The sequence below is a fragment of the Watersipora subatra genome, chromosome 3 (assembly GCF_963576615.1).
Source record: "Watersipora subatra chromosome 3, tzWatSuba1.1, whole genome shotgun sequence".
In the NCBI taxonomy this organism is placed as follows: Eukaryota; Metazoa; Bryozoa; class Gymnolaemata; order Cheilostomatida; family Watersiporidae; genus Watersipora; species Watersipora subatra.
In genome coordinates this window covers 48,522,057-48,630,792 of record NC_088710.1, presented here as the reverse complement: position 1 = coordinate 48,630,792, position 108,736 = coordinate 48,522,057, and the positions used below count along the sequence as shown (strand labels likewise).

Below are 108,736 nucleotides of genomic sequence, written 5' to 3'. Positions count from 1 at the left end.
AATATGTCAAATTTTTTTATAACGAGTTCCATAATGAGATAATATAATTCCAGTTACATAATGATTGAATTCCTTGAATCAAATTTATCAGTACGACAGTATTATGGTTTTTGTTATCCTTTACTATTTTCATAAAAAATAAAACCATAATAATAATTGGTAGCTTTCGAAGCAGTACTCCATTTATATTTGATTAGGAATTTAGACTTCTAGGGAACTACTGCGTGCAAATATTTGATTTCTGACAATAATAGTTCGCTTATTATTATTATGATTATTATTATGATTATTATTAGCAATTGCTATTTATATGTAGGGTGTGCTACAGATATGCATGCATTGTATTTCCATTAAGAAGTTTATACATATGTTGGTACAAGTTACATGTAACCATTTACTAACACTTATTCTGTTTGACAATATCAATGCTTTTAGAGTTATCTGTATTAATAAACCACATTTTGTTTTTTTAATGTTTTTTTTTTGTGTTCTGTTAGTCTGTGTGTCTGTCTGTGTGTCTGTCTGTTTGTCTGTGTAGACGCTATGTGTTTTTACATCTTTTGACTGCTTTCCTCCAAACTTCACACCCATATGCTTTGTGCCTTTTACCAGGTCACCACAAATATTTGGTTCTTGAGAACTTGCCTCTTAAATGCCCCTTTGCTGCATGCATTACAGGCAATTTTCCTCAATGAGCGCATTCATTGATTGCGTGAAAGCAGTCTAACAATTTATGTTGAGAATCTGCACATGTGCTGCCGGGCTTTCTCTTTGAGAATGAACGAATTCCTGGGCATCGCCAAGCTTAATGCCAATATATAATAATTTTCTTATTACATATTTTTAATAAATTTACATGCTCTTTTTACTCTTTCATAAAATATCCGTAAGAAAATAAGTCTAGATGACAATTGTGGAATTTTTGAATAAAAAGCAAATTCAGCTCTCAGCCACTGGCACCTTTGTAATCTAATTTAATTTTATCTCTTGTAGTTTTAGATATCATGATATTGTGTGGATTGCAGAGATTCCCTTTAGTGGTTCGTAATGTTAGATTATGTCAGTGGTGAAAAGGTGACCACTGATAAAGACTCCACAAATTTCCACTACTGCTGAGCCTTTGTATGAATGATGAGTGTCTGTTTTGTTTTAAATAATGCAAGTTTTTAAAACATTCCGAAGCCATCTAAACAATATATAAGTTTTGTATTAAATGGTGCTGTACTTTGTAGAGGTAACATCCAATGAATTCGTGGCGATAGATGATGTGGTACTCACTCATGGCATCGGTGAAGCTGCCTATTTTTATAGATGCAACTCTACTTCTCACATCAATGTTTCTATCGACTGCCCTTTTGCATGGATTCACTGTCATAGATATGGTGAGTTATATCCCTTGCTGTAAATTAGCCCAAGGTTTTGGCAGACTTTGAAATAGCACTTTTCAAATCAGTCACAGTTTAGACCTGGTCAATGGGCGATAGCTATTTTGAGGAGATTGGGTAAAACACAGCATACTTAACATGCAGTGTAGGTGGTCTTGTAATGTGCTGTCATTGGTCAATAGCTTTTTCATTTTATGGCTATTTGAGTTTAAAGTGTGCTTTGTTTCGTTTATTTAAAATGTTTATTACAAGGACTGATTTACATTTGATGTAAAAATGTAGTTCTCGAAAAGTGGAGTTATCCTCTCTGTATTAATCTGCCCACATGATGAGACAACTTTCTAGGTGACTTTGTTTTTATGGTTGGATATGTAATCCATACTATAAGAACAGTGTCGGTCACACAAAAGCGTTAGAAATAAAATTGCCTCGCTGTGGAATTGCACTCGGGCACTCCAATATACAGTCCATCACACTAACCACTACACTACTAATTTACTCTATCGTATCTATACATAAACGGAAGGAAACAATTATTTGCATGCGTCGAACCAATAACAATATGTTAACAACCCATCCTGAGTGTAGTTTTGCTTTACTAGATCTTTTATCCCATTTTCTTGTTAGTTAGCAATGACCAGGCGTGCTAGATGCATTACAGCTACGAATTTTTAGTAAATTTAGATCTATGGTCTGGGATTTTTATTGAATAATAGCACTACTGAATGTTATTATTTATACTGTATTAGTAATGATAAAATATAAACAATAAACTTTAGTAAACTGATAATATTGATAAATCACTCGACTCTGACATGCTCATGGTTTTTTAAAATAGCTGAAAAAGTGTTCATTCACATTCTGCAATGCATTGGTGGTATTTTTCATGGCATCAAGTAATGTAAAAATTTATGATAATCAATTTGGTATCAGAATATTTTTTATAGACTCTGTGGTTCAAAAGTTATGATGATTTATACGCACCCCTGACAAATATTAAGCTTTATTGAATTAGAGAAAAGCATTCAAAAAACAAGATTACCCCTCACAGGTATTAAACCTTGGGCACCCCTGTTGAAGATCACACATACTACCATTACACCACTCGGGATCCATAGCCATAGATACTGAATTCTCAACATGTTGATTACTCATGACGATTTTTTACTGTGCACTGTACTGCCGAGCGTATTAGTATAGTATAATATGTCAACTGAATTTATCCTTCAAATAATAAAATTTAATTTCCTCACTGCGCTATTTGTTTCATTTTTGTTGGTGTTTTATACTGTCCTTTAGAATTTGTTTTAAAAGCTTTTTCTTGAAACAAAATTATTTTTGTTAGCTAAAAGTGATATGCATGCAGTTTCTTGCTAATACTATGCTTATTTGACAGAGGCTGATGAAACGACAACCATTGGTGCTGTTTCTCGCTCATTCAGCTCAGTCCAGACAACTGCGAGTTCTGCTTTAGTCACAGACAATGTGGCAGCTGCTACTGAGTCTTCCAGTACCACCGCTCCTGTTGAACCTATCCAGTTCAATCAAACACGTCCCGGTGTTTATGAATGGAAACATTCGCAAACACTTGGCATCGTTATTTGGTCTTTTACTGCTTTGTTTCTCATCATTTTTCTCATTATCACTGACGGTATCAGCGTGAAGAGGAAGGCAGCACAAAAGGAAAACACCGAGCCTGAGATGCCAATCTGGAAGGAGAGGAAGTTGTCCACTGAGCTCTTATCGTGTCTCATCAGTGAAGGCACCTCCAATGAAGGCGCGTCTCCAGTCACAGAGCTGACTGGCCTATCAGGAACAAGCTCTGTTATTAGAGGGGACATCTATGATGTATCACAAGAGATATCGAGGAAAAATTCGCAAAACAGCAAAAATATTAAAGATTTTACTTCTGCTCAATCACAGCCATAGTTTTTCGAGGACAGACCATCTCTAAAAATATCAATACTGATATAGATTATCATCATACCTTTTGAATATAGCTTTTTATATTGGCTCAAAATGATTATCTGAAGATAAGGGTTGCTCGCTCGCTCATGTCTGAGTTAATGTATTTCAAAGTGTTTGATGTTTTTGCCGATTGCTATAATTACGCTACCAAATGCTTGAGTTAAACTTTCATGTTCTATTATGGTCTGATACGCTCGACTTGCGGTGGAACTCACGCCGGTTCATATGGTGACAAAATTGTTTCCATCTATTGTCTAAACTGTAGATATACTTATTCAATGTGGGTGGGGAAGTTGGCCTGTCCTAACTACTTGTACCCCTCTTAAATATTCGCATATCAATGTTTGTGATCAATCGTTCGCTCGTGTTCTGATTCAGCTTTTTATTTTTTTTGTATTTCTTTATATTTGTTAGTAAAGCGCAACCTTGTGTCACCTCGTTTCATCGCTTCGACTTATCTTTCCATTGAAAGGTTTTATCAACCAATGCTGTGGTTAGATTTCTTCGAGTAATATCATCACATTACTTTGAGCTTTTCAATTGATTCATTGGTCTCTGCCTTTTCTGACACCAATGTTCTTTAGAGTGTCATATGCCACCTTTGATTTGTTATGTTAGTGTAGCTCTGAATGCCCTAGCCATAGGTTCCATTTCAGAAAGGTGTTCGCACTGAAGCTATTGATCTCTTCATATGCTTAAATAATATTGGATTTTGATTGGTTTTCTAAACAATATTTTGTATAATAGCAAATGAACAGTATGGAGCCGATTGAAACAGCACAATAGACCTTATTCTCTATAACCAGTGTGCTTTTTCTTTATTCGATTCAGTTGCAAATTGTTTTCAGTGGCAATCTTAGGCCAGTGTGTATATATTCAATAGCGATATCCTTTCACTAGAGCTTGTATAGTTTCTTTGTAACCAATAGCTACTCATTAGAATGCCTCTCTAAGGGAATAAAATAGTTTCACAGCTCTAAACGAAACACGCAGGTGAGTTAATACTTAAAATGTTATTTGGATGTAAAATATGTGCCATAGTACTCTCATATGTGCTACATATGTCCTTCAATATATGTTTTGTCTCACTATGTATGTGCAGCTTTTGGTGTAAATGTTATTTTGTAGAGCTACAGTGAAAAGATGACAACATCGGTCATGTCTAGCGCTAATATTCCCCATGCAGAGGTAAGTCTTCCAGCACTTTAGACGTGATTAGATTGACACACGGCAACATTATTTTGGAATACAACTTAATTAAAACAATTGAATGTATAAATATTAATCTCCATACTATTCATCGTAGGCTTGCATCATACAGTTCGGACTAAGTAGAATGCTTTGCTGATGCTTAGGTTGTTTCACACTGTCACAGTATGTCGACGTTAATCCCAAACTACTTCGATGATTACACTATTAAAAACCGATCTTCGTTTACATCGGCGAATAGTCTGCAGCATAGCATTTTATTTATACAATGCGGCTGCTGAAATGATAGAATACTAGTCCCGCAGCAACTGTCATGAAGTTATAGAAATCTATAGGAAATAGGTATAGGAAGCATAGATAGAGCAACCCATGACAACCGATCATCATTGCTGAAGTGGTGCACCGACAAGTGCTCCACTGACTGTTGTGGATGCACAGCAGAATATTATAAGTTTGATTACCGCAATGTTTCCCTACATACATGTATCTGCATTGCGTCGGTGATGCCAATGATCTAGACAACGAATAGTTGATGAGAGGACAACCCCAACTTATGGTGATATTGTGTTGGCTAGACAACATGCATAAGTTCAAGGAGTTAAATATTTTTATGTGGCTAGTTAGCCGTGGCCAAAACAACTCATATGTTATATGTGTGAACTCATATGTTATATGTGTGGACTCATATGTTACAGGTGTGGGCTCCTTCAAGGACAATGCTGGCGGACACCCTCTCCATTCCACCCACTGACGCGGATTCTCTGAGAAAGATAGCAAAATCTGGCCAAAGACGCCGCGGTAGGAAAATAACCTCTTAGTGAAATGTATTTTCAAATTAATAACCTTAGTGAGTGGAAGGTTGCTCCATAGGCAGGATATAGAGGTCGTCACTAAAGCTACCTGTGTCAGCACATGCGTTGAGACGATTTTATACTGCTTGATAACATGATGCTAATATTTTAGATGACTGTGGCCAAAATAATGTCAGGGCATTGCTTATAATTCATGCTCATCGAGGTTTTGAATATAACAGTCTGGTACTCTCCAAATGGCTGTCATTTTTAATCAGCCAGATGGTAACTCAGTTCCCACACTTGTCCAGTGAGCGTGTCCAGTGAGCGTGCTGGTGCTTTGTTTCGTTCGAACCTTGAGAGGAATAACAAGCTGTTTAATGAGAAATGCTTCTTTGTTGCCGAAGTGCCGTCTATTTTGAAATGAATTTGCAAAATAATTGGTTTTCACAAGGATCACCCTTTGATCAGCTATTCAGAATAAGTTTGCCCGTGCCAGACTGGAATGCGCCATCAATCAGTTAATATTGACGAGTACTTACTCTGTCCAAATTGACACGCTTGTTATAATCCTCTTGATGGTGATGTATCATCACTAATGCATGTTCCAGAAAATCGAGTCCTTTTTTCAACTCCTCTTATTTCCTCTAGTGGAAATGAGTGCTTAAATGGTTTGATGCTATTTATGCTGTAAACTCAGATAAACTGAGGGATACATTAATTTTAAACCCACTGGGTGTGGCTCAACCAGTTCAAGTTATATAAACATAAAAATAGACATAAGCTGATAGCTTACTACTGATAAAATCAGAGTGTTATAGCACCTGTCGAGTCTAGAGCTGGCCCAGTATTCTGCAATGTGGAAATACTAATATTCAGTCATAGTATTCGTACGAGTCATATATATATATATATATATATATATATATATATATATATATATATATATATATATGTAACTCGTATATATATATATATGTAACTCGTATATATATATATATATAACTCGTATATATATATATAACTCGTATATATATATTAGATGATTTTTGATTAAAAAATTTTCGCTGTATCCAAAACGTTGTTTCGCCTCTGCCTCTTGTCAGTCTCATCACAGCCTGACAAGTGGCAAGCACAAAACAACATAACTGCTGCGAGAAAATTTTAGTCAACATATATACGTATTTATCTAGCAGTCTACAATGATTTTTATAGAAAACATTTTGGTGCCAAAAAATACATATAAAAAGAAAGGTATTGCCAAGTGGTGTCATAATTGCAAGAACAAATATTTATGCCAGACAGACTTGATACTGCTAAGCTTAAGTCCACATCTTATCTTTTTTAACAAAAGATTAAATGGCCTAGCGATACAATTGTTGAGTACATCTTTTGGTACTTAAATTTGTATTAAAACATATCAATGATATATGAAGGAGTTGAACCATTCAGTAATTTTAATCCGACAGTGTTAGTAAGATAAGTTAACATATCTGGCAGTGAGAGAATATTCAGTTATAATCGAAAAAGTTGATAGTACAAAACAAGCTGGCACCAATTATTAGTTACACACAAGTCCAAAGGCTAATTGTTATTCAAGTGTTTTGTTCCATTAAAAATGGCCTTAATAAAAATGTCCTTAACAAAAATGGCCTTAACAAAAATGGTCTTAACAAAAATGGTCTTAACAAAGATGTAATCTCAGACATGTGGTCTAACAAGGAAATATCACATCATTACTTGATATGTAAGAACAGTGACAATTCCCATGCTCACAACTGCTCATGAACTGAGGTTTGTTAGGCCAAGAAAACTCACGCATATCCAGTTACATCATATGAGTACAAAAACAGATGACCTCAGCATTTACTTGAGTAAAAACTTTTCGCAACGTATATCTACCAATAGACAAACTGCGCTCGTGTGAGTATCCAATTATCTTGCAGCTGGTAATCTCTTGAAATCAATGGACAAATTCCAGTTATAATAATATCAATGCTTTCAGCGTTGTAACAATGGTATGACAGCATCATTTGTAATTGTCATCACTGACCATCTGTTTGTGATGCAAGGTTTCTATATTATGCATTCCCATTAATATGTGCCATTGTTATGAAAGAAAAGCAGTATCATAGCAACAGCAGTTAACTTACATCTATGACAGCGTCATCATGATCTACCCAATCAAACTAATCACACCCTTCCAGATTATGTTGCACCATTTGCAACAGAATCTGTTTTTTTAAAGATCCGATGTCGGAAGACCTGTCATTTTTTCATTTTAAATGTTAAATTATAAGATGAATATATCCTATTTTTACCTACCGGAGTTTGAGTTCTGTAATGAGTTTAGAATTAAAATGGTAGTATGCAATAAATGGTGTCAATAATGGTGAGGTTATTCATACGTCCACTGTGACTCATCGAGGATTACCGCTATCTTCGCTGGCACATGTAGCATTTCCTAGGCCAGCTTTGCACCAACTTTATTAAAAGATAATGAAATGCCAAGATTATAGAACACATAAATTTTATTTACTTCCGAGCGATGCCTTATCATCCCAGCACTAACCGCTTCACCTATAGATTATCAGATATGCCGCCATTGAAGCCAGGGGTACTTGCTCTTGGTGCCAGCCTTCTTCATTCAGGGTCTCACTATTGCATAACTGACTGTCAATCTTTAAATTGGCTCATTTCTATCATATTTTTAGACGTTAATAATTATTTGATTTGTGATCAGTTGTATCTCACTACTTCACAGAGACCTCTGCCATAAGACATATGTGGAAGAGTCAAAAAAGTTCTACTCAGCAGCCGGAGTCAATGTTGAGAGAGTATAAGCGAATGCTACGTAGTAAAGATGCCGGGCCTGTCAGTCCTAGAACTCAGCAGAGATTTAATCTATCACAGTTTGAAACTGCATTCAATCCCTCACCTAAGGTACAGCTCAGCATATTTTCATTTCACTGTTACAAGGCAGAATGATATATAGTAATAATTAATACATCTGATGCCCGTGATGTGGGAGTTGCCCTCTCAACTCTATTGGGCTGATTGCTCATTGGTTTTCCATTATACTGTCCTTTGTACATCAGTGAATCTCTAAGAAGGTTCATTTAACTTCCGGTGACAAGACATGCTGAGAAAAGTAGCCACAGAAATTGATCCAAGGAAAACCAGTAATATTATTTTGGTATTTAAAAAAATTTGGTTGGAACTGGATAAATAGTTTACAACATAAATAGCATCAAACCATTTAGGAACTCGTTTCCACTAGAGGAAATAAGAGGAGTTGAAAAAAGGATTTGATATTCTGGAACATGCATTCGTGATGATACATCATCTTTTGGATGGTTATAACGGGTGTTTAAAAAAATATTAAAAGATTTCAAAAACATCTGTTGATGCCTTGAGGAATTATCAAACTACATGTGCATATATTATTGTAAATAGGTGCTTTGTATGTTGTGTAAACTGAGAAAACATGCAGATATTCATTTGAGGTCTCTAGCTCAAGCCTGGTTCCTATATACGCTGCAAGCACCGGCGACAGCTCCGATGTCAGTGCCCGATGCCGACAGCTCCGATGCTGACAGACCTATGCGCCGAGTACCGCTAGTAGTAGCCGGCGGTCAACGCAAGAGTTCAGCGCTGTTCAATTTTTGCGAAGAGCCACTGGCAAAAACCTCCCCAAAATGCACTGTACAGGTGAAGGTCAGCACTTTCGCGACGGCATGGCGAGCGGCCATTTTTATGTGATCACCGACGAAGCAGCTTTATGTGAACATTAGCTGCCAAGCCTAGCGCCGCAAGTGTTTTGCTGCGCGAGATTACCGCCGGGGTCTCGCATTCGATATGGGAACCAGGCTTTAATGTGTGCCATTTATTCAGACCCGCTTCATGTTCTACCATTAGAAGCTCTGAAAGGAGAAAGCATACTTTAGCACACTTCAATGGTTTTGGAACAAAGTTCCTCCAGCTGCAAGCTGAGGTCAGCCTATTTTGAATGGCTCATTAAATGCTGTGAAGTAGATGGAGCATGTTGACACCACTAGAAATACAGCATTCCATTGCATCCATTGTGATAGTCATACACTCAGTAGCTTTTTTAGCCTCCTTTTACACTGCTAGAGGAGGAAGTTAGGTTCGTGTAGACCAGGATGATTGTTGGAGTTGTGTTCCGCCGCCGAGTGAGTTGGAGTTGAAAAGGCATCTAGTCTGTTTACGATTCAAAATATATTTTTGCGAAAACTTTATACTAAACCAACTCAAACACTGACTATGCAAAATGGGTCACCATTTTTAGCCAATGAAATGCAACATCCATTCCATTTTGACCGATTATCAGCATAAACACAAATAGGGCCACTCAGTTGCTATATGCCACGTACATGTTATATAGTTATTGTAATAATTAATAATTATAGCAAGTACTAATTAGTATTAATTTTAAATCGTTCTGGTGTGAACATTTTAAAGCTATTTTTAATTGATCCTTCGAGAGAACAGAATGTACTGCCATTGTATTTCTGGTGCCATTGTGAGATACAATTGGTTCAATCTATATTGTACTTCGTCAATGATGGCCGTCAGAATTGTAAAAACATAGCTTGCAGCATTTCACTGATCTAATGTCGTCGAGTGGGACAAAGCCACGCTTTTATAACCATTTTTTATTTTATACCAAACCGATTTTGTCGGTGTGAAAGCAACTCCGATTAAGTCATTGCAAAGTAAACGCACATTCTGTTTAACCATTCATCATCTGACAACCAAATTATGTATTCATAAAAGATTTTAAACTCATAAAATCTATGATGTCATATTTTAGGATCAGCCACCAACAAGGAGCCTTCAAGCAGCGAGCCGGTTAAACAATGTTCAGAGTGCGCCACCTCAGAAAGTTCTTCTACCAACCAGTTCTGTGCACCAGCCTACACATACCTTTACAAGTACGTTCTTTTTCTTCCATCATTTTATCTTCTCTAGTTTTTATAATCAACACGTACTAATGTTAACCCAGTTGACAACAGCATCTCGCATAACGAAAACCTCCCTTTATGTAAATTCTACTTGACGTGAAGAATTTTTGTAAAGTTTTTGTATCGTATTATATAATGTTAAGTGTCGAGTCATTGCAAACTCTCAAATTCTATTTGAATAACGAGAGTCCCACAATTAGCCTTAGAAGTATTGTTTTTCTCTCTTGCCGCCTGTGGGAGAGACATATATTTTGAAGACAATTGCGTGAGACATTTTAGAAAGGTTTGAAACCGTCAATAGCTAGTCTCATTGAACTGATGCTTTAAAAGCCGTCTACTGATTATGGTGCTGGTTCGTAAATAGTAGTAAAAAATGGTTGTTAATAAAAAAGTGAGATAAAAAGCTAAAATATTAGAAAATGTTTAAATACAACAGTTTAAAATGTTAAAAAAGAATTTTATTTTTAGTTTTCACATTAGTTTACAATAAAATAAGAAGCCAATTTTAGTTTTTTATTTGTGAGTTTGAGAAGATCTTGAAACAAATTAAGCAATTTATATGTTTTATGCTTTCCTAAACGGGTGCTATTACGTAAAATCCCATAGCGTAAGCGTTATCGCAACTGGTTATTTACCTTGTAGGCGACTCTATATAGATATAACCGAGTTTTTTCCCTAATGACTCATAATCCAGTCAACACCAACAATTTCAGTGTGCAATAGTTTAGCGTACAATTTTTCTAGAGTTTTAGTTGAACATGCATTGAATAGAGGGCCACTTTTAAGAAGCTACCACAAATGGTATAAATTACATGGTTCAATCTTGTATTCAACATGGTTATCAGAAATTGAACAATACCAATATCTCTATCAATCATGTTGTCATCATGCATTTTGTACCGCAGTGAGAAATCGCGCTAGCTCAAGACAGGAAAAGTGCTTAAAGCATGTTACCTCCTACAGTCAAGATTATGTTCAAAAAGTGGGAATGACCAGTCTACCGAAGATACCTATTCGTACGCTCTCTGCTGATTGGTGGAGAGAACTACAAAAGTAAGCGGTTTTTATGATCTTTTTCACATTAATGATGCAAAAATATTTCAACACTCAATGGCGACTACCGTCTTACCATCATTATTACTATTGAAGTGTTTAAGTTTTTGCAACATTCTGTTGTTGGATGAGTCAGATTTTCATTTAAGTGGTTGTTGCGAGCATTGCATGCATAAAGAAAAATGTTTTATGGCAGAACGCATAAAAAATATCTGTAGTGTTAAAAACTTTCAAGGTGCTGATAGCCTACCACCAGTATTACTTAATGCTGAGTTGAGAGATTTCGTCCCAGCCACCCCTTTGTTGTTATGTAATAGAACTAGATTGTTATTTATCTGAGAAACGTCGCGGTGAGTTTTGCTATTTTATAGGACACCAATGACACGGCATAAATACCATGAGCCTATGGAAGTCGAGATTGACTATGATAAAATCCAGAGACAACTCGATGGCAAATTCTTCTCCAAAAATTCAACACAGACTTATTTTCAATCAACCGTTCCTCGGCACTTGTATACGTACAGCATACATCCAGAGTTTGATTCAGAATATCACAAGTGTTGGTGAACATCTGCTTGTTTGCCAATAGTGATGATGTTTTATAATCCTTGTATAATAATGATATATTGTCTTAATATCTTAATGTATTCTTGTACAATGCTTACAGAGAACATCTCAAAATGAGCTTGCTTTTCTTCATCTGATTCATGATCCAAATCAACTGTTTTTTGGAAAATAAAATTTCATCTAGTATAGTAAGAGAACTTTTATTTTTGTTTCGATTTGTGTTCTATATCGGCCTATAGCTAAACACTCCGTCATGTATTCTAGACATTGTGTTCTATATCGGCCTATAGCTAGGCACTTCGTCATGTATTCTAGATATTGTGTTCTATATCGGCCTATAGCTAGACACTTCGTCATGTATTCTAGACATTGTGTTCTATATCGGCCAATAGCTAGACACTTCGTCGTGTATTCTAGACATTGTGTTCTATATCGACCTATAGCTAGACACTTCGTCATGTAATCTAGACATTGTGTTCTATATCGGCTTATAGCTAGACACTTCATCATGTATTCTAGACATTGTGTTCTATATCGACCTATAGCTAGACACTCCGTCATGTATTCTAGATATTGTGTTCTATATCGGCCTATAGCTAGACACTCCATCATGCATTCTAGACATTGTGTTCTATATCGGCCTGTAGCTAGACACTCCATCATGCATTCTAGACATTGTGTTCTAAATCGGCCTATAGCTAGACACTTCGTCATGTATTCTAGACATTGCGTTCTATATCGGCCTATAACTAGACACTCCGTCATGTATTCTAGATATTGTGTTCTATATCAGCCTATAGCTAGACACTCCGTCATGTATTCTAGACATTGTGTTCTATTTCGGCCTATAGCTAGACACTCCGTCATGTATTCTAGACATTGTCTTCTATATCGACCTATAGCTAGACACTCCGTCATGTATTCTAGACATTGTGTTCTATATCGGCCTATAGCTAGACACTCCGTCATGTATTCTAGACATTGTGTTCTATATCGGCCTATAGCTAGACACTCCGTCATGTGTTCTAGACATTCTGTTTTATATCGGCCTATAGCTAGACACTTCATCATGTATTCTAGACATTGTGTTCTATATCGGCCTATAGCTAAACACTCCGTCATGTATTCTAGACATTGTGTTCTATATCGGTCTATGGCTAGACACTCCGTCATGTATTCTAGACATTGTGTTCTATATCGGCCTATAGCTAGACACTCCGTCATGTGTTCTAGACATTGTGTTCTATATCGGCCTATAGCTAGACACTTTGTCATGTATTCTAGATATTGTGTTCTATATCGGCCTATAGCTAGACACTTCATCATGTATTCTAGATATTGTGTTTTATATCGGCCTTTAGCTAGACACTCCGTCATGTGTTCTAGACATTGTGTTCTATATCGGCCTATAGCTAGACACTCCGTCATGTGTTCTAGACATTGTGTTCTATATCGGCCTATAGCTAGACACTTTGTCATGTAATCTAGACATTGTGTTCTATATCGGCCTATAGCTAGACATTTGGTCATGTATTCTAGATATTGTGTTCTATATCGGCCTATAGCTAGACACTTCATCATGTATTCTAGATATTGTGTTCTATATCGGCCTATAGCTAGACATTTCGTCATGTGTTCTAGATATTGTGTTCTATATCGGCCTATAGCTAGACACTTCTTCATGTATTCTAGATATTGTGTTCTATATCGGCCTATATCTAGACACTCCGTCATGTATTCTAGACATTGTGTTCTATATCGGCCTATAGCTAGACACTCCATCATGCATTCTAGACATTGTATTCTATATCGGCCTGTAGCTAGACACTCCGTCATGCATTCTAGACATTGTGTTCTATATTGGCCTATAGCTAGACACTCCGTCATGTATTCTAGACATTGTGTTCTATATCGGCTTATAGCTAGACACTTCATCATGTATTCTAGACATTGTGTTCTATATCGACCTATAGCTAGACACTCCGTCATGTATTCTAGATATTGAGTTCTATATCGGCCTATAGCTAGACACTTCGTCATGTATTCCAGATATTGTGTTCTATATCGGCCTATAGCTAGACACTTCATCATGTATTCTAGATATTGTGTTCTATATCGGCCTATATCTAGACACTCCGTCATGTATTCTAGATAATGTGTTCTATATCGGCCTATAGCTAGACACTCCGTCATGTATTCTAGACATTGTGTTCTATATCGACCTACAGCTAGACACTCCGTCATGTATTCTAGACATTTTGTTCTATATCGGCTTATAGCTAGACACTTCATCATGTATTCTAGACATTGTGTTCTATATCGACCTATAGCTAGACACTCCGTCATGTATTCTAGATATTGTGTTCCATATCGGCCTATAGCTAGACACTCCATCATGTATTCTAGACATTGTGTTCTATATCGGCCTATAGCTAGACACTTTGTCATGTATTCTAGACATTGTGTTTTATATCGGCCTATAGCTAGACACTCCGTCATGTATTCTAGACATTGCGTTCTACATCGGCCTATAGCTAGACACTCCATCATGTATTCTAGACATTGTGTTCTATATCGGCCTATAGCTAGACATTCCGTCATGTATTCTAGACATTATGTTCTATATCGGCCTATAGCTAGACACTCCGTCATGTATTCTAGACATTGCGTTCTATATCGGCCTATAGCTAGACACTTTGTCATGTATTCTAGATATTGTGTTCTATATCGGCTTATAGCTAGACACTTCGTCATGTATTCTAGATATTGTGTTCTATATCGGCCTATAGCTAGACACTCCGTCATGTATTCTAGACATCGTGTTCTGTAATGGCCTAAAGCTAGACACTTCGTCATGTATTCTAGACATTGTGTTCTATATCGGCCTATAGCTAGACACTTCTTCATGTATTCTAGATATTGTGTTCTATATCGGCCTATATCTAGACACTCCGTCATGTATTCTAGACATTGTGTTCTATATCGGCCTATAGCTAGACACTCCATCATGCATTCTAGACATTGTATTCTATATCGGCCTGTAGCTAGACACTCCGTCATGCATTCTAGACATTGTGTTCTATATTGGCCTATAGCTAGACACTCCGTCATGTATTCTAGACATTGTGTTCTATATCGGCTTATAGCTAGACACTTCATCATGTATTCTAGACATTGTGTTCTATATCGACCTATAGCTAGACATTCCGTCATGTATTCTAGATATTGTGTTCTATATCGGCCTATAGCAAGACACTCCATCATGTATTCTAGACATTGTGTTCTATATCGGCCTATAGCTAGACACTTTGTCATGTATTCTAGACATTGTGTTTTATATCGGCCTATAGCTAGACACTCCATCATGTATTCTAGACATTGTGTTCTATATTGGCCTATAGCTAGACACTCCGTCATGTATTCTAGACATTGTGTTCTATATCGGCCTATAGCTAGACGCTCCATCATGCATTCTAGACATTGTATTCTATATCGGCCTGTAGCTAGACACTCCGTCATGCATTCTAGACATTGTGTTCTATATCGGCCTATAGCTAGACACTCCGTCATGTATTCTAGACATTGTGTTCTATATCGGCTTATAGCTAGACACTTCATCATGTATTCTAGACATTGTGTTCTATATCGACCTATAGCTAGACACTCCGTCATGTATTCTAGATATTGTGTTCTATATCGGCCTATAGCTAGACACTTCGTCATGTATTCCAGATATTGTGTTCTATATCGGCCTATAGCTAGACACTTCATCATGTATTCTAGATATTGTGTTCTATATCGGCCTATATCTAGACACTCCGTCATGTGTTCTAGACATTCTGTTTTATATCGGCCTATAGCTAGACACTTCATCATGTATTCTAGACATTGTGTTCTATATCGGCCTATAGCTAAACACTCCGTCATGTATTCTAGACATTGTGTTCTATATCGGTCTATGGCTAGACACTCCGTCATGTATTCTAGACATTGTGTTCTATATCGGCCTATAGCTAGACACTCCGTCATGTGTTCTAGACATTGTGTTCTATATCGGCCTATAGCTAGACACTTTGTCATGTATTCTAGATATTGTGTTCTATATCGGCCTATAGCTAGACACTTCATCATGTATTCTAGATATTGTGTTTTATATCGGCCTTTAGCTAGACACTCCGTCATGTGTTCTAGACATTGTGTTCTATATCGGCCTATAGCTAGACACTCCGTCATGTGTTCTAGACATTGTGTTCTATATCGACCTATAGCTAGACACTTTGTCATGTAATCTAGACATTGTGTTCTATATCGGCCTATAGCTAGACATTTGGTCATGTATTCTAGATATTGTGTTCTATATCGGCCTATAGCTAGACACTTCATCATGTATTCTAGATATTGTGTTCTATATCGGCCTATAGCTAGACATTTCGTCATGTGTTCTAGATATTGTGTTCTATATCGGCCTATAGCTAGACACTTCTTCATGTATTCTAGATATTGTGTTCTATATCGGCCTATATCTAGACACTCCGTCATGTATTCTAGACATTGTGTTCTATATCGGCCTATAGCTAGACACTCCATCATGCATTCTAGACATTGTATTCTATATCGGCCTGTAGCTAGACACTCCGTCATGCATTCTAGACATTGTGTTCTATATTGGCCTATAGCTAGACACTCCGTCATGTATTCTAGACATTGTGTTCTATATCGGCTTATAGCTAGACACTTCATCATGTATTCTAGACATGGTGTTCTATATCGACCTATAGCTAGACATTCCGTCATGTATTCTAGATATTGTGTTCTATATCGGCCTATAGCAAGACACTCCATCATGTATTCTAGACATTGTGTTCTATATCGGCCTATAGCTAGACACTTTGTCATGTATTCTAGACATTGTGTTTTATATCGGCCTATAGCTAGACACTCCATCATGTATTCTAGACATTGTGTTCTATATTGGCCTATAGCTAGACACTCCGTCATGTATTCTAGACATTGTGTTCTATATCGGCCTATAGCTAGACGCTCCATCATGCATTCTAGACATTGTATTCTATATCGGCCTGTAGCTAGACACTCCGTCATGCATTCTAGACATTGTGTTCTATATCGGCCTATAGCTAGACACTCCGTCATGTATTCTAGACATTGTGTTCTATATCGGCTTATAGCTAGACACTTCATCATGTATTCTAGACATTGTGTTCTATATCGACCTATAGCTAGACACTCCGTCATGTATTCTAGATATTGTGTTCTATATCGGCCTATAGCTAGACACTTCGTCATGTATTCCAGATATTGTGTTCTATATCGGCCTATAGCTAGACACTTCATCATGTATTCTAGATATTGTGTTCTATATCGGCCTATATCTAGACACTCCGTCATGTATTCTAGATAATGTGTTCTATATCGGCCTATAGCTAGACACTCCGTCATGTATTCTAGACATTGTGTTCTATATCGACCTACAGCTAGACACTCCGTCATGTATTCTAGACATTTTGTTCTATATCGGCTTATAGCTAGACACTTCATCATGTATTCTAGACATTGTGTTCTATATCGACCTATAGCTAGACACTCCGTCATGTATTCTAGATATTGTGTTCCATATCGGCCTATAGCTAGACACTCCATCATGTATTCTAGACATTGTGTTCTATATCGGCCTATAGCTAGACACTTTGTCATGTATTCTAGACATTGTGTTTTATATCGGCCTATAGCTAGACACTCCGTCATGTATTCTAGACATTGCGTTCTACATCGGCCTATAGCTAGACACTCCATCATGTATTCTAGACATTGTGTTCTATATCGGCCTATAGCTAGACATTCCGTCATGTATTCTAGACATTATGTTCTATATCGGCCTATAGCTAGACACTCCGTCATGTATTCTAGACATTGCGTTCTATATCGGCCTATAGCTAGACACTTTGTCATGTATTCTAGATATTGTGTTCTATATCGGCTTATAGCTAGACACTTCGTCATGTATTCTAGATATTGTGTTCTATATCGGCCTATAGCTAGACACTCCGTCATGTATTCTAGACATCGTGTTCTGTAATGGCCTAAAGCTAGACACTTCGTCATGTATTCTAGACATTGTGTTCTATATCGGCCTATAGCTAGACACTCCATCATGTATTCTAGACATTGTGTTCTATATTGGCCTATAGCTAGACACTCCGTCATGTATTCTAGACATTGTGTTCTATATCGGCCTATAGCTAGACACTCCATCATGCATTCTAGACATCGTGTTTTATATCGGCCTGTAGCTAGACACTCCGTCATGCATTCTAGACATTGTGTTCTATATCGGCCTATAGCTAGACACTCTGTCATGTATTCTAGACATTGTGTTCTATATCGGCTTATAGCTCGACACTTCATCATGTATTCTAGACATTGTGTTCTATATCGACCTATAACTAGACACTCCGTCATGTATTCTAGACATTGTGTTTTATATCGGCCTATAGCTAAACACTCCGTCATGTATTCTAGACATTGCGTTCTACATCGGCCTATAGCTAGACACTCCATCATGTATTCTAGACATTGTGTTCTATATTGGCCTATAGCTAGACACTCCGTCATGTATTCTAGACATTGTGTTCTATATCGGCCTATAGCTAGACACTCCATCATGCATTCTAGACATTGTATTCTATATCGGCCTGTAGCTAGACACTCCATCATGCATTCTAGACATTGTGTTCTATATCGGCCTATAGCTAGACACTCCGTCATGTATTTTAGACATTGTGTTCTATATCGGCTTATAGCTAGACACTTCATCATGTATTCTAGACATTGTGTTCTATATCGACCTATAGCTAGACACTCCGCCATGTATTCTAGATTTTGTGTTCTATATCGGCCTATAGCTAGACACTCCATCATGCATTCTAGACATTGTGTTCTATATCGGCCTGTAGCTAGACACTCCATCATGCATTCTAGACATTGTGTTTTATATCGGCCTATAGCTAGACACTTCGTCATGTATTCTAGATATTGTGTTCTATATTGGCCTATAGCTAGACACTCCGTCATGTATTCTAGACATTTTGTTCTATATCGGCCTATAGCTAAACACTCCATCATGCATTCTAGACATTGTGTTCTATATCGGCCTGTAGCTAGACACTCCGTCATGCATTCTAGACATTGTGTTCTATATCGGCCTATAGCTAGACACTCCGTCATGTATTCTAGACATTGTGTTCTATATCGGCTTATAGCTAGACACTTCATCATGTATTCTAGACATTGTGTTCTATATCGACCTATAGCTAGACACTCCGTCATGTATTCTAGACATTGTGTTTTATATCGGCCTATAGCTAAACACTCCGTCATGTATTCTAGACATTGCGTTCTACATCGGCCTATAGCTAGACACTCCATCATGTATTCTAGACATTGTGTTCTATATTGGCCTCTAGCTAGACACTCCGTCATGTATTCTAGACATTGTGTTCTATATCGGCCTATAGCTAGACACTCCATCATGCATTCTAGACATTGTGTTCTATATCGGCCTGTAGCTAGACACTCCATCATGCATTCTAGACATTGTGTTCTATATCGGCCTATAGCTAGACACTCCGTCATGTATTCTAGACATTGTGTTCTATATCGGCTTATAGCTAGACACTTCATCATGTATTCTAGACATTGTGTTCTATATCGACCTATAGCTAGACACTCCGTCATGTATTCTAGATATTGTGTTCTATATCGGCCTATAGCTAGACACTCCATCATGCATTCTAGACATTGTGTTCTACATCGGCCTGTAGCTAGACACTCCATCATGCATTCTAGACATTGTGTTCTATATCGGCCTATAGCTAGACACTCCGTCATGTGTTCTAGACATTCTGTTTTATATCGGCCTATAGCTAGACACTTCATCATGTATTCTAGACATTGTGTTCTATATCGGCCTATAGCTAAACACTCCGTCATGTATTCTAGACATTGTGTTCTATATCGGCCTATAGCTAGACACTCCGTCATGTGTTCTAGACATTGTGTTCTATATCGGCCTATAGCTAGACACTTTGTCATGTATTCTAGATATTGTGTTCTATATCGGCCTATAGCTAGACACTTCATCATGTATTTTAGATATTGTGTTCTATATCGGCCTTTAGCTAGACACTCCGTCATGTGTTCTAGACATTGTGTTCTATATCGGCCTATAGCTAGACACTCCGTCATGTGTTCTAGACATTGTGTTCTATATCGGCCTATAGCTAGACACTTTGTCATGTAATCTAGACATTGTGTTCTATATCGGCCTATAGCTAGACATTTGGTCATGTATTCTAGATATTGTGTTCTATATCGGCCTATAGCTAGACACTTCATCATGTATTCTAGATATTGTGTTCTATATCGGCCTTTAGCTAGACACTCCGTCATGTGTTCTAGACATTGTGGTCTATATCGGCCTATAGCTAGACACTCCGTCATGTGTTTTAGACATTGTGTTCTATATCGGCCTATAGCTAGACACTTTGTCATGTATTCTAGACATTGTGTTCTATATCGGCCTATAGCTAGACATTTCGTCATGTGATCTAGATATTGTGTTCTATATCGGCCTATAGCTAGACACTTCTTCATGTATTCTAGATATTGTGTTCTATATCGGCCTATAGCTAGACACTTCATCATGTATTCTAGATATTGTGTTTTATATCGGCCTTTAGCTAGACACTCCGTCATGTGTTCTAGACATTGTGTTCTATATCGGCCTATAGCTAGACACTCCGTCATGTGTTCTAGACATTGTGTTCTATATCGGCCTATAGCTAGACACTTTGTCATGTAATCTAGACATTGTGTTCTATATCGGCCTATAGCTAGACATTTGGTCATGTATTCTAGATATTGTGTTCTATATCGGCCTATAGCTAGACACTTCATCATGTATTCTAGATATTGTGTTCTATATCGGCCTATAGCTAGACATTTCGTCATGTGTTCTAGATATTGTGTTCTATATCGGCCTATAGCTAGACACTTCTTCATGTATTCTAGATATTGTGTTCTATATCGGCCTATATCTAGACACTCCGTCATGTATTCTAGACATTGTGTTCTATATCGGCCTATAGCTAGACACTCCATCATGCATTCTAGACATTGTATTCTATATCGGCCTGTAGCTAGACACTCCGTCATGCATTCTAGACATTGTGTTCTATATTGGCCTATAGCTAGACACTCCGTCATGTATTCTAGACATTGTGTTCTATATCGGCTTATAGCTAGACACTTCATCATGTATTCTAGACATTGTGTTCTATATCGACCTATAGCTAGACATTCCGTCATGTATTCTAGATATTGTGTTCTATATCGGCCTATAGCAAGACACTCCATCATGTATTCTAGACATTGTGTTCTATATCGGCCTATAGCTAGACATTTCGTCATGTGATCTAGATATTGTGTTTTATATCGGCCTTTAGCTAGACACTCCGTCATGTGTTCTAGACATTGTGTTCTATATCGGCCTATAGCTAGACACTCCGTCATGTGTTCTAGACATTGTGTTCTATATCGGCCTATAGCTAGACACTTTGTCATGTAATCTAGACATTGTGTTCTATATCGGCCTATAGCTAGACACTCCGTCATGTATTCTAGACATTGCGTTCTATATCGGCCTATAGCTAGACACTTTGTCATGTATTCTAGATATTGTGTTCTATATCGGCTTATAGCTAGACACTTCGTCATGTATTCTAGATATTGTGTTCTATATCGGCCTATAGCTAGACACTCCGTCATGTATTCTAGACATCGTGTTCTATATCGGCCTATAGCTAGACACTTTGTCATGTATTCTAGACATTGTGTTTTATATCGGCCTATAGCTAGACACTCCGTCATGTATTCTAGACATTGCGTTCTACATCGGCCTATAGCTAGACACTCCATCATGTATTCTAGACATTGTGTTCTATATCGGCCTATAGCTAGACATTCCGTCATGTATTCTAGACATTATGTTCTATATCGGCCTATAGCTAGACACTCCGTCATGTATTCTAGACATTGCGTTCTATATCGGCCTATAGCTAGACACTTTGTCATGTATTCTAGATATTGTGTTCTATATCGGCTTATAGCTAGACACTTCGTCATGTATTCTAGATATTGTGTTCTATATCGGCCTATAGCTAGACACTCCGTCATGTATTCTAGACATCGTGTTCTGTAATGGCCTAAAGCTAGACACTTCGTCATGTATTCTAGACATTGTGTTCTATATCGGCCTATAGCTAGACACTCCATCATGTATTCTAGACATTGTGTTCTATATTGGCCTATAGCTAGACACTCCGTCATGTATTCTAGACATTGTGTTCTATATCGGCCTATAGCTAGACACTCCATCATGCATTCTAGACATCGTGTTTTATATCGGCCTGTAGCTAGACACTCCGTCATGCATTCTAGACATTGTGTTCTATATCGGCCTATAGCTAGACACTTTGTCATGTATTCTAGACATTGTGTTCTATATCGGCTTATAGCTCGACACTTCATCATGTATTCTAGACATTGTGTTCTATATCGACCTATAACTAGACACTCCGTCATGTATTCTAGACATTGTGTTTTATATCGGCCTATAGCTAAACACTCCGTCATGTATTCTAGACATTGCGTTCTACATCGGCCTATAGCTAGACACTCCATCATGTATTCTAGACATTGTGTTCTATATTGGCCTATAGCTAGACACTCCGTCATGTATTCTAGACATTGTGTTCTATATCGGCCTATAGCTAGACACTCCATCATGCATTCTAGACATTGTGTTCTATATCGGCCTGTAGCTAGACACTCCATCATGCATTCTAGACATTGTGTTCTATACCGGCCTATAGCTAGACACTCCGTCATGTATTTTAGACATTGTGTTCTATATCGGCTTATAGCTAGACACTTCATCATGTATTCTAGACATTGTGTTCTATATCGACCTATAGCTAGACACTCCGTCATGTATTCTAGATTTTGTGTTCTATATCGGCCTATAGCTAGACACTCCATCATGCATTCTAGACATTGTGTTCTATATCGGCCTGTAGCTAGACACTCCATCATGCATTCTAGACATTGTGTTTTATATCGGCCTATAGCTAGACACTTCGTCATGTATTCTAGATATTGTGTTCTATATTGGCCTATAGCTAGACACTCCGTCATGTATTCTAGACATTGTGTTCTATATCGGCCTATAGTTAAACACTCCATCATGCATTCTAGACATTGTGTTCTATATCGGCCTGTAGCTAGACACTCCGTCATGCATTCTAGACATTGTGTTCTATATCGGCCTATAGCTAGACACTCCGTCATGTATTCTAGACATTGTGTTCTATATCGGCTTATAGCTAGACACTTCATCATGTATTCTAGACATTGTGTTCTATATCAACCTATAGCTAGACACTCCGTCATGTATTCTAGACATTGTGTTTTATATCGGCCTATAGCTAAACACTCCGTCATGTATTCTAGACATTGCGTTCTACATCGGCCTATAGCTAGACACTCCATCATGTATTCTAGACATTGTGTTCTATATTGGCCTCTAGCTAGACACTCCGTCATGTATTCTAGACATTGTGTTCTATATCGGCCTATAGCTAGACACTCCATCATGCATTCTAGACATTGTGTTCTATATCGGCCTGTAGCTAGACACTCCATCATGCATTCTAGACATTGTGTTCTATATCGGCCTATAGCTAGACACTCCGTCATGTATTCTAGACATTGTGTTCTATATCGGCTTATAGCTAGACACTTCATCATGTATTCTAGACATTGTGTTCTATATCGACCTATAGCTAGACACTCCGTCATGTATTCTAGATATTGTGTTCTATATCGGCCTATAGCTAGACACTCCATCATGCATTCTAGACATTGTGTTCTATATCGGCCTGTAGCTAGACACTCCATCATGCATTCTAGACATTGTGTTCTATATCGGCCTATAGCTAGACACTCCGTCATGTGTTCTAGACATTCTGTTTTATATCGGCCTATAGCTAGACACTTCATCATGTATTCTAGACATTGTGTTCTATATCGGCCTATAGCTAAACACTCCGTCATGTATTCTAGACATTGTGTTCTATATCGGCCTATAGCTAGACACTCCGTCATGTGTTCTAGACATTGTGTTCTATATCGGCCTATAGCTAGACACTTTGTCATGTATTCTAGATATTGTGTTCTATATCGGCCTATAGCTAGACACTTCATCATGTATTTTAGATATTGTGTTCTATATCGGCCTTTAGCTAGACACTCCGTCATGTGTTCTAGACATTGTGTTCTATATCGGCCTATAGCTAGACACTCCGTCATGTGTTCTAGACATTGTGTTCTATATCGGCCTATAGCTAGACACTTTGTCATGTAATCTAGACATTGTGTTCTATATCGGCCTATAGCTAGACATTTGGTCATGTATTCTAGATATTGTGTTCTATATCGGCCTATAGCTAGACACTTCATCATGTATTCTAGATATTGTGTTCTATATCGGCCTTTAGCTAGACACTCCGTCATGTGTTCTAGACATTGTGGTCTATATCGGCCTATAGCTAGACACTCCGTCATGTGTTTTAGACATTGTGTTCTATATCGGCCTATAGCTAGACACTTTGTCATGTATTCTAGACATTGTGTTCTATATCGGCCTATAGCTAGACATTTCGTCATGTGATCTAGATATTGTGTTCTATATCGGCCTATAGCTAGACACTTCTTCATGTATTCTAGATATTGTGTTCTATATCGGCCTATAGCTAGACACTTCATCATGTATTCTAGATATTGTGTTTTATATCGGCCTTTAGCTAGACACTCCGTCATGTGTTCTAGACATTGTGTTCTATATCGGCCTATAGCTAGACACTCCGTCATGTGTTCTAGACATTGTGTTCTATATCGGCCTATAGCTAGACACTTTGTCATGTAATCTAGACATTGTGTTCTATATCGGCCTATAGCTAGACATTTGGTCATGTATTCTAGATATTGTGTTCTATATCGGCCTATAGCTAGACACTTCATCATGTATTCTAGACATTGTATTCTATATCGGCCTGTAGCTAGACACTCCGTCATGCATTCTAGACATTGTGTTCTATATTGGCCTATAGCTAGACACTCCGTCATGTATTCTAGACATTGTGTTCTATATCGACCTATAGCTAGACATTCCGTCATGTATTCTAGATATTGTGTTCTATATCGGCCTATAGCAAGACACTCCATCATGTATTCTAGACATTGTGTTCTATATCGGCCTATAGCTAGACATTTCGTCATGTATCTAGATATTGTGTTTTATATCGGCCTTTAGCTAGACACTCCGTCATGTGTTCTAGACATTGTGTTCTATATCGGCCTATAGCTAGACACTCCGTCATGTGTTCTAGACATTGTGTTCTATATCGGCCTATAGCTAGACACTTTGTCATGTAATCTAGACATTGTGTTCTATAACGGCCTATAGCTAGACATTTGGTCATGTATTCTAGATATTGTGTTCTATATCGGCCTATAGCTAGACACCTCTTCATGTATTCTAGATATTGTGTTCTATATCGGCCTATATCTAGACACTCCGTCATGTATTCTAGACATTGTGTTCTATATCGGCCTATAGCTAGACACTCCATCATGCATTCTAGACATTGTATTCTATATCGGCCTGTAGCTAGACACTCCGTCATGCATTCTAGACATTGTGTTCTATATTGGCCTATAGCTAGACACTCCGTCATGTATTCTAGACATTGTGTTCTATATCGGCTTATAGCTAGACACTTCATCATGTATTCTAGACATTGTGTTCTATATCGGCCTGTAGCTAGACACTCCGTCATGCATTCTAGACATTGTGTTCTATATTGGCCTATAGCTAGACACTCCGTCATGTATTCTAGACATTGTGTTCTATATCGGCCTATAGCTAGACACTCCATCATGTATTCTAGACATTGTGTTCTATATTGGCCTATAGCTAGACACTCCGTCATGTATTCTAGACATTGTGTTCTATATCGGCCTATAGCTAGACACTCCATCATGCATTCTAGACATCGTGTTCTATATCGGCCTGTAGCTAGACACTCCGTCATGCATTCTAGACATTGTGTTCTATATCGGCCTATAGCTAGACACTCTGTCATGTATTCTAGACATTGTGTTCTATATCGGCTTATAGCTAGACGCTTCATCATGTATTCTAGACATTGTGTTCTATATCGACCTATAACTAGACACTCCGTCATGTATTCTAGACATTGTGTTTTATATCGGCCTATAGCTAAACACTCCGTCATGTATTCTAGACATTGCGTTCTACATCGGCCTATAGCTAGACACTCCATCATGTATTCTAGACATTGTGTTCTATATCGGCCTATAGCTAGACACTCCGTCATGTATTTTAGACATTGTGTTCTATATCGGCTTATAGCTAGACACTTCATCATGTATTCTAGACATTGTGTTCTATATCGACCTATAGCTAGACACTCCGTCATGTATTCTAGATTTTGTGTTCTATATCGGCCTATAGCTAGACACTCCATCATGCATTCTAGACATTGTGTTCTATATCGGCCTGTAGCTAGACACTCCATCATGCATTCTAGACATTGTGTTTTATATCGGCCTATAGCTAGACACTTCGTCATGTATTCTAGATATTGTGTTCTATATTGGCCTATAGCTAGACACTCCGTCATGTATTCTAGACATTGTGTTCTATATCGGCTTATAGCTAGACACTTCGTCATGTATTCTAGATATTGTGTTCTATATCGGCCTATAGCTAGACACTCCGTCATGTATTCTAGACATCGTGTTCTGTAATGGCCTAAAGCTAGACACTTCGTCATGTATTCTAGACATTGTGTTCTATATCGGCCTATAGCTAGACACTCCATCATGTATTCTAGACATTGTGTTCTATATCGGCCTATAGCTAGACACTCCGTCATGTATTCTAGACATTGTGTTCTATATCGGCCTATAGCTAGACACTCCGTCATGTATTCTAGATACTGTGTTTTATATCTGCCTATAGCTAGACACTTCGTCATGTATTCTAGATATCCTTGCTGTAATATCTAAAAGTAAATTGTCAGTTTTGCTTTATACTTTAGGATCAGTTATTCTTTTATGCTACCAATAATTCAATGCAAGATTACTTCCGCGCAATTTCTATTTGGTTAAAAAAAGTTATTGCTTTCATTCATATGTCATTCATTCAAAGCTGTCTTTCATATATGCGCATAAAGGATATGAATTATTATTGTCGCTGAGAAAATTGAGGTAGTAACTGAAAGCTGGCTAACCCAAATTCTCAGGGTGCATAGACTAAAAGCAGCAAGGTCAAGGATATATATATATATATATATATATTGTAGGCAATCTTTATTACTGAGTATACATTGAACATTTGAGCAAAAAACATCCGGATATATGGCATAAATAACTTTTACATATTATAAAACTTTCGGACTTGGCTCCGATTCAAACTCGGGAGTATTTTACAAATAGAGAACAATTTCCTGATTACCATTATAGCATGCATAAAACCTTCTAAAAATAGTGCCTTTTCCAAATGGCAACAAATTTTCATATTCACATAAATTCACATGTTAGGAACCAACAAATTTCTTGTTTCTATGGTTGATATCCACCGCCACCTTGTTGAGCAGTACCGCTTAGGATGCGAACTGGACCTGTGGCACCAGTCTGTCCAGGCCGGCCATCAAATCCAGGCACACCTGCTTCACCATCTCTTCCCGGTATTCCATCGTTACCATCTCTTCCTGCTGGTCCTGCTTGTCCTCGCTGTCCTGTTTCTCCTGGTCGACCATCAGCTCCTGGTAGTCCTCGCTCACCATCTCTTCCTGCAGGTCCTGGTTGTCCATCAAAACCAGGTGTTCCATCTTGACCTCTCTGCCCAGCGGGACCTGGTTGTCCAACAGCACCAGGTTGACCATCTTGCCCAGGTATACCTGGTCGTCCTTGCTCACCATCTCTTCCTGGTGAACCGGGTGCACCAGTCTGTCCATCAAAACCATTGGTTCCAGGTGATCCATCTCTTCCAGGTTCTCCAGGAGAACCAGGTTGTCCATCAAATCCGGGAGTTCCATCTCTTCCGTTGTCACCAGGTCGTCCATCATTTCCTGGTGCTCCGGGTGCACCAGCATCACCTCGTTGTCCTGGGGTACCTGGCTCACCACGAAGTCCTGGTGTTCCTGGCTGTCCATCACTACCAGGTGTACCAGGTCGCCCAGTTTCTCCATCTCTTCCTGGGCTGCCTGGTGCGCCATCAAAGCCAGGTGCTCCTTGAGCTCCATCTCTACCTGGTTCTCCAGCAGATCCTGGTTGCCCATCAAATCCGTTGCTTCCTGGTGTTCCATCTCTACCTGGTGTTCCAGGTTCTCCACGCAAACCAGGTGATCCTGGTTGTCCATTGTTACCGTCTCTGCCTGGATTGCCTTGACTACCCGGTTGTCCATCAGATCCTGGTGTACCAGCCTCTCCTCGCTGTCCGGGTGTGCCTCTCTCTCCATCTCGTCCTGGACTGCCTGGAGCTCCAGTTTGTCCATCAAAACCAGGACTACCGGGTGCTCCATCACGTCCTGGTGAACCATCTCTTCCAGGCTCTCCTGCGGCACCTGGTTGTCCATCAAATCCTGGATTGCCATCTCTTCCAGCGTCACCTGGACGTCCATCCGATCCAGAGGTACCGGGAGCTCCAGCCTCTCCACGCTGGCCAGGTGTTCCTGGTTCTCCTCGGAATCCTGGAGTACCTGGTTGACCATCATTCCCAGGGGCTCCTGGACGCCCTTGTTCACCATCTCTGCCCGGGCTTCCAGGTGCTCCTGTTTGTCCATCAAAACCAGGATTTCCTGGTGCACCATCTCGTCCAGGCTCACCAGGTCTACCATCAAAGCCTGGTGTACCTGCAGTGCCAGGCTCACCAGCCTGTCCAGGAGTTCCTGGTTCTCCACGGAGTCCGGGCGTTCCTGGTTGTCCTCGTTCTCCATCTCGCCCTGGGCTGCCTTGGCTACCTGGCTGCCCATCAGATCCTCGTGTTCCAGGCTCACCTCGTTGTCCAGGTGTGCCTGGCTGTCCTCGCTCACCATCTCTTCCTGGGCTACCTGGTGCTCCAGTTTGGCCATCAAAGCCAGGGCTTCCTGCTGATCCATCTCTTCCTGGAGAACCATCTCTTCCTGGCTCTCCTGCTGCACCAGGTTGACCATCAAAGCCATTTGATCCAGGTGCTCCGTCTCTTCCAGCCTCTCCAGGTCGGCCATCATTTCCAGGTGCTCCTTGAGCTCCAGCTTGTCCTGGTGAACCAGGTGTACCTGGTTCCCCTCGGAATCCTGGTGTTCCGGCCTGCCCTGGGTTGCCATCTCTACCGGGACTACCTTGACTACCTGGTTGTCCATCAGACCCAGGTGTGCCTGGCTCGCCTCGTTGTCCTGGAGATCCAGACTCACCTCGTTGTCCGGGTGTTCCCGGCTGACCTCGTTCACCATCTCTTCCAGGATTACCTGGAGCTCCCGTTTGACCATCGAAACCTGGGTTTCCTGGTGCTCCATCTCTTCCTGGAGAACCATCTCTTCCTGGTTCTCCAGCAGCTCCAGGTTGACCATCAAAGCCAGGACTTCCTGGTGATCCAGGTGATCCATCTCTTCCAGCTTCACCAGCTCGTCCATCATTTCCAGGTGATCCTGGAGCACCAGATTGTCCAGGTGCTCCTGGTGTTCCTGCCTCTCCTCGGAACCCTGGTGTACCTGGCTGTCCATCTTGGCCAGGTGTGCCAGGCTCGCCTCGTTGGCCAGCTGTACCTGGTTGACCTCGTTCACCATCTCTACCTGGGCTTCCAGGATTTCCTGGTGCTCCTGTTTGTCCATCAAAGCCTGGACTTCCTGGTGCACCATCTCTTCCTGGAGAACCATCTCTGCCGGGCTCACCAGCAGAACCTGGTTGACCATCAAAGCCATTTGATCCAGGTGCTCCATCTCTTCCAGACTCTCCAGGTCGGCCATCATTTCCAGGTGCTCCTTGAGCGCCAGCTTGTCCTGGTGAACCAGGTGTTCCTGGCTCTCCTCTGAATCCGGGTGTACCTGGTTGGCCATCATTGCCATCTCTTCCCGGACTGCCTGGCTGTCCATCTGATCCTGACGTTCCTGGCTCACCTCGTTGTCCAGGAGATCCTGGTTGTCCTCGTTCTCCATCTCTACCAGGAGTACCTGGTGCTCCTGTTTGTCCATCAAAACCTGGATTTCCTGGTGCACCATCTCTTCCTGAAGAACCATCTCTTCCAGGCTCACCAGCTGCTCCTCGTTGTCCATCAGAGCCTGGATTGCCAGCAGCTCCACGTTGTCCTGGACTGCCATCCCTACCTGGTTCTCCAGCTGATCCTGGTTGACCGTCAAAGCCTGGCGACCCAGGTGCTCCATCTCTTCCAGGTTCACCTGGCCGTCCATCAAATCCAGGTGTTCCAGGGGCACCAGCTTCACCTGGAGATCCTGGGCTTCCTGGTTCACCACGGAAGCCAGGTGTTCCTGGTTGTCCATTGCTGCCATCGCGTCCTGGGTTACCAGGCTGCCCATCACTTCCTCGTGTTCCCGCTTCTCCTCGCTGGCCAGGTGTTCCAGGCTCACCTCGTTGTCCAGGTGTTCCTGGCTGTCCTCGTTCACCATCTCTTCCAGGGCTACCTGGTGCTCCAGTTTGGCCATCAAAGCCGGGGCTTCCTGCTGATCCATCTCTTCCTGGAGAACCATCTCTTCCTGGCTCTCCTGCTGCACCAGGTTGACCATCAAAGCCATTTGATCCAGGTGCTCCATCTCTTCCAGCCTCTCCAGGTCGGCCATCATTGCCAGGTGCTCCTTGAGCTCCGGCTTGTCCTGGTGAACCAGGTGTACCTGGTTCTCCTCGGAATCCTGGTGTTCCGGCCTGCCCTGGGTTGCCATCTCTACCGGGACTACCTTGACTACCTGGTTGTCCATCAGACCCAGGCGTGCCTGGCTCGCCTCGTTGTCCTGGAGATCCAGACTCACCTCGTTGTCCGGGTGTTCCTGGCTGACCTCGTTCACCATCTCTTCCAGGATTTCCTGGAGCTCCCGTTTGACCATCGAAACCTGGATTTCCTGGTGCTCCATCTCTTCCTGGAGAACCATCTCTTCCTGGTTCTCCAGCAGCTCCAGGTTGACCATCAAAACCAGGACTTCCTGGTGATCCAGGTGATCCATCTCTTCCAGCTTCACCAGCTCGTCCATCATTTCCAGGTGATCCTGGAGCACCAGATTGTCCAGGTGCTCCTGGTGTTCCTGCCTCTCCTCGGAACCCTGGTGTACCTGGCTGTCCATCTTGGCCAGGTGTGCCTGGCTCGCCTCGTTGACCAGCTGTACCTGGTTGACCTCGTTCACCATCTCTACCTGGGCTTCCAGGATTTCCTGGTGCTCCTGTTTGTCCATCAAAGCCTGGACTTCCTGGTGCACCATCTCTTCCTGGAGAACCATCTCTGCCGGGCTCACCAGCAGAACCTGGTTGACCATCAAAGCCGTTTGATCCAGGTGCTCCATCTCTTCCAGCCTCTCCAGGTCGGCCATCATTTCCAGGTGCTCCTTGAGCTCCAGCTTGTCCCGGTGAACCAGGTGTTCCTGGCTCTCCTCTGAATCCGGGTGTACCTGGTTGTCCTGGACTACCATCTCGTCCTGGATTTCCTGCACTTCCTGGTTGTCCATCTGATCCTGGAGTACCAGGCTCACCCCTCTGTCCAGGTGTTCCTGACTGTCCACGTTCACCATCTCTTCCAGGATTACCTGGAGCTCCCGTTTGACCATCGAAGCCTGGACTTCCTGGCGCTCCATCTCTTCCTGGAGAACCATCTCGTCCTGGCTCTCCTACAGCTCCTGGTTGTCCATCGAAGCCAGGGCTACCAGGAGATCCAGGTGCGCCATCTCTTCCAGCTTCACCAGCTCGTCCATCATTTCCAGGTGATCCTGGAGCACCAGCTTGTCCAGGTGCTCCTGGTGTTCCTGCCTCTCCTCGGAATCCTGGTGTACCTGGCTGTCCATCTTGACCAGGTGTGCCTGGCTCGCCTCGTTGACCAGCTGTACCTGGTTGACCTCGTTCACCATCTCTACCTGGGCTTCCAGGATTTCCTGGTGCTCCTGTTTGTCCATCAAAGCCTGGACTTCCTGGTGCACCATCTCTTCCTGGAGAACCATCTCTGCCGGGCTCACCAGCAGAACCTGGTTGACCATCAAAGCCATTTGATCCAGGTGCTCCATCTCTTCCAGACTCTCCAGGTCGGCCATCATTTCCAGGTGCTCCTTGAGCTCCAGCTTGTCCTGGTGAACCAGGTGTTCCTGGCTCTCCTCTGAATCCGGGTGTACCTGGTTGTCCTGGACTACCATCTCGTCCTGGATTTCCTGCACTTCCTGGTTGTCCATCCGATCCTGGAGTACCAGGCTCACCTCGTTGTCCAGGTGTTCCTGGCTGTCCACGTTCACCATCTCTTCCAGGGCTACCTGGTGCTCCAGTTTGGCCATCGAAACCTGGGCTTCCCGGAGATCCGTCTCTTCCTTGAGAACCATCTCTACCAGGTTCACCAGCAGCACCAGGTTGTCCATCAAAACCTGGACTTCCTGGTGTTCCATCTCTTCCAGGGGAACCATCTCTTCCTGGTTCTCCAGCTGCGCCGGGTTGTCCATCGAAACCAGGAGAACCTGGTGATCCAGGCTGTCCATCTCTTCCAGCATCACCAGGGCGTCCATCGAATCCTGGAGCTCCTGGAGCACCAGCTTCACCTGCCTGACCTGGTGTGCCTGGTTCTCCACGGAAACCAGGAGTTCCTGGTTGTCCAGGACTGCCATCGCGTCCTGCAGAACCGGGTTGTCCATCATTTCCTGGAGTGCCTGGCTCGCCACGTTGTCCTGGTGTTCCAGCTTCTCCTCGTTGTCCAGGGGTGCCTGACTGTCCACGTTCACCATCTCTTCCTGGGCTACCTGGTGCTCCTGTTTGTCCATCAAAGCCTGGACTTCCTGGTGCTCCATCTCTTCCTGGAGAGCCATCTCTACCGGGCTCACCAGCAGAACCTGGTTGACCATCAAAGCCATTTGATCCAGGTGTTCCATCTCTTCCAGCCTCTCCAGGTCGGCCATCGTTTCCAGGTGCTCCTTGAGCTCCAGCTTGTCCTGGTGAACCAGGTGTACCTGGTTCTCCTCGGAATCCTGGTGTTCCGGCCTGCCCTGGGTTGCCATCTCTACCGGGACTACCTGGGCTACCTGGTTGTCCATCAGACCCTGGTGTACCTGGTTCTCCTCGTTGTCCTGGAGATCCAGATTGACCTCGTTCTCCATCTCTACCAGGACTACCTGGTGCTCCTGTTTGACCATCGAAGCCTGGACTTCCTGGTGCTCCATCTCTTCCAGGAGAACCATCTCTACCTGGTTCACCAGCAGCACCTGGTTGTCCATCAAATCCGGCACTTCCTGGTGAGCCATCTCTTCCAGGAGAACCATCTCTTCCTGGTTCTCCACTTGCGCCGGGTTGTCCATCGAAGCCAGGAGAACCTGGTGATCCAGGCTGTCCATCTCTTCCAGCTTCACCAGGTCGACCATCAAAGCCTGGTGTGCCAGGAGCTCCAGCTTCTCCTGGCGCACCTGGTGTTCCTGGTTCTCCTCGGAATCCGGGAGTACCTGGTTGTCCAGGACTGCCATCGCGACCTGCATTTCCTGGCTGCCCATCACTTCCAGGTGTGCCTGGTTCACCTCGTTGTCCCGGAGTTCCTGATTCACCTCGTTGTCCAGGTGTTCCTGGTTGTCCTCGTTCACCGTCTCTTCCAGGGCTGCCAGGTGCTCCAGTTTGTCCATCAAATCCAGGACTTCCTGGTGATCCATCTCGTCCAGGAGAGCCATCTCTTCCTGGTTCTCCAGCTGCTCCAGGTTGCCCATCAAAGCCAGCTGAACCAGGTGCTCCATCTCTTCCAGGCTCTCCGGGTCGGCCATCATTTCCTGGAGCTCCTTGACCTCCAGCTTGTCCTGGTGAACCAGGTGTACCTGGTTCTCCTCGGAATCCAGCAGTGCCTGGTTCACCTCGTTGTCCTGGTGTTCCTGGCTCACCTCGTTGCCCAGGTGTTCCTGGCTGCCCACGTTCACCATCTCTTCCTGGGCTTCCTGGGGCTCCTGTTTGTCCATCAAAGCCTGGACTTCCTGGTGATCCATCTCTTCCTGGAGAACCATCTCTACCGGGTTCACCAGCAGAACCTGGTTGACCATCAAAGCCATTTGATCCAGGTGTTCCATCTCTTCCAGCCTCTCCAGGTCGGCCATCATTTCCAGGTGCTCCTTGAGCTCCAGCTTGTCCCGGTGAACCAGGTGTTCCTGGCTCTCCTCTAAATCCTGGAGTACCTGGCTGCCCATTGCTTCCATCTCTTCCTGGGTTTCCAGCACTACCTGGCTGCCCGTCAGCGCCTGGCGTACCAGGCTCTCCTCGTTGTCCTGGTGTACCTGACTCTCCTCGCTGTCCAGGACTTCCTGGCTGTCCACGTTCACCATCTCTTCCTGGGCTTCCTGGGGCTCCTGTTTGTCCATCAAAGCCTGGACTTCCTGGTGATCCATCTCTTCCTGGAGAACCATCTCTACCGGGCTCACCAGCAGAACCTGGTTGACCATCAAAACCATTTGATCCAGGTGTTCCATCTCTTCCAGCCTCTCCAGGTCGGCCATCGTTTCCAGGTGCTCCTTGAGCTCCGGCTTGTCCTGGTGAACCAGGTGTACCTGGTTCTCCTCGGAATCCTGGTGTTCCGGCTTGCCCTGGGTTGCCATCTCTACCGGGACTACCTTGACTACCTGGTTGTCCATCAGACCCAGGTGTACCTGGTTCTCCTCGTTGTCCTGGAGATCCAGGCTGACCACGTTCGCCATCTCTGCCAGGTGTTCCGGGTTGGCCATCAAAGCCAGAGGAACCAGGTGCGCCATCTCGTCCTGGCTCTCCGGGTTGTCCATCGGATCCAGGTGAACCTGGTTGACCTGGTTGACCTTGTGAGCCAGGTTCTCCTCTAGATCCTTGTTGTCCTCGTTGTCCAGGACTACCGTCTCTACCTGGGTTGCCTTGGCTCCCTGGTTGTCCATCATTTCCTGGTCTACCCGACTCTCCTGGCTGACCTGGAGCTCCTGTTTGACCATCAAATCCTGGTGTGCCAGGTGCACCATCTCGTCCAGGTGAACCGTCTCTACCTGGCTCTCCGGCTGCTCCTGGTTGTCCATCAAAGCCATCTCGACCGGCTGTTCCTGGGGCTCCATCCCTTCCAGCATCGCCAGGCCGTCCATCAAATCCTGGTGATCCTGGTGCTCCAGCTTCTCCTGGCTGTCCGGGAGTTCCTGGTTCTCCTCTAAATCCGGGAGTTCCTGGTTGACCATTGCTACCATCTCTGCCTGGGCTACCTGCACTTCCTGGTTGTCCATCAGCACCTGGGGTGCCTGGTTCTCCTCGTTGTCCAGGTGATCCAGGTTGTCCTCGTTCTCCGTCACGTCCAGGACTTCCTGGTGATCCAGCTTGTCCATCAAATCCAGGTGTACCTGGTGCTCCAGTTTGGCCATCAAAACCGGGGCTCCCTGGTGCTCCATCTCTTCCTGGAGAACCATCTCTTCCTGGCTCACCTGCTGCACCTGGTTGACCATCAAAGCCATTAGATCCAGGTGCTCCATCCCTTCCTGTTTCTCCTGGACGTCCATCAGATCCTGGAGATCCGGGTGTGCCTGGTTCTCCTCGTGCACCTGCCTCTCCAGGCTGGCCTGGTGTACCAGGTTCTCCTCTAAAACCTGGTGTTCCTGGTTGCCCAGCACTACCATCTCTACCTGGGCTGCCTGGTTGCCCATCATTTCCTGGTGTACCTGGTTCTCCGCGCTGTCCAGGACTTCCCGACTGTCCACGTTCACCATCTCTTCCTGGGCTTCCTGGGGCTCCTGTTTGTCCATCAAAGCCTGGACTTCCTGGTGCTCCATCTCTTCCTGGAGAGCCATCTCTACCGGGCTCACCAGCAGAACCTGGTTGACCATCAAAGCCATTTGATCCAGGTGTTCCATCTCTTCCAGCCTCTCCAGGTCGGCCATCATTTCCAGGTGCTCCTTGAGCTCCAGCTTGTCCTGGTGAACCAGGTGTTCCTGGCTCTCCTCTGAATCCTGGTGTGCCAGGTTGCCCTGGACTACCATCTCTACCAGCATTACCTTGGCTACCTGGTTGTCCATCAGACCCTGGTGTACCTGGTTCTCCTCGTTGTCCTGGAGATCCAGGCTGACCACGTTCGCCATCTCTGCCAGGTGTTCCGGGTTGGCCATCAAAGCCAGAGGAACCAGGTGCGCCATCTCGTCCTGGCTCTCCGGGTTGTCCATCGGATCCAGGTGAACCTGGTTGACCGGGTTGACCTTGTGAGCCAGGTTCTCCTCTAGTTCCTTGTTGTCCTGGTTGTCCAGGACTACCATCTCTACCTGGGTTGCCTTGACTTCCTGGTTGTCCATCGTTTCCTGGTCTACCCGACTCTCCTGGCTGACCTGAAGCTCCTGTTTGACCATCAAATCCTGGTGTGCCAGGTGCACCATCTCGTCCAGGTGAACCGTCTCTACCTGGCTCTCCGGCTGCTCCTGGTTGTCCATCAAAGCCATCTCGGCCGGCTGTTCCTGGGGCTCCATCCCTTCCAGCATCGCCAGGCCGTCCATCAAATCCTGGTGATCCTGGTGCTCCAGCTTCTCCTGGCTGTCCGGGAGTTCCTGGTTCTCCTCTAAATCCGGGAGTTCCTGGTTGACCATTGCTACCATCTCTGCCTGGGCTACCTGCACTTCCTGGTTGTCCATCAGCACCTGGGGTGCCTGGTTCTCCTCGTTGTCCAGGTGATCCAGGTTGTCCTCGTTCTCCGTCGCGTCCAGGACTTCCTGGTGATCCAGCTTGTCCATCAAACCCAGGTGTGCCCGGTGCTCCAGTTTGGCCATCAAAACCGGGGCTTCCTGGTGCTCCATCTCTTCCTGGAGAGCCATCTCTTCCTGGCTCCCCTGCTGCTCCTGGTTGACCATCAAAACCAGGTGATCCAGGTGCTCCATCCCTTCCTGTTTCTCCTGGACGTCCATCAAATCCTGGAGATCCAGGTGCTCCTGGTTCTCCTGCTTGACCTGGACTTCCAGGTTCTCCTCTAAAGCCTGGAGTTCCTGGCTGGCCATTGCTGCCATCTCTGCCTGGGCTACCTTGACTGCCTGGTTGCCCATCATTTCCAGGAGTTCCTGGTTCTCCTCGTTGTCCTGGTGATCCAGGTTGTCCTCGTTCTCCGTCGCGTCCAGGATTTCCTGGTGATCCAGCTTGTCCATCAAATCCAGGTGTGCCTGGTGCTCCCGTTTGTCCATCCGATCCAGGTAGTCCAGGTGATCCATCACGTCCAGGTGATCCTTCTCTTCCGGGCTCTCCGGCGGGTCCAACTTGACCATCAAATCCTGGTACTCCTGGAGCTCCATCTCTTCCTGGTTCACCAGGTCGTCCATCAAATCCTGGTGTTCCTGGAGCACCAGCATCTCCTGGTTGACCTGGAGTTCCTGGCTCTCCTCGGAATCCTGGGGTTCCTGGTTGTCCATCACTACCATCTCTACCTGGATTACCTGGTTGTCCATCTGATCCTGGAGTTCCTGGTTCTCCTCGTTGTCCTGGTGTTCCTGCCTGACCACGCTCTCCATCTCTTCCTGGAATGCCTGGCGCCCCATCTTGTCCAGCAAATCCAGGTGAACCGGGTGCTCCAGTTTGTCCATCAAATCCTGGTGTTCCTGGAGCGCCATCTCTTCCTGGCTCTCCTGCTGTTCCTGGTTGTCCATCGAATCCGGGTGAACCTGGTGTACCATCTCTTCCTTGAAGTCCCGGTTGTCCATCAGTACCTGGGGTTCCTGGTTCTCCACGGAGACCGGGTGAACCATCTCTACCATCTTGTCCTGGCGCACCTGGTTGACCATCAAATCCAGATCGACCTGCCTCACCTGGTGCACCTGGAACTCCATCAAATCCTGGAGCTCCTGGCACTCCTGGCTCACCTTGTTGCCCTCGCTCTCCTGGAACTCCCGACTGGCCAGGCTGTCCTCTCTCTCCATCTCTTCCAGCTGGTCCGGGTTGTCCATCGAATCCATCTCTACCTGGAACTCCAGGTTCTCCTGGTTGTCCATCAAATCCTGGTGAACCAGTTTGACCAGTTGGGCCAGGTTCTCCACGAGCACCGGGTTGTCCATCAGATCCTGGTTGACCGTCTCTTCCTGGTACTCCATCAGAACCAAATCCTTGTGGACCTGGTAAACCAGGACTGCCAGGTTCACCTGGAGGGCCAGCTCTGCCATCAAATCCGGGTTCTCCGGGTTCTCCTGGCTGGCCTCGTCCGGTAACACCAGTGGATCCTGTTGCACCTCGATCACCTTTGAATCCTCGGCCTGATGTACCGGTAGCTCCGATAGAACCAGGCTGACCATCATATCCTGGTCTACCAGCAGCTCCTCGGTCACCCTTTGGTCCAGGAGGACCTCTAGGACCGGCAGGACCAGCTGGGCAGTTACAGCCTGTAAAATAAGTTATTAGTAGAGCGAGTGACTAATCACTACAACTTTGAGTTCAGTTCATTTCTAAACTAAACAAAGCTTTCAATATTTACTTGCTCAGACATGCATTATATAGTGATGTTTGCTTAAACAGATTTAACAACTGCGTGTTTCTTTCTGTTTTTCATGTTGTAGTTAGCAAAACAGTCATTTACACGTAGAATTTAATTTACCATAGCCAGGGTTGCCAGCAGCTGTGTCATATGGCCTAGTCTGCCTTTTTCTTCTGCTGATTTCGACTTCAGTGTTCAACTGGTCTTGCAGGGACTTTATTTCATTGTGAAGTTCAGCTTCTAAGCTTGCGTCTTTGGCCTTAAGATCATTATTTTCTGACTGTAATACAAGTATTTTGCTTTCGAGATCCTACAAGGCAATGTAAAACAAACTAAAAAGTTTATAAAATCATCAAAACAGCGTAAGACTTTTAAAACAACTTATCGTCTTCTTTTAAAATTACCAGATAGTTTTTCCCATAACATGGCTTATGACTATTTATTTGGCCATGATAATTTATCTTAATGAGATCTTATTATTTATATGCGCGTAAAAAGACTAAAAAAATATTATATTTACTGATATGTATTTAATACAGTATATATATTGTATTAAAAAATTCTAAGTGGGTAGAAAGACTTACCTGTAGATTATCAATTCTGTTGAGTAGATGTACTCCAAAGATTGTTCCAGCTGTAGTTATTGTAATAAGTAGTCCGGTGATAACAAGGACGCCTACTCCAGATATTACAGGTGACCTGCGTGTTGATTCCTTCGTGGGATGAGAATGCCCAGCATACTCTAGATCCCCCTTCATCTTTATCTGAATATATGACACAATATTTATAGCTACACTGGTTAAAAAATATTCATGATGATTAAAGCATTTTGTGATTTTAATGAAATAATTTCCATGCTAATGAAATCTTAAAAATGCTTGTTTATGCATGATTTTTTACATCCACCTCAATCTCAGCTAAATCATTAAAACTTTTAGGATAACTAAACAGCCAATTCCCAGTAAAGCTTCAACTATAAAATTTAAATTCTCCAATTGTATAAACATATCGTAGCCAAGTGTTACTAAATTGGTTACAACCTATGTGTAAGACTTACCCTAGTGCCCGTTTATACACAGGCTTAGGAATGTAATGAAAAAAGCTGTCTCAACTGTGAGAACAAGTCTGAGGATTCTCAGCGAGATGTAGGCTTTATATCTGACTCGACTGTCGCTGTCATACCTCTCTCTGATTTGTCAGTCACTCGTGTATGTGGGTGTGCCGTCATTATGAGGTCAGATTTGCCGTCGAGGTGAAACATTTAATCCCCATGTTTGTCTGAATCCTAATATATCATCCTATTTCACCCGAGTGCGCTAGCTATCAATCCTAGATTTTATTAAGCTAAATAGATTGATGGCCTTTTAGGGCTAATCTCTCATAACTATGTAAATCCCTTGAACTTAAGTGACTGGCAGAAGAGATTCAATGCTTTCCTATGGTCAATAAAAATAGCGCTTTTGCATTGAGATGGTAAGGTATAGGAATTATCTTCTCTATGAGTAAAAGATCAACTGGAGCTGTTAATGGAGGTTTCAGATGCCATTTGCTTAACTATTTATTTTTAATTGTGCAATTAAACAATTGTTTGACATACAAAAATTTGAGAGCAGTCATGCCCTATTGGTCTCTACCGCCCGAATTTCAAACGATAGGTTGGAGTTCAATTCCCAAAAAGGCCATTGGTGGTGACAGGAATAACATTCAACCTATATTGCTCTCTGCAATTGGGCATGTCTCCAGTCATCAAAGTTCCTTGTCACTGGGCTCGGACATGTTTAGCCATGGAGCCATTGTTTGTGTGACAATGCTCTTACGAGCATAAACAGGTTCAGCTTGCAGTAATCAGAGGAGACAGCATACAAGATCGTCAAGGGATTGCTCACGCTAGACTGTCATGGCCGACTTTCAAAAAATTCTAAAACATTTTCAATAGGGAAACATTAAACTGTGTGTATGTTTGTTTTCAGTTTACTCTCCAAACCGCATGCAAGATAGTATTTACCGAAATATATGCTTATGTTGAGGCTCATTCATAATACTTTTTGTAGTCTATGCAAAAGTACTAAACCTCAACATCCTGCTATCACAATGCCACAAGCAGTAGAACTAATTATACAACATGCTTAAATTGAAATCAGTTATTCACTCATAAATTCTATTAAAGATAAACTCACACAATGTTTTTTAAGATTTTATCAGAAAATATCGGTATTAAATTTTCTATCGTTTGATATTGTTTTTTATTTGTGAAGTGATTTGGTTGCCAGTATGCTTCAAGATTAAAATCGATCAAACTTGATCGCGATTAAAATGCTAAAATCAATCGAAAGTGTGATTATGATGTCTATAATTATAAACCGAACAACAGAATAAAGGCGTGTAACACATAAATTGAATGCAGTAGCCGATATCAATTATCGCAGTGACAACATCTAGTGATGTCATTTAATACGTACTTTTCTTCTGAGCATTTTAATCGCGATCACTTTTCATCAATTTTAATGTAGAAACATCCTGGCAATCGGATCACCTCAAACATCAAAAGCAATCACAATTAATTGAAAAACACTGATACTTTCCAATAAAATCTACAAAAAAAATGGTGTAAGCTCATCTAATAAGCGAATACAGCACGAAGAAATATGCAAAAACAAATCAACAGTAAACGCCATCTATATGACAAAGCAAGTCATTCATCGTCTTTTAATTAGCTCATTATAACAGCAGCAGGTTCCATCTACATCTCCACAAGTCTCAGATGTAATCTTCTCACTACCTGAAACGCCGCAGTCGGTGTTTTATCATAATAATTTTTTGCGGGATACTAGGCAGGAGACAACATGGATGGCAACAACCTTTTTGGACATTTCCAACCTCTGAAGTGATGTTCTCAAAACAAAAACAAATCAATTGTAATATACAGGTAATTAGATTAGGCAAAAACAAATTCAAAGTTTCTACATTGCAAGGAGGTCACAGCTTTCAACTGTTCATAGAATTAGTGAAAACTATAATGCATTTATATTATTACAGTGAATTCAAAGTTGTATGCAAATATACTAACTGACCTTTCTTACAGGGTTAGTATTACTGGACAAAACATCTGGCTCTTTGTCATGCTTCACTATCATGGGGGTTGCTTTAAACAAACTTTTAGAATGACGAAACATGGACAAAGCTCAAAGTGATAAACACTATTCTTTATCAGAGCTGCGTTGTCAGAAGTGGTTGATAAAGATACAGCTACAGCAAAATAAGCCACCGAATGTATTGAAATATTCATAGTTTACATAAAAAACTAATTAGAATAGGACACAATAAAATGAATCGAGCCACTATGTTTGCATAACTTAACACGGTCAATGCTCAGCTTTCATTTCATCTAATGGTTACAATTAAGATGGTTTAACATGATACTAAATTAAAAATCTGACGAATCATTAGTTTGTAAAGATCGTAAAGTATTGTAAAATTTAAATTGACGACCACTAGTATGCTGTCAGTCGAGTGCGCCGTGAGGAATCGTCATGTGGAATAACTATGTGCACAATTATTCCTCACTAAAGCAAGGTGGTTGAGTGGTGCAGTTTTGGCATGCTTGGCTGCTGAGCCGAAGATAGGAGTTCGACTACCGTGCAGTGAAGTTTTTGCCTAACTCTTTTAGCGCGGCTTCGAATTGACGGACATAGTTCGTTCTATAGTTAAGATTACTAAAGTCTTTATTTATCTGGTCAATCGCTACTACTGGTCAGTAAATCTTTAGCCCAGCTTCTCTAATAAATAATTGTACCATGGTACCGTGTATATTTTGAATTACAACTATATTCTAGCATCTTTCATAGAAATTCAGTTAAAATACAAACATCACTATAAAACTTTTTAAATTAGGCAGCCAGACAAGAACCTGAGCAATTTTTTTTCAAACCTGCAGCTTGAGCATACTCCAACCTAGCTATATACATTCAAATGTCATTTACATACAACAGTCATAGCATACTCCAACCTAGCTATTTACATACAAAAGTCATTTTATAAAAGTTCAAAGGTAATCGCAATCTCTTTGCATAGGAACCTAGTCAGCAAACGTGTTCAAACATATTACGCTTTTTTAAAAACAAATTTAAATGCTTATATAAGCATATATTAGCCTATGCTTAAGGAGTTGTCTTCTACCCTTGCTTTTAGAACAGGCAGGCTAATAATACACACTTAACAGCACTGTTATGGTTCTCATTAAACGTTGAATATAATATTAGCCATGTCAGTCTGAAGCCAAATGAGGTGGATATTTGGTAAAAGCTCGCATTTTTTAGGATTCGAACTCGTGGTAATTGCTTTGGTAGACAAAACTTCAATGGCTGAGCTAATCGACTGCCTTCCCACATTTTGGAAAAATTGTACGAATAGTTATTACAACTGACAGTCTCTCAGAGGGCAGGAAACTATCAGAGTACTAGTATAATATAACGTGACAACTAAAAGATAACCTGTTAACATAGACTGGTATAAAGACTGGAAACTATCGGAGTACTAGTATAATATAACGTGACAACTAAAAGATAACCTGTTAACATAGACTGGTATAAAGTAATATTAACTATAATATGTATTAGAAAGGAAAGAAACAATGTGAGCAAACACGTATCATATGACAATGTGAGCAAACACGTTTCATATGCAACATACATATCAAATAGGGAAATAGAGAAATATATTAAGATTATTATAGCAATATTAATAATAAATATTTCAAAGTGTTAGTATAACGATGTCATTGTTAAATAGAACTCTAATGCATTACTTGTATGTTTTGAGAAGCAACTAATTGTTGGTATAAACTATAAGAGATACTGCGCACGGATGGGCTGTTCAATAACGCGTAGACTTACTACAGATATGCTGTTCATGCTTTACTAGTGAAGTGGACTGTACCTCAGGGCCCATGTCAGTTATAAGTTACAGATATTCTCTGAAAATCTAGTGTGGTAATCCTAATCACGGCATGTGTTTGACTAGTCCAATGCTGTTGAACCTTTATTGCTAATCATAACAAGTTATACAGTTTTGCTCTTTGTAATTGGGAAAAAGTTATAAGAAATGTAGAATGGTTAAAATAAACAGCTAAAATGAAAAGTTGAAATGTATTAAATTGTGAGGAAAGTTAGAACGAAAAGCTAAACACAGCCCTTATGTGAAACTGCTGGATCTACGCAGTAAGTATCCATATCGAGTCTTTCAAATGACCTCACTCAATACCAATATCTTACAGAAGTTCCACATACACTGTTGACCAACTAGTCTGCTTCCTTTGTGTTGTGAGTTTGCAATAGACTTTTTTGCTTTTTCTTCCTTAGTTATGGCCATTCTACTTACGCTGATTGCTGAGGTCTCACTTTTTATCCTCATTCAAAGACTTCCTTTTTATAATTGCAAGAGTGAGCCTACGCATATCCTTTGTCACGGATATGACTCTCTACTCATTATTCTCTACTCATTTTCTGAACTCCACCATGGTGATTCAGTCTGACTTCGTTCAAGTAATTTCGGACACAGAACACCTGCTAGATCATATATACTGACAGGTAGTATGGTTGGCATGTGTATGTATATTTTTGTAGAATTGTAGAAGTTGCATTAAAATGCATCTTCTACAATTCTACAAAAATAAAAAAAAATCTTTTTGTTGGCCTTACATAGTAATTTCATCACGGCCTGTATAATACTGCTGAACCATCAACTAACAAGCTTTCTCCCAGAACCACATAGTTGTTTGTATCAAACACCAGAAATAACATGAGATGCCATGTTAATACATGGCCCCAATCATTCTTTGTGAGCAAACAAAAAACAAAAGATCAGGAGGTTTACCAGAAAGTTTTGCAACAAGAATATCAGATGTTTTTCTTGGTAAGTGGATTAACTGAAACTCCAGATTACTAGTTTAGTAATTGCAATGGAAGTAGAGGCGAAGCAACTCATGCGTTAGTCTAGCCTACTAATAGCGAATTTTTGCAAAAGTTTAATGTACTAGATGCTCATGCTATTATTAAAACACACATTTATTTATTTATTATAAACTAGATGCCAGTAGCCGTGCTATTACTAAAATAGGCATATATCTTTTTAAAATTAACCTTTATGGGACCATTTACTTTTGAACAAGTAGCATTATTTATTATTTCGAATGAATGAATGTTTCATATGATGATGCAGTAAACTAAATATTGATCTGATCAACTCTTTTCTTATGATACTAAATGCTGATTTGCCTATTATTATTAGCAGTGCTTATACCATTACTAGCAGTGTCTATACAATTACTAGCACTATCTATACCATTACTCTTGCAGTGTCTATGCCATTACTAGCAGTGTCTATGCCATTACTAGCAGTGTCTATATCATTACTAGCAGAGTCTAGGCCATTACTAGCAGTGTCTATACAATTACTAGCACTATCTATGCCATTACTAGCAGTATCTATACCAGTACTCGCAGTGTCTATGCCATTACTAGCAGTGTCTATGTCATTACTAGCAGTGTCTATATCATTACTAGCAGTGTCTGTACCATTACTAGCAGTGTCTATACTATTACTAGCAGTATCTATACAAACATTGAGATTTATGTATATATAGATATGTATATAGGCTATGTATATATAAATGATAAATCTGCTCTTGTGTGACTTAATGAAATTGACTTATGGAGTGTGATACAATTAACACACAGGCTGTTTATAAGTGATTAATATACTGTCTCTACTTTAACCAGTCATCAGCATCGGGTACTAATACATTTACACAGGATTTAGAGGAAAGAAATATGACAAATGCTAATCAACCTATCTTTAAAGCATTTGTGACATCTGTAGCGATGTATCTGAAAATACACTTGAAGTTTTATTTCAACAACTACGAGCAAATACAAAATATATGTCAATAGAGGCATTTAACACAGCCGATGCCAATAACAATATATGTTAATAGAAGCATGTAACACAGCCGATGCCAATAACAATACATGTCAATAGAAGCGTGTAACACAGCCGATGTCAATAACAATATATGTCAACAGAGGCGTGTAACACAGCCGATGCCAATAACAATATATGTTAATAGAGGCATTTAACACAGCCGATGCCAATAACAATATATATCAATAGAGGCGTGTAACACAGCCGATGCCAATAACAATATATGTCAATAGAGGCATTTAACACAGCCGATGCCAATAACAATATAAGTCAATAGAAGCATGTAACACAGCCGATGCCAATAACAATATATGTCAATAGAGGCATGTAACACAGCCGATGCCAATAACAATATATGTCAATAGAGGCGTGTAACACAGCCGATGCCAATAACAATATATGTCAATAGAGGCATTTAACACAGTCGATGCCAATAACAATATATGTCAATAGAAGCATGTAACACAGCCGATGCCAATAACAATATATGTCAATAGAGGCGTGTAACACAGTCGATGCCAATAACAATATATGTCAATAGAAGCATGTAACACAGCCGATGCCAATAACAATATATGTCAATAGAGGCGTGTAACACAGCCGATGCCAATAACAATATATGTCAATAGAGGCATTTAACACAGCCGATGCCAATAACAATATAAGTCAATAGAAGCATGTAACACAGCCGATGCCAATAACAATATATGTCAATAGAGGCATGTAACACAGCCGATGCCAATAACAATATATGTCAATAGGCACGTGTAACACAGCCGATGCCAATAACAATATATGTCAATAGAGGCGTGTAACACAGCCGATGCCAATAACAATATATGTCAATAGAGGCATGTAACACAGCCGATGCCAATAACAATATATGTCAATAGAGGCGTGTAACACAGCCGATGCCAATAACAATATATGTCAATAGAAGCGTGTAACACAGCCGATGCCAATAACAATATATGTCAATAGACGCGTGTAACACAGTCGATGCCAATAACAATATATGTCAATAGAAGCATGTAACACAGCCGATGCCAATAACAATATATGTCAATAGAAGCATGTAACACAGCCGATGCCAATAACAATATATGTCAATAGAAGCATGTAACACAGCCGATGCCAATAACAATATATGTCAATAGAGGCGTGTAACACAGCCGATGCCAATAACAATATATGTCAATAGAAGCATGTAACACAGCCGATGCCAATAACAATATATGTCAATAGAAGCATGTAACACAGCCAATGCCAATAACAATATATGTCAATAGAAGCGTGTAACACAGCCGATGCCAATAACAATATATGTCAATAGAAGCATGTAACACAGCCGATGCCAATAACAATATATGTCAATAGACGCGTGTAACACAGTCGATGCCAATAACAATATATGTCAATAGAAGCATGTAACACAGCCGATGCCAATAACAATATATGTCAATAGAGGCATGTAACACAGCCGATGCCAATAACAATATATGTCAATAGAGGCATGTAACACAGCCGATGCCAATAACAATATAAGTCAATAGAGGCATGTAACACAGCCGATGCCAATAACAATATATGTCAATAGAGGCGTGTAACACAGCCGATGCCAATAACAATATATGTCAATAGAGGCGTGTAACACAGCCGATGCCAATAACAATATATGTCAATAGAAGCATGTAACACAGCCGATGCCAATAACAATATATGTCAATAGAAGCATGTAACACAGCCGATGCCAATAACAATATATGTCAATAGAGGCATGTAACACAGCCGATGCCAATAACAATATATGTTAATAGAAGCATGTAACACAGCCGATGCCAATAACAATATATGTCAATAGAAGCATGTAACACAGCCGATGCCAATAACAATATATGTCAATAGAAGCATGTAACACAGCCGATGCCAATAACAATATATGTCAATAGAGGCATGTAACACAGCCGATGCCAATAACAATATATGTCAATAGAGGCGTGTAACACAGCCGATGCCAATAACAATATATGTCAATAGAAGCATTTAACACAGCCGATGCCAATAACAATATAAGTCAATAGAGGCATGTAACACAGCCGATGCCAATAACAATATATGTTAATAGAAGCATGTAACACAGCCGATGCCAATAACAATATATGTCAATAGAGGCATGTAACACAGCCGATGCCAATAACAATATATGTCAATAGAGGCGTGTAACACAGCCGATGCCAATAACAATATATGTCAATAGAGGCGTGTAACACAGCCGATGCCAATAACAATATATGTCAATAGACGCGTGTAACACAGTCGATGCCAATAACAATATATGTCAATAGAGGCGTGTAACACAGCCGATGCCAATAACAATATAAGTCAATAGAGGCATTTAACACAGCCGATGCCAATAACAATATAAGTCAATAGAGGCATGTAACACAGCCGATGCCAATAACAATATATGTTAATAGAAGCATGTAACACAGCCGATGCCAATAACAATATATGTCAATAGAGGCATGTAACACAGCCGATGCCAATAACAATATATGTCAATAGAGGCGTGTAACACAGCCGATGCCAATAACAATATATGTCAATAGAGGCGTGTAACACAGCCGATGCCAATAACAATATATGTCAATAGACGCGTGTAACACAGTCGATGCCAATAACAATATATGTTAATAGAAGCATGTAACACAGCCGATGCCAATAACAATATATGTCAATAGAAGCATGTAACACAGCCGATGCCAATAACAATATATGTCAATAGAAGCATGTAACACAGCCGATGCCAATAACAATATATGTCAATAGGCACGTGTAACACAGCCAATGCCAATAACAATATATGTCAATAGAGGCGTGTAACACAGCCGATGCCAATAACAATATATGTCAATAGAGGCGTGTAACACAGTCGATGCCAATAACAATATATGTCAATAGAAGCATGTAACACAGCCGATGCCAATAACAATATATGTCAATAGAAGCATGTAACACAGCCGATGCCAATAACAATATATGTTAATAGAAGCATGTAACACAGCCGATGCCAATAACAATATATGTCAATAGAGGCATTTAACACAGCCGATGCCAATAACAATATATGTCAATAGAGGCATGTAACACAGCCGATGCCAATAACAATATATATCAATAGAAGCATGTAACACAGCCGATGCCAATAACAATATATGTCAATAGAAGCGTGTAACACAGCCGATGCCAATAACAATATATGTCAATAGAAGCATGTAACACAGCCAATGCCAATAACAATATATGTCAATAGAGGCGTGTAACACAGTCGATGCCAATAACAATATATGTTAATAGAAGCATGTAACACAGCCGATGTCAATAACAATATATGTCAATAGACGCGTGTAACACAGTCGATGCCAATAACAATATATGTCAATAGAAGCGTGTAACACAGTCGATGCCAATAACAATATATGTTAATAGAAGCATGTAACACAGCCGATGTCAATAACAATATATGTCAATAGAGGCATGTAACACAGCCGATGTCAATAACAATATATGTCAATAGAGGCATGTAACACAGCCGATGCCAATAACAATATATGTCAATAGAGGCATTTAACACAGCCGATGCCAATAACAATATATATCAATAGAGGCGTGTAACACAGCCGATGCCAATAACAATATATGTCAATAGACGCGTGTAACACAGTCGATGCCAATAACAATATATGTTAATAGAAGCATGTAACACAGCCGATGCCAATAACAATATATGTCAATAGAAGCATGTAACACAGCCGATGCCAATAACAATATATGTCAATAGAAGCATGTAACACAGTCGATGCCAATAACAATATATGTTAATAGAAGCATGTAACACAGCCGATGTCAATAACAATATATGTCAATAGACGCGTGTAACACAGTCGATGCCAATAACAATATATGTCAATAGAAGCGTGTAACACAGTCGATGCCAATAACAATATATGTTAATAGAAGCATGTAACACAGCCGATGCCAATAACAATATATGTCAATAGAGGCATTTAACACAGCCGATGTCAATAACAATATATGTCAATAGAAGCATGTAACACAGCCGATGCCAATAACAATATATGTCAATAGAGGCGTGTAACACAGCCGATGCCAATAACAATATATGTCAATAGGCACGTGTAACACAGCCGATGCCAATAACAATATATGTTAATAGAAGCGTGTAACACAGTCGATGCCAATAACAATATATGTCAACAGAGGCGTGTAACACAGCCGATGCCAATAACAATATATGTCAATAGAAGCATGTAACACAGCCGATGCCAATAACAATATATGTCAATAGAAGCGTGTAACACAGTCGATGCCAATAACAATATATGTCAATAGAAGCGTGTAACACAGCCGATGCCAATAACAATATATGTTAATAGAGGCATGTAACACAGCCAATGCCAATAACAATATATGTCAACAGAGGCGTGTAACACAGCCGATGCCAATAACAATATATGTCAATAGAAGCATGTAACACAGCCGATGCCAATAACAATATATGTCAATAGAAGCGTGTAACACAGTCGATGCCAATAACAATATATGTTAATAGAAGCATGTAACACAGCCGATGCCAATAACAATATATGTCAATAGAAGCGTGTAACACAGTCGATGCCAATAACAATATATGTTAATAGAAGCATGTAACACAGCCGATGTCAATAACAATATATGTCAATAGACGCGTGTAACACAGTCGATGCCAATAACAATATATGTCAATAGAAGCGTGTAACACAGTCGATGCCAATAACAATATATGTCAATAGAGGCGTGTAACGCAGCCGATGCCAATAACAATATATGTCAATGGAGGCGTGTAACACAGCCGATGCCAATAACAATATATGTCAATAGAAGCATGTAACACAGCCAATGCCAATAACAATATATGTTAATAGAAGCATGTAACACAGCCGATGTCAATAACAATATATGTCAATAGAAGCGTGTAACACAGCCGATGCCAATAACAATACATGTCAACAGAGGCGTGTAACACAGCCGATGCCAATAACAATATATGTCAATAGAAGCGTGTAACACAGCCGATGCCAATAACAATACATGTCAACAGAGGCGTGTAACACAGCCGATGCCAATAACAATATATGTCAATAGAAGCATGTAACACAGCCGATGCCAATAACAATATATGTCAATAGAGGCATGTAACACAGCCGATGCCAATAACAATATATGTCAATAGAAGCATGTAACACAGCCGATGCCAATAACAATATATGTCAATAGAGGCATTTAACACAGCCGATGCCAATAACAATATATGTCAATAGAGGCGTGTAACACAGCCGATGCCAATAACAATACATGTCAACAGAGGCGTGTAACACAGCCGATGCCAATAACAATATATGTCAATGGAGGCGTGTAACACAGCCGATGCCAATAACAATATATGTCAATAGAAGCATGTAACACAGCCAATGCCAATAACAATATATGTCAATAGAGGCGTGTAACACAGCCGATGCCAATAACAATATATGTCAATAGAAGCGTGTAACACAGCCGATGCCAATAACGAGACAAAAACCTATTGACATCCTTTTGCAAAAGTCTGGGTACCTATTTTCTTCTGAGCGTTTTAACTGCGATCAAGTTTTGTCGATTTTAATCTTGAAACATTTTGAATGTCAGATCATCTAAAGCAACCAACAAATCTCAAATGAAAGAAAAATATCTATTCTTTATTATAAAATCTACTAGAATTTGATGTGATCACATCTTTAAACAAGGAATAGAAGCGCTGTTTGGACAAATATTGCATTTTTAACTACAAACTGTGCTTACTAATAGCAGCTGGAAGTATATGGAGATGATGCAATAATGCGGTAGAAAGGAAAACACAGCGATTGCTATAAACCCTTCTAATAGTCTAACAAGGACGTTTCCAAGGTCGCAAAGGTCAAAACTTCTAGAAGCATCATTTCAAATCATGATGTAGCTATAAATCATTGCTCAAGTTGCTCATCAGTATGCAGAGCTTGTACAGTCTTTACATTGGTTAACTTACTTCAACTTAGACATGTTGTGTTACATGCTAGAACGTCAAATACGCGTGTGTCACATCGCTGAACTGTTGCTACACTCAGAGAATGTATAGACTAACAACTTGGCTCATTACATGACAAATATGACATTACATCACTAAAGCACGGAATACTTATTCTGAAATTGCATATCAAACTGGAGGAAAACGATTAGGTTGCTGGCAAAAAATCAAGCGGGAAACATTTGTTATATTCATTTGTCAAATAATACTTGCCTGAGCCTCCGGGTATTTTGTGTATAAAGTTATTGAAACTACGGAAATATAAATTTCATTTTCAAGTTTATTGCTAAATTATGTCTTTTTACAGCAAAAGTATGTGAGCTTATATTTATCTAAGCAAAAGTGTGAACTAGAGAGATAAACACATTTTCTTTACAGGCATTGTCTTGTACCAATGTTCTTTTGTGTCATCCAACAATATGAAAAAACTATTTAAAAGGCAATACAATATTTCTAAGTTTTCGACTATGCTGTTTAGATGACATGCCATTCTATAACTTTCAAGCCAAGGACACAAAATGAATCGAATGTGCTACCCTATTATGACTGCTACAGACAGCACAAGGATCCCGTAGGCATAAGTATCCCATAGGTACAAGTATCCTGTAGGTACAGGTATCCCGTAGGTACAAGTATCCCATAGGTACAAATATCTCATAGGTACAAGCATCCCGTAGGTACAAGTATCCCATAGGTACAAGTATCCCATAGGTACAAGTATCCTATAGGTACAAGTATCCTGTAGGTACAAGTATCCTGTAGGTACAAGTATCCCGTAAGTACAAGTATCCCATAGGTACAAGTATCCCATAGGTACAAGTATCCTGTAAGTACAAGTATCCTGTAGGTACAAGTATCCCGTAGGTACAAGTATCCCATAGGTACAAGTATCCTGTAGGTACAAGTATCCTGTACGTACAAGTATCCAGTAGGTACAAGTATCCTGTAGGTACAAGTATCCCGTAGGTACAAGTATCCTGTAGGTACAAGTATCCTGTAGGTACAAGTATCCTGTAGGTACAAGTATCCTGTAGGTACAAGGGTGTGTCATCCGTTTGCTATATTGGAAGAGTCATTGCGATTAATAATAGCAAAAGAAGATTTGCAATTGGCTGACACAAGCTCAGTCTAAGCTTGTTTGATTGATAGAAGCTAAAGCCGCATTAATGTGTGGGAAAATTTTAATTTGAAAAAATTAAACTGTGAATAAAACCTACAGCATCAATATAATTTTAATAGGCATAGGCAACTACATTATGAGAAAAACATGAATTGTAAAATTCAACGCAGAAACATATTAGCATTCAATTCTGATAGCAGTTGTAGTTCCAAATCAATTGGGCCAACTGAATGCTTGATACTCAGCAGTTTGTTTAAAAATGTTCCGCGTTGTCACGTAAAATAACTGAGCATCTCCAGAGCCAAGCTGTCTCTACAAGCCGAGCTTTCTACAGTTTGTACGAAGCTATATATAGAGAACAACTGTCATTGAAATCACACAGTTTTGTTAAACTATATAGGCCTACAGATAAACTGATCATATTTTGTATATGAAACTTATTATATGCTACGCTTACTATTATAGCAAAAAGGTACGGACCAAAAAGGAGGGGTGCATTATTTATCTTGAATTATTTGTCCTGCAAGGATCATCACATAGGAGTGCATTTGATAGAGACATTCATAGATTTCATGAAAAGATTAGTCAAATTGAATATATAGAAACAATGAGTTAAATATAATTACAAATTTGTATAGAGCATGAGGCTACAAATAGTTGTGTTGAGAATTCCTAAGAATCTGTTAGTAGAAAGACATGTGTATATACACTGTACATAGATATATACACTGTACATAGATATACACACTGTACATAGATATACACACTGTACATAGATATACACACTGTACATAGATATACACACTGTACATAGATATATACACTGTACATAGATATATACACTGTATATAGATATATACACTGTACATAGATATACACACTGTACATAGATATACACACTGTACATAGATATACACACTGTACATAGATATACACATTGTACATAGATATATACACTGTACATAGATATATACACTGTATATAGATATATACACTGTACATAGATATATACACTGTACATAGATATATACACTGTACATAGATATATACACTGTACATAGATATATACACTGTACATAGATATATACGCTGTACATAGATATATACGCTGTACATAGATATATACGCTGTACATAGATATATACACTGTATATAGATATATACACTGTACATAGATATATACACTGTACATAGATATATACACTGTACATAGATATATACACTGTACATAGATATATACACTGTACATAGATATATACACTGTACATAGATATATACACTGTACATAGATATATACACTGTACATAGATATATACACTGTACATAGATATATACACTGTACATAGACATATACACTGTACATAGATATATACACTGTACATAGATATATACACTGTACATAGACCATAGCAGTTAGTCGTTCCGTGTTGCTAGTACGGTACTGCTTTCTACCACGTAGCTTTCTAAACAATAGCTGGAACAGTGCAACATTTAGTAATGTTACAGTGTGTAGTCAGCAAAACATCTATGATGGTATGTATCAGCCCATAGCGGCAATGCTTGAAATTTCATTTGGTTACATCTATGGGATTTTAAGCGCTTTTGTCGTAAACTTTCCAGGTTGGCCTCGGTATCATAAAGGCAACCAGCATTGGGTCAAGACCTTTTAAAACATTGTAATGCTGCAGTGCGTATTCGGATAAAATTCATATGCCCTTCAAAACTGCAAAATCAGCCTATAATATCACAGCGGATTACTATAATCACAGACAAATACAGTGGCATCAAATGAATTAAGTGAATATTAATATAATTTAGGTGCTAGTAGTACTCAATCTTTTAAAATGATGACAAGACATGAAAATGAATGTTGGATCTAAGAAGATCCGTCTAATCAAGGATGTATCCCGGTGACAGTGACATTACTATGCATTGACGGAACGACAACTAATCTGTTCAAATATCTCTTTAGCATAAGGTAATAGATATGTTATACTTTGATGCTTTTTCTGACAACCATTATTTTTATCGGATATCAGTTTCAATTGGTAGAGTTTATTCAAAATCGTTTTGCCAATATTGCGTTAAACCGGCATGCGTTATGCAGTCATAAAATCAATGCATGCCAGCATTTCAAAACAGAATTAGTTAAAACCGTCTCACCATTCCTAATTTAAACAGAAACTATGTCAGATTTTAGATTGAGAAACATCAACTCGCGTACTCCAGAAGTATTTTAACCAAGTTTCATTAGGATGGTCAGCAAATATACCAATATATTATAACTCAATTTCTACACAACACATTAGCTTACCCAAAGGGAAATTAAACTTCATAATTAAAATATAACTGGTTGTAACTCGGGGGTCTTAATGTCTTTCTTTTGGCAAATCCAAAGTCTGAGCTAAAAGTCAGGTGCCACTTGATGTATGGCAAACATCGGAAGTCATTCAAAATTAAAACACTGCGCAAACAACCAGTTGGAGTTTTTCCAAAAGTCTAGAGTGCAATGCCGAACTCTACAAAAACAAAGCAAGGTTTTTCGTAATGATACACGCTATAATAGTATAGCTCATTATATGTATATCATTATATTATAGCTCATTCTAGACATTGTGTTCTATATCGGCCTATAGCTAGACACTCCGTCATGTATTCTAGACATTGTGTTCTATATCGGCCTATAGCTAGACACTTCGTCATGTATTCTAGACATTGTGTTCTATATCGGCCTATAGCTAGACACTTCGTCATGTATTCTAGACATTGTGTTCTATATCGGCCTATAGCTAGACACTTCGTCATGTATTATAGACATTGTGTTCTATATGGGCCTATAGCTAGACACTTCATCATGTATTATAGACATTGTGTTCTATATCGGCCTATAGCTAGACACTCCGTCATGTATTCTAGACATTGTGTTCTATATCGGCCTATAGCTAGACACTTCATCATGTAATCTAGACATTGTGTTCTATATCGGCCTATAGCTAGACACTCCGTCATGTATTCTAGATATTGTGTTCTATATCGGCCTATAGCTAGACACTCCGTCATGTATTCTAGACATTGTGTTCTATATCGGCCTATAGCTAGACACTCCGTCATGTATTCTAGACATTGTGTTCTATATCGGCCTATAGCTAGACACTCCGTCATGTATTCTAGACATTGTGTTCTATATCGGCCTATAGCTAGACACTCCGTCATGTATTCTAGACATTGTGTTCTATATCGGCCTATAGCTAGACACTTTGTCATGTATTCTAGATATTGTGTTCTATATCGGCCTATAGCTAGACACTCCTTCATGTATTCTAGACATTGTGTTCTATATCGGCCTATAGCTAGACATTTCCTCATGTATTCTAGACATTGTGTCTATATCGGCCTATAGCTAGACACTCCATCATGCATTTTAGACATTGTGTTCCATATCGGCCTATAGCTAGACACTTTGTCATGTATTCTAGATATTGTGTTCTATATCGGCCTATAGCTAGACACTCCGTCATGTATTCTAGACATTGTGTTCTATATCGGCCTATAGCTAGACATTTCCTCATGTATTCTAGACATTGTGTCTATATCGGCCTATAGCTAGACACTCCATCATGCATTTTAGACATTGTGTTCCATATCGGCCTATAGCTAGACACTCCGTCATGTATTCTAGACATTGTGTTCTATATCGGCCTATAGCTAGACACTCCGTCATGTATTCTAGACATTGTGTTCTATATCGGCCTATAGCTAGACACTCCGTCATGTATTCTAGACATTGTGTTCTATATCGGCCTATAGCTAGACATTTCCTCATGTATTCTAGACATTGTGTTCTATATCGGCCTATAGCTAGACACTCCATCATGCATTTTGGACATTGTGTTCCATATCGGCCTATAGCTAGACACTTCGTCATGTATTCTAGATATTGTGTTCTATATCGGCCTATAGCTAGACACTCCGTCATGTATTCTAGACATTGTGTTCTATATCGGCCTATAGCTAGACACTTCATCATGTAATCTAGACATTGTGTTCTATATCGGCCTATAGCTAGACACTCCGTCATGTATTCTAGATATTGTGTTCTATATCGGCCTATAGCTAGACACTCCGTCATGTATTCTAGACATTGTGTTCTATATCGGCCTATAGCTAGACACTTCGTCATGTATTCTAGACATTGTGTTCTATATCGGCCTATAGGTAAACACTCCATCATGTATTCTAGACATTGTGTTCTATATCGGCCTATAGCTAGACACTCCGTCATGTATTCTAGACATTGTGTTCTATATCGGCCTATAGCTAGACACTCCGTCATGTATTCTAGACATTGTGTTCTATATCGGCCTATAGCTAGACACTCCATCATGTATTCTAGACATTGTGTTCTATATCGGCCTATAGCTAGACAATCCATCATGTGTTCTAGACATTGTGTTCTATATCGGTCCATAGCTAGACACTCCGTTATGTATTCTAGACATTGTGTTCTATATCGGCCTATAGCTAGACACTCCGTCATGTATTCTAGACATTGTGTTCTATATCGGCCTATAGCTAGACACTCCATCATGTATTCTAGATATTGTGTTCTATATCGGCCTATAGCTAGACACTCCGTCATGTATTCTAGACATTTTGTTCTATATGGGCCTATAGCTAGACACTTCGTCATGTATTCTAGATATCCTTGCTGTAATATCTAAAAGTGAATGGTCAGTTTTGCTTTATACTTTGGGATCAGTTATTATTTTATGCTACAAATGATTCAATACAAGATTACCTCCGCGCAATTTCTATTTGTTTAAAAAAAGTTATTGCTGTCATTCATATGTCATTCATTCAAAGCTGTCTTTCATATATGCGCATAAAGGATATGAATTATTATTGTCGCTGAGAAATTTGAGTTAGTAACTGAAAGCTGGCTAACCCAAATTCTCAGGGTGCATAGACTAAAACCAGCAAGGTCAAGGATATATATATTGTAGGCAATCTTTATTGCTGAGTATACATTGAACATTTGAGCAAAAAACATCCGGATATATGGCATAAATAACTTTTACATATTATAAAATTTTCGGACTTGGCTCCGATTCAAACTCGGGAGTATTTTACAAATAGAGAACAATTTCCTGATTACCATTATAGCATGCATAAAACCTTCTAAAAATAGTGCCTTTTCCAAATGGCAACAAATTTTCATATTCACATAAATTCACATGTTAGGAACCAACAAATTTCTTGTTTCTATGGTTGATATCCACCGCCACCACGTTGAGCAGTACCGCTTAGGATGCGAACTGGACCTGTGGCACCAGTCTGTCCAGGCCGGCCATCAAATCCAGGCACACCTGCTTCACCATCTCTTCCCGGTATTCCATCGTTACCATCTCTTCCTGCTGGTCCTGCTTGTCCTCGCTGTCCTGTTTCTCCTGGTCGACCATCAGCTCCTGGTAGTCCTCGCTCACCATCTCTTCCTGCAGGTCCTGGTTGTCCATCAAAACCAGGTGTTCCATCTTGACCTCTCTGCCCAGCGGGACCTGGTTGTCCAACAGCACCAGGTTGACCATCTTGCCCAGGTATACCTGGTCGTCCTTGCTCACCATCTCTTCCTGGTGAACCGGGTGCACCAGTCTGTCCATCAAAACCATTGGTTCCAGGTGATCCATCTCTTCCAGGTTCTCCGGGAGAACCAGGTTGTCCATCAAATCCGGGAGTTCCATCTCTTCCGTTGTCACCAGGTCGTCCATCATTTCCTGGTGCTCCGGGTGCACCAGCATCACCTCGTTGTCCTGGAGTACCTGGCTCACCCCGAAGTCCTGGTGTGCCTGGCTGTCCATCACTACCAGGTGTACCAGGTCGCCCAGTTTCTCCATCTCTTCCTGGGCTGCCTGGTGCGCCATCAAAGCCAGGTGCTCCTTGAGCTCCATCTCTACCTGGTTCTCCGGCAGATCCTGGTTGCCCATCAAATCCGTTGCTTCCTGGTGTTCCATCTCTACCTGGTGTTCCAGGTTCTCCACGCAAACCAGGTGATCCTGGTTGTCCATTGTTACCATCTCTGCCTGGATTGCCTTGACTACCCGGTTGTCCATCAGATCCTGGTGTACCAGCCTCTCCTCGCTGTCCGGGTGTGCCTCTCTCTCCATCTCGTCCTGGACTGCCTGGAGCTCCAGTTTGTCCATCAAAACCAGGACTACCGGGTGCTCCATCACGTCCTGGTGAACCATCTCTTCCAGGCTCTCCTGCGGCACCTGGTTGTCCATCAAATCCTGGGTTGCCATCTCTTCCAGCATCACCTGGACGTCCATCCGATCCAGAGGTACCGGGAGCTCCAGCCTCTCCACGCTGGCCAGGTGTTCCTGGTTCTCCTCGGAATCCTGGAGTACCTGGTTGACCATCATTACCAGGGGCTCCTGGACGCCCTTGTTCACCATCTCTGCCCGGGCTTCCAGGTGCTCCTGTTTGTCCATCAAAACCAGGATTTCCTGGTGCACCATCTCGTCCAGGCTCACCAGGTCTACCATCAAAGCCTGGTGTACCTGCAGTGCCAGGCTCACCAGCCTGTCCAGGAGTTCCTGGTTCTCCACGGAGTCCGGGTGTTCCTGGTTGTCCTCGTTCTCCATCTCGCCCTGGGCTGCCTTGGCTACCTGGCTGCCCATCAGATCCTCGTGTTCCAGGCTCACCTCGTTGTCCAGGTGTGCCTGGCTGTCCTCGCTCACCATCTCTTCCTGGGCTACCTGGTGCTCCAGTTTGGCCATCAAAGCCGGGGCTTCCTGCTGATCCATCTCTTCCTGGAGAACCATCTCTTCCTGGCTCTCCTGCTGCACCAGGTTGACCATCAAAGCCATTTGATCCAGGTGCTCCGTCTCTTCCAGCCTCTCCAGGTCGGCCATCATTTCCAGGTGCTCCTTGAGCTCCAGCTTGTCCTGGTGAACCAGGTGTACCTGGTTCTCCTCGGAATCCTGGTGTTCCGGCCTGCCCTGGGTTGCCATCTCTACCGGGACTACCTTGACTACCTGGTTGTCCATCAGACCCAGGTGTGCCTGGCTCGCCTCGTTGTCCTGGAGATCCAGACTCACCTCGTTGTCCGGGTGTTCCCGGCTGACCTCGTTCACCATCTCTTCCAGGATTACCTGGAGCTCCCGTTTGACCATCGAAACCTGGATTTCCTGGTGCTCCATCTCTTCCTGGAGAACCATCTCTTCCTGGTTCTCCAGCAGCTCCAGGTTGACCATCAAAACCAGGACTTCCTGGTGATCCAGGTGATCCATCTCTTCCAGCTTCACCAGCTCGTCCATCATTTCCAGGTGATCCTGGAGCACCAGATTGTCCAGGTGCTCCTGGTGTTCCTGCCTCTCCTCGGAACCCTGGTGTACCTGGCTGTCCATCTTGGCCAGGTGTGCCTGGCTCGCCTCGTTGACCAGCTGTACCTGGTTGACCTCGTTCACCATCTCTACCTGGGCTTCCAGGATTTCCTGGTGCTCCTGTTTGTCCATCAAAGCCTGGACTTCCTGGTGCACCATCTCTTCCTGGAGAACCATCTCTGCCGGGCTCACCAGCAGAACCTGGTTGACCATCAAAGCCATTTGATCCAGGTGCTCCATCTCTTCCAGACTCTCCAGGTCGGCCATCATTTCCAGGTGCTCCTTGAGCTCCAGCTTGTCCTGGTGAACCAGGGGTTCCTGGCTCTCCTCTGAATCCGGGTGTACCTGGTTGGCCATTATTGCCATCTCTTCCCGGACTGCCTGGCTGACCATCTGATCCTGGCGTTCCTGGCTCACCTCGTTGTCCAGGAGATCCTGGTTGTCCTCGTTCTCCATCTCTACCAGGAGTACCTGGTGCTCCTGTTTGTCCATCAAAACCTGGATTTCCTGGTGCACCATCTCTTCCTGAAGAACCATCTCTTCCAGGCTCACCAGCTGCTCCTCGTTGTCCATCAGAGCCTGGATTGCCGGCAGCTCCACGTTGTCCAGGACTGCCATCTCTACCTGGTTCTCCAGCTGATCCTGGTTGACCATCAAAGCCTGGTGACCCAGGTGCTCCATCTCTTCCAGGTTCACCTGGCCGTCCATCAAATCCAGGTGTTCCAGGGGCACCAGCTTCACCTGGAGATCCTGGGCTTCCTGGTTCACCACGGAAGCCAGGTGTTCCTGGTTGTCCATTGCTGCCATCACGTCCTGGGTTACCAGGCTGCCCATCACTTCCTCGTGTTCCCGCTTCTCCTCGCTGGCCAGGTGTTCCAGGCTCACCTCGTTGTCCAGGTGTTCCTGGCTGTCCTCGTTCACCATCTCTTCCAGGGCTACCTGGTGCTCCAGTTTGGCCATCAAAGCCGGGGCTTCCTGCTGATCCATCTCTTCCTGGAGAACCATCTCTTCCTGGCTCTCCTGCTGCACCAGGTTGACCATCAAAGCCATTTGATCCAGGTGCTCCGTCTCTTCCAGCCTCTCCAGGTCGGCCATCATTGCCAGGTGCTCCTTGAGCTCCAGCTTGTCCTGGTGAACCAGGTGTACCTGGTTCTCCTCGGAATCCTGGTGTTCCGGCCTGCCCTGGGTTGCCATCTCTACCGGGACTACCTTGACTACCTGGTTGTCCATCAGACCCAGGCGTGCCTGGCTCGCCTCGTTGTCCTGGAGATCCAGACTCACCTCGTTGTCCGGGTGTTCCTGGCTGACCTCGTTCACCATCTCTTCCAGGATTACCTGGAGCTCCCGTTTGACCATCGAAACCTGGATTTCCTGGTGCTCCATCTCTTCCCGGAGAACCATCTCTTCCTGGTTCTCCAGCAGCTCCAGGTTGACCATCAAAACCAGGACTTCCTGGTGATCCAGGTGATCCATCTCTTCCAGCTTCACCAGCTCGTCCATCATTTCCAGGTGATCCTGGAGCACCAGATTGTCCAGGTGCTCCTGGTGTTCCTGCCTCTCCTCGGAACCCTGGTGTACCTGGCTGTCCATCTTGGCCAGGTGTGCCTGGCTCGCCTCGTTGACCAGCTGTACCTGGTTGACCTCGTTCACCATCTCTACCTGGGCTTCCAGGATTTCCAGGTGCTCCTGTTTGTCCATCAAAGCCTGGACTTCCTGGTGCACCATCTCTTCCTGGAGAACCATCTCTGCCGGGCTCACCAGCAGAACCTGGTTGACCATCAAAGCCGTTTGATCCAGGTGCTCCATCTCTTCCAGCCTCTCCAGGTCGGCCATCATTTCCAGGTGCTCCTTGAGCTCCGGCTTGTCCTGGTGAACCAGGTGTTCCTGGCTCTCCTCTGAATCCGGGTGTACCTGGTTGTCCTGGACTACCATCTCGTCCTGGATTTCCTGCACTTCCTGGTTGTCCATCTGATCCTGGAGTACCAGGCTCACCCCTCTGTCCAGGTGTTCCTGACTGTCCACGTTCACCATCTCTTCCAGGATTACCTGGAGCCCCCGTTTGACCATCGAAGCCTGGACTTCCTGGCGCTCCATCTCTTCCTGGAGAACCATCTCGTCCTGGCTCTCCTGCAGCTCCTGGTTGTCCATCGAAGCCAGGGCTACCAGGAGATCCAGGTGCGCCATCTCTTCCAGCTTCACCAGCTCGTCCATCATTTCCAGGTGATCCTGGAGCACCAGATTGTCCAGGTGCTCCTGGTGTTCCTGCCTCTCCTCGGAATCCTGGTGTACCTGGCTGTCCATCTTGACCAGGTGTGCCTGGCTCACCTCGCTGACCAGCTGTACCTGGTTGACCTCGTTCACCATCTCTACCTGGGCTTCCAGGATTTCCAGGTGCTCCTGTTTGTCCATCAAAGCCTGGACTTCCTGGTGCACCATCTCTTCCTGGAGAACCATCTCTGCCGGGCTCACCAGCAGAACCTGGTTGACCATCAAAGCCATTTGATCCAGGTGCTCCATCTCTTCCAGACTCTCCAGGTCGACCATCATTTCCAGGTGCTCCTTGAGCTCCAGCTTGTCCTGGTGAACCAGGTGTTCCTGGCTCTCCTCTGAATCCGGGTGTACCTGGTTGTCCTGGACTACCATCTCGTCCTGGATTTCCTGCACTTCCTGGTTGTCCATCCGATCCTGGAGTACCAGGCTCACCTCGTTGTCCAGGTGTTCCTGGCTGTCCACGTTCACCATCTCTTCCAGGGCTACCTGGTGCTCCAGTTTGGCCATCGAAACCTGGGCTTCCCGGAGATCCGTCTCTTCCTTGAGAACCATCTCTACCAGGTTCACCAGCAGCACCGGGTTGTCCATCAAAACCTGGACTTCCTGGTGTTCCATCTCTTCCAGGGGAACCATCTCTTCCTGGTTCTCCAGCTGCGCCGGGTTGTCCATCGAAACCAGGAGAACCTGGTGATCCAGGCTGTCCATCTCTTCCAGCATCACCAGGGCGTCCATCGAATCCTGGAGCTCCTGGAGCACCAGCTTCACCTGCCTGACCTGGTGTGCCTGGTTCTCCACGGAAACCAGGAGTTCCTGGTTGTCCAGGACTGCCATCGCGTCCTGCAGAACCGGGTTGTCCATCATTTCCTGGAGTGCCTGGCTCGCCACGTTGTCCTGGTGTTCCAGCTTCTCCTCGTTGTCCAGGGGTGCCTGACTGTCCACGTTCACCATCTCTTCCTGGGCTACCTGGTGCTCCTGTTTGTCCATCAAAGCCTGGACTTCCTGGTGCTCCATCTCTTCCTGGAGAGCCATCTCTACCGGGCTCACCAGCAGAACCTGGTTGACCATCAAAGCCATTTGATCCAGGTGTTCCATCTCTTCCAGCCTCTCCAGGTCGGCCATCATTTCCAGGTGCTCCTTGGGCTCCAGCTTGTCCTGGTGAACCAGGTGTACCCGGTTCTCCTCGGAATCCTGGTGTTCCGGCCTGCCCTGGGTTGCCATCTCTACCGGGACTACCTGGGCTACCTGGTTGTCCATCAGACCCTGGTGTACCTGGTTCTCCTCGTTGTCCTGGAGATCCAGATTGACCTCGTTCTCCATCTCTACCAGGACTACCTGGTGCTCCTGTTTGACCATCGAAGCCTGGACTTCCTGGTGCTCCATCTCTTCCAGGAGAACCATCTCTACCTGGTTCACCAGCAGCACCTGGTTGTCCATCAAATCCGGCACTTCCTGGTGAGCCATCTCTTCCAGGAGAACCATCTCTTCCTGGTTCTCCACTTGCGCCGGGCTGTCCATCGAAACCAGGAGAACCTGGTGATCCAGGCTGTCCATCTCTTCCAGCTTCACCAGGTCGACCATCAAAGCCTGGTGTGCCAGGAGCTCCAGCTTCTCCTGGCGCACCTGGTGTTCCCGGTTCTCCTCGAAATCCGGGAGTACCTGGTTGTCCAGGACTGCCATCGCGACCTGCATTTCCTGGCTGCCCATCACTTCCAGGTGTGCCTGGCTCACCTCGTTGTCCCGGAGTTCCTGATTCACCTCGTTGTCCAGGTGTTCCTGGTTGTCCTCGTTCACCGTCTCTTCCAGGGCTGCCAGGTGCTCCAGTTTGTCCATCAAATCCAGGACTTCCTGGTGATCCATCTCGTCCAGGAGAGCCATCTCTTCCTGGTTCTCCAGCTGCTCCAGGTTGCCCATCAAAGCCAGCTGAACCAGGTGCTCCATCTCTTCCAGGCTCTCCGGGTCGGCCATCATTTCCTGGAGCTCCTTGACCTCCAGCTTGTCCTGGTGAACCAGGTGTACCTGGTTCTCCTCGGAATCCAGCAGTGCCTGGTTCACCTCGTTGTCCTGGTGTTCCTGGCTCACCTCGTTGCCCAGGTGTTCCTGGCTGCCCACGTTCACCATCTCTTCCTGGGCTTCCTGGGGCTCCTGTTTGTCCATCAAAGCCTGGACTTCCTGGTGATCCATCTCTTCCTGGAGAACCATCTCTACCGGGCTCACCAGCAGAACCTGGTTGACCATCAAAGCCATTTGATCCAGGTGTTCCATCTCTTCCAGCCTCTCCAGGTCGGCCATCGTTTCCAGGTGCTCCTTGAGCTCCAGCTTGTCCTGGTGAACCAGGTGTTCCTGGCTCTCCTCTAAATCCTGGAGTACCTGGCTGCCCATTGCTTCCATCTCTTCCTGGGTTTCCAGCACTACCTGGCTGCCCGTCAGCGCCTGGCGTACCAGGCTCTCCTCGTTGTCCTGGTGTACCTGATTCTCCTCGCTGTCCAGGACTTCCTGGCTGTCCACGTTCACCATCTCTTCCTGGGCTTCCTGGGGCTCCTGTTTGTCCATCAAAGCCTGGACTTCCTGGTGATCCATCTCTTCCTGGAGAACCATCTCTACCGGGCTCACCAGCAGAACCTGGTTGACCATCAAAACCATTTGATCCAGGTGTTCCATCTCTTCCAGCCTCTCCAGGTCGGCCATCGTTTCCAGGTGCTCCTTGAGCTCCGGCTTGTCCTGGTGAACCAGGTGTACCTGGTTCTCCTCGGAATCCTGGTGTTCCGGCTTGCCCTGGGTTGCCATCTCTACCGGGACTACCTTGACTACCTGGTTGTCCATCAGACCCTGGTGTACCTGGTTCTCCTCGTTGTCCTGGAGATCCAGGCTGACCACGTTCGCCATCTCTGCCAGGTGTTCCGGGTTGGCCATCAAAGCCAGAGGAACCAGGTGCGCCATCTCGTCCTGGCTCTCCGGGTTGTCCATCGGATCCAGGTGAACCTGGTTGACCTGGTTGACCTTGTGAGCCAGGTTCTCCTCTAGATCCTTGTTGTCCTCGTTGTCCAGGACTACCGTCTCTACCTGGGTTGCCTTGGCTCCCTGGTTGTCCATCATTTCCTGGTCTACCCGACTCTCCTGGCTGACCTGGAGCTCCTGGTTGACCATCAAATCCTGGTGTGCCAGGTGCACCATCTCGTCCAGGTGAACCGTCTCTACCTGGCTCTCCGGCTGCTCCTGGTTGTCCATCAAAGCCATCTCGACCGGCTGTTCCTGGGGCTCCATCCCTTCCAGCATCGCCAGGCCGTCCATCGAATCCTGGTGATCCTGGTGCTCCAGCTTCTCCTGGCTGTCCGGGAGTTCCTGGTTCTCCTCTAAATCCGGGAGTTCCTGGTTGACCATTGCTACCGTCTCTGCCTGGGCTACCTGCACTTCCTGGTTGTCCATCAGCACCTGGGGTGCCTGGTTCTCCTCGTTGTCCAGGTGATCCAGGTTGTCCTCGTTCTCCGTCACGTCCAGGACTTCCTGGTGATCCAGCTTGTCCATCAAATCCAGGTGTGCCTGGTGCTCCAGTTTGGCCATCAAAACCGGGGCTTCCTGGTGCTCCATCTCTTCCTGGAGAACCATCTCTTCCTGGCTCACCTGCTGCACCTGGTTGACCATCAAAGCCATTTGATCCAGGTGCTCCATCCCTTCCTGTTTCTCCTGGACGTCCATCAGATCCTGGAGATCCAGGTTGCCCTGGTTCTCCTCGTGCACCTGCCTCTCCAGGCTGGCCTGGTGTACCAGGTTCTCCTCTAAAACCTGGTGTTCCTGGTTGCCCAGCACTACCATCTCTACCTGGGCTGCCTGGTTGACCATCATTTCCTGGTGTACCTGGTTCTCCGCGCTGTCCAGGACTTCCCGACTGTCCACGTTCACCATCTCTTCCTGGGCTTCCTGGGGCTCCTGTTTGTCCATCAAAGCCTGGACTTCCTGGTGCTCCATCTCTTCCTGGAGAGCCATCTCTACCGGGCTCACCAGCAGAACCTGGTTGACCATCAAAGCCATTTGATCCAGGTGTTCCATCTCTTCCAGCCTCTCCAGGTCGGCCATCGTTTCCAGGTGCTCCTTGAGCTCCAGCTTGTCCTGGTGAACCAGGTGTACCTGGTTCTCCTCGGAATCCTGGTGTTCCGGCTTGCCCTGGGTTGCCATCTCTACCGGGACTACCTTGACTACCTGGTTGTCCATCAGACCCTGGTGTACCTGGTTCTCCTCGTTGTCCTGGAGATCCAGGCTGACCACGTTCGCCATCTCTGCCAGGTGTTCCTGGTTGGCCATCAAAGCCAGAGGAACCAGGTGCGCCATCTCGTCCTGGCTCTCCGGGTTGTCCATCGGATCCAGGTGAACCTGCTTGACCTGGTTGACCTTGTGAGCCAGGTTCTCCTCTTGATCCTTGTTGTCCTCGTTGTCCAGGACTACCATCTCTACCTGGGTTGCCTTGGCTTCCTGGTTGTCCATCGTTTCCTGGTCTACCCGATTCTCCTGGCTGACCTGGAGCTCCTGGTTGACCATCAAATCCTGGTGTGCCAGGTGCACCATCTCGTCCAGGTGAACCGTCTCTACCTGGCTCTCCGGCTGCTCCTGGTTGTCCATCAAAGCCATCTCGACCGGCTGTTCCTGGGGCTCCATCCCTTCCAGCATCGCCAGGCCGTCCATCGAATCCTGGTGATCCTGGTGCTCCAGCTTCTCCTGGCTGTCCGGGAGTTCCTGGTTCTCCTCTAAATCCGGGAGTTCCTGGTTGACCATTGCTACCGTCTCTGCCTGGGCTACCTGCACTTCCTGGTTGTCCATCAGCACCTGGGGTGCCTGGTTCTCCTCGTTGTCCAGGTGATCCAGGTTGTCCTCGTTCTCCGTCGCGTCCAGGACTTCCTGGTGATCCAGCTTGTCCATCAAATCCAGGTGTGCCCGGTGCTCCAGTTTGGCCATCAAAACCGGGGCTTCCTGGTGCTCCATCTCTTCCTGGAGAACCATCTCTTCCTGGCTCCCCTGCTGCTCCTGGTTGACCATCAAAACCAGGTGATCCAGGTGCTCCATCCCTTCCTGTTTCTCCTGGACGTCCATCAAATCCTGGAGATCCAGGTGCTCCTGGTTCTCCTGCTTGACCTGGACTTCCAGGTTCTCCTCTAAAGCCTGGAGTTCCTGGCTGGCCATTGCTGCCATCTCTGCCTGGGCTACCTTGACTGCCTGGTTGCCCATCATTTCCAGGAGTTCCTGGTTCTCCTCGTTGTCCTGGTGATCCAGGTTGTCCTCGTTCTCCGTCGCGTCCAGGATTTCCTGGTGATCCAGCTTGTCCATCAAATCCAGGTGTGCCTGGTGCTCCCGTTTGTCCATCCGATCCAGGTAGTCCAGGTGATCCATCACGTCCAGGTGATCCTTCTCTTCCGGGCTCTCCGGCGGGTCCAACTTGACCATCAAATCCTGGTACTCCTGGAGCTCCATCTCTTCCTGGTTCACCAGGTCGTCCATCAAATCCTGGTGTTCCTGGAGCACCAGCATCTCCTGGTTGACCTGGAGTTCCTGGCTCTCCTCGGAATCCTGGGGTTCCTGGTTGTCCATCACTACCATCTCTACCTGGATTACCTGGTTGTCCATCTGATCCTGGAGTTCCTGGTTCTCCTCGTTGTCCTGGTGTTCCTGCCTGACCACGCTCTCCATCTCTTCCTGGAATGCCTGGCGCCCCATCTTGTCCAGCAAATCCAGGTGAACCGGGTGCTCCAGTTTGTCCATCAAATCCTGGTGTTCCTGGAGCGCCATCTCTTCCTGGCTCTCCTGCTGTTCCTGGTTGTCCATCGAATCCGGGTGAACCTGGTGTACCATCTCTTCCTTGAAGTCCCGGTTGTCCATCAGTACCTGGGGTTCCTGGTTCTCCACGGAGACCGGGTGAACCATCTCTACCATCTTGTCCTGGCGCACCTGGTTGACCATCAAACCCAGATCGACCTGCCTCACCTGGTGCACCTGGAACTCCATCAAATCCTGGAGCTCCTGGCACTCCTGGCTCACCTTGTTGCCCTCGCTCTCCTGGAACTCCCGACTGGCCAGGCTGTCCTCTCTCTCCATCTCTTCCAGCTGGTCCGGGTTGTCCATCGAATCCATCTCTACCTGGAACTCCAGGTTCTCCTGGTTGTCCATCAAATCCTGGTGAACCAGTTTGACCAGTTGGGCCAGGTTCTCCACGAGCACCGGGTTGTCCATCAGATCCTGGTTGACCGTCTCTTCCTGGTACTCCATCAGAACCAAATCCTTGTGGACCTGGTAAACCAGGACTGCCAGGTTCACCTGGAGGGCCAGCTCTGCCATCAAATCCGGGTTCTCCGGGTTCTCCTGGTTGGCCTCGTCCGGTAACACCAGTGGATCCTGTTGCACCTCGCTCACCTTTGAATCCTCGGCCTGATGTTCCGGTAGCTCCGATAGAACCAGGCTGACCATCATATCCTGGTCTACCAGCAGCTCCTCGGTCACCCTTTGGTCCTGGAGGACCTCTAGGACCGGCAGGACCAGCTGGGCAGTTACAGCCTGTAAAATAAGTTATTAGTAGAGCGAGTGACTAATCACTACAACTTTGAGTTCAGTTCATTTCTAAACTAAACAAAGCTTTCAATATTTACTTGCTCAGACATGCATTATATAGTGATGTTTGCTTAAACAGATTTAACAACTGCGTGTTTCTTTCTGTTTTTCATGGTGTAGTTAGCAAAACAGTCATTTACACATAGAATTTAATTTACCATAGCCAGGGTTGCCAGCAGCTGTGTCATATGGCCTAGCCTGCCTTTTTCTTCTGCTGATTTCGACTTCAGTGTTCAACTGGTCTTGCAGGGACTTTATTTCATTGTGAAGTTCAGCTTCTAAGCTTGCGTCTTTGGCCTTAAGATCATTATTTTCTGACTGTAATACAAGTATTTTGCTTTCGAGATCCTACAAGGCAATGTAAAACAAACTAAAAAGTTTATAAAATCATCAAAACAGCATAAGACTTTTAAAACAACTTATCGTCTTCTTTTAAAATTACCAGATAGTTTTTCCCATAACATGGCTTATGACTATTTATTTTGCCATGATAATTTATCTTAATGAGATCTTATTATTTATATGCGCGTAAAAAGACTAAAAAAATATTATATTTATTGATATGTATTTAATACAGTATATATATTGTATTAAAAAATTCTAAGTGGGTAGAAAGACTTACCTGTAGATTATCAATTCTGTTGAGTAGATGTACTCCAAAGATTGTTCCAGCTGTAGTTATTGTAATAAGTAGTCCGGTGATAACAAGGACACCTACTCCAGATATTACAGGTGACCTGCGTGTTGATTCCTTCGTGGGATGAGAATGCCCAGCATACTCTAGATCCCCCTTCATCTTTATCTGAATATATGACACAATATTTATAGCTACACTGGTTAAAAAATATTCATGATGATTAAAGCATTTTGTGATTTTAATGAAATAATTTCCATGCTAATGAAATCTTAAAAATGCTTGTTTATGCATGATTTTTTGCATCCACCTCAATCTCAGCTAAATCATTAAAACTTTTAGGATAATCAAACAGCCAATTCCCAGTACAGCTTCAACTATAAAATTTAAATTCTCCAATTGTATAAACATATCGTAGCCAAGTGTTACTAAATTGGTTACAGCCTATGTGTAAGACTTACCCTAGTGCCCGTTTATACACAGGCTTAGGAATGTAATGAAAAAAGCTGTCTCAACTGTGAGAACAAGTCTGAGGATTCTCAGCGAGATGTAGGCTTTATATCTGACTCGACTATCGCTGTCATACCTCTCTCTGATTTGTCAGTCACTCGTGTATGTGGGTGTGCCGTCATTGTGAGGTCAGATTTGCCGTCGAGGTGAAACATTTAATCCCCATGTTTGTCTGAATCCTAATATATCATCCTATTTCACCCGAGTGCGCTAGCTATCAATCCTAGATTTTATTAAGCTAAATAGATTGATGGCCTTTTAGGGCTAATCTCTCATAACTATGTAAATCCCTTGAACTTAAGTGACTGGCAGAAGAGATTCAATGCTTTCCTATGGTCAATAAAAATAACGCTTTTGCATTGAGAAGGTATGGTATAGGAATTGTCTTCTCTATGAGTAAAAGATCAACTGGAACTGTTAATCAAGACTTCAGATACCGTTTGCTTAACTATTAAGCGTGCAATTAAACAATTGTTGGAAATACAAAAATTTGAGAGCAGTCATCTCCTATTGGTCTCTACCGCCTGACTTTCAAATGATAGGTTGGAGTTTAATTCCCAAAAAAGGCTGCTGGTGGTGACAGGAATAACATTCAACCTACATTGCCCTCTGCAACTGGGCATGTCTCCAGTCATCCAGGTTCCTTGCTACCGGACTCGGACATGTCTAGCCAAGATCACAGAGACGTTGTTTAAGTGACAATGCTCTTACGAGCATGAAAATGTTCATCTTGCAGTAATCAGAGGAGACAGCATACAAGATCGTCAAGGGATTGCTCACGCTAGACTGTCATGGCCGACTTTCAAAAAATTCTAAAACGTTTTTAATAGGGAAACATTAAACTGCAAGTATCTTTGTTTTTAGTTTACTCTCCAAACCGCATGCAAAAAAGTATTTACTGAAATATATGCATATGTTGATTATAGGCTCATTCATAATGCTTTTTGTAGCTTATGCAAAAGTACTAAATCTCAACATTTTGCTATCACAATGCCACAAGAAGTAGAAATAATTATACAACATGTTTAAATTAAATTTAAACATGTTGTATAATTAAACATGGCTGTATAAAGTTAAATATGATTAAATTTAAACATATTTATTTAAATTCAACAGCAGGTCTCATCCACATCTCTACATCTCAGATGTGGTTTTCTCCCTACCTGAAACACCGCAGTCGGTGTTTCAGGTAGGTGTTACAACATGGATGGCTACGATTAAAGAGTAACAATTTTATTGGACATTTCCAACCTCTGAAGTTATGTTCTTTTAACAAAAACAAATCAAATGTAATATGCAAGTAGTTAAATAATGCCAAAACAAACTCAAAGTTTCCACATTGCAAGGTCACAGCTTTCAACTGTTCATAGAATTAGTGAAAACTATAATGCATTTATATTATTACAGTAAATTTAAAGTTGTATGCAAATACACTAACTGACCTTTCCTACAGGGTTAGTATTACTGGACAAAACATCTGGTCCTTTGTCATGCTTCACGATCATTGGGGTTGCTTTGAACAAACTTTCAGAGTGACGAAACATGGACAAAGCTCAAAGTGATCACCACAATTTTTTATCAGAAGAATTTTTTATCAACTACTTCTACGTTGTCAGAAGTAGTTGATAAAGATGCTGTACAGCAATATAAGCAACTGAGTGTATTGAAATCTTCATAGTGTACATAAAAAACCAATTAAAATAGACTCAATAAACTGAATCGAGCCACTATGTTTGCATAACTTAACACGATCAATGCTCAGCTTTCACTTCATCTAATTGTTGCAATTGAGATGGTTTAACATGATACCAAAGTAACAACCTGACGAATCCTTAGTGTGTAAAATTTAAATAAATGGTCACTAGTATGCTGTCAGTCGCGTGCGCCGTGCAAAACTGTCATGTGGAATAACTATGTGCACAATTATTTCTCACTAAAGCAAGTGGTTGAGTGGTGCAGATGGCGGCGTTCCTGGCTGCTGAGCCGAAGATAAGAGTTTGACTCCCGCGTAGTGAAGTTTTTTCCTAACTTTTTAGCGTGGCTTCGAATTGACGGACATGGCTCGTTTTATAGTTAAGATTACTAAGGTCTTCATTTATCTGGTCAATCGCTACTACTGGACAGTAAATCTTTAGCCCAGCTTCTCTAATACATAATTGGACCATGGTACCGCGTATATTTTGAATTACAATTATATTCTAGCATCTTTCATAGAAATTCAGCTAAAATACAAACATCACTATAAAACTTTTTAAATTAGGCAGCCAGACAAGAACCTGAGCAATTTTTTTTTCAAATCTGCAGCTTGAGCATACTCCAACCTAGCTATTTACATACGAAAGTCGTTTTATAAAAGTGCAAAGGTAATCGCAATCTCTTTGCATAGAAACTTAGTCAGCAAGCGTGTTCAAGCATGTTACACTTTTTTAAAAACAAATTTAAATGCTTATATAAGCATATATTAGCCTATGCTTAAGGAGTTGTCTTCTACCCTTGCTTTTAGAACAAGCAGGCTAATAACACACACTTAATAGCACTGTTATGGTTCTCATTAAACGTTAAATATAGTATGAGCCATGTTAGTCTGAAACCGGATGAGGTGGATATTTGGTAAAAGCTCGCATTTTTTAGGATTCGAACTCGTGGTAATTGCTTTGGTAGACAAAACTTCAATGGCTGAGCTAATCGACTGCCTTCCCACATTTTGGAAAAATTGTACGAATAGTTATTACAGCTGACAATCTCTCAGAGGGCAGGAAACTATCGGAGTACTAGTATACTATAACGTGACAACTAAAAGATAACCTGTTAACATAGACTGGTATAAAGTAATATTAACTATAATATGTATTAGAAAGGAAAGAAACAATGTGAGCAAACACATATCATATGCAACATACATATCAAATAGAGAAATAGAGAAATATATTAAGATTATTATAGCAATATTAAAAATAAATATTTCAAAGTGTTAGTATAACGATGTCTTTGTTAAATAGAACTCTAATGCATTACTTGTATGTTTTGAAAAGCAACTAATTGTTGGTATAAACTATAAGAGATACTGCGCACGAATGGGCTGTTCAATAACGCGTAGACTTACTACAGATATGCTGTTCATGCTTTACTAGTGGAGTGGACTGTACCTCAGGGCCCATGTCAGTTATAAGTTACAGATATTCTCTGAAAATCTAGTGTGGTAATCCTAATCACGGCATGTGTTTGGCTAGTCCAATGCTGGTGAACCTTTATTGCTAATCGTAACAAGTTATACAGTTGTGCTCCCTGTAATTGGGAAAAATGTGGAATGGTTAAAATAAACAGCTAAAATGAAAAGTTGAATGTATTAAATTGTGAGGAAGGTTAGAATGAAAAGCTAAAGACAGCCCTTATGTGAAACTGCTGGATTTACGCAGTAAGTATCCGTATCAAGTCTTTCAAATGACCTCACTCAATACCAATATCTTACAGAAGTTCTACATACACTGTTGACCAACTAGTCTTCTTCCTTTGTGTTGTAAGTTTGCAATATTTTTTTGCTTTTTCTTCCTTAGTTATGGCCATTCTACTTACGCTGATTGCTGAGGTCTCACTTTTTATCACCATTCAAAGACTTCCTTTTTACAGTCGCAAAAGTGAGCCTACGCAGATCCTTTGTCATAGATATGACTCTCCACTCATTATTCTCTACTCATTTTCTGAACTCCGCCATGATGATTCAGTCTGACTTCGTTCAAGTAATTGCAGACACAGAACACCTGCTAGATCATATATACTGACACAGGTAGTGTGGTTGGCATGTGTATGTATATTTTTTTTGTAGAATTGTAGGAGTTGCATTAAAATGCATCTTCTACAATTCTATAAAAAAAAAAAAATTCTTTTTGTTGGCCTTACATGGTAATTTCAGCACGGCCTGTATAATACTGCTGAACCGTCAACTAGCCAAGCTTTCCCCTAAAACCCCATAGTTGTTTGTATCAAACACCAGAGATAACATGAGATGCCATGTTAATACACGGCCCCAATTATTTTTTGTGAGCAGACAAAAACTAAAGATCAGGAGGTTTACCAGAAAGTTTTGCAACAAAAATATCAGGTGTTTCTCTTGGTAAGTGGATTAACTAAAACTCCACATTACTAGTTTAGTAATTGTAAGGGAAGTAGAGATGAAGCAACTCATGCGTTAGTCTAGCTTACTAATAATTAATTTTCGCAAAAATTTAATGTAGTAGATACTCATGCTATTGTTAAAACACACATTTATCTATTTCTTATAAACTAGATGCCAGTAGTCGTGCTATTACTAAAATAAGCATTTATCTTTTTAAAATTAACCTTTATGGGACCATTTACTTTTGAACAAGTAGCGTTATTTATTGTTTCGAATGAATGAATGTTTTTTATGATGATGCAGTAAACTGAATATCGATCTGATCAACTCCTTTCTTACGATACTAAATGCTAATTTGCACATTATTACTAGCAGTGTCTATACCAGTACTAGCAGTGTCTATTAATATCATTATTAGCAGTGTGTATACCATTACTAGCAGTGCTTATACCATTACTAGCAGTGTCTATACCATTAATAGCAGTGTCTATACAATTACTAGCACTATCTATACCATTACTAGCAGTATCTATACCATTACTAGCAGTATCTATACCATTACTAGCAGTGTCTATATCATTACTAGCAGTGTCTATGCCATTACTAGCAGTGTCTATACCATTACTAGCAGTGTCTATACCATTTCTAGCAGAGTCTATACCATTAATAGCAGTGTCTATACAATTACTAGCACTATCTATACCATTACTAGCAGTATCTATACCATTACTAGCAGTGTCTATATCATTACTAGCAGTGTCTATGCCATTACTAGCAGTGTCTATACCATTACTAGCAGTGTCTATACCATTTCTAGCAGAGTCTATACCATTTCTAGCAGTGTCTATACAAACATTGAGATTTATATAGATATGTATATATAAATGGTAAATCTGCTCTTGTGTGACTTAATGAAGTTGACTTATGGAGTGTGATACAATTAACACACAGGTTGTTTATAAGTGATTAATATACTGTCTCTACTTTAACCAGTCATCAGCATCGGGTACTAATACATTTACACAGGATTTAGAGGAAAGAAATATGACAAATGCTAATCAACCTATCTTTAAAGCATTTGTGACATCTGTAGCGATGTATCTGAAAATACACTTGAAGTTTTATTTCAACAACTACGAGCAAATACAAAATATATGTCAATAGAGGCATTTAACACAGCCGATGCCAATAACAATATATGTTAATAGAAGCATGTAACACAGCCGATGCCAATAACAATACATGTCAATAGAAGCGTGTAACACAGCCGATGTCAATAACAATATATGTCAATAGAGGCATTTAACACAGCCGATGCCAATAACAATATATGTTAATAGAAGCATGTAACACAGCCGATGTCAATAACAATATATGTCAATAGAAGCATGTAACACAGTCGATGTCAATAACAATATATGTCAATAGGCACGTGTAACACAGCCGATGCCAATAACAATATATGTCAATAGAAGCGTGTAACACAGCCGATGCCAATAACAATATATGTCAATAGAAGCGTGTAACACAGCCGATGCCAATAACAATATATGTCAATAGGCACGTGTAACACAGCCGATGCCAATAACAATATATGTCAATAGAGGCGTGTAACACAGCCAATGCCAATAACAATATATGTCAATAGGCACGTGTAACACAGCCAATGCCAATAACAATATATGTCAATAGAGGCGTGTAACACAGCCGATGCCAATAACAATATATGTCAATAGAGGCATGTAACACAGCCGATGCCAATAACAATATATGTCAATAGAAGCGTGTAACACAGCCGATGCCAATAACAATATATGTCAATAGAGGCGTGTAACACAGCCAATGCCAATAACAATATATGTCAATAGGCACGTGTAACACAGCCAATGCCAATAACAATATATGTCAATAGAGGCGTGTAACACAGCCGATGCCAATAACAATATATGTCAATAGAAGCATGTAACACAGCCGATGCCAATAACAATATATGTCAATAGAAGCATGTAACACAGCCGATGCCAATAACAATATATGTCAATAGAGGCGTGTAACACAGCCGATGCCAATAACAATATATGTCAATAGAAGCATGTAACACAGTCGATGCCAATAACAATATATGTCAATAGAAGCATGTAACACAGTCGATGCCAATAACAATATATGTTAATAGAAGCATGTAACACAGCCGATGCCAATAACAATATATGTCAATAGAGGCGTGTAACACAGCCGATGCCAGTAACAATATATGTCAATAGAGGCGTGTAACACAGCCGATGCCAATAACAATATATGTCAATAGAGGCGTGTAACACAGTCGATGCCAATAACAATATATGTCAATAGAAGCATGTAACACAGTCGATGCCAATAACAATATATGTTAATAGAAGCATGTAACACAGCCAATGCCAGTAACAATATATGTCAATAGAGGCATTTAACACAGCCGATGCCAGTAACAATATATGTCAATAGAGGCATGTAACACAGCCGATGCCAATAACAATATATGTCAATAGAGGCGTGTAACACAGCCGATGCCAGTAACAATATATGTCAATAGAGGCGTGTAACACAGCCGATGCCAATAACAATATATGTCAACAGAGGCATTTAACACAGCCGATGCCAATAACAATATATGTCAATAGAGGCGTGTAACACAGCCGATGCCAATAACAATATATGTCAATAGAGGCGTGTAACACAGTCGATGCCAATAACAATATATGTCAATAGAAGCGTGTAACACAGCCGATGTCAATAACAATATATGTCAATAGAGGCATGTAACACAGCCGATGCCAATAACAATATATGTCAATAGACGCGTGTAACACAGCCGATGCCAATAACAATATATGTCAATAGAGGCGTGTAACACAGCCGATGCCAATAACAATATATGTCAATAGACGCGTGTAACACAGCCGATGCCAATAACAATATATGTCAATAGAAGCATGTAACACAGTCGATGCCAATAACAATATATGTCAATAGAGGCATGTAACACAGCCGATGCCAATAACAATATATGTCAATAGAGGCATGTAACACAGCCGATGCCAATAACAATATATATCAATAGAGGCATGTAACACAGCCGATGCCAATAACAATATATGTCAATAGAGGCGTGTAACACAGCCGATGCCAATAACAATATATGTCAATAGAAGCATGTAACACAGCCGATGCCAATAACAATATATGTCAATAGAAGCGTGTAACACAGTCGATGCCAATAACAATATATGTCAATAGAGGCATGTAACACAGCCGATGCCAATAACAATATATGTCAATAGAGGCATGTAACACAGCCGATGCCAATAACAATATATATCAATAGAGGCATGTAACACAGCCGATGCCAATAACAATATATGTCAATAGAGGCGTGTAACACAGCCGATGCCAATAACAATATATGTCAATAGAGGCGTGTAACACAGTCGATGCCAATAACAATATATGTCAATAGAAGCGTGTAACACAGCCGATGTCAATAACAATATATGTCAATAGAGGCATGTAACACAGCCGATGCCAATAACAATATATGTCAATAGACGCGTGTAACACAGCCGATGCCAATAACAATATATGTCAATAGAAGCGTGTAACACAGCCGATGCCAATAACAATATATGTCAATAGAGGCATGTAACACAGTCGATGCCAATAACAATATATGTCAATAGAAGCATGTAACACAGCCGATGCCAATAACAATATATGTCAATAGACGCATGTAACACAGCCGATGCCATTAACAATATATGTCAATAGAGGCGTGTAACACAGTCGATGCCAATAACAATATATGTCAATAGAAGCATGTAACACAGCCGATGCCAATAACAATATATGTCAATAGAGGCATTTAACACAGCCGATGCCAATAACAATATATGTCAATAGAGGCGTGTAACACAGCCGATGCCAATAACAATATATGTCAATAGAAGCATGTAACACAGCCGATGCCAATAACAATATATGTCAATAGAGGCATGTAACACAGCCGATGCCAATAACAATATATGTCAATAGAAGCATGTAACACAGCCGATGCCAATAACAATATATGTCAATAGAGGCATGTAACACAGCCGATGCCAATAACAATATATGTCAATAGAGGCGTGTAACACAGCCGATGCCAATAACAATATATGTCAATAGAAGCATGTAACACAGCCGATGCCAATAACAATATATGTCAATAGAGGCATGTAACACAGCCGATGCCAATAACAATATATGTCAATAGAGGCATTTAACACAGCCGATGCCAATAACAATATATGTCAATAGAAGCATGTAACACAGCCGATGCCAATAACAATATATGTCAATAGAGGCATTTAACACAGCTGATGCCAATAACAATATATGTCAATAGAGGCATGTAACACAGCCGATGCCAATAACAATATATGTCAATAGAGGCATTTAACACAGCCGATGCCAATAACAATATATGTCAATAGAGGCGTGTAACACAGCCGATGCCAATAACAATATATGTCAACAGAGGCGTGTAACACAGCCGATGCCAATAACAATATATGTCAATAGAAGCATGTAACACAGCCGATGCCAATAACAATATATGTCAATAGAGGCATGTAACACAGCCGATGCCAGTAACAATATATGTCAATAGAGGCGTGTAACACAGCCGATGCCAATAACAATATATGTCAATAGAGGCGTGTAACACAGCCGATGCCAATAACAATATATGTCAACAGAGGCGTGTAACACAGCCGATGCCAATAACAATATATGTCAATAGAAGCATGTAACACAGCCGATGCCAATAACGAGACAAAAACCTATTGACATCCTTTTGCAAAAGTCTGGGTACCTATTTTCTTCTGAGCGTTTTAACTGCGATCAAGTTTTGTCGATTTTAATCTTGAAACATTTTGAATGTCAGATCATCTAAAGCAACCAACAAATCTCAAATGAAAGAAAAATATCTATTCTTTATTATAAAATCTACTAGAATTTGATGTGATCACATCTTTAAACAAGGAATAGAAGCGCTGTTTGGACAAATATTGCATTTTTAACTACAAACTGTGCTTACTAATAGCAGCTGGAAGTATATGGAGATGATGCAATAATGCGGTAGAAAGGAAAACACAGCGATTGCTATAAACCCTTCTAATAGTCTAACAAGGACGTTTCCAAGGTCGCAAAGGTCAAAACTTCTAGAAGCATTTCAAATCATGATGTAACTATAAATCATTGCTCAAGTTGCTCATCAGTATGCAGAGCTTGTACAGTCTTTACATTGGTTAACTTACTTCAACTTAGACATGTTGTGTTACATGCTAGAACGTCAAATACGCGTGTCACATCGCTGAACTGTTGCTACACTCAGGGAATGTATAGACTAACAACTTGGCTCATTACATGACAAATATGACATTACATCACTAAAGCACGGAATACTTATTCTGAAATTGCATATCAAACTGGAGGAAAACGATTAGGTTGCTGGCAAAAAATCAAGCGGGGAAACATTTGTTATATTCATTTGTCAAATAATACTTGCCTGAGCCTCCAGGTATTTTGTGTATAAAGTTATTGAAACTACGGAAATATAAATTTCATTTTCAAGTTTATTGCTAAGTTATGTCTTTTTACAGCAAAAGTACATGAACTTATATTTATCTAAGCAAAAGTGTGAACTAGAGAGGTAAACACATTTTCTTTACAAACATTGTCTTGTACCAATGTTCTTTTGTGTCATCCAACAATATGAAAAAACTATTTAAAAGGCAATACAATATTTCCAAGTTTTTGACTATGCTGTTTAGATGACATGCCATTCTATAACTTTCAAGCCAAGGACACAAAATGAATCAAATGTGCTACCCTATTATGACTGCTACAGACAGCACAAGTATCCCGTAGGCATAAGTATCCCGTAGGTACAAGTATCCCATAGGTACAAGTATCCCGTAGGTTCAAGTATTCCATAGGTACAAGTATCCCGTAAGTACAAGTATCCCATAGGTACAAGTATCCTGTAGGTACAAGTATCCTATAGGTACAAGTATCCTGTAGGTACAAGTATCCTGTAGGTACAAGTATCCTGTAGGTACAAGGGTGTGTCATCCGTTTGCTATATTGGAAGAGTCATTGCGATTAATAATAGCAAAAAAAGATTTGCAATTGGCTGACACAAGCTCAGTCTAAGCTTGTTTGATTGATAGAAGCTAAAGCCGCATTAATGTGTGAGAAAATTTTAATTTGAAAAAATTAAACTGTGAATAAAACCTACAGCATCAATATAATTTTAATAGTCATAGGCAACTACATTATGAGAAAAACATGAATTGTAAAATTCAACGCAGAAACATATTAGCATTCAATTCTGATAGCGGTCGTAGTTCCAAATCAATTGGGCCAACTGAATGCTTGATACTCAGCAGTTTGTTTAAAAATGTTCCGCGTTGTCACGTAAAATAACTGAGCATCTCCAGAGCCAAGCTGTCTCTACAAGCCGAGCTTTCTACAGTTTGTACGAAGCTATATATAGAGAAGAACTGTCATTGAAATCACACAGTTTTGTTAAACTATATAGGCCTACAGATAAACTGATCATATTTTGTATATGAAACTTATTATATGCTACGTTTACTATTATAGCAAAAAGGTACGGACCAAAAAGGAGGGGTGCATTATTTATCTTGAATTATTTGTCTTGCAAGGATCATCACATAGGAGTGCATTTGATAGAGACATTCATAGATTTCATGAAAAGATTAGTCAAATTGAATATATAGAAACAATGAGTTAAATATAATTACAAATTTGTAAAGAGCATGAGGCTACAAATAGTTGTGTTGAGAATTCCTAAGAATCTGTTAGTAGAAAGACATGTGTATATACACTGTACATAGATATATACACTGTACATAGATATACACACTGTACATAGATATATACACTGTACATAGATATATACACTGTACATAGATATATACACTGTACATAGATATATACACTGTACATAGATATATACACTGTACATAGATATATACACTGTACATAGATATATACACTGTACATAGATATATACATTGTACATAGATATATACACTGTACATAGATATATACACTGTACATAGATATATACACTGTACATAGATATATACACTGTACATAGATATATACACTGTACATAGATATATACACTGTACATAGACCATAGCAGTTAGTCGTTCCGTGTTGCTAGTACGGTACTGCTTTCCACCACGTAGCTTTCTAAACAATAGCTGGAACAGTGCAACATTTAGTAATGTTACAGTGTGTAGTCAGCAAAACATCTATGATGGTATGTATCAGCCCAGAGCGGCAATGCTTGACATTTCATTTGGTTACATCTATAGGATCTTAAGCGCTTCTGTCGTAAACTTTCCAGGTTGGCCTCGGTATCATAGAGGCAACCAGCATTAGGTCAAGACCTTTTAAAACATTCATATGCCCTTCAAAACTGCAAAATCAGCCTATAATATCACAGCGGATTACTATAATCACAGACAAATACTTACAGTGGCATCAAATGAATTAAGTGAATATTAATATAATTTAGGTGCTAGTAGTACTCAATCTTTTAAAATGATGACAAGACATGAAAATGAATGTTGGATCTAAGAAGATCCGTCTAATCAAGGATGTATCCCGGTGACAGTGACATTACTATGCATTGACGGAACGACAACTAATCTGTTCAAATATCTCTTTGGCATAAGGTAATAGATATGTTATACTTTGATGCTTTTTCTGACAGCCATTATTTTTATCGGATATCAGTTTCAATTGGTAGAGTTTATTCAAAATCGTTTTGCCAATATTGCGTTAAACCGGCATGCGTTATGCAGTCATAAAATCAATGCATGCCAGCATTTCAAAACAGAATTAGTTAAAACCGTCTCACCATTCCTAATTTAAACAGAAACTATGTCAGATTTTAGATTGAGAAACATCAACTCGCGTACTCCAGAAGTATTTTAACCAAGTTTCATTAGGATGGTCAGCAAATATACCAATATATTACAACTCAATTTCTATTCAACACATTAGCTTACCCAAAGGGAAATTAAACTTCATAATTAAAATATAACTGGTTGTAACTCGGGGGTCTTAATGTCTTTCTTTTGGCAAATCCAAAGTCTGAGCTAAAAGTCAGGTGCCACTTGATGTATGGCAAACATCGGAAGTCATTCAAAATTAAAACACTGCGCAAACAACCAGTTGGAGTTTTTCCAAAAGTCTAGAGTGCATTGCCGAACTCTACAAAAACAAAGCAAGGGTTTTCGTAATGATACACACGCTATAATAGTATAGCTCATTATATGTTGCAAAATCCAACCAATTTTAAAATTAGTATTCAGTGGTCTATAACAATGGAAACAACAATGGCCTAGTTGTCTGGAATAGCGGTCAAGTGTCAATAAGCCTACATCATGCTTGCAGTTTAAATACTTGTTCTAAAGATCATTTGGTTGCTTAAGCGGATTAGTTAGAGATTAAAATAATCAAGTGCACCTAATTTGTTGCTGGCATCTGTAACCCTGTATGAAAGAAAAGAGTGACTCGATGAGTACATAAATGTACAGCTACCCAAACTGGTGTATGACTACTACTAGCAGTTATTTTTAACTAGTACACTGACAGCCCCGTCCACCGTGAGAAATCGTCATATGCAATAACTACAATATGTATTCTTAGCGCATACGGTACTATGTACCAAGAATTATTCCCAGTTGTGAAAAGCTGGTTGAGTAAAGCATATGGTAGTGCTGGGAATCCAAATATCTGGGTTCAATTCCCATGTGTTGCGATCTTTTTCCTAACGCTCTTCATGTGGCATTAGACAAACAATTACAGCTCTTTTTTAGTTAAGTTTACAAACGTTTCACAGAAATAGTTGCTTAAATTTATGAAGTCTAGCTTGAGTTCTAGCGCATCACTGATAAGATAGTGTTGACTTGCGAGTGTGTCATACAACGATAGGGGTGACATGTAACAGTCTTCTTTACCCTGACCCTAATATGAGCCCTTACAATAATAATAACCATGTTAGTCTGTCCGTCTGTCCAACCGCCCGAAGCCACGGCTGAAGGTTGAAAAAAATAATGTATTGTGCAAGAAATGACCTCATAACTATCAGTATCACAGACTAACACTCTAGCAACCGCACCAATCAACTATCAGCATCATAGACTAACACTCTAGCAACTGCACCAATTAACTATCAACATCATAGACTAACACTCTAGCAACTGCACCAATCAACTATCAGCATCATAGACTAACACTCTAGCAACTGCACCAATCAACTATCAACATCATAGACTAACACTCTAGCAACTGCACCAATCAACTATCAGTATCACAGACTAACACTCTAGCAACTGCACCAATCAACTATCAGCATCATAGACTAACACTCTAGCAACTGCACCAATCAACTATCAACATCATAGACTAACACTCTAGCAACTGCACCAATCAACTATCAACATCATAGACTAACACTCTAGCAACTGCACCAATCAACTATCAACATCATAGACTAACACTCTAGCAACTGCACCAATCAACTATCAGCATCATGAACTTACACTCTAACAACTGCACCAATCAACTATCAGCATCATAGACTTAAACTCTAGCAGCTGCACCAATCAACTATCAGCATCATGGACTTACACTCTAACAACTGCACCAATCAACTATCAGCATCATGGACTTACACTCTAACAACTGCACCAATCAACTATCAACATCATAGACTTACACTCTAACAACTGCACCAATCAACTATCAGCATCATGGACTTACACTCTAACAACTGCACCAATCAACTATCAGCATCATGAACTTACACTCTAACAACTGCACCAATCAACTATCAGCATCATAGACTTAAACTCTAGCAGCTGCACCAATCAACTATCAGCATCATGGACTTACACTCTAACAACTGCACCAATCAACTATCAGCATCATGGACTTACACTCTAACAACTGCACCAATCAACTATCAGCATCATAGACTTACACTCTAACAACTGCACCAATCAACTATCAGCATAATGGACTTACACTCTAACAACTGCACCAATCAACTATCAGCATCATGGACTTACACTCTAACAACTGCACCAATCAACTATCAGCATCATAGACTTACACTCTAACAACTGCACCAATCAACTATCAGCATCATGGACTTACACTCTAACAACTGCACCAATCAACTATCAGCATCTTGGGCTTACACTCTAACAACTGCACCAATCAACTATCAGCATCATAGACTTAAACTCTAGCAACTGCACCAATCAACTATCAGCATCATAGACTTACACTCTAACAACTGCACCAATCAACTATCAGCATCATAGACTTACACTCTAACAACTGCACCAATCAACTATCAGCATCATAGACTTACACTCTAACAACTGCACCAATCAACTATCAGCATCATAGACTTAAACTCTAGCAGCTGCACCAATCAACTATCAGCATCATAGACTTACACTCTAACAACTGCACCAATCAACTATCAGCATCATGGACTTACACTCTAACAACTGCACTAATCAACTATCAGCATCATGGACTTACACTCTAACAACTGCACCAATCAACTATCAGCATCTTGGGCTTACACTCTAACAACTGCACCAATCAACTATCAGCATCATAGACTTACACTCTAACAACTGCACCAATCAACTATCAGCATCATGGACTTACACTCTAACAACTGCACCAATCAACTATCAGCATCATAGACTTACACTCTAACAACTGCACCAATCAACTATCAGCATCATAGACTTACACTCTAACAACTGCACCAATCAACTATCAGCATCACGGACTTACACTCTAACAACTGCACCAATCAACTATCAGCATCATGGACTTACACTCTAACAACTGCACCAATCAACTATCAGCATCATGGACTTACACTCTAACAACTGCACCAATCAACTATCAACATCATAGACTTACACTCTAACAACTGCACCAATCAACTATCAGCATCATGGACTTACACTCTAACAACTGCACCAATCAACTATCAGCATCATAGACTTACACTCTAACAACTGCACCAATAAACTATCAGCATCATGGACTTACACTCTAACAACTGCACCAATCAACTATCAGCATCATGGACTTACACTCTAACAACTGCACCAATCAACTATCAGCATCATAGACTTACACTCTAACAACTGCACCAATCAACCTCACACTGAAATTGCAGAACATTTGTACATATAGGTATTACATCTGCGGCTCTCTTGCGGCACATTTACTACCAGGGTGCTAGCTAGTAACTATAATACTGAAGGACATGAAATCGACAGCATATTAACCATCTTGATGCCTAAGGGTTATGTTACACCATTTATTAATATTCCAAAGGAATTTAAGTGCTTAATGAAGCATTTTTTGATAAGTAGCAAATAACTTTTGGCTACCAATTGCTCAAAATATGGCTTAAGCGCCCTGCCATACAGATAAATTTTGTTGAAGTTTAATTTATTTCTGCAAACAACAACTAATACACTAACAGTAAGGCTGCAAAAGATAATTTACCGTGGTAAGAAATGTATACACAAGCACAACTATTGTTACTAATGACCATATCAGAATGTGTTTGAGGTCCATGATAAAACATTTTGAAACAGTTTAAAACGATGTCATTGTTATTGCAAGCATTGGATTTTGAAGCAAATTCTATGATTAACAATAAAACGCAGGGTTTCATGACTTTTGGTTTCTTTTTAGGATATAATTGAAACTAACGATATAGTTTTAGTTTCAACTAATGTGACCTTCAAAACTGGATAAACCACAAACATGTGTCAGTTTTTGAAAACAGTAAAACTTTGTAACATCTGAGCACTTAAATCAAAATGTCAAAAATAAGTTCTCCTTAATCCTGTAGCAAAAAAACTTCTTATAAATGGCCCGTACTAAGAACTTGACTGACTGCCTTCCAACAGGATTCTGCAATATCTGTCTGGCTGCGCCTCTTCTATTTTTGTTTAAGCTGTCACGCCTTCATCCTTTAAAAGAATGTCCTGAATTCAGATAAGAAGCTAGTGTCATCTGGTCAAACTGGAATGTAGATGCCTCATTACAATCTTTACTATAATAAGGTCCGTGTCCATCTATTTGTCCAACACAACAGTGAGCAGTTATGAAAAGGGAATACACCATACAGCCCAATACTCTTACATCTGGGCTAATTGTTCACCTTGCAGAGTGCCAGAATCGTTGCGGACATCATTACTCGCAGTACTTGATCGTCACATCTAACGATCTCTCACGGTACTTGAGACTGCCAGGGTAATCATCAATACCACTAAACCTTGACCGCCTGATTGACTATACTATGCGGATAATTTGAGGCATGAAATAATTCATCCTAAATGTTGTCCATTTAAAGTAGCGCTAGATTGGAAAGTTCAGATTTCATTTTTGATAAAAGAAAAGCTAGCAATATCAGTTCTAAGAATCTTTCTTTGGAAACAATACATCAAAAGCCTGGATGTGACTTAGCTATAATTATCTGCAATGCGAAGACCGTTCAACTGAAACGCGGGACTGAGCTCATTGAGCTTTCATTTTAATTGGTCAATAATCTCTGTAGGACCAGCCACTGAACAAATAGCACGACTAACAAATGGCAGTTCTGTTTCCCAGGAATGGGGCAAGAAGGTAATCAGACATTGGCTGCACTTTTGTCTATTCCAGTCACTTGTTCCTGACTCATCAGCTAAAACTTTGAGGGCACACTAAAGAACCCAGGGTGAATGGCAGATGGATTGGAGATTGAGGACACCATGAGGAGCAGTTCAGGAACGGTCCTATTATTGCTCGAAAACTTATGTTGATTGCGTGAGCAGAGTGAAGCCCTTCCGCTCTTATGGTTTTTGAGATTGAAAAGCGGGCTGTGATATACCCTAAAACCTCTAGTTGAATGGCAGCTTTATTTAAACGTCACATTTATCTGGCCGCCACTATAGAAAAAAGGTTGAAAAATAGAGCACCACCCTTTAATTGAATGCCAGCTCTATTTGAACACCACTTTTACATTCTTTGATCTTTATGAACCCATAATAAAAAGTGATCAGCAGAAATTGTTCACAAAATAGTACTAATAATGACTCGGCTACATCAATAACAATTAAGCTAAAAGTTGTGTTTAGTACCCTTGGGGCTAGAAGTTTATCATTATTTATTCGAAATGCAACAGGTAAGTTTTGTTCTGCTAAAAAAAATTGTTTGGGCGCTAATATAAAGTAGTTCAGCAGAGCAGAAGAAAAGTTGAGGTCAGAAGACACTGTGGAAAGTGTTAAACAGCCAGAAGATGATGAAAGTTAACAATGACAAAGTTAACAATACTGATTGTTGCTTTCAAACGAAAGCAACAATCAGAATGCAATTGGCCGAGCAAACCATGCAAATATTTTGTTTCAAAAATGTAAATTTTGTTTCTGAGTGTATTATAAGTATGGCTTGTTTATTTCACTTGTTTTTGAATATATATTTGTAGCTTTTGATAGATTATTATATAACTTGCGAATTTGCAGATTTATAGCATATTATTTGATAGCATCCTTGCAGTTATCTTAACTCTGCTTACAATGGATTGACGCTCATAACATCTCTTCAATTGCGCATACAAAAGTCAGTCTTGGCTGCGAACTGCAGCAAACATATCAATGAGTGCAATGAGCCTTTATGCAACATCGTTAATTATAGTTATAAAATAAAAATATGCCTTCAAATTTAGAATTAAATAAAAAATTGAAGCACCAAGAAATTGCAAAGCAGGGCACAGGCTATAATTATCTTCGCATGTTGATTGCAAGCTATAGTTATCAACTGGTAGAGATATTTCTTGGCTTTCCAATGCATATTTATTTAGAGATCTACGACAAGGTGGAGGTAAGTTAATAGATTTCTTGTATCTATAAGGGTTAGCGTGGCTCCACCTGAAGGAGAATGCAAAAAAAGCGACACTCGCTTCGCCTGTATAAGGGTTAAATTTATCTTCCCAAAATTCTGATGAGCTATTTAAAAAATACAACACCGGCCTCGATCTGAACGTCACCTCTATTTGACTGCCACTATAGAGGAAGGTTTGGAAAATTGAGTGCCATGGCATTCAGTTAGAGGTTTTATGGTAGCTTTAAGGTTGGTTAAGAACACTGATGAATAAACAAAAACTTTTCAGTAGGTTTAAGATGCTTGGGGATGAGAAAGTTGTGAGCAGTGAAATAAATTATTAAATAAACGACTTTAATTCAAAAATTTTCCTTTTTGATTTCACTAAAAATTATACCAAAGGAGTTTTATGTATGAACCTTTTTCATAGATGAAATAAACAAATTTAATTACGAAACTTTTCATTTCGACTTGGTAAAAAATGATACAAAGGGCATTTTTAGTGAACTTTTCAGATTTTGCTTGTAGCTTCTTACTTTTTAGTCTATCAAAAATGGTCTGTAGTTAAACCTTGCAAGTGTGAAGCATTACCAGGAACTAGTAAAACACAAAACAACAACTGGTCTGTAATAGACTATAATCGTCATATTCTCTTTCTGTGAGAATCTTCCGTCACTGCGTACTTGTAAAACTTAGGTTGGTTCACACTATATCATCGTTTGTCAGCGTTTTCCTTTTGGCATTCATCAGTTTGCAGATGTCAAACTGATGAACTTCCGCGATATTCTGCCGTTCATCGATGACATCTTTTCCTTTCGGCGCTCATCGTCGATTATGTGAACCGTGTACCGATAGCATCGACGAAGCGACGCGGACATGTCGGGAAAATTTGCAACTGTCAAACTTTTCGATATGTCGTCGAGCATCGACAACCACCTTTCAAATGTGAACCATTTCGGCAATAGTAGGCCTAATTCTCGTTCGCGGAGAGCGTGATCTATTCATATCCGTTTAAGATAGTTACTGCGGGACTAGTATTTAATTCCAGCTTGCGAAAACAAAAAGGTTTCTTCGCAAAAATTTAAAAAGAGAAATGGGAACACTATGTCACAAAGTATTTCCTGATGCAAACCAGATGGATTTGTGATAGTGTGACCATCGTTATCATCGACGATCACCGAAGTATTGGCGATACGGTGAGATAGTGTGAACCCTCCTTTAGGAACTAGTAACTATTATAAAACACAATTAAGGAGTATAAAGAATTCTAAGTGGGTAGAAGCTGTTGCGCCAAGAGCTACCCTGAGAGAACTCAATCCTGATTAATTCACTAATGAAAACGACTTAAAGGAAAATTAATACGCTTTAACTTTAGAAGGCTTACTCACTCTTACACCCTTGCTACGTGGTTTTTGCATTTATTGACCATAGAAAGTGGCTAATTATGTTATAATATGGATGTTATTCATAAGCTATCTCGTCCCACACTGTTCTTAATATTCTAAGAAAATATTAAATATAGCACTTGGATTAGATGAGAATTCTGGCCAGCGACTGGATTATTCTAATGCTAGCACTGTGTACTTGTTGTTAGCGTATTCTTAAGAAACGAATGGCAACAGATGATCAAGCCAGAATATTCAATGCTATTTGGATACACGAGGACTTGTAGGAGAATGATTGCTTTCCATACAGATGACCTTAGAAATGACGACGGCTAATGTCTTTATACAATGTCCAATCAGAGCAATGAAAGAGGGATATGAGCGATAGAGCGGTAGACACTGACTGTTGTGTAATCTACCTAACAGAGTATTAAAAATGAACTTACACCAACCTTTAGTAGATTTCATAAGAAAGTGTCAGTATTTTCTATCATTTGATATTGTTTTTGTTGTTTGAGGTGACCTGATTGCCAGGATGTTTCAAGATTGAAAATTTAAATTCAACAAGTTTTGATCACGGGTCAAAAGCTCCCCCAGAATTGGTAAAGACATTTTAATAATGGTATGACCATAAAAGCATGCTAAAAGTTTATACTCCAACCTTGGCAGCAGGTCATTTTCCATAATTCTAGGAAAGGCTACCGCATTACAGGATGCTTATGAAACAACTTGACAAGGTTCAATTTTAGAATCGTCTGTCTAGGGTGAACACGTTGCGATTTGACGCATAATTTCGTTTTTTACATAAGGAACTAATCGTCTGACACATAGCCAATCACCATTTAATCCCATGCAATTGTTTAAAAATGAGTTTTACCGACCGACCTTAAAAATAGCTTAGTTACTGGGTGTGGTTGTTGTGGGATTAGTAATCCACTTCAACCTTAAATCTTCAGATTATAGAATATAAAAGCATAATGTAGGTGATTCCAAGCTCCATAATCAGCAATATTTCAAATTATCACATAGAGTGCTAGTATCATAAATTTGGACTACTATAGCAACTGACTTCACCTACTGACTATCCTTATAATGAAAGGTTGGAGGCATGATTCTAATTGGACAAAAGTAAATCTAATGCGCAAAATTTTGATATAAAATAAGCTCATTTGGACCAATCACAAACTAGTATAAAAATACCAGTGTTATAATTTCTTGTTCTTAGTTCAAATTGATGTCTTCCAAGGAAGCAAGAAGCTGTACATTTGTGCAGCTAACGATCTCTGGCTAGCACCTTCACAGCATATCTAACACGAGGCTATCAAATCTTTCTGTAAGAAAATATTTTACCTCAAATCCGATGGTCTGACATGATCATCAAAAGTATATATGAAACTCCTACAGTATACATGAAACTCCTATGGTATATATGAAACTCCTACGGTATATATGAAACTCCTACAGTATATATGAAACTCCTAAAGTATATATGAAACTCCTACAGTATATATGAAACTCCTACAGTATATATGAAACTCCTACGGTATATATGAAACTCCTACAGTATATATGAAACTCCTACAGTATATATGAAACTCCTAAAGTATATATGAAACTCCTACAGTATATATGAAACTCCTACAGTATATATGAAACTCCTACAGTATATATGAAACTCCTACAGTATATATGAAACTCCTACGGTATATATGAAACTCCTACAGTATATATGAAACTCCTACAGTATATATGAAACTCCTACGGTATATATGAAACTCCTACGGTATATATGAAACTCCTACAGTATATATGAAACTCCTACAGTATATATGAAACTCCTACGGTATATATGAAACACCTACAGTATGTATGAAACTCCTACGGTATATATGAAACTCCTACAGTATATATGAAACTCCTACAGTATATATGAAACTTTTACAGTATATATAAAACTCCTACAGTATATATGAAACTCCTACAGTATATATGAAACTCCTACGGTATATATGATAGTCCTACAGCATATACTTAGCACAAGTCAAAACAAATTTACACACAATAACAATAAAACGATACAATACAGGTAAAGATTTGTAAATACAGCCTGATGCAGCTAAGTATGGGGTACATATAATACTGTACATAAATATGAAATTAAATATGCAAAAGACTCAAAAGAATTTCTTTTAAACGTCCTTACTAACATTTGTATTGACTTTTTACTGGTTTCTAACAGCAATTACTAGCTTTAGAGCTAAAGCGGCAGATAGGGGGAACAAAAATGCCATTTTTGAAGATGTAGCAAGTTTCATAGTTTGCTAATGATGTCACCAAGTACTTGGTGACATCATTAGCAAATCAATCAAATATAGCGCAACAGAATTGCATAGGATCATTTTAATATTTGCCCATAATTAATGGAGATGTCTGAAACAGGACCTATGAATGTAATAGCATTTTATCCAAGTAAGTCAGCAAAGCAGGTTGGACACCCTTCAACTATCAGGACAAAATGACAGGTCACCTGGCTACCTATAGCTCTTTGCCGATTACGGTAAAAAGGCATCAACTACTGCTCTTAGTGAATCTATTTTTCTCAACGGTCTTATTGATGTTCATTATATCTAAAGAGTATGTTTGAATTCTTATCATTGGTATTTAAATGACAAGTCTTATACATATTCATGTTTTTTGCATATAAAATGTGTTAAACTTACATTTCAGTGAGTGAGAATATAATTGTAACAAAGCTAGCCTGAACTCTAGCTAAATCAGCTCGCCTGAACAAGATCAACTTATAGCAAAGATTCACAAGTTACAGGACTCTAGCAAAATCAGAGGAACCTGGTCTTGTTCAAGGTATTGACTGGGATCTATAGTTACATTATGAATGCTCAGTGAACTCTTCATCACTGAACAAATTATAATAGCAATAGTTATAATAAAAAATAGTTTTAAAAAAATGCGTCATCTTTGACGAACCTTTGAGATAGTATCACCAAAACCCACGATAGTTCGATCAAACGCCCGCAGTCTCTCAAAAACAATCTTTGAGTTTGGGTAAATATGTAGGTAAAATTATGTTGAATTAAGGCCTTTTTGATATTTAGCAATTTATTTTCCAAAAATGATCACTTTTATGTAATCGGCAATGTTTTGATTCTCAAGTTAGCATTGGTTTATATTTGTTATAATAAATGCTCCTGAAAGATTTAAACATCTATTCAATGCAAAGCTTATTGATACTAGCCATCCTAAAACTAACTTGCTATCAAATATATATGACTAAAGCGGTAATTTTGATAGATTTATTTTTATAAACTGCGCTCTGTTCATTCCACATAATTCATAAAAGTAAAACCTAGCAAAAGCGGACTTTCATAGTTTTAATATCAAGCAAACCAATCAAATGTGATGTTTGGATACCTCATTAAAAGGGTTATACTTTCAATAAAACTAATTTAATTTTATTGAAGTCAACTCACAATTTAAAGTAGTTACATTTGTATTGCAACTGTATTTTCTTTTATGCCGCGTGTTCTGATGGTTTTAACTGATAAAAACTTTCAAATATGCAGAGAGCTGTGGTTGAGAGAGTGTTTCTTTTATTGACTCTTATAGTTGAACAAGTTTGACATTGTTTACAAATAGTTGAATTGTCATATCTTGTTAATAACACTATTTGTTAATATATAGCGCTGTTTCTGACACCAAACTCAATAATGCTTTTTCACTTTACCGGTCTTTGGTCCTGTACCTGGGTGTCTGTGCAGGCTAATCTGCATTGATGATTCAGCACAGAGAGCAGTTCTAGGACGGGCATTCTTCTTGACGCCATCGGTGAACTTTTATGGAATGAGACTACGACATATTGATCATAAGTCCGGCGTCTCAGACTACTAGGCTATGGCTTTTTCACACAAACTCAACATATGCAAATTATATTCATAACCAAGATTAAAAGGCATGCACTTTGTTTTTAAATTCCAGAAACACTGACATGACCATTGTACTCTCAGTTTCCCAACCCAATCTCCCCTGCCTCCCACACTACATAACTGATTCTCATTAAAGACGCTAGAAGATACGACGTGGTACCTAATCTTAAGTGTCTAGCTTAAGCCTGCATAGAGTCTCGGCTCACCATAATCTTTCCACCACAAATAAGAGATTAAAGAACATCTACCAGAGAACCGGAAAATAAGCAACGAGAAACTGTGATAGTTATGAATAAAAGATGACGGCTCTGCAAGAACTAGCTAACGAAATTCCAAACGCGGTATGGATTTTTAAGAATTTGGTTAAGTTGTTTTGAGTTGCAACATAAACGGTTTTAGTTTTTCAATAAATCAGGTTAATATAGTACACCTGTAACACCAGGAGTATCTGCATGCATACACCTGTAACACCAGGATTATCTGTATGCATACACCTGTAACACCAGGAGTATCTGTACGCATACACAAGCTTGTAACAGCAGGAGTATCTGTACGCAGACACCTGTAACAGCAGGAGTATCTGTACGCATACACCTTTAACACCAGGAGTATATGTACGCATACACAAACCTGTAACTGCAGGAGTATCTGTGCGTATACACCTGTAACAGCAAGAGTATCTGTATGCATACACCTGTGAGAGCAGGAGTAACTGTGTGCATACACCTGTAACATCAGGAGTAACTGTATGCATACACCTGTAAGACCAGGAGTATCTTTACGCATACACCTGTAACAGCAGGAGTATCTGTACGCATACACCTGTAACAGCAGGAGTATCTGTACGCATACACAAATCTGTAACACCAGGAGTATCTGTACGCATATACAAATCTGTAACACCAGGAGTATCTGTACGCATACCCAAATGAGTACATCACTGCTAATGAAACTCTGTGTGAAAAATTGCCAAATGAATGTCGGAAACCTTGTTTAGAAAGTCTGCCTTCGTACCAAGTTTATATTTTATTTTTCTCAGCTATGGTAAAGTTGGTTGTGTGTGTAAAAGTGAACGAAACCAGTTGTGGATGTCACTACTGAATAATATCTATGTAATGATTTTTACTCTTTCACCAATTATTATTACAATACGTATATGAAGAACCTTTTTTGTTTCCCAAAAACTTCCAAAAATATTTTTGCTTCATGCTTTGAAATACTTTAGAGCTGAGGTTCTTACTCTAAAGCTGTTGGTATTATTAAACACTACTTCATATGGGCTTTCACTCAACCGCTCTTTACCGAAAAACAAAATATGACTTTTTTTACACAAATTTTTAAAGAGTCTACGTGTAGATGTTTACTGATGTTTTTAATAAATATGTTTCAATTTAAAAAAATCATTGCCTTTGTCTTTTATGAAAACTACCACTCTCTCTAGTTTTCACAAGATCCATATTTTTAAAACCCAAACTAAAAGTATGAGCATGTGTTTGATTTTATGTAAAATCTAGGTGAGAAACTATACCCATAAGTACCAATTTATGAAACTGCAGTAAATTGAGAAACTCCAGACATCGTACATATGTACAATGTATGTTGACAATCTCTTTGAAAGTATGGTGAAAAATCAAGTCTATATATACAAATCTCAAAGTTTGTCATCTGTTCGGATGTTTGCGCTTCCAGCTATAGCTGTTAAGATCTTAAAATGAATAATCCATATCACAGCAGATTTGATCTCGGAACCTCCTGTTCCCCAGACGATATGCTGAACGATTGAGCTACAGGATGATGGATACATTGGGCAATATATGTCACTATGCGGGTGAAAATACGCATACCGCTCTGCGTTACGACATAGCATCATTTTATGCTTGCTCTCACGGCTCTTATTAGTAAGTTTAGCAATACTAGCTTACTCAAATTAGCCATTGGCAATGTGCCAGGCTAATGGCAACTGGCAGGTAACTACATTACTTGCAACTGTTCATAAGCTACCTTTTAACACCCATGCAACGCCGGGAATTCGACTAGTCTTTGCTAAAACTCACATTGTATGTTCAAAATTACATCGCCAAGTAATGTTATGAATATATATAAATATATAAATATATTTTTGTGATTTGAGCACTTTTGTGTCACACATTGATTTTTTAAAGTATGTGAGACAATCTAGTTGTTTCATCGCAGGAAGTCAACTTTCATTGGAAATGGGATTTATCTCCTTTGTTGGCTCTGAGCTGCACTGAGGAGTCTTCAATAGCCAGAACAGTATACTGTCTGTAGCATGATCAAATACACATTTGTGTATATATTATATATAAATAAATATGTATCAATAGATGTAAATAAATATAAATATATACATTACAAAATTCATTATTCTAACTTTTAAACTTCATACCATAAGAAAAGTGTTTTGTGTAGTTCAAATAAATTAAGAGAACAATAAAACAACTGTAAAAGTGTTAAATAGTGAAATAATTAGCAAGTAATGACTAGATAGTCTGTTTTACTGCAATAATTACAATGCAAAATGATTCGACACTGATACAATTATTACGAACTGAGAAAACAAAATGCAAGTCATGAATATGTTGAATTAATAATAATAATGATTACATAGAAGTATGTGTATGAAAAGGTTACTGTTGTAACTGGAGTTATCTATCCAACCTTTGACTACAACGATTCTGGTATCTTTCGATACTGGCAGAAACGTAAAAATGAGATATCGAACCTTTTTTGTAGTACGCATTGTCTGATCAAATGGAGAGAAAATGTAGATGCAATTCCTACTTGAAATACAAAAGTTCAAGTGTAAAAGCTTTAAATGTAATAGTTCTGAGCGACCGCCATGAGGAAGAACTAGAACTTGGAGCTGGTAATTGGACATTTGAAATTGAAACGTCACATTTGAAAATTACAAGTTAAAAAATAGGTAATAGATGTTGAAATGGCTTTTAAAACTTTTTTGAAAGCAAAACAAATGCAAAAGGTAATATCAATTCATAATAAAAAGTGCATCTCCATTTAGTGATAAAGATACTGTAAATAAAATAGCTAAGAATGGCTTAACCCCGTGGTTAGGTGGGCGTGTCTGCAAACCAATGGTTGCAATCATCGTGAGTTCTAAGCCAGTACGAGGCACATTTTTCATTCCTAAAACTGTATCGCTATAACTGTTATAGTTATACCAGTTATAAATAAAAATATATAATAGTTATATATATACATAGTGTTCAATTAATAGCATTCCTTATTGGTAGGTGCTTTGATAAACTGAGAACAAAGAGCCAATGCAACTGGTGAGTTACAAAGCTTTGTTAGCGCTGGTAGCTCAGTTCTGCGTAGCTCATTTTTCATGCCAGACATAACTCCTTGAGAGACAGGATTATTTCTTGCTTTAGTTAAAAAACTAGTTACACATGGTGCATTTTAATTGGTTGAACAAACGGATGAAAGAAGTGATGAATGAAACATGAAAGAAAGCATAAACCTCAACGTGACCAGGCATTGTGTGCACTTCTAAGTTTACAGGGAAATTGGAAGGAAACCTTCGTTACTAAATGTGTGGCATTTGAGATTTAAACATAGTTGGGCTCACAGAGTAAGATGGGGGATTTACATACCACAATACCAAATAGTTGCCTGTGAACTGTTAATAAACTATTTAATAAGGCTATTCTCTCTATGGCAATTACTGAATTGTGGCCACAAGCTAGAAATTACTACATTGTGCAGTAAAAGCACAAACTCACACAATACAGCATTCTGAATTTTTTTAGATCATTTTTTACAACAGTGGTTTAAGTACGACCAAGTATCAATTTTCTTTTATTGATGTTGTATGACTCTTATCTTGATCAACCAAAACCTTCAGACGAAGTTTGCTAAATTTGGAACAGACAAATCCAATTGTTAAAAAATAAAGTGTAACAATCCTTATTGAATCTTTTGTTTAAAAACAATTATTAACCCCACTTAGCCAAAATCTAAGAAAAAAAAGCCAAGCCAAAAAACACTCGTCTATTTGGACTAATACTGACTGGGTTATGTTTGGACATTGAAACAGACTGGATATTGAAACTGTACAGTACATTAAACAGCCTATATTGTCTCAGACACATACTCCTCGGCTACAATACGATACAATGTGCATATATAGTATACATGAGAGAGTAAAATATGGTTATTTATACCTGCAACCGAGTACAGTATAATACTAATAACAGTAATAATAACAAATGAAATTTACAGTACTCTAGAAATACTTAAGCTCATAAGTCCTTTGCATCATCTGCCGCAAGAGCCACCTTTTGGTCAAAACCTGTCATTCTTCAAACAGGCATGGCCACATCGAACAGTTGTCTAGACACCGGAGGTTTTCTGAACAACTGAAAGTCCAGGATAGTAAAATCAGAAAAAGAAGAGGTCGACCATACTCAAACCTTGTGCAAGTACTGAAAGTTTTTAAAGTTGAACACAACAATGCTCAGAAGAAAAAGGTTTGTTCCATGAAAATCCGTAGCATGGAGTTCTTCAAAAGTGGGCTTTTATGTTAGATCTATATGAACGGACTACCAAATCAGATGCTGATAGCATCGTTGCTGAACATTGCTTCAAACATTCGTGAGAAATTCCCGTTTATCATTTAAAATGTCATTATGAAAGCACATCTGAAGCACTAGTCAATGTCAAAAAGTAGGACCGGCTTCAGATCATTCGAAAGATGAATATCTACATTCAATAGGCACTTCCGCTAATCTTGATATGTCGGAACTTTGTGCACATTTAGTACTCGTCTCCAATTTGTGCATGATATATAAACTGGCATAAATTAATGTTTATACAAACTTAAACTGTCTGTAACAAATTGAAAAAATGGAAAGTACAACTCCCTAAATCTCGTGAACGCTGTATTTTGGGCTGCTACACCATGGAGTATTTAAATATGAAGCTAAGCTTTCTTTGAAAACTTACTCATAATCATTGTACTATAATAACTTTACATATAATAGAAAAAAAATAAGATGTTCAGGGAGATCTTACAACATATCTAATTCAATGACCATTCTAAAATATATATCTATCTTAAAGATATTCCAATTAGAAAAACTTTCTAACTATCAAATGCCTTTCAATATTAAAAAAAAATCTAAGCATATTAGTTTGTTTCTCATCAATTGTTGTTGTAATTTCCAAAAATTGCATCACCTTTTTCTTGTAGCCTCCTGCTGGGATCCATAATCTTAAAAGGAAAAAAAGAAAGCATGAAGGACTGTGTAATAATATTCGAGTACCATAACACCGAACAATGTGAGGGAGAATTGCCTACATATTGCACACATATTCCATATTTTCATCGTTAATAAAGACCAGAACCTCTGGGACGCGTGAAAATTCCTGAAGTAGCGTTACCCGAATATGAACGCTTATATATATAAAAAATTAGCAGGAAAACAGCTGACCACAAGATGTGACAACTGCTATTACAATAATGCTTGCGGAGGAATCTCACTGAGCAGGAGTATAAAAGTGATTTAGGCATTTTATGTATTTTAAGTTTTTATTTATATTATTTACTTTTTTAATATTTTAATGAATACTTTTTACTCTGATAAGTACTGAAGCCGCAAAGGCTGAGCTGCGAAGTCATGAAGGAACGGCATACAGTCTTGAAAAACCGCAGTGTTTTGAACATGGCCATGTTAAAAACTACATTGCATTTCAAAACGAATATTTGGTTCCGATGTATTTCCGATGTCAAAACTTTCCATGTTTATTAATAGTATACCGTCGAGGTTTAAATTTACAAGAACATAACATATTTTTGTATTCTTTTCACCATGTTACCAAAGCCTATATATCAATATCCTACCAAAAATACTTACTTGGTATTCTATTACAAAAAATACAAAGTATTTTGCAAACATATTGATTGCTTTGAAAACCGAAAAAGTTTTGCATTGCATTTTACATGTATAATTTCATTTTTTAATATCATTTCTGAATTTCCTATATTGTCTTTAAAAGATCGTTTCATTATATAACGCTCCTCTGTGAACGACCAATCAACAGGACATGAAAAGGTGTGAGTGCAGGGTTTAATGATGCCAAAAACACAGTATGAAGAGTTAGTCAATTGTACATACTAGTACACTAAGCTCTATTTTGGGTGGTGCCAAAAAAAGAATTTGGCAGGACACCAAAAGGTAAGGGATAGCTTAGGGATAAGTGAGAGTTGCCTATGAAGCAGTTTTAGTAAACAGGTTGTCTGAGACAGAGACTTTAAAAAGATATACTGCCCTAAAACGGGGATGAGTGCTAAGATCATTTCTGCTAATCCTAGTTTGGAAGATTATCACAGAGGAGATGCATTCGGTGTTCACTTTGGGAACGGCTGTTTAGTAAGGACTTACTCCGACTCGATAAGTTGTGATGAACTGGAAGAAGAAATACGCGAGAATGAGAAAATTGAAGAGTTAAATGGAAGGCTAAGATTATCACCTATCACCTAATCACCGCTAACACCTATCACAGCCTGAGACTGAAGACAAAATAAAGGAAGGAACAGGTTAATAAGAGATGCAAAGAACTGTAAATACCATCAGCGCTAAAGCGTCGAGGAGCATATAGCAACAGAATAAATGCGGAGATTGCAAAGAAAACGGAAAGATCAAAGGGCAAGCAGCGAGAACAACAAAGACTACTCTATGACTGAAAAAATCATTTCACTTATCATTCAAAACTGGAATCTAACAATTGCGAAGGCAAAGCTGTGAAGTCTGGTCATTAATATGAAAATGCAGTAGAAAGGAGAATAGGCTCAGTAGCACCAATTGCAAATACTAAAAACCCTGGGCCAAAAATTCTCGAATAAGAAAACGGCGAAGCAAGAAGTGATTGCAGTAGAGATGAGGGTTTAAAAGCTTTAAGTTGGCTCTGTGTGTAAGAGAGATAAAGGAGAGAGAGAGAGGAAATCATAGAGTGAGAGAGAGGGGAGAGGGGAGAGAAACAAAGAGATGAATGAGGAAAAAGAAGGAGAAAGGAGTGGAAAGGAGGAGGAAAGAATTATACAGAAATAGGTAAGAGAGAAACGCGATGAAAGAAACCACTTTAATACAGAAACTTAGAATCATATGCAAGTTAATTATAATAGCCAAATAACTAGTTTTGTGAATTCTAGCCTTCAGCCATGTTACAGTTTACCAAATCTTGCTCAAATGGTTTAGTTAGTCTAAAGAGAGATTTGTGTTTACATTCCTAGGATACAACCAAGTATAATAAAGAAGAAGCTCATCAAACTCTGTCTACAGAGCTAGAAGATGAAACACTTGTTTTAGCCACACCAGTCTTATTGATGGCAAAAAAATACTTGTTTATTTCCCTGAAATGAATTATGAGATTTTCTATACATAGTTGCTCATATATTAATTGCTCAGAAAAAGTGCTTGTGGCTAGCTTAAAATATTTATTTCCTCGAAAACCAATAATTGAATGAATATTTCACATTTTAATGGCTATAAATAGACTTATTAATAAACTGACATTTTTAGGGCGCAATATAATATCCACCAGACAAGCTGTTGCTAGTTTGACGCAATAAATTCCAATAGATAAGATTTCAAAGTTAACTTAGAAATCTTATACACTCTACTATCTTTTCCCTTTACATCGCTTGTTTTTCACAAACTAAGAGAATAGAGTTATTTTTGCATACCGTAAAAATTAATGTAGCCAACAAATATAGCGTTTATCAAGTTTGATAAAGTTTTACTCCAGAGCAATAATAGAAAAAGGCTACACAAGTGCAGTATTCGTGGAGATGTTTGTTGGAGATGTTTTAAGCTCAAATGAGCCTCACTCTTCAAACTTCCTGACCAGCCATTGCGCAACTTCTAAAAATCTAACCACTTATTTTTACCTAATTAGAAAATGTATGACCACCTACATAAGGACTAAAGACAGACTCATTAATAAGCATCTCATGTGAGGAAATAGTTTGGTGTTTTCTTAGGAGGCATATTAATCCCAAAGCTCCTTGTCTTTAGTTCAAGGTCATAAACTACAGTAGGTGCAATAAAGAGGGCAGCGGAGGCCTAATCCTATTTTATGGAAACCACAATGCAGTGCGAGCTGATTAGTATTTGGAATTATAATATAATTGTATGCTAGGTACTTAAACGTGATGTTCTGATGTTGCTTTTATAGGAGTTTTCTTAAGTAAATTAAAGGCTATATTATGGAAAGTGAGTTTCTACCCTTTGTAGAAGCAATAATTTTAAATGCTGTTTCAACGATATCGAGGAAACGCTTGATTTTTTACTCGGAGAGCAAAATTGGTCTAATAATTAATATAAAGCATGTGCAACCAGTTATGGATTGTAGAAAGACCTACTAGTACAAAAAATTAATTGAGAGTTACGGTAAAACAAAATAAAAGTGGAGAACGCGACTGTATTATCAACTTAAGAACTCCATTACAATCAACGTAATCAACCCAAAAGCTGACTGAAAATAAATACTGATTTATGGTCAGCCATAGCCGCATCACAAAATGAACTCCATAATATTAAGTGCTAGTGTATGACATCATCAGCACAGTTTGTGCTAGTGTGTGACATCATCAGCACAGTTTGCCTTCAGACACAACTTCATTTTTAATCAATCACACTTCATACAAGTTTCATCTAATTAATGTTGTCCTGAATAGCCAAAAGTAATTTGCCTAAGTTTGATTACCTCATTTAGAATAATACTTGAAATTTTGTGGATGAGCCAATTACTGTGTCAGAGAAAGAATATAGGCTACTGCTATGTGTATAATGGCCGACAAAGCAAAGCAAACAATATTAAACATATTGAAGATTTGAAAATTGAAGATATTGAAGATTATATTGAAGATTTGAACGAAGCATCACAGAGCAACAATGAGTGTGAATAGGAGTGATCAGGCCATAGCTACAATATAAGGTGTAATGTATTACTAGACCATGTTTAGAGTACAATGGTTCACAAGAATCAGTCGCCATATCAAATTATTAATGAGTATAATGTAATATATAATATATATTATATATATAGTATCATGTATAAAAAGTGAATGACAGAAATGCTGAAAAAAAGTTGTTTTCACTCATTTCCTCAGCTTCATGTAAAGCGTGACAATATTTTCCACATGTCTAAATGTTAAGGGTTTATAACCATTTTAAAGTTATATGCAATGGCTTATTCTTTTCGATAAAATCGGAAGATGTATGCGGTTTCAAAATTGAAGTGTCTCCTGCATTGGGAAATTTCCGTCTGTTGCAGAGCAATCATAAGCGATCTAGTCACGAGCCACAATAGGATGATTGTCAACAACTCGGTTAATTTTAGACATCTGGAAGTTCTATTTTTCATTATGCCTATTTTTTAAACGCAAGCGTGTCAGATTTACATATAATCTCTGTAAATCATCAGCATCATTGACTATATTCATCCTGATGATATCACAAAAATTAATGAAATATGCTAATAGCAAAAGCTTACAGATTATAATAACTTCCAAAGGTATCGAAAAGCTGTGATTCGCCAAATATTCAAACTAGTTATGGACAAGGTCACTCAGCAGTTATGGTCTAGTTGTCTGGATCACCTGTCTTCTGAACAACAAGTTGGAGATCAATTCCCATAAAACGGTCACCAGTTGTGACAGAAATGACGTCTAACCTTAATTTGATCACTGCAACTGGGCATGTCACCAATCTTTGAGGTTTCCTTACCACTGGACTCAGAGAAGGTCCAGCTAAGGTCATATACACAGTGTTTGTCCAACATTGGCTATTAAAAACATGCATGGCCTCTGCTTGCAGTGAGCAAAGCAGACAGAGTCTACCTGCAGGGAACTGCCCACATACACACAGCCTTATCTCGCAGAATGAAATGATATGCTCTCATAATGAGTGTCATGGGTTCTACTATATTATGTATTTTTGTTATTATGTTCAATATATATCATTAATGCTCAAAAATATGGCAACTAATACATTGCTCCCACCACACACAGTTTTTTAAAGTTCGCTTTAATTGGCAAATGCTTCTGTTAAAGTTTTAAAGATACATGTACTATAGAAATACAAATAAACTCACACATCGTATAACATCGACAAAAACATTGTGCTTCTTACACAGTATATTTGCTTCAATATTTTCAAAGTAATTGTATATCATTCGTTTTTGTATCATTGTACACTATTGTTTTTTAAAATGAAAATATAATGTAGAGCGGTGACTCTCTAAAATCGTATAATTTTACATGTCTTGATATAAAAGTATCAAGATAGTGGGTACTGACTGCAGTCTAGATATTCTGTTCTTTCAAATAACGTCTCCAAGCTCAACATACTTGGGAACCCAGTTAGGCAAACACATTCTACAAGCAAAAACTGTTTTACAAATGCAAACAATGTTTGTGTTTGTAAAACAGTCCAAGACTTGAACAATGAATTGTTATGTTGATAGCTTATCTATGAAACCATTGAAGAAATTAATAGCAGCTCTAGGATAAAATTTTGAGCTTTGTGACTGTTGGATCTAGTTAGAAAGTCAATCCAGCAACAGAACCTATAACTTACAAACGGTGTAAATGTTTCTCTATATATCTATAATTCATAGTTACTTTGATAGGTATTATCCCTTAGGGAAGTGCTTCTTAACTTGGAGTCGATCAAACCTCTAGGGTTTGATCAAACCCCTAGGGTTCGGTCAAATAGGGCCAGGCAATTTAGCCAAAATGCTAATTGTGAAGTTGAAATGTGGAAAATATGGTGAAACTTTTTCTATTCATCACTAAATGAACACTGAACCTTCCTTACATATTGTTTAGATTTCTGCTGTATATATATACATGTTACTAATAAAACAACAACTAGTAAACAACTATCTAGTAGAATATACAAGTTTATTTTAAAAGAGTTTTAGCAGCTTCAGGTTGAACAGTATTGCAGCGACTTTATGGTTATTATCATAAAACTAAAAACTTTTTTATTACAAAACATTTTGACTAGTTAACCAATCTCAGTTTATATTAATACTTACCGGTAAACATTTTAATATCTCACAAAGAGTCATGTCACATTGTCTATTACTGACAAATGTTATTATTCTATTCAGCTTGTAGCACAGACTAGCGTGGAATTGGCCCACTAATGCACGTATTGTGGAGGGTAGAGCAACAATTGTAGCTGAGCGAATGAGATCCACAACAACTGGAATCTGCGATATTTAGGAACTGACGAGACGAGGATAGAGCTATGAGTGAACTACTACAGTTATACAACAGTGGTACAATGCATCACATTAACAAGCTAGTACTGTGAACGACAGAAGCCAGTTAGCTTATTAGCCAAAGGTTTTCCAATGTTTTACGGAATTCCATTTTGTTTTCAACCTGGCTTGTAATGAATTTTCATTTGTGGTTGCTTTTAACAGCTAAATATGTTGGATATATTTATAGATTTATCATGATTTTAACTACTTTCTACTAATATTTTGTGGAGATATTGAGTCTTTTGAGTTTTCAAGCAAAAAATCTTGAAGCACAAAAATCCAAAAAACTTAAAACATTAATTCAAATTTTCTCAGCATGGCTTTTTTGCTAGCATTGTTGATTTTCAGAAACTTACTTTTTTAAGCAGTTCTAAAATTGAAGGTTTTTCTTATTTATCAATTTACGCTATGTAAAAATATTCTTTTGAGAAAATGATTGCATTCTATTAACTGGAGACCGAATCAAATATTTGATATGGCCTACGCATTGCCTTTAATATGTTTTGTGATCAGAAACACGATTCATAGCCTTTACCGGCTTTTTCAACTTGGGTGCGAGGAATTCCAGGTAGTACATCAATAAATATAACTCATAGAGCTACTTCATTTGGATTTGAATTTATGCCAATCATCCAGCATTTATCCAGACGGCCACAAACAATAAAGATGGAGCGGAGGGAGTGGCACACTTACTCTGTCCTGAAGGAATCTCATTATGCTAATGTCTTGTTTAGTCCTTGGCTTTCTACGTAGGATTAATAATTGCTTTCCGCCGGTGCAAACAGATCAGGCCATGTTCATTAAACATGTGAGTTATTATCCCATCCCTGAAGAATTTTCGACCAAGATGAGAACTCAGATGATCCCAACATATTGCTTTATTGCAATAAACTTGTTAAACAATAGGAAATGAATACCCGCACATAATAAACAGATAATCACATGTTAAAGGTTTTTGATTTATTTGGCTATACAAAAAGCTGGAATGGAAGAGTTTAAGTTGTATCATTAGATTAACAAGGTGCTGTTCTATACCACTTATAAATAACATATTTTGGGTGAAAGGTGTAACTTGTAACATAAAATAACTAGCAGAAATATATATTATGATAATTCTTGTTACTAAAAGCACCAAACAATCAACTATTGGTAAGTGTGTGTCAATAATGATTAGCATAGACTTCATTTAGATTTAAAAGTAGGTATTAATTTATGGTGTAGCCAAAGGCATATTTTTCCTGACCTTTGTAAGGGGCCCAAAAGTATATGTACCGAATGGAACTGTTCACACTATCACAAACCCATCTCTGTTTACATCAGTGAGTATTCTGTGGTATAGCATTTTCATTATACAATGTGGCCGTGGAAACGATAAAATACTAGTCCCGCAGTAACTATTATGAAAGAAAATAGAGATCAAACAATATGTGCCAGCCAATCACTATCGCCAAAGTAGTACATCCCAAAGGCTGTCATGGGTGCTTGGCGAACTATTAGAAAAATTTGACCGCTGCAATCATTCCCAATGTATCTGCATTGCCTCGATGATGTCATCGGTATACTGTGCGCATAGTTAACGAATAATCAGTGAGAGGACACAGCCGACATAAGGCAGCACATTGTGATCCATCATGCTGCTGTGACACAGGATTAAGCGCAGGATTTGAAACAACTCTTGTAGGCAAAGAACAAAAAGCAAACATGAAGGTTTTGAACTTGGATAGCTATCACACAGTAGGAATGCCAATCAAAGGCTGACTACAAACAGTGACAAGATGCTCAATAAATTATACATTAATACTCTACAAAAATACATTAAGATATGCATTATTTGAAGTGTCTTAAAATATGCCACGCTTCATAACATCTAGACAACTGCAGTAGTATGCCGGCTCTCATCTGAATGTGCCTCAGAAATATTCATGAGATCCTGGTAGCCAATGATTGTTGGATAATTCTAGAATGAAAGATGGCTAGCAGAAAAACTTCTAAATATTCATAAACCTCCCAAAGCATTGATGCTTGTTTGGAGAAGACCAATAGGTGGGTAGCCTAAAAATCGTTGAAGAACTATAGAAAAAATTTGCTTTGATGTGGTTTTTTGACTTCTAAGAATGCTATAAGAAAGTTTGCAGTATGTAAAAACAACTTTACAAAGTCACATGGTCTATGTTAATGGAATCTTAAAGTGGTGGGCTTAGGAAACAACTGACATAGTGTAAACGAGCATGAGCTATATAAAGTACAAACATAGGCCATAAAATGCCCAAAGTTAGGCCGTAGAATGCACAGACATCAGCCATAGAAGGCACAGGCCATAGATTGAACAGGCCATAGAATGTACAGGCCATAGAATGCACAGACATAGGTTATAGAATGCACAGACATAGGTTATAGAATGCACATATATAGGCCACAGATAAATAAACTAGGTCATATAAAGCCCAATCACAACCATTGAAAGCACAATGCATCAAAAGTGCAGATGTCTTTACCTAATAGAAATGAAAATATAGGACAATTTAAAAGCCTTCAGAAGGCTGAATTTAGCGGTACTACGTGTCAGATACGCATGTATTTACATAAAACGCCTTTATGTAAATACGGGAGAACATTAAGTGGTATAAATTTTTGTGAACATGTTAATCCCTTATTCACTGCTTGTTTGTGGCCAGCACAGGAAGCGGCTCATACATGGCCAGTTTATGTAGATAGTCTGCCTAGATGAGATTATAGCAATTAGCCTGGCACACCATGGCAGATTTGACAAGCGAGATTATCTATAAGCATGGCCTAGATTATGGCACAGGATTTGCAGCCATTTTTATGGAAAAGATTTTTTTGATTCGGAGATAATCTGACAAAATGTGTTATATCATTAACTGATATGATAACGACCTGAGAGAATTCATCCCTTGTTATTGATGTTTGTTATTTCACCCCCACCTGCGTGATTTGAGGCTCCTCTATGTCAAGCGTTTATCTAATCACCGCCTAGCTTAAATCATTATGGTTTCGACTGGACTTCTTATCTCCTTCTCGCCAGATCATGAGAATTTGCTGTTGGTTAAACCATAATTTTAAAGGCACACAAAGGAATTCCCATGACATAATCATTTAACTGTAATGTTATTGAATTATTCATACTTAGTCTAGAATTAAGAAGAGTTTTTACTTTATTTTTAAACATGTAAATACTAAAAAGTAACTTAGCCTTATTTGATCACTTATCAATTATTTTGCACTTGGTTTTGTGTCTATAAGTAAACCAGTATAATGATAATAGTTAAATTATCATACATCTGATTTATATAAGCCATAGATATCATAAAAAATCTATTCATCATGACCTTCACCTTTGACAATGCTGTATAAACTATTACTTGCTATTACTATTACTATTGCTTTGACAATATGGTTTAAACTATTACTTAAAAATAAATCTTTGTATACTCAATATTTTAGTTTTTCCCAATTGTCTTTATTGATTGGAATGCAATCAGCAGCCAACTAACATCACTTGTATAAATATCAAAATACAGTATATTTTGTAC

At 40.3% G+C, this 108,736-nt stretch overlaps 2 protein-coding genes across 2 annotated transcripts; one reads left to right on the top strand and one right to left on the bottom strand.

Moving 5' to 3' along the window:
• The first annotated feature begins 4,189 nt into the window (after window positions 1–4,189).
• LOC137391681 (uncharacterized) lies at window positions 4,190–12,121 on the top strand. The gene is made up of 7 exons (XM_068078205.1): window positions 4,190–4,346; window positions 4,482–4,541; window positions 5,258–5,360; window positions 8,118–8,296; window positions 10,188–10,308; window positions 11,244–11,391; window positions 11,763–12,121. The coding sequence occupies exons 2-7, from the start codon at window positions 4,497–4,499 to the stop codon at window positions 11,956–11,958; spliced, it is 792 nt and encodes a 263-aa protein (XP_067934306.1). The 5' UTR covers window positions 4,190–4,346; window positions 4,482–4,496; the 3' UTR covers window positions 11,959–12,121.
• Window positions 12,122–27,460: 15,339 nt separating this feature from the next.
• On the bottom strand, window positions 27,461–70,393 carry LOC137391791 (uncharacterized). The gene is made up of 7 exons (XM_068078323.1): window positions 70,347–70,393; window positions 69,874–70,053; window positions 69,410–69,599; window positions 68,253–69,197; window positions 65,313–66,578; window positions 59,481–64,592; window positions 27,461–37,019 (listed from the first exon to the last, which is right to left on the bottom strand). The coding sequence occupies exons 2-7, from the start codon at window positions 70,045–70,047 to the stop codon at window positions 27,742–27,744; spliced, it is 16,965 nt and encodes a 5,654-aa protein (XP_067934424.1). The 5' UTR covers window positions 70,048–70,053; window positions 70,347–70,393; the 3' UTR covers window positions 27,461–27,741.
• Between the last annotated feature and the right edge of the window lie 38,343 nt (window positions 70,394–108,736).

Coding starts and splice junctions, on each gene's coding strand:
- LOC137391681 (XM_068078205.1), top strand. CDS start 4,497: ATGACAACATCGGTCATGTCTAGCGCTAATATTCCCCATGCAGAG. Junction 5,361..8,117: donor ATCTGGCCAAAGACGCCGCG/GTAGGAAAATAA, acceptor ACTACTTCACAG/AGACCTCTGCCATAAGACAT. Junction 8,297..10,187: donor CATTCAATCCCTCACCTAAG/GTACAGCTCAGC, acceptor GTCATATTTTAG/GATCAGCCACCAACAAGGAG.
- LOC137391791 (XM_068078323.1), bottom strand. CDS start 70,047: ATGAAGGGGGATCTAGAGTATGCTGGGCATTCTCATCCCACGAAGGAA. Junction 69,600..69,873: donor ACAGAATTGATAATCTACAG/GTAAGTCTTTCT, acceptor ATTGCCTTGTAG/GATCTCGAAAGCAAAATACT. Junction 37,020..59,480: donor TGATGGACAAACAGGAGCAC/CTGGAAGCCCGG, acceptor AAGCTGGATCAC/CAGGAAGTCCTGGACGCGAC.